General features: G+C 40.5%; 3 protein-coding genes across 3 annotated transcripts; all 3 read left to right on the top strand.

Moving 5' to 3' along the window:
* The first annotated feature begins 8,901 nt into the window (after positions 1–8,901).
* LOC138306344 (uncharacterized) lies at positions 8,902–33,744 on the top strand. Its single transcript, XM_069246777.1, has 3 exons — positions 8,902–9,454; positions 27,414–29,072; positions 32,875–33,744. The coding sequence occupies exons 1-3, from the start codon at positions 9,097–9,099 to the stop codon at positions 32,946–32,948; spliced, it is 2,091 nt and encodes a 696-aa protein (XP_069102878.1). The 5' UTR covers positions 8,902–9,096; the 3' UTR covers positions 32,949–33,744.
* A 536-nt stretch (positions 33,745–34,280) lies between these two features.
* On the top strand, positions 34,281–35,045 carry LOC138306583 (uncharacterized). The gene has a single exon (XM_069247021.1). It carries the CDS (start codon positions 34,281–34,283, stop codon positions 35,043–35,045), a length of 765 nt encoding a protein of 254 aa, XP_069103122.1.
* A 59,142-nt stretch (positions 35,046–94,187) lies between these two features.
* Positions 94,188–143,078, top strand: LOC138306582 (uncharacterized). The gene is made up of 4 exons (XM_069247020.1): positions 94,188–94,396; positions 101,016–101,117; positions 101,611–101,716; positions 142,825–143,078. The coding sequence occupies exons 1-4, from the start codon at positions 94,271–94,273 to the stop codon at positions 143,076–143,078; spliced, it is 588 nt and encodes a 195-aa protein (XP_069103121.1). The 5' UTR covers positions 94,188–94,270.
* Positions 143,079–144,179: the final 1,101 nt, after the last annotated feature.

The following is a 144,179-nucleotide window of genomic DNA, read 5'->3' as shown; positions in this document are numbered from 1 at the left end:
TGATTTCAGTGTACCGTAAGATAAAGTACCTGTCGTGTAAATGTTTTGATTTCAGTGTACCGTAAGATAAAGTACCTGTCGTGTAAATGTTTTGATTTCAGTGTACCGTAAGATAAGTACCTGTCGTGTAAATGTTTTGATTTCAGTGTACCGTAAGATAAGTACCTGTCGTGTAAATGTTTTGATTTCAGTGTACCGTAAGATAAAGTACCTGTCGTGTAAATGTTTTGATTTCAGTGTACCGTAAGATAAAGTACCTATCGTGTAAATGTTTTGATTTCAGTGTACCGTAAGATAAAGTACCTGTCGTGTAAATGTTTTGATTTCAGTGTACCGTAAGATAAGTACCTGTCGTGTAAATGTTTTTATTTCAGTGTACCGTAAGATAAAGTACCTGTCGTGTAAATGTTTTTATTTCAGTGTACCGTAAGATAAAGTACCTGTCGTGTAAATGTTTTGATTTCAGTGTACCGTAAGATAAAGTACCTGTCGTGTAAATGTTTTGATTTCAGTGTACCGTAAGATAAAGTACAGTACCTGTCGTGTAAATGTTTTGATTTCAGTGTACCGTAAGATAAAGTACCTGTCGTGTAAATGTTTTGATTTCAGTGTACCGTAAGATAAAGTACCTGTCGTGTAAATGTTTTGATTTCAGTGTACCGTAAGATAAAGTACCTGTCGTGTAAATGTTTTGATTTCAGTGTACCGTAAGATAAGTACCTGTCGTGTAAATGTTTTGATTTCAGTGTACCGTAAGATAAAGTACCTGTCGTGTAAATTTTTTTTGATTTCAGTGTACCGTAAGATAAAGTACCTGTCGTGTAAATGTTTTGATTTCAGTGTACCGTAAGATAAAGTACCTGTCGTGTAAATGTTTTGATTTCAGTGTACCGTAAGATAAAGTACCTGTCGTGTAAATGTTTTGATTTCAGTGTACCGTAAGATAAAGTACCTGTCGTGTAAATGTTTTGATTTCAGTGTACCGTAAGATAAAGTACCTGTCGTGTAAATGTTTTGATTTCAGTGTACCGTAAGATAAGTACCTGTCGTGTAAATGTTTTGATTTCAGTGTACCGTAAGATAAAGTACCTGTCGTGTAAATGTTTTGATTTCAGTGTACCGTAAGATAAAGTACCTGTCGTGTAAATGTTTTGATTTCAGTGTACCGTAAGATAAAGTACCTGTCGTGTCAATGTTTTGATTTCAGTGTACCGTAAGATAAAGTACCTGTCGTGTAAATGTTTTGATTTCAGTGTACCGTAAGATAAAGTACCTGTCGTGTAAATGTTTTGATTTCAGTGTACCGTAAGATAAAGTACCTGTCGTGTAAATGTTTTGATTTCAGTGTACCGTAAGATAAGTACCTGTCGTGTAAATGTTTTGATTTCAGTGTACCGTAAGATAAAGTACCTGTCGTGTAAATGTTTTGATTTCAGTGTACCGTAAGATAAAGTACCTGTCGTGTAAATGTTTTGATTTCAGTGTACCGTAAGATAAAGTACCTGTCGTGTAAATGTTTTGATTTCAGTGTACCGTAAGATAAGTACTGTCGTGTAATGTTTTGATTTCAGTGTACCGTAAGATAAGTACCTGTCGTGTAAATGTTTTGATTTCAGTGTACCGTAAGATAAAGTACCTGTCGTGTAAATGTTTTGATTTCAGTGTACCGTAAGATAAGTACCTGTCGTGTAAATGTTTTTGATTTCAGTGTACCGTAAGATAAAGTACCTGTCGTGTAAATGTTTTGATTTCAGTGTACCGTAAGATAAAGTACCTGTCGTGTAAATGTTTTGATTTCTGTGTACCGTAAGATAAAGTACCTGTCGTGTCAATGTTTTGATTTCTGTGTACCGTAAGATAAAGTACCTGTCGTGTATAATGTTTTGATTTCAGTGTACCGTAAGATAAAGTACCTGTCGTGTAAATGTTTTGATTTCAGTGTACCGTAAGATAAAGTACCTGTCGTGTAAATGTTTTGATTTCAGTGTACCGTAAGATAAGTACCTGTCGTGTAAATGTTTTGATTTCAGTGTACCGTAAGATAAGTACCTGTCGTGTAAATGTTTTGATTTCAGTGTACCGTAAGATAAAGTACCTGTCGTGTAAATGTTTTGATTTCAGTGTACCGTAAGATAAGTACCTGTCGTGTAAATGTTTTGATTTCAGTGTACCGTAAGATAAAGTACCTGTCGTGTAAATGTTTTGATTTCAGTGTACCGTAAGATAAAGTACCTGTCGTGTAAATGTTTTGATTTCAGTGTACCGTAAGATAAAGTACCTGTCGTGTAAATGTTTTGATTTCAGTGTACCGTAAGATAAAGTACCTGTCGTGTAAATGTTTTGATTTCAGTGTACCGTAAGATAAAGTACCTGTCGTGTAAATGTTTTGATTTCAGTGTACCGTAAGATAAAGTACCTGTCGTGTAAATGTTTTGATTTCAGTGTACCGTAAGATAAAGTACCTGTCGTGTAAATGTTTTGATTTCAGTGTACCGTAAGATAAAGTACCTGTCGTGTAAATGTTTTGATTTCAGTGTACCGTAAGATAAAGTACCTGTCGTGTAAATGTTTTGATTTCAGTGTACCGTAAGATAAAGTACCTGTCGTGTAAATGTTTTGATTTCAGTGTACCGTAAGATAAGTACCTGTCGTGTAAATGTTTTGATTTCAGTGTACCGTAAGATAAAGTACCTGTCGTGTAAATGTTTTGATTTCAGTGTGTACCGTAAGATAAAGTACCTGTCGTGTAAATGTTTTGATTTCAGTGTACCGTAAGATAAAGTACCTGTCGTGTAAATGTTTTGATTTCAGTGTACCGTAAGATAAGTACCTGTCGTGTAAATGTTTTGATTTCAGTGTACCGTAAGATAAAGTACCTGTCGTGTAAATGTTTTGATTTCAGTGTACCGTAAGATAAATAAAAATTTTTGATTTTCAGTGTACCGTAAGATAAAGTACCTGTCGTGTAAATGTTTTGATTTCAGTGTACCGTAAGATAAAGTACCTGTCGTGTAAATGTTTTGATTTCAGTGTACCGTAAGATAAAGTACCTGTCGTGTAAATGTTTTGATTTCAGTGTACCGTAAGATAAAGTACCTGTCGTGTAAATGTTTTGATTTCAGTGTACCGTAAGATAAAGTACCTGTCGTGTAAATGTTTTGATTTCAGTGTACCGTAAGATAAAGTACCTGTCGTGTAAATGTTTTGATTTCAGTGTACCGTAAGATAAGTACCTGTCGTGTAAATGTTTTGATTTCAGTGTACCGTAAGATAAAGTACCTGTCGTGTAAATGTTTTGATTTCAGTGTACCGTAAGATAAAGTACCTGTCGTGTAAATGTTTTGATTTCAGTGTACCGTAAGATAAAGTACCTGTCGTGTAAATGTTTTGATTTCAGTGTACCGTAAGATAAAGTACCTGTCGTGTAAATGTTTTGATTTCAGTGTACCGTAAGATAAAGTACCTGTCGTGTAAATGTTTTGATTTCAGTGTACCGTAAGATAAAGTACCTGTCGTGTAAATGTTTTGATTTCAGTGTACCGTAAGATAAAGTACCTGTCGTGTAAATGTTTTGATTTCAGTGTACCGTAAGATAAAGTACCTGTCGTGTAAATGTTTTTATTTCAGTGTACCGTAAGATAAGTACCTGTCGTGTAAATGTTTTGATTTCAGTGTACCGTAAGATAAAGTACCTGTCGTGTAAATGTTTTGATTTCAGTGTACCGTAAGATAAAGTACCTGTCGTGTAAATGTTTTGATTTCAGTGTACCGTAAGATAAAGTACCTGTCGTGTAAATGTTTTGATTTCAGTGTACCGTAAGATAAAGTACCTGTCGTGTCAATGTTTTGATTTCAGTGTACCGTAAGATAAGTACCTGTCGTGTAAATGTTTTTGATTTCAGTGTACCGTAAGATAAAGTACCTGTCGTGTCAATGTTTTGATTTCAGTGTACCGTAAGATAAAGTACCTGTCGTGTAAATGTTTTGATTTCAGTGTACCGTAAGATAAAGTACCTGTCGTGTAAATGTTTTGATTTCAGTGTACCGTAAGATAAAGTACCTGTCGTGTAAATGTTTTGATTTCAGTGTACCGTAAGATAAAGTACCTGTCGTGTAAATGTTTTGATTTCAGTGTACCGTAAGATAAAGTACCTGTCGTGTAAATGTTTTGATTTCAGTGTACCGTAAGATAAAGTACCTGTCGTGTCAATGTTTTGATTTCAGTGTACCGTAAGATTTGGGAAAACGCAGTAATATTGTGAATTAACGCAATACCTACTCGTTAATGTAAATGTTTTGAATAAATGCAATTCATTGTGAATACGCAACAATATTGTGAATAAACGCAATACTAAGTATAAACGCAATATTGTTTTGAATAAACGCAGTACTATGCTCCACCACTGACAAATGGTATTTTTTCACTATCAAAAACAGAACAGACTATTTAGTATTTTTCTTCAGTTACATAAAGTTACTAACTTTACACCATTACCACCATTGAAAAGTTTGAGCTTCTGAATTTACTTCAAGTTAAAAATATGAAAAATAATTAATTGCATCCCGAAAAAAATCCGTGTCACTATATTCTATATAGAATGAAGTACTGATTGCGCATGCACCAAAGGCGAAAAAAAATCAATTGACTTTTCTTGGTGTTAATTAGACATATATATACACGATTAAACACCAATTGCGGTTCAAATAAGGAGTATCTTTTATGGTCTGTCGGCGGTGGAGCATCTTTAAATTAACGCGATATTATAAAAAAGAAACACGATTCCATTGTGAATAAACGCAATACAATTATAAATAAACACGATACTATTGAAAATAAACGCGATACTATTCATACTATTGTAAATGAACGCGATACTAGTTGTAACATGTAAATAACAATGTTTTTTGTAACCTTTCACAGAAGGACTTCCATACCGATTCCATATATTTTAATTGATTATTTCGAAAGGCACTTCCACCACTTTCACATAAATTACATATACAATTATTGTTTACTGATCCATTAAAAAAAGTTACTTTAAGGAGGGGGGTCTTTTAAAATAAAATAAAATTTTAATATTCGTTTCGCAATACTTAATGTTACTTTTCGTATCTAATTTGGCACCAATGGACTTTCTTAGCAACGTTTCGGGAGATTGGTAAATTTAATAAACCTTTATTTTATTGATGCTGTGAAACAGCAGTCATAGGTACGCTCGGCAAGCCTGCGCACAACAAAACAATAATAACAATCCGCGATGAAAGTTAAATACTGTTTTGTTACTTTCACACCCTAATTGAAGTTAAAAAATAAAACACTCATGCACAATAATTGTCACAACGATAATCAATGTTTACAATTACGCAATTAGTGATGTTTTCCGATGTTTACTTAGAACTATTTTGTTTTCATATTCGTTCGTATCTGTGTTTTCCCAAAAATCACACACAACGCCTTCTTAATTTATTCCTCCGCTGTAGAATTTCTTAGTTTGTGTAAGCTCGAGTTGTCTCCCTTTATACGTCATTGCTATATAATTAGGCCTAACATTCACAGCTAGAGTGCCCAGAAACGATTACGTTACGGCACGTAAAACTCTTCAATTCAATTCAATTCATAGTTAGTTTATATAGTGCACTGCATAGCACTTGCTGTTCTACTTGTTGAAGCTGTGTTGAAACAAACATACACAACATATTTGCAACAATGTTTCTTTACATCAAAGGATTGTTGTAATAGGTAACCAAATTATGACTTTTAATTTGATAAAAGTATCTGACCATGATTTATAAGTCAAAAGTTGGCAAAGCATGTGATACACTTGCAAGCAGCATGTTAGTCTTTCTAGGAAATCAATACATAATCCGAAAAACATAATATTTCTGTAAAATGTTATTAAATGGATATTAATTAACTTATTTTCTTGACTTTTAAAGAGACATTGATGAAATTGACAATTTCAGTAATTAATATGTGTATATAGAATTGATTAATTACTTATAAAACAAAATGGTATTCACATTTACCAGATTTATTGGTTTAATAAATCTACTTATTTCAGAAATAAGAATTCTTAAAGATGCTCCACCGCCGACAGAGCATAAATGATATTCATCAATTGAACAATAATTGGTGTTTAATCGTGTATATTTATGCCTAATTAACACAAAAAAAATAATATAGAATAATTTATTTCGTCTTTGTTGCCTGACCAATCAGTACTTCATTCCATATAGGATATAGTGCCACAGATTTTTTTCGGGATGCAATTAATTATTTTTCATATTTATAACTTGAAGTAAAATAAGAAGCTTAAACTTTTCAATGGTGGTAATGGTGTAAAGTAAGTAACTTTTGTAAGTGAAGAAAAATACTAAATCGTCTGATCCTGTTTTTGATAGTGAAAAAATACCATTTGTCAGCGGTGGAGCATCTTTAATACATTAAATATATTTACACTATATATATACGTAACTTGGTTTATAAACCTATATTTTATTTACACTATATATATACGTAACTTGGTTTATAAACCTATATTTTATTTACACTATATATATACGTAACTTGGTTTATAAACCTATATTTTATTTACACTATATATATACGTAACTTGGTTTATAAACCTATATTTTATTTACACTATATATATACGTAACTTGGTTTATCAACCTATATTTTATTTACACTATATATATACGTAACTTGGTTTATAAACCTATATTTTATTTACACTATATATATACGTAACTTGGTTTATAAACCTATATATTTTTTACACTATATATATATACGTAACTTGGTTTATAAACCTATATTTTATTAACACTATATATATACGTAACTTGGTTTATCAACCTATATTTTATTTACACTATATATACGTAACTTGGTTTATAAACCTATATTTTATTTACATTATATATATACGTAACTTGGTTTATCAACCTATATTTTATTTACACTATACATAACTTGGTTTATAAACCTATATTTTATTTACACTATATATACGTAACTTGGTTTATAAACCTATATATTATTTACACTATATATATACGTAACTTGGTTTATAAACCTATATTTTATTTACACTATATATATACGTAACTTGGTTTATCAACCTATATTTTATTTACACTATATATATACGTAACTTGGTTTAATTCAATTTTAATAATAGTTTTCTAATTTTGCAGCTTTATTCAGTTGCTATGGTAACCGCTCGAAGAATGCATAAATCATAAAAATGTGGAAATTTTGACTATTTTTGGCTATATTTTGCTCATTTTCCGTCCATGAAACCATAGAGGCCATCCTTGAAAAACTGTATATTTCTCATAAAGATGTATCGGCGATGCATGCATATTCTCAGTAAATATCAAGTTTGTTGAAGCATGCGCTCTATAGCTTCATAGACAAAAAATTGTCAAAATGTCCACATTATTTTGAATTCTTATTATGACAACTAGAGCTTCAAAATTAGACATTCAATTTAGTTGAATCAGGGATGTACTAGATACTTAAAATTCAACAAATCAGTAACTAAATAACAATTTTGAATATTTGATGAATTTGGGGGCCAAAAAGTGCCCAAACCATACATACACGTAGTCCTTAACTAACTCTCTAACACCCCCTTCAACTGCGATGGGTTTTTTTTTTGTATGTTTTTTTTTTTTTTTACACTTTTTACTGAATTAAGAAGGTGTGGATATCAATTTGCTACCATCACTACACTAAGGGAGAACGTGTATTCCTCTGTTTTAATTAGAGTATAATCCATCTCGAGACTCCCAGGGTCAAACTAATTATATGTGTGGTATAATGTAATGACGGGTAACGTTAATCCGGAATTACACGTGCTATGTACAGATCTTATCCTATATAACATAACCGCTTATCCGCTCTATCCGGATTTAAATGTTGGCCACAGCCCCGGTGTGAGCGTTCCCTCGGCCTGTCCTCACAATATCCTGGGAGTGTTGTGTACTATTCACAATCTAATCACCCATACATAGCTATTCTAACCTCAGAATTTTTTTTATTCAAATCCGATTAAAATTAAATTTTTCAGTTCGGTAAGTCTAGTGAAGGCGGAGAGAGGAATAATACTCAGCCATTTTTTCTGTACTGGACCTCGACGGGTACAACACGTAAACAAACAATACAAAAGGAAGCAGGCGGACACACAGACAACAGCATTGTCATAGCCAAACACGAGATTTACCGGAAATTAACGGAATATACCGGAAATTATTGAAATTTGTATAATGTCTCTCGTGTCTTACCAAAATTGAATATTAGATGAGATGGAACGAGACGATTTCGTCAAGGTGTTAGCAGGAAAATATTCGTATTCTATATTAATGTGCGAGTTGGAGTGTTAACAGGAATATTTCTCTTAACTATGGGCGTAGCAGTTGCTGTCAAAAAAGTATAGGATTGCTCACTTATTCAAGAAAAACAAAACTCTTCAGGAATTTAACTAACTTTGAATTCATCAGAATGTTTTTGTGATGTGGACACCTGCGGTAGACAGTCTTTGTATCCGTTAACGTGTGTGAAAATTCCACCATATTAAATGCTATTAACAATTACAAGGACACATGTAATCAATGATTACAAAGACATCTCTAATTAACAATTACAAAGACATCTCTAATCACCAATTACAAAGACATCTCTAATTAACAATTACAAAGACATCTCTAATTAACAATTACAAAGACATCTGAAATCACCAATTACAAAACCACATGTAATCAATAATTACAAAGACACCTTTAATTCCGTGATTTTATCACGTGACCGCAATGCCTTTCGTTTGGAATGCTGCTCTTACAAAATCAAAGGGATTATCGATGGGCCGGACTGGTGTTAAAATTGGAAATATTACTTAGCGATTTAATTCTGCGCTAGGGTTTACATTTCTGGCGATATTTTGTATTTATCGTTGAAGTTGGCTGTCCAGAACTATATTTACATGTCTGGAGAAAGAATTCTGATCATTATAAAGATTTAAGAATGATATATTTCGGCAAATCCAAGACGGCTGCCTCATAAGTTACAAGACAACCGACTAAAAATCAAATATGTCTACCATGTCTAGTTTTGAGACGGTCCTTGCACAACTGGATGAGGAGGCCAAACGAGAGAGGGCGCTGCAGCTGCAGGCAAAACAAAAACTCCAAAAGTCAGCGACAGTTGCGTATGTTCTGGCTTTCTCCCTGGGGATGTTTGGAGCCCATCATTTTTATCTGGGGAGGCCATTGTTCGGGGTTGCCTACCTTCTGACTCTCGGTCTGTGTGGTGTGGGCTATATCGTCGATCTCTTCCGAATTGGCTCGCTGGTCGAGGAGGCCAACGATTTTACAGAGGACTTGGACGATGAGGTAGACACCAAGACCAACGTGGACGCTTATATATTGTGGTTCCCGTGTGGAATTCTGGGTAAGTTTATATATTGTGGTTCCCGTGTGGAATTCTGGGTAATTATATAAATTTATGTATTGGGTTCCCGTGTGGAATTCTGGGTAAGTTGATATATCATGGTTCCCGTGTGGAATTCTGGGTAATTATATAAATTTATATATTGTGGTTCCTGTGTGGAATTCTGGGTAAGTTTATATATCATGGTTCCCGTGTGGAATTCTGGGTAATTATATAAATTTATGTATTGGGTTCCCGTGTGGAATTCTGGGTAAGTTGATATATAATGGTTCCCGTATGGAATTCTGGATAAGTTTATATATTGTGGTTCCCGTGTGGAATTCTGGGTAAGTTTATATATCATGGTTCCCGTATTGAATTCTGGGTAATTATATAAATTTATGTATTGTGGTTCTCGTGTGGATTTCTGGGTAAATTTATATATTGTGGTTCCGGTGTGGAATTCTGGTAAATTTACATATTGTTGTTCTTGTGTGGAATTCTGGGTAAATTTATATATTGTGTCTGGGTAAATTTATACATTGGGGTTCCCGTGTGAAAATATGGGTAAATTTATATATTGTGGTTCCTGTGTGGAATTATGGGTAACTTTAGATATTGTGGTTCCGGTGTGGATTTCTTGTTTTATATTTGGTTCTAAGTTTATATATTATTATAGACTGGGTCCCGCCTCAGTTACCTCCTTTGCGCACGCTTCCCTAATATAAGCGGAGCGCAGCCTGAATGAGAGTAGAGAACTACTGTTAGAGAAGGGAACCCGTCCATATAATATAGTTCCCAAGAGGAATTCTGGGTAAGTTTATATATTGTGGTTTCTGTGTGGAATTCTGGGTAAGCTTATATATTGTGGTTTCCGTGTGGAATTCTGGGTAAGTTTATATATTGTGGTTTCTGTGTGGAATTCTGGGTAAGTTTATATATTGTGGTTTCTGTGTGGAATTCTGGGTAAGTTTATATATTGTGGTTTCTGTGTGGAATTCTGGGTAAGTTTATATATTGTGGTTTCTGTGTGGAATTCTGGGTAAGTTTACTTAATCTTATAAGAATGGTTTAGGCATTGTCTGCAGTTTTTAATTTTGTTTGGCAGTTTTTTTTCCTTAAAGGGACAATTCAGTCTTAGTGTACATTAAAAATTGCACATATTTCGGAAACAAGCCAGTAATAATAGAAACCAGAGTAGTTGGTTTTACTGTGATATGCCAGAAAAGCCCTCTGTAGTGAAATGTATGTTAAATGTTCGAACTCGCTTACTGTCTGCCATTACACATATTGTTCAGATGTATTGTATGCCGAACCATGGCCTTTGCCTGTGTAGTAAAGAATTTTTTGTCTAGAACTACTCATATCGCTCTTACAGTAGTGTGTTTACCTTATTAGATGCATGTTCTTGTCTAAAATATCTCCATCAACTCCACAGTGGTTATGTTTGCATTTGTTTAACGTGCATGAATTTGGCTCGCGTATGGGTGCAGCGTACATGTTGTACCTGCCTAATCGGAATTTGGAATTTCAACGGTATCAATCAAAATACTAAACAACGTCGTGGAATTTGTTAATTTTTCTTGTTATATGTTTCATAAGGAATGTAGAACAATACATTTATGCCATATTTTGCTTCGTGGTTATGTAACAGAATTAACTTCACTGAATTGTCCCTTTAATCTGTTGCAAAATAGAAGTTTCTTAAACCATAATATTTCCATTTGCTCAGGTCTTACATTATAACGCTAACGCGCGTTATTCAATTTGTCTGCAATCCTGGGAGAATTATAGGTCCTGGGCCATAAATCAATAAGATAAGAAAATGTATATCGATGGGTTAAGATGAGGTTACAACAGCGTAATCTGTGTAAACAATGAAGATTCATTTCGCTGTTTTACCATACGGCATAAAAGGGCGACGGCGGGAAACATAAAAGGAAGGAAAATAAGATTTAATTCTTTTGAATTAATTGTTCAGAAGGTGCTGATACGTGTAGTATCAAAGGTAAGCTAATAAATTTGCGATTCTACAAAATTATCATTTAATCTCGTTTTACATTCCTGTTTCAAAAATTAAAAGCCGTTTCCGAAAGGTATAGGGCCTTTATCACATATCAGCCTTAGGGTGTATTTATATTTGTTAGGTGAATATTAGGTTGATATGTTGTAATTAAGAATGACGCCGATCTGTCACTTTATGTATAACATGATTCAGTACATCCTCGATACTCCAAGGGTTCCGATCACTTACGATATCTACACCCCTGGACTATCTCATAGTGAAATTGAAGGCAGCTCAGCGGAAAACATTTGACCAATCACAGGGCAGCAAAGATTCCCTTTGAAGACTACAGAACATCAAAGCAACACAGTCAACCACAATGTACCGTTATACGGCTCATTTGATGTACATCAAATGACTAAATTACATGTTCTGTTGCCTCCAGTTTTACTATGATATAGTCCAGAGGTGTAGAGATCTTAAGTGATCGGAACCCCTGGAATATCGAGGATGGATTCAGTAGTATTTGTCGACCGGGTCATGATGGTAAATTAGTAGATGGCTTGATTATAATGCGCCGTATTAACAGGGATAGCACTTCAATGTCGCACGGTATGGTATGTTAGATAGGTCAGATCAGAATACTAATGGAATTACAGCTTAAAGGAAGTACGTAAGATAAAAACACAAAACCTAGTCTTATTCTCAACTGTCTATCGAAGTTATAGTAGTAAACAGGACAACAGTTTTATAGTAAATATCCCTAGTTTTTAATCATTTTTCAAATCTCGTATTTTCTGAAAAAATAAATCACATGACTGTTATGTATATTCATCAGTCCATCCACCAAATACAAATAATGTATGACAACATCCATCTTCATTGAACTGGCCCTAGTGAAAATATCTGCATGAAGACGTTTATTTTTAAACCACTGATTTAAAACAAAAACACCTAACTAACAGTCAATCACTGGTGAGATTTAACATTGTAACAGTGTAATACATGTAAGTCCTTTACCACCGGGTGTAGGTGGTACAGTCAATCACTGGTGAGATTTAACATTGTAACAGTGTAATACATGTAAGTCCTTTACCACCGGGTGTAGGTGGTACAGTCAATCACTGGTGAGATTTAACATTGTAACAGTGTAATACATGTAAGTCCTTTACCACCGGGTGTAGGTGGTACAGTCAATCACTGGTGAGATTTAACATTGTAACAGTGTAATACATGTAAGTCCTTTACCACCGGGTGTAGGTGGTACAGTCAATCACTGGTGAGATTTAACATTGTAACAGTGTAATACATGTAAGTCCTTTACCACCGGGTGTAGGTGGTACAGTCAATCACTGGTGAGATTTAACATTGTAACAGTGTAATACATGTAAGTCCTTTACTACCGGGTGTAGGTGGTACAGTCAATCACTGGTGAGTTTTAACATTGTAACAGTGTAATACATGTAAGTCCTTTACTACCGGGTGTAGGTGGTACAGTCAATCACTGGTGAGATTTAACATTGTAACAGTGTAATACATGTAAGTCCTTTACCACCGGGTGTAGGTGGTACAGTCAATCACTGGTGAGTTTTAACATTGTAACAGTGTAATACATGTAAGTCCTTTACTACCGGGTGTAGGTGGTACAGTCAATCACTGGTGAGATTTAACATTGTAACAGTGTAATACATGTAAGTCCTTTACCACCGGGTGTAGGTGGTACAGTCAATCACTGGTGAGATTTAACATTGTAACAGTGTAATACATGTAAGTCCTATACCACCGGGTGTAGGTGGTACAGTCAATCACTGGTGAGTTTTAACATTGTAACAGTGTAATACATGTAAGTCCTTTACCACCGGGTGTAGGTGGTACAGTCAATCACTGGTGAGATTTAACATTGTAACAGTGTAATACATGTAAGTCCTTTACCACCGGGTGTAGGTGGTACAGTCAATCACTGGTGAGTTTTAACATTGTAACAGTGTAATACATGTAAGTCCTTTACCACCGGGTGTAGGTGGTACAGTCAATCACTGGTGAGATTTAACATTGTAACAGTGTAATACATGTAAGTCCTTTACTACCGGGTGTAGGTGGTACAGTCAATCACTGGTGAGATTTAACATTGTAACAGTGTAATACATGTAAGTCCTTTACCACCGGGTGTAGGTGGTACAGTCAATCACTGGTGAGATTTAACATTGTAACAGTGTAATACATGTAAGTCCTTTACCACCGGGTGTAGGTGGTACAGTCAATCACTGGTGAGTTTTAACATTGTAACAGTGTAATACATGTAAGTCCTTTACTACCGGGTGTAGGTGGTACAGTCAATCACTGGTGAGATTTAACATTGTAACAGTGTAATACATGTAAGTCCTTTACCACCGGGTGTAGGTGGTACAGTCAATCACTGGTGAGATTTAACATTGTAACAGTGTAATACATGTAAGTCCTTTACCACCGGGTGAAGGTGGTACAGTCAATCACTGGTGAGTTTTAACATCGTAACAGTGTAATACATGTAAGTCCTTTACCACCGGGTGTAGGTGGTACAGTCAATCACTGGTGAGATTTAACATTGTAACAGTGTAATACATGTAAGTCCTTTACTACCGGGTGTAGGTGGTACAGTCAATCACTGGTGAGATTTAACATTGTAACAGTGTAATACATGTAAGTCCTTTACCACCGGGTGTAGGTGGTACAGTCAATCACTGGTGAGATTTAACATTGTAACAGTGTAATACATGTAAGTCCTATACCACCGGGTGTAGGTGGTACAGTCAATCACTGGTGAGTTTTAACATTGTAACAGTGTAATACATGTAAGTCCTTTACCACCGGGTGTAGGTGGTACAGTCAATCACTGGTGAGATTTAACATTGTAACAGTGTAATACATGTAAGTCCTTTACCACCGGGTGTAGGTGGTACAGTCAATCACTGGTGAGTATTAACATTGTAACAGTGTAATACATGTAAGTCCTTTACCACCGGGTGTAGGTGGTACAGTCAATCACTGGTGAGATTTAACATTGTAACAGTGTAATACATGTAAGTCCTTTACTACCGGGTGTAGGTGGTACAGTCAATCACTGGTGAGATTTAACATTGTAACAGTGTAATACATGTAAGTCCTTTACCACCGGGTGTAGGTGGTACAGTCAATCACTGGTGAGATTTAACATTGTAACAGTGTAATACATGTAAGTCCTTTACCACCGGGTGTAGGTGGTACAGTCAATCACTGGTGAGTTTTAACATTGTAACAGTGTAATACATGTAAGTCCTTTACTACCGGGTGTAGGTGGTACAGTCAATCACTGGTGAGATTTAACATTGTAACAGTGTAATACATGTAAGTCCTTTACCACCGGGTGTAGGTGGTACAGTCAATCACTGGTGAGATTTAACATTGTAACAGTGTAATACATGTAAGTCCTTTACCACCGGGTGTAGGTGGTACAGTCAATCACTGGTGAGTTTTAACATTGTAACAGTGTAATACATGTAAGTCCTTTACCACCGGGTGTAGGTGGTACAGTCAATCACTGGTGAGATTTAACATTGTAACAGTGTAATACATGTAAGTCCTTTACTACCAGGTGTAGGTGGTACAGTCAATCACTGGTGAGATTTAACATTGTAACAGTGTAATACATGTAAGTCCTTTACTACCAGGTGTAGGTGGTACAGTCAATCACTGGTGAGTTTTAACATTGTAACAGTGTAATACATGTAAGTCCTTTACTACCGGGTGTAGGTGGTACAGTCAATCACTGGTGAGATTTAACATTGTAACAGTGTAATACATGTAAGTCCTTTACCTCCGGGTGTAGGTGGTACAGTCAATCACTGGTGAGATTTAACATTGTAACAGTGTAATACATGTAAGTCCTTTACTACGGGTGTAGGTGGTACAGTCAATCACTGGTGAGATTTAACATTGTAACAGTGTAATACATGTAAATCCTTTACTACGGGTGTAGGTGGTACAGTCAATCACTGGTGAGATTTAACATTGTAACAGTGTAATACATGTAAGTCCTTTACCACCGGGTGTAGGTGGTACAGTCAATCACTGGTGAGTTTTAACATTGTAACAGTGTAATACATGTAAAGTCCTTTACTACGGGTGTAGGTGGTACAGTCAATCACTGGTGAGATTTAACATTGTAACAGTGTAATACATGTAAGTCCTTTACTACCGGGTGTAGGTGGTACAGTCAATCACTGGTGAGTTTTAACATTGTAACAGTGTAATACATGTAAGTCCTTTACTACGGGTGTAGGTGGTACAGTCAATCACTGGTGAGATTTAACATTGTAACAGTGTAATACATGTAAGTCCTTTACCACCGGGTGTAGGTGGTACAGTCAATCACTGGTGAGTTTTAACATTGTAACAGTGTAATACATGTAAGTCCTTTACTACGGGTGTAGGTGGTAGTCAATCACTGGTGAGATTTAACATTGTAACAGTGTTATACATGTAAGTCCTTTACTACGGGTGTAGGTGGTACAGTCAATCACTGGTGAGATTTAACATTGTTACAGTGTAATACATGTAAGTCCTTTACCACCGGGTGTAGGTGGTACAGTCAATCACTGGTGAGTTTAAAATTGTAACAGTGTAATACATGTAAGTCCTTTACTACCGGGTGTAGGTGGTACAGTCAATCACTGGTGAGATTTAACATTGTAACAGTGTAATACATGTAAGTCCTTTACCACCGGGTGTAGGTGGTACAGTCAATCACTGGTGAGATTTAACATTGTAACAGTGTAATACATGTAAGTCCTTTACTACGGGTGTAGGTGGTACAGTCAATCACTGGTGAGATTTAACATTGTAACAGTGTAATACATGTAAGTCCTTTACCACCGGGTGTAGGTGGTACAGTCAATCACTGGTGAGTTTTAACATTGTAACAGTGTAATACATGTAAGTCCTTTACCACCGGGTGTAGGTGGTACAGTCAATCACTGGTGAGATTTAACATTGTAACAGTGTAATACATGTAAGTCCTTTACTACGGGTGTAGGTGGTACAGTCAATCACTGGTGAGATTTAACATTGTAACAGTGTAATACATGTAAGTCCTTTACCACCGGGTGTAGGTGGTACAGTCAATCACTGGTGAGATTTAACATTGTAACAGTGTAATACATGTAAGTCCTTTACTACGGGTGTAGGTGGTACAGTCAATCACTGGTGAGATTTAACATTGTAACAGTGTAATACATGTAAGTCCTTTACTACGGGTGTAGGTGGTACAGTCAATCACTGGTGAGTTTTAACATTGTAACAGTGTAATACATGTAAGTCCTTTACTACGGGTGTAGGTGGTACAGTCAATCACTGGTGAGATTTAACATTGTAACAGTGTAATACATGTAAGTCCTTTACTACGGGTGTAGGTGGTACAGTCAATCACTGGTGAGATTTAACATTGTAACAGTGTAATACATGTAAGTCCTTTACCACCGGGTGTAGGTGGTACAGTCAATCACTGGTGAGTTTTAACATTGTAACAGTGTAATACATGTAAGTCCTTTACTACCGGGTGTAGGTGGTACAGTCAATCACTGGTGAGTTTTAACATTGTAACAGTGTAATACATGTAAGTCCTTTACTACCGGGTGTAGGTGGTACAGTCAATCACTGGTGAGATTTAACATTGTAACAGTGTAATACATGTAAGTCCTTTACTACCGGGTGTAGGTGGTACAGTCAATCACTGGTGAGATTTAACATTGTAACAGTGTAATACATGTAAGTCCTTTACTACCGGGTGTAGGTGGTACAGTCAATCACTGGTGAGATTTAACATTGTAACAGTGTAATACATGTAAGTCCTTTACTACCGGGTGTAGGTGGTACAGTCAATCACTGGTGAGATTTAACATTGTAACAGTGTAATACATGTAAGTCCTTTACCACCGGGTGTAGGTGGTACAGTCAATCACTGGTGAGTTTTAACATTGTAACAGTGTAATACATGTAAGTCCTTTACTACCGGGTGTAGGTGGTACAGTCAATCACTGGTGAGATTTAACATTGTAACAGTGTAATACATGTAAGTCCTTTACTACCGGGTGTAGGTGGTACAGTCAATCACTGGTGAGATTTAACATTGTAACAGTGCAATTCATGTAAGTCCTATACCACCGGGTGTAGGTGGTACAGTCAATCACTGGTGAGATTTAACATTGTAACAGTGTAATACATGTAAGTCCTTTACCACCAGGTGTAGGTGGTACAGTCAATCACTGGTGAGATTTAACATTGTAACAGAGTAATACATGTAAGTCCTTTACTATCGGGTGTAGGTGGTATAGTCAATCACTGGTGAGATTTAACATTGTAACAGAGTAATACATGTAAGTCCTTTACTACCGGGTGTAGGTGGTACAGTCAATCACTGGTGAGTTTTAACATTGTAACAGTGTAATACATGTAAGTCCTTTACTACCGGGTGTAGGTGGTACAGTCAATCACTGGTGAGATTTAACATTGTAACAGTGTAATACATGTAAGTCCTATACCACCGGGTGTAGGTGGTACAGTCAATCACTGGTGAGATTTAACATTGTAACAGTGTAATACATGTAAGTCCTATACCACCGGGTGTAGGTGGTACAGTCAATCACTGGTGAGATTTAACATTGTAACAGTGTTATATATGTAAGTCCTTTACCACCGGGTGTAGGTGGTACAGTCAATCAGTGGTGAGTTTTAACATTGTAACAGTGTAATACATGTAAGTCCTTTACTACCGGGTGTAGGTGGTACAGTCAATCACTGGTGAGATTTAACATTGTAACAGTGTAATACATGTAAGTCCTTTACTACCGGGTGTAGGTGGTACAGTCAATTACTGGTGAGATTTAACATTGTAACAGTGTAATACATGTAAGTCCTTTACCACCGGGTGTAGGTGGTACAGTCAATCACTGGTGAGATTTAACATTGTAACAGTGTAATACATGTACGTCCTTTACTACGGGTGTAGGTGGTACAGTCAATCACTGGTGAGATTTAACATTGTAACAGTGTAATACATGTAAGTCCTTTACCACCGGGTGTAGGTGGTACAGTCAATCACTGGTGAGTTTTAACATTGTAACAGTGTAATACATGTAAGTCCTTTACTACCGGGTGTAGGTGGTACAGTCAATCACTGGTGAGATTTAACATTGTAACAGTGTAATACATGTAAGTCCTTTACCACCGGGTGTAGGTGGTACAGTCAATCACTGGTGAGATTTAACATTGTAACAGTGTAATACATGTAAGTCCTATACCACCGGGTGTAGGTGGTACAGTCAATCACTGGTGAGTTTTAACATTGTAACAGTGTAATACATGTAAGTCCTTTACCACCGGGTGTAGGTGGTACAGTCAATCACTGGTGAGATTTAACATTGTAACAGTGTAATACATGTAAGTCCTTTACCACCGGGTGTAGGTGGTACAGTCAATCACTGGTGAGTTTTAACATTGTAACAGTGTAATACATGTAAGTCCTTTACCACCGGGTGTAGGTGGTACAGTCAATCACTGGTGAGATTTAACATTGTAACAGTGTAATACATGTAAGTCCTTTACTACCGGGTGTAGGTGGTACAGTCAATCACTGGTGAGATTTAACATTGTAACAGTGTAATACATGTAAGTCCTTTACCACCGGGTGTAGGTGGTACAGTCAATCACTGGTGAGATTTAACATTGTAACAGTGTAATACATGTAAGTCCTTTACCACCGGGTGTAGGTGGTACAGTCAATCACTGGTGAGTTTTAACATTGTAACAGTGTAATACATGTAAGTCCTTTACTACCGGGTGTAGGTGGTACAGTCAATCACTGGTGAGATTTAACATTGTAACAGTGTAATACATGTAAGTCCTTTACCACCGGGTGTAGGTGGTACAGTCAATCACTGGTGAGATTTAACATTGTAACAGTGTAATACATGTAAGTCCTTTACCACCGGGTGAAGGTGGTACAGTCAATCACTGGTGAGTTTTAACATCGTAACAGTGTAATACATGTAAGTCCTTTACCACCGGGTGTAGGTGGTACAGTCAATCACTGGTGAGATTTAACATTGTAACAGTGTAATACATGTAAGTCCTTTACTACCGGGTGTAGGTGGTACAGTCAATCACTGGTGAGATTTAACATTGTAACAGTGTAATACATGTAAGTCCTTTACCACCGGGTGTAGGTGGTACAGTCAATCACTGGTGAGATTTAACATTGTAACAGTGTAATACATGTAAGTCCTATACCACCGGGTGTAGGTGGTACAGTCAATCACTGGTGAGTTTTAACATTGTAACAGTGTAATACATGTAAGTCCTTTACCACCGGGTGTAGGTGGTACAGTCAATCACTGGTGAGATTTAACATTGTAACAGTGTAATACATGTAAGTCCTTTACCACCGGGTGTAGGTGGTACAGTCAATCACTGGTGAGTATTAACATTGTAACAGTGTAATACATGTAAGTCCTTTACTACCGGGTGTAGGTGGTACAGTCAATCACTGGTGAGATTTAACATTGTAACAGTGTAATACATGTAAGTCCTTTACCACCGGGTGTAGGTGGTACAGTCAATCACTGGTGAGATTTAACATTGTAACAGTGTAATACATGTAAGTCCTTTACCACCGGGTGTAGGTGGTACAGTCAATCACTGGTGAGTTTTAACATTGTAACAGTGTAATACATGTAAGTCCTTTACTACCGGGTGTAGGTGGTACAGTCAATCACTGGTGAGATTTAACATTGTAACAGTGTAATACATGTAAGTCCTTTACCACCGGGTGTAGGTGGTACAGTCAATCACTGGTGAGATTTAACATTGTAACAGTGTAATACATGTAAGTCCTTTACCACCGGGTGTAGGTGGTACAGTCAATCACTGGTGAGTTTTAACATTGTAACAGTGTAATACATGTAAGTCCTTTACCACCGGGTGTAGGTGGTACAGTCAATCACTGGTGAGATTTAACATTGTAACAGTGTAATACATGTAAGTCCTTTACTACCAGGTGTAGGTGGTACAGTCAATCACTGGTGAGATTTAACATTGTAACAGTGTAATACATGTAAGTCCTTTACTACCAGGTGTAGGTGGTACAGTCAATCACTGGTGAGTTTTAACATTGTAACAGTGTAATACATGTAAGTCCTTTACTACCGGGTGTAGGTGGTACAGTCAATCACTGGTGAGATTTAACATTGTAACAGTGTAATACATGTAAGTCCTTTACCTCCGGGTGTAGGTGGTACAGTCAATCACTGGTGAGATTTAACATTGTAACAGTGTAATACATGTAAGTCCTTTACTACGGGTGTAGGTGGTACAGTCAATCACTGGTGAGATTTAACATTGTAACAGTGTAATACATGTAAATCCTTTACTACGGGTGTAGGTGGTACAGTCAATCACTGGTGAGATTTAACATTGTAACAGTGTAATACATGTAAGTCCTTTACCACCGGGTGTAGGTGGTACAGTCAATCACTGGTGAGATTTAACATTGTAACAGTGTAATACATGTAAGTCCTTTACTACGGGTGTAGGTGGTACAGTCAATCACTGGTGAGATTTAACATTGTAACAGTGTAATACATGTAAGTCCTTTACTACCGGGTGTAGGTGGTACAGTCAATCACTGGTGAGTTTTAAACATTGTAACAGTGTAATACATGTAAGTCCTTTACTACGGGTGTAGGTGGTACAGTCAATCACTGGTGAGATTTAACATTGTTACAGTGTAATACATGTAAGTCCTTTACCACCGGGTGTAGGTGGTACAGTCAATCACTGGTGAGTTTTAACATTGTAACAGTGTAATACATGTAAGTCCTTTACTACGGGTGTAGGTGGTAGTCAATCACTGGTGAGATTTAACATTGTAACAGTGTTATACATGTAAGTCCTTTACTACGGGTGTAGGTGGTACAGTCAATCACTGGTGAGATTTAACATTGTTACAGTGTAATACATGTAAGTCCTTTACCACCGGGTGTAGGTGGTACAGTCAATCACTGGTGAGTTTAAAATTGTAACAGTGTAATACATGTAAGTCCTTTACTACCGGGTGTAGGTGGTACCGTCAATCACTGGTGAGATTTAACATTGTAACAGTGTAATACATGTAAGTCCTTTACCACCGGGTGTAGGTGGTACAGTCAATCACTGGTGAGATTTAACATTGTAACAGTGTAATACATGTAAGTCCTTTACTACCGGGTGTAGGTGGTACAGTCAATCACTGGTGAGATTTAACATTGTAACAGTGTAATACATGTAAGTCCTTTACCACCGGGTGTAGGTGGTACAGTCAATCACTGGTGAGATTTAACATTGTAACAGTGTAATACATGTAAGTCCTTTACTACGGGTGTAGGTGGTACAGTCAATCACTGGTGAGATTTAACATTGTAACAGTGTAATACATGTAAGTCCTTTACCACCGGGTGTAGGTGGTACAGTCAATCACTGGTGAGATTTAACATTGTAACAGTGTAATACATGTAAGTCCTTTACTACGGGTGTAGGTGGTACAGTCAATCACTGGTGAGATTTAACATTGTAACAGTGTAATACATGTAAGTCCTTTACTACGGGTGTAGGTGGTACAGTCAATCACTGGTGAGTTTTAACATTGTAACAGTGTAATACATGTAAGTCCTTTACTACCGGGTGTAGGTGGTACAGTCAATCACTGGTGAGTTTTAACATTGTAACAGTGTAATACATGTAAGTCCTTTACTACGGGTGTAGGTGGTACAGTCAATCACTGGTGAGATTTAACATTGTTACAGTGTAATACATGTAAGTCCTTTACCACCGGGTGTAGGTGGTACAGTCAATCACTGGTGAGTTTTAACATTGTAACAGTGTAATACATGTAAGTCCTTTACTACCGGGTGTAGGTGGTACAGTCAATCACTGGTGAGATTTAACATTGTAACAGTGTAATACATGTAAGTCCTTTACTACCGGGTTTAGGTGGTACAGTCAATCACTGGTGAGATTTAACATTGTAACAGTGTAATACATGTAAGTCCTTTACTACCGGGTGTAGGTGGTACAGTCAATCACTGGTGAGATTTAACATTGTAACAGTGTAATACATGTAAGTCCTTTACTACCGGGTGTAGGTGGTACAGTCAATCACTGGTGAGATTTAACATTGTAACAGTGTAATACATGTAAGTCCTTTACTACCGGGTGTAGGTGGTACAGTCAATCACTGGTGAGATTTAACATTGTAACAGTGTAATACATGTAAGTCCTTTACCACCAGGTGTAGGTGGTACAGTCAATCACTGGTGAGTTTTAACATTGTAACAGTGTAATACATGTAAGTCCTTAACCACCAGGTGTAGGTGGTACAGTCAATCACTGGTGAGATTTAACATTGTAACAGTGTAATACATGTAAGTCCTTTACTACCGGGTGTAGGTGGTACAGTCAATCACTGGTGAGATTTAACATTGTAACAGTGCAATTCATGTAAGTCCTATACCACCGGGTGTAGGTGGTACAGTCAATCACTGGTGAGATTTAACATTGTAACAGTGTAATACATGTAAGTCCTTTACCACCAGGTGTAGGTGGTACAGTCAATCACTGGTGAGATTTAACATTGTAACAGAGTAATACATGTAAGTCCTTTACTACCGGGTGTAGGTGGTATAGTCAATCACTGGTGAGATTTAACATTGTAACAGAGTAATACATGTAAGTCCTTTACTACCGGGTGTAGGTGGTACAGTCAATCACTGGTGAGTTTTAACATTGTAACAGTGTAATACATGTAAGTCCTTTACTACCGGGTGTAGGTGGTACAGTCAATCACTGGTGAGATTTAACATTGTAACAGTGTAATACATGTAAGTCCTATACCACCGGGTGTAGGTGGTACAGTCAATCACTGGTGAGATTTAACATTGTAACAGTGTAATACATGTAAGTCCTATACCACCGGGTGTAGGTGGTACAGTCAATCACTGGTGAGATTTAACATTGTAACAGTGTTATATATGTAAGTCCTTTACCACCGGGTGTAGGTGGTACAGTCAATCAGTGGTGAGTTTTAACATTGTAACAGTGTAATACATGTAAGTCCTTTACTACCGGGTGTAGGTGGTACAGTCAATCACTGGTGAGATTTAACATTGTAACAGTGTAATACATGTAAGTCCTTTACTACCGGGTGTAGGTGGTACAGTCAATTACTGGTGAGATTTAACATTGTAACAGTGTAATACATGTAAGTCCTTTACCACCGGGTGTAGGTGGTACAGTCAATCACTGGTGAGATTTAACATTGTAACAGTGTAATACATGTACGTCCTTTACTACGGGTGTAGGTGGTACAGTCAATCACTGGTGAGATTTAACATTGTAACAGTGTAATACATGTAAGTCCTTTACCACCGGGTGTAGGTGGTACAGTCAATCACTGGTGAGTTTTAACATTGTAACAGTGTAATACATGTAAGTCCTTTACTACCGGGTGTAGGTGGTACAGTCAATCACTGGTGAGATTTAACATTGTAACAGTGTAATACATGTAAGTCCTTTACCACCGGGTGTAGGTGGTAGTCAATCACTGGTGAGATTTAACATTGTAACAGTGTAATACATGTAAGTCCTTTACCACCGGGTGTAGGTGGTACAGTCAATCACTGGTGAGATTTAACATTGTAACAGTGTACAGTCGAGACTGTCTGAGCGACCCCCTGTATGTAGCGACTCCCTGTCTTATGTGACCTTACTTGAGACCCCCCAACGTATTTTGCTATATAATGGGTCTGTTTTCAGCGACTCCCTGTCTTACGTGACAAGCGACCATGTTTTTACAACCCAAACATCATAAAAAGTCTGTCTTGAGCGACTTTCCATTCGCCTGAGGCCATAATTATGATAGATAAAGAGGTGTGAACATCAAACTAAACATCGACTGTTGACTACGATAAGAGTACATTACTGTGTAACCAGTTTTGACGGATCATGAAAGATCGTTTTTTTCCCACAAAAATTTGCCTTAAACTATTAAAAAGGCTAGATATCATTCAGATATCTCTCCTACTAAACAATGGTAAACATTGACAATTAATAACGGAACACATTAAATAAATCGGCATGTTTTATTTCGCCTACCGTATCATCCTATGGCTTGGCGTGGGTGACTCTCTTCTTGTTTTGTACATGGCATTTACGACCAAACATAATTTCGTTCTTTGATATGATTAAACAGTCATTATAACTGTCATCCCATAGTCAGAAACTCTATATTTTCTTCAAAAGTTTCTCATAACACCAAAAAGTCTTGTAAAAGCAAATGCACACGACTTGGGCTTCTGTAATGGCCGCCATTTGGTAGCAGTGTACAGTAGATTTGTAAAATTCAGCAAAATAAAGCCCAGGTTTTTAAAATGGTACCTCTACTGTACAGTAGTAATGTTTTTTAATTTACACAACATCTGCAATTGTTTTGCATTGGTTGTTTTCTGACAAGTGTGATTTTTGTATTTTTTTTTCAAGCCTGAAAAACCATGACACACAAATAATTTTTAATTGCAAAAAAATGAGATTTTTAACCCAAAATTGCACCCCCTCCAGATAGAATTTTTTCTTGAACAAAGTTTAAAACCAAGCATCAATGTATGTCTGCTTGTAATTTATAACTAGATCTAAATGATTTTTAATTAAAAAAAAAATTAAATAATTTTTCATTTTTTTTTTAAATTATTATTTTTGATTTATTTTTTTAAAAAATCAGGTAATTGATATATTTATAATGAAGAATTTTACAGACAATTAAAGACAGATTTTTGTACAGTGATGTTGCGGATGAATTTGGACTGCCTTAAGTGACTCCTTGTCTTATGTGACTTTTTTTTGATGGTCCCTTGGAAAGTCACATAAGACAGTCTCGACTGTAATACATGTAAGTCCTTTACTACCGGGTGTAGGTGGTACAGTCAATCACTGGTGAGATTTAACATTGTAACAGTGTAATACATGTAAGTCCTTTACCACCGGGTGTAGGTGGTACAGTCAATCACTGGTGAGATTTAACATTGTAACAGTGTAATACATGTAAGTCCTTTACCACCGGGCGTAGGTGGTACAGTCAATCACTGGTGAGATTTAACATTGTAACAGTGTAATACATGTAAGTCCTTTACTACCGGGTGTAGATGGTACAGTCAATCACTGGTGAGTTTTAACATTGTAACAGTGTAATACATGTACGTCCTTTACTACCGGGTGTAGGCGGTACAGTCAATCACTGGTGAGTTTTAACATTGTAACAGTGTAATACATGTACGTCCTTTACTACCGGGTGTAGGTGGTACAGTCAATCACTGGTGAGTTTTAACATTGTAACAGTGTAATACATGTAAGTCCTTTACTACCGGGTGTAGGTGGTACAGTCAATCACTGGTGAGATTTAACATTGTAACAGTGTAATACATGTAAGTCATTTACCACCGGGTGTAGGTGGTACAGTCAATCACTGGTGAGATTTAACATTGTAACAGTGTAATACATGTAAGTCCTTTACCACCGGGCGTAGGTGGTACAGTCAATCACTGGTGAGTTTTAACATTGTAACAGTGTAATACATGTAAGTCCTTAACCACCAGGTGTAGGTGGTACAGTCAATCACTGGTGAGTTTTAACATTGTAACAGTGTAATACATGTAAGTCCTTTACTACCGGGTGTAGGTGGTACAGTCAATCACTGGTGAGATTTAACATTGTAACTGTGTAATACATGTAAGTCCTTTACCACCGGGTGTAGGTGGTACAGTCAGTCACTGGTGAGATTTAACATTGTAACAGTGTAATACATGTAAGTCCTTTACTACCGGGTGTAGGTGGTACAGTCAGTCACTGGTGAGATTTAACATTGTAACAGTGTAATACATGTAAGTCCTTTACCACCGGGTGTAGGTGGTACAGTCAATCACTGGTGAGATTTAACATTGTAACAGTGTAATACATGTAAGTCCTTTACTACCGGGTGTAGGTGGTACAGTCAATCACTGGTGAGTTTTAACATTGTAACAGTGTAATACATGTAAGTCCTTTACTACCGGGTGTAGGTGTTACAGTCAATCACTGGTGAGATTTAACATTGTAACAGTGTAATACATGTAAGTCCTTTACTACCGGGTGTAGGTGGTACAGTCAATCACTGGTGAGTTTTAACATTGTAACAGTGTAATACATGTAAGTCCTTTACCACCGGGTGTAGGTGGTACCGCGGGGCTCTTTATGAGGGGATGGGGGAGGGGTCACTATTTTGCTCAATTTTAGGAATGTTCAGTTATGTTTTGGAAATTCCCAACAGCTTAACTACATGTACCACCCTCTTTCTTGTTTAGGCGATTTATATTTACTGAAATTACTTTACTTCCACTGATAAAGCATCATCGATACTCCAGGGGTTACTATTACTGACGTTATATCCACCCCTTACATGAAACTTCCTCCTAGTAAAACTGGAGACAACAGAACAGGTAATTTAGTCCTTTGTTGTACATCACAGAAATCGTAATACGGTACACTGTGGTTGACTCTGTGGCTTTGAAATTGGGCGTCGCTCTCTCTGTAAAATGTTTTTGCAGACCTTTGACTGCTCATAATTTTTTCTCCTGGACTGCCTTCAGTTTTAGTATATGTACGAGATAATCAGCGATAATGATAGTAACCCCTGGAGTATTCAGTATGGATATCAAGAGTACGATATATTCTCCTATCTAAAACAAGACCGTATGCTTTTTCAACAAATGCCTTATCAATTAATGCATACATATTTTGTTGACTTGTAACAGCACTCTTTCCATGTTTACGATCACCACTTGTGTATGAGTTATCGCCCCTTGTTACCATGCTAACAGTGCTCCCCCACATCTGGTGTTGCAGGTTTCCACCATTTTTACCTGGAGAATTATGTCCTAGGTATCGTCTACCTCTGTACGTTCGGAGTGTACGGTTTGGGATGGATTGTGGATTTTTTCAGGATTCCTTCCCTTGTTTCTATTTATAACACACCACTGGAAAATGTTCCGAAGAAGAAAAGTCAAACAACGGCTTATCTGTTCGCACTATCGCCATTCGGAGTACTCGGACTTCACCATTACTACCTGAACCGGTGGAAGTGGGGACTGTTATATACGGTGACGTGCGGGGTGTTCGGGGTGGGTTGGTTGGTGGATTTGTTCCGGGTACCTTACCTAATACACCGTGAGAACCGCCATCTCCGTGGGGAGGGACTCGGATTGGTCCACACTGACGATGTCTACCTGTTGTGGTTTTCGTTCGGGTTGTTCGGAGTCCATCATTACTACTTAGGTAGAAAGGGCTGGGCGTTACTATACCTATGTACCTTCGGAATGTTCACTATCGGTTGGCTATTTGATGTTTTCCGTATCCCTTGCCTCGTTTTGACACAAAACAACCACAACTGTGATAACGACATCGATGACGTTAAGTGCTCAGGCCAAGTCGATTTTTTACCCGCTATTTACGAAAAGACGGTAGAATATGAACACACACCAGAGAGAAAAATCGTCATAGAGACTACACTGGACCCAGGTCATTTCGCCATAATGAAGAAACCACATGTAAAATCCAACACGCAGCCGAAACAGTACGAAAACTCGTTTTTTCAGCCGTTAGAATCGCCCATACACCGTCGGTCTCTGTCCTCATCCAATTTGGCGGGAAAACTTGGACCAAAACGAGCACCATCTGTGCGTACCGCGAAAACGAAAGTTCAATCGATTTCATCGTCTTCGCGTAATAGCTGTGAGGGTCCCGAGGATGATGATGTGGTGATCACGAAGGTTGTAACAACACCCCGAGGGACTAGTACACACACAAGTCTTCCATCTACTCCCCGCGATGGCGGCAAAACAACATTCGACGAGTACAATGATATGGACGACGAACTTTCGTTAAACTCACCACGTAGTGAAACGGAAATAAAAATGCCACTAAAACCCAGAAACTGCACAGAAAGCGATACACTCAGGCGTGGAACGGAAATAAAAAATCCGGTTGTATCTAGGGATCGTGTACAGCTGGAAACTTCACTTCATGAAACAAAAGAAAAAGTTCCGATTACTCCGAACAGTGGTATCGAGACGAGCACACAACGTCAGGAATTAAAAGTGAAGAAGTCAATTAAATCTAGCAATGCCACAACACCCATGGCCACAAAGGAAACACGCAAGAATACGCACAATGGTATGACGATTAATACAGCAAATAATGATGACGTGGAACACAGATGCATAGATTTAACAACTCGGAAAAAGGACAGACATAGTATATTTCCAAAATCTTGCTTGGGTGATATAACAAACGAATCCTTAGACCCACGGGAAATCCCACGTGCTGATGACGAAGTCGTGAAAAAGATCGTCATTACACCACGTGATACGCAGAACAAAGTAAAAAGCCCGCGTTTTAATGACGTAGGTATCACAACTATTGGATCTAGCCCTCGAATCGATGACGAGGAACTCAAGAGAATGCGACGAGGCCCTGTGTGGGACGGAAGAGGTGCGGATATCCGAGGTAAAAGATCGTGCTGTTAAAGATGCTCCACCGCTGACAAATGGTATTTTTTCACTATGAAAAACAGGAGCAGACGATTTAGTATTTTTCTTCAATTACAAAAGTTACTTTCTTTACACCATTACCACCATTGAAAAGTTTGAGCTTCTAATTTTACTTCAAGTTAAAAATATGAAAAATAATTAATTGCATCCCGAAAAAATTCCGTGACACTATATCCTTTATAAAATGAAGTACTGACTGCGCATGCACCAAGGGCGAAATAAATTATTTTATATTATTTTTTTGTGTGTTAATTAGGCATATTTATATACACGAGTTAACACCAATTATTGTTCAAATGATTAACATCGTTTATGCTCTGTCGGCGGTGGAGTTAACGGTCATCGGGATCCGGAATATTTTATTTGAGGATTAACTTGAATATATTTTTTATGTTATGGAGATATAACAAAAAAAATCTGACTGTACTCTAAATAAACCGGGGAGCCGGTTTATGACGAGAGTACACTCAGACATTTGTGTTATATCTCCATAACATAAAAAATATATCCAAATTAATCCTTATAATTTAATTTAATAAAGAAAACCTCATCAAAGTTTATTTTTGGACTCTTTTGTCTATGAAATCCTTACACCATCATCTCAGCCAGTCAGAAGCGACGTTACAAACGGTGACGCCATTTTTCCTTTATGGGCTGATAAAATTAATTTTAAAGCCAATGAAAATACTCGTAACAAGCAAAACTGGATTATTTGTTTTTAACCAAACAAATATGTAACATTCTAATTGAAAAAAAAAAGCATAACATATTGCAAAATTAAACCTATCGTTATTACTATAAATTACATCGCAGACCTGGTTGTGAGATACCTACTCAGGTTACACAACTGACATGAGTGCAACATAACTAACCTGAGTGTAACATAACTGACCTGAGTATAACATAACTCACATGAGTGTTACATAACTGACCTGAGTGTTACATAACTGACCTGAGTGTAACATAACTGACCTGAGTGTTACATAACTGACCTGAGTGTTACATAACTAACCTGAGTGTAACATAACTGACCTGATTGTAACATAACTGACCTGAGTGTTACATAACTGACCTGAGTGTAACATAACTAACCTGAGTGTAACATAACTCACATGAGTGTAACATAACTGACCTGAGTGTTACATAACTGACCTGAGTGTAACATAACTAACCTGAGTGTAACATAACTGACCTGAGTGTAACAAAACTGACATGAGTGTTACATAACTGACCTGAGTGTAACATAACTGACCTGATTTTAACATAACTGACCTGAGTGTAACATAACTGACCTGAGTGTAACATAACTGACCTGAATGTAACATAACTCACATGAGTGTTACATAACTGACCTAAGTGTAACATAACTGACCTGCGTGTAACATAACTGACCTGAATGTAACATAACTCACATGAGTGTAACATAACTGACCTGAGTGTAACATAACTGACCTGAGTGTAACATAACTGACCTGAGTGTAACATAACTGACCTGAGTGTAACATAACTCACATGAGTGTTACATAACTGACCTGAGTGTAACATAACTCACATGAGTGTTACATAACTGACTTAAGTGTAACATAACTGACCTGAGTGTAACATAACTGACATGAGTGTAACATAACTGACCTGAGTGTAACATAACTGACCTGAGTGTAACACAACTGACCTGAGTGTAACACAACTGACCTGAGTGTAACATAACTGACCTGAGTTTAACATAACTGACATGAGTGTAACATAACTGACCTGAGTGTAACATAACTGACATGAGTGTAACACAACTGACATGAGTGTAACATAACTGACATGAGTGTAACATAACTGACCTGAGTGAAACACAACTGACATATGTGTTACATAACTGAAATGAATGTAACACAACTCACATGAGTGTAACATAACTAACCTGAGTGTAACATAACTGACCTTAGTGTAACATAACTCACATGAGTGTTACATAACTGACCTGAGTGTAACATAACTGACCTGAGTGTAACATAACTGACCTGAGTGTAACATAACTGACCTGAGTGTAACATAACTGACCTGAGTGTAACATAACTGACCTGAGTGTAACATAACTGACCTGAGTGTACAATGTTACATAGCTAACCTGAGTGTAACATAACTGACCTGAGTGTAACATAACTGACCTGATTGTAACAAAACTGACCTGAGTGTAACATAACTGACGTGAGTGTTACATAACTGACCTGAGTGTAACATAACTAACCTGAGTGTAACATAACTGACCTGAGTGTAACATAACTGACGTGAGTGTTACATAACTGACCTGAGTGTAACATATCTAACCTGAGTGTAACATAACTGACCTGAGTGTGTAACATAACTCACATGAGTGTAACATAACTGACCTGAGTGTTACATAACTGACCTGAGTGTAACATAACTAACCTGAGGGTAACATAACTGACCTGAGTGTAACATAACTGACATGAGTGTTACATAACTGACCTGAGTGTATTATAACTGACCTCAGTGTAACATAACTGACCTGAATGTAACATAACTCACATGAGTGTTACATAACTGACCTAAGTGTAACATAACTGACCTGAGTGTAACATAACTGACCTGAATGTAACATAACTCACATGAGTGTAACATAACTGACCTGAGTGTAACATAACTGACCTGAGTGTAACATAACTCACATGAGTGTTACATAACTGACCTAAGTGTAACATAACTGACCTGAGTGTAACATAACTCACATGAGTGTAACACAACTGACATGAGTGTAACATAACTGACATGAGTGTAACACAACTGACATGAGTGTAACACAACTGACCTGAGTGTAACACAACTGACCTGAGTGTAACATAACTGACCTGAGTGTAACATAACTGACATGAGTGTAACATAACTGACCTGAGTGTAACATAACTGACCTGAGTGTAACATAACTGACATGAGTGTAACACAACTGACATGAGTGTAACATAACTGACATGAGTGTAACATAACTGACCTGAGTGTAACATAACTGACATGAGTGTAACATAACTGACATGAGTGTAACATAACTGACCTGAGTGTAACACAACTGACCTGAGTGTAACACAACTGACATGAGTGTAACATAACTCACATGAGTGTAACATAACTGACCTGAGTGTAACATAACTGACCTGAGTGTAACATAACTCACATGAGTGTAACACAACTGACCTGAGTGTAACATAACTGACATGAGTGTTACACAACTCACATGAGTGTAACATAACTGACCTGAGTGTAACATAACTGACCTGAGTGTAACATAACTGACATGAGTGTAACATAACTGACCTGAGTGTAACATAACTGACCTGAGTGTAACATAACTGACATGAGTGTAACATAACTGACATGAATGTAACATAACTGACATCGAGTGTAACACAGTTGACATGAGTGTCACACAACTGACATGAGTGTAACACAACTCACATGTGTGTAAGATAACTGACATCACTGTGACACAACTGACATCAGTGTAGCACAACTGACATGAGTGTAACAACATACATGAGTATAACACAACTCAATCAAATGAGTGTAACATAATTGACATCAGTGTAACACAAATGAGATAAATCTAACATAACTGACATGAGTGTAATAACATACATGAGTATAACACAACTCAATCAAATGAGTGTAACATAATTGACATCAGTGTAATACAACTCTCATCAGTGTGATACGGGTGACCTTATTTTTAATTGCTAACCTTTATATTACAGAAACGTGTGGAGGACTTTCTCCAAGGGAAGTTACTCAATGGATGAGTTGGAGAGACGATGATATCATACTGTGAACGACACTCGGCACCAAACCCTCTTAGAGATAATTTGTCACCATGACTACACGACAAAAGAAAAGTTGTAATGGGGATTTTGCACACAGCTCTGTGCGACGGACGGAAGATTTCTGACCTATGGTCGTCGGCAGAGCTACGATTCCGTCTGTCCTGTTGACCGTAGTGTTGCAAACATCCAGCGGAGAAAATGTTATAATTCACGTTTGTCAAGTAAATGTGTAATTAAATTAAACAATACCAAGCATTTCTAACATAAACTGATTATTTACTTACACAAAATGTGCCCATGCCACCTGCTTGTCTAAATTATGTTTGTAAACAAATAGTGTATAGCTAAGTTGTCAAGTTATTTCTATTTGAGTTGCTTCCCTTTAATTTTGTTCAGATTGTACTGGTACGTTGCAATCGGATACCCTCGGAGAAATTTCCTGTAATCTTTCTGAAATCTTCCTGAAATCAGATTGACGGAAATTATTCCGAGATGTCGCGATTGGGTACGTTGGCTAAGACCGTCATTGACTATATATCACCTTACCATATAGTGTTTATATGCAGTGGGTCTATAGGTTTATTTGGTCCATATTAGGCATGACGGTGATTTATAAAAGCAGGTGCATTAGGTAAAGGTTTGGATTGGCCAATGGAATATTTTGGTGCATAAGTGCCGTTATTTGTGAGGATAGACGTTTATACTTATGATATGGTGTGAAAGGACTTGACCAAGTGTGGAATGCCAACATGAACAGTGCATTATTAACTTTGTATTGATTGACTGCGGAGTAATAAAAAAATGTGAACGTTATTTATTTTGTCAAGTAATTTATCGCACCAAATTACATCCCTAAAGAACTTGTACGTCACGCAGGTGAACGAACTTGTACCTCACGCTGGTGGGCGAACTTGTATGTCACGCATGTGGGCGAACTTGTACGTCACGCAGGTGGACGAACTTGTACGTCACGCAGGTTGACGAACTTGTATGTCACGCAGGTGGACGAACTTGTACGCCAGGCAGGTGGACGAACTTGTACGTCACGCAGGTGGACGAACTTGTACGTCAGGCAGGTGGACGAACTTGTACGTCACGCAGGTGGACGAACTTGTACGTCACGCAGGTGGACGAACTTGTATGTCACGCTGGTGGACGAACTTGTACGCCAGGCAGGTGGACGAACTTGTACGTCACGCAGGTGGACGAACTTGTACGTCAGGCAGGTGGACGAACTTGTACGTCATGCAGGTGGACGAACTTGTACGTCACGCAGGTGGGCGAACTTGTACGTCACACAGGTGGACGAACTTGTATGTCACGCAGGTTGACGAACTTGTATGTCACGCAGGTGGACGAACTTTTACGCCAGGCAGGTGGACGAACTTGTACGTCAGGCAGGTGGACGAACTTGTACGTCACGCAGGTGGACGAACTTGTACGTCACGCAGGTTGACGAACTTGTATGTCACGCAGGTGGACGAACTTGTACGCCAGGCAGGTGGACGAACTTGTACGTCACGCAGGTGGACGAACTTGTACGTCAGGCAGGTGGACGAACTTGTACGTCACGCAGGTGGACGAACTTGTACGTCACGCAGGTGGGCGAACTTGTACGTCACACAGGTGGACGAACTTGTATGTCACGCAGGTTGACGAACTTGTATGTCACGCAGGTGGACGAACTTGTACGCCAGGCAGGTGGACGAACTTGTACGTCACGCAGGTGGACGAACTTGTACGTCACGCAGGTGGACGAACTTGTACGTCACGCAGGTGGACGAACTTGTACGTCACGCAGGTGGACGAACTTGTATGTCACGCTGGTGGGCGAACTTGTACGTCAGGCAGGTGGACGAACTTGTACGTCACGCAGGTGGACGAACTTGTATGTCACGCAGGTGGGCGAACTTGTACGTCACACAGGTGGACGAACTTGTATGTCACGCAGGTTGACGAACTTGTATGTCACGCAGGTGGACGAACTTGTACGCCAGGCAGGTGGACGAACTTGTACGTCACGCAGGTGGACGAACTTGTACGTCAGGCAGGTGAACGAACTTGTATGTCACGCAGGTGGACGAACTTGTACGTCAGGCAGGTGAACGAACTTGTATGTCACGCAGGTGGGCGAACTTGTACGTCAGGCAGGTGGACGAACTTGTACGTCAGGCAGGTGAACGAACTTGTATGTCACGCAGGTGGACGAACTTGTACGTCAGGCAGGTGAACGAACTTGTATGTCACGCAGGTGGGCGAACTTGTACGTCAGGCAGGTTGACGAACTTGTACGTCAGGCAGGTGGACGACGTTACACATTCACATTTTCCATTGTTTGTCTCTTCCGTATATGGTAATTCAGTCGACCAGATAACCCCCTGTTGGTGAATTAAGTACATTTCCGATAACTACTCTGTATTATAGGGTTTGTTGTTGCGAGGATTCATTTATGGACCGATACAAGTCTGTTTAAGGCCCGTGTATCTTTCGGGAACATTCCGTGTGCAATCCGTAGATACCAGTATTCTTCCGCAGGAAAAAATCGTACACGGATTGCCCCGGCCTGAACTAGGATACTTCGGAACCAACAAGGATACTTCGGAACCAACAAGGATACTTCGGAACCAACAAAGATACTTTGGTACCTACACGGACATCACGGATGTTACACAGGGATACACGGATCGTACACAATTCAGTACGGACAATTTCTATCCGTGTATGCGGCGAAAAAAAATTAAACATGTTAATTTTTTTCCCGGACTTGCGTTGCCATGCAGGACGATCCCGGTTATCGCCGGATGCCAACATGGCTCTAACACGGTGGGTGATGACGGATTGCCACGGACTGTCGCGGATTGCCACGGACTGTCCCGGATTGTCACGGACTGTCGCGGATTGATGGTCCGTGTTGATCCGGTGCCTCATCCTTGAATGTGTGAAAGGGGCATAACCGAGACCAATCATTCAATCGTAGTTCAATCGCTATAAAAGTAAATTATGAAAATGTTAACAATAACCCTTATATACACGCATGTCCTATCACAGACACACTCACTTTATTTCTATAATTTGAGTATTTATGCACAAATCTGTATCATTATAATGACTTTGTCGTGACGTGTTCCCCAATGATAAAGCTGGTATTAGAAGTGGACCGCTATACTGACTTTGTCGTGACGTGTTCCCCAATGTTAACACTGGTGTTAGAGGCGGACCGCTACACTGACTTTGTCGTGACGTGTTCCCCAATGTTAAAACTGGTGTTAGAGGCGGACCGCTATACTGACTTTGTCGTGACGTGTTCCCCAATGTTAACACTGGTATTAGAGGTGGACCGCTATACTGACTTTGTCGTGACGTGTTCCCCAATGTTAACACTGGTGTTAGAGGTGGACCGCTATACTGACTTTGTCGTGACGTGTTCCCCAATGTTAACACTGGTGTTAGAGGCGGACCGCTATACTGACTTTGTCGTGACGTGTTCCCCAATGTTAACACTGGTGTTAGAGGTGGACCGCTATACTGACTTTGTCGTGACGTGATCCGCAATGTTAACACTGGTATTAGAGGTGGACCGCTATACTGACTTTGTCGTGACGTGTTCCCCAATGTTAACACTGGTGTTAGAGGCGGACCGCTATAATGACTTTGTCGCGACGTGTTCCCTAATGGTAACGCTGGTATAAGAGGCGGACCGCAATACTGACTTTGTCGTGACGTGTTCCCCAATGTTAACACTAGTGTTAGAGGTGGACCGCTACACTGACTTTGTCGTGACGTGTTCCCCAATATTAACACTGGTGTTAGAGGCGGACCGCTATACTGACTTTGTCGTGACGTGTTCCCCAATGTTAACACTGGTATAAGAGGCGGACTGCTATACTGACTTTGTCGTGACGTGTTCCCCAATGTTAACACTGTGTTAGAGGCGGACCGCTTTGCTGACTTTGTCGTGACGTGTTCCCCAATGTTAACACTGGTATAAGAGGCGGACTGCTACACTGACTTTGTCGTGACGTGTTCCCCAATGTTAACACTGGTGTTAGAGGCAGACCGCTATACTGACTTTGTCGTGATGTGTTTCCCCAATGTTAACACTGGTGTTAGAGGCGGACCGCTACACTGACTTTGTCGTGACGTGTTCCCCAATGTTAACACTGGTGTTAGAGGCAGACCGCTATACTGACTTTGTCGTGATGTGTTCCCCAATGTTAACACTGGTGTTAGAGGCGGACCGCTATACTGACTTTGTAGTGACGTGTTCCCCAATGTTAACACTGGTGTTAGAGGCGGACAGCTATACTGACTTTGTAGTGACGTGTTCCCCAATGTAAACACTAGTGTTAGAGGCGGACAGCTATACTGACTTTGTAGTGACGTGTTCCCCAATGTTAACACTGGTGTTAGAGGCGGACAGCTGTACTGACTTTGTCGTGACGTGTTCCCCAATGTTAACACTGGTGTTAGATGCAGCCGCTATACTGACTTTGTCATGACATGTTCCCCAATGTTAACACTGGTGTTAGAGGCGGACCGCTATGCTAACTTTGTCGTGACGTGTTCCCCAATGTTAACACTGGTGTTAGAGGTGGACCGCTACACTGACTTTGTCGTGACGTGTTCCCCAATATTAACACTGGTGTTAGAGGTGGACCGCTATACTGACTTTGTCGTGACGTGTTCCCCAATGTTAACACTGGTGTTAGAGGCGGACCGCTACACTGACTTTGTCGTGACGTGTTCCCCAATGTTAACACTGGTGTTGTAGAGGCAGACCGCTATACTGACTTTGTCGTGACGTGTTCCCCAATGTTAACACTGGTGTTAGAGGCGGACCGCTACACTGACTTTGTCGTGACGTGTTCCCCAATGTTAACACTGGTGTTAGAGGCAGACCGCTATATTGACTTTGTCGTGACGTGTTCCCCTATGTTAACACTGGTGTTAGAGGCGGACCGCTATACTGACTTTGTGTGACGTGTTCCCCAATGTTAACACTGGTGTTAGAGGCGGACCGCTATACTGACTTTGTGGTGACGTGTTCCCCAATGTTAACACTGGTGTTAGAGGCGGACAGCTATACTGACTTTGTCGTGACGTGATCCCCAATGTTAACACTGGTGTTAGAGGCGGACCGCTATACTGACTTTGTCGTGACGTGATCCCCAATGTTAACACTGGTGTTAGAGGCTGGACCGCTATGCTGACTTTGTCGTGACGTGTTCCCCAATGTTAACACTGGTGTTAGAGGCGGACCCCTATGCTTACTTTGTCGTGACTTTGTACGTGTTCCCCAATGTTAACACTGGTGTTAGAGGCGGACCGCTACACTGACTTTGTCGTGACGTGTTCCCCAATGTTAACACTGGTGTTAGAGGCGGACCGCTATACTGACTTTGTCGTGACGTGATCCCCAATGTTAACACTGGTGTTAGAGGCGGACCGCTATACTGACTTTGTCGTGACGTGTTCCCCAATGTTAACACTGGTGTTAGAGGCGGACCGCTATACTGACTTTGTAGTGACGTGTTCCCCAATGTTAACACTGGTGTTAGAGGCGGACCGCTATACTGACTTTGTAGTGACGTGTTCCCCAATGTTAACACTGGTGTTAGAGGCGGACCGCTATACTGACTTTGTCGTGACGTGTTCCCCCAATGTTAACACTGGTGTTAGAGGTGGACCGACCGCTACACTGACTTTGTCGTGACGTGTTCCCCAATGTTAACACTGGTGTTAGAGGCGGACCGCTATAACTGACTTTGTCGTGACGTGTTCCCCAATGTTAACACTGGTGTTAGAGGCAGACTGCTATACTGACTTTGTCGTGACGTGTCCCAATGTTAACCCTATGTTACGTGATCCCCAATGTTAACACTGGTGTTAGAGGCGGACCGCTATACATGACTTTGTCGTGACGTGTTCCCCAATGTTAACACTGGTGTTAGAGGCGGACCGCTATACTGACTTTGTCGTGACGTGTTCCCCAATGTTAACACTGGTGTTAGAGGCGGACCCGCTATACTGACTTTGTCGTGACGTGTTCCCCAATGTTAACACTGGTGTTAGAGGCGGACCGCTATACTGACTTTGTCGTGACGTGTGATCCCCAATGTTAACACTGGTGTTAGAGGCGGACGTGTATGTTAGAGGCTGACTTTGTCGTGACGTGTTCCCCAATGTTAACACTGGTGTTAGAGGCGGACCCTATACTGACTTTGTCGTGACGTGTTCCCCAATGTTAACACTGGTGTTAGAGGCGGACCGCTATACTGACTTTGTCGTGACGTGTTCCCCAATGTTAACACTGGTGTGTTAGAGGCGGACCGCTATACTGACTTTGTCGTGACGTGTTCCCCAATGTTAACACTGGTGTTAGAGGCGGACCGCTATACTTGACTTTGTCGTGACGTGTTCCCCAATGTTAACACTGGTTATTAGAGGCGGACCGCTATACTGACTTTGTCGTGACTGTGTTCCCCAATGTTAACACTGGTGTTAGAGGCGGACCGCTATACTGACTTTGTCGTAGTACCGAGTTCCCCAATGTTAACACCGTGTGTTAGAGGCGGACCGCTATACTGACTTTGTCGTGACGTATTCCCCAATGTTAACCACTGGTGTTTAGAGGTGGAACCGCTACACTGACTTTGTCGTGACGTGTTCCCAATGTTAACAACTGGTGTTAGAGGGGACCGCTTAACTGGACTTTGTTTTCGTGACGTGTTCCCATAACATGGTGTTGAGGGGACGCTATTAACTGACTTTGTCGTGACGTGATCCCCAATGTTTAACACTGGTGTTATAGGCGGACCGCTATACTGACTTTGTCGTGACGTGTTCCCCAATGTTAACACCGGTGTTAGAGGGACACGCTATATGACTTGACCGTCGTTCCCAATAACATGGTTTACTGACTTTGTCGTGACGTGGTTCCCGCAATGTTAACACCCGGTGTTAGAGGTGGACCGCTATACTGACTTTGTCGTGACGTGTTCCCCAATGTTAACACTGGTGTTAGAGGCGGACCGCACATACTGACTTTGTCGTGACGTGTTCCCCCAATGTTAACACTGGTGTTTGAGGCGGACCGCTATACTGACTTTGTCGTGACGTGTTCCCCAAATGTTAAAACTGGTGTTAGAGGCGGACCGCTATACTGACTTTGTCGTGACGTGTTCCCCAATGTTAACACTGGTGTTAGAGGCGGACCGCTATACTGACTTTGTAGTGACGTGTTCCCCAATGTTAACACTGGTGTTAGAGGCGGACCGCTATACTGACTTTGTCGTGACGTGTTCCCCAATGTTAACACTGGTGTTAGAGACGGACCGCTATACTGACTTTGTCGTGACGTGTTCCCCAATGTTAACACTGGTATTAGAGGCGGACCGCTATACTGACTTTGTCGTGACGTAGTTCCAATGTTAACACTGGTGTTAGAGGCGGACCGCTATACTGACTTTGTCGTGACGTGTTCCCCAATGTTAACACTGGTGTTAGAGGCGGACCGCTATACTGACTTTGTCTTTGTCGTGAGTGACGCTATACGACTTTTTACTGATCCCCAATGTTAACACTGGTGTAAGAGGCGGACCGCTATACTGACTTTGTCGTGACCGCGTTCCCCAATGTTAACACTGGTGTTAGAGGCGGACCGCTATACTGACTTTGTCGTGACGTTGTTCCCCAATGTTAACACTGGTGTGTTAGAGGCGGACCGCTATACTGACTTTGTCGTGACGTGTTCCCCAATGTTAACACTGGTGTTAGAGGCGGGACCGCTATACTGACTTTGTCGTGACGCGTTCCCCAATGTTTAACACTGGTGTGTAGAGGCGGACCGCTATACTGACTTTGTCGTGACGTCGTTCCCCAATGTTAACACTGGTGTTAGAGGCGGACCGCTATACTGACTTTGTCGTGACGTGTTCCCCAATGTTAACACTGGTGTTAGAGGCGGACCGCTATACTGACTTTGTCGTGACGTGTTCCCCAATGTTAACACTGGTGTTAGAGGCGGACCGCTATACTGACTTTGTCGTGACGTGTTCCCCAATGTTAACACTGGTGTTAGAGGCGGACCACTATACTGACTTTGTCGTGACGCGTGTTCCCCAATGTTAACACTGGTATTAAGAGGCGGACCGCTATACTGACTTTGTCGTGACGTGTTCCCCAATGTTAACACTGGTGTTAGAGGCGGACCGCTATACTGACTTTGTCGTGACGTGTTCCCCAATGTTAACACTGGTGTTAGAGGCGGACCGCTATACTGACTTTGTCGTGACGTGTTCCCAATGTTAACACTGGTGTTAGAGGCGGACCGCTATACTGACTTTGTCGTGACGTGTTCCCCAATGTTAAACACTGGTGTTAGAGGCGGACCGCTATACTGACTTTGTCGTGACGTGTTCCCCAATGTTAAACACTGGTGTTAGAGGCGGACCGCTATACTGACTTTGTCGTGACGTGTCCCCAATGTTAACACTGGTATAAGAGGCGGACCGCTAACTACTGACTTTGTCGTGACGTGTTCCCCAATGTTAACACTGGTATAAGAGGCGGACCGCTATACTGACTTTGTCGTGACGTGTTCCCCAATGTTAACACTGGTGTTAGAGGCGGACCGCTATACTGACTTTGTCGTGACGTGATCCCCAATGTTAACACTGGTGTTAGAGGCGGACCGCTATACTGACTTTGTCGTGACGTGTTCCCCAATGTTAACACTGGTGTTAAGAGGCGGACAGCTATACTGACTTTGTCGTGACGTGTTCCCCAATGTTAACACTGGTGTTAGATGCAGCCGCTATACTGACTTTGTCATGACATGTTCCCCAATGTTAACACTGGTGTTAGAGGCGGACCGCTATGCTGACTTTGTCGTGACGTGTTCCCCAATGTTAACACTGGTGTTAGAGGCGGACCGCTATACTGACTTTGTCGTGACGTGTTCCCCAATGTTAACACTGGTGTAAGAGGCGGACCGCTATACTGACTTTGTCGTGACGTGTTCCCCAATGTTAACACTGGTGTTAGAGGCGGACCGCTATACTGACTTTGTCGTGACGTGTTCCCCAATGTTAACACCGGTGTTAGAGGCGGACCGCTATACTGACTTTGTCGTGACGTGTTCCCCAATGTTAACACTGGTGTTAGAGGCGGACCGCTATACTGACTTTGTCGTGACGTGTTCCCCAATGTTAACACTGGTGTTAGAGGCGGACCGCTATACTGACTTTGTCGTGACGTGTTCCCCAATGTTAACACTGGTGTTAGAGGCGGACCGCTATACTGACTTTGTCGTGACGTGTTCCCCAATGTTAACACTGGTGTTAGAGGCGGACCGCTATACTGACTTTTGTCGTGACGCGTTCCCCAATGTTAACACTGGTGTTAGATGCGGACCGCTATACTGACTTTGTCGTGACGTGTTCCCCAATGTTAACGCTGGTATAAGAGGTGGACCGCTATACTGACTTTGTCGTGATGTGTTCCCCAATGTTAACACTGGTGTTAGAGGCGGACCGCTATACTGACTTTGTCGTGACGTGTTTCCCAATGTTAACACTGGTGTTAGAGGCGGACCGCTATACTGACTTTGTCGTGACGTGTTCCCCAATGTTAACACTGGTGTTAGAGGCGGACCGCTATACTGACTTTGTCGTGACGTGTTCCCCAATGTTAACACTGGTGTTAGAGGCGGACCGCTATACTGACTTTGTCGTGACTTCGCTAACTGACTTTGTCTGACTGTTCACCATTAAAACTTCTCTACAGAATGCTATTGTCGTGACTGTTAAACAATGTTAAACTTCTGGAATTAGAGTCGGACCGCTATACTGACTCACACCATTAAACTTCTCTACAGCTATATATGACTTTGTCGTGATAACTGATTCTCACACCATTAAACTTCTCTACAGAATGACTTTGTCGATAACTGATTCTCACACCATTAAACTTCTCTACAGAATGCTATTGTCTGATAACTGTTAGAGGCGGACCGCTATTCTCTGATAACTTTGTCTGACACCATTAAACTTCTCTTAAACCGCTATTGTCGGATAACTGATTCTCACACCATTAAACTTTCTACGGACCGCTAACTGCTATTGTCGGATAACTGATTCTCACACCATTAAACTTCTCTACAGAATGCTATTGTCGTGATAACTGATTCTCACACCATTAAACTTCTCTACAGAATGCTATTGTCGATAACTGACTTTTCTCACACCATTAAACTTCTCTACAGAATGCTATTGTCGATAACTGATTGGATAACTGGTTTCTCACACCTATTAAACTTGACGTGTTCTACAAGAATGCTATTGTCGGATAACTGATTCTCACACCATTAAACTTCTCTACAGAATGCTAGCTATAACTGCTTCTGTTGTGACCATTAAACTTCTTACACTGATTAGAGGCGGACCGCTATAACTGATTCTCACCATTAAACTTCTCTACAGAAACTGACTATTGTCGGATAACTGATTTCACACCATTAAACTTCTTAGAACAGAATGCTATTGTCGGATAACTGATTCTCACACCATTAAACTTCTCTACAGAATGCTATTGTCGGATAACTGATTCTCACACTCTACATGGAATGCTATTGTCATTGATTCTCACACCAATGTTAAACTTCTCTACAGAATGCTATTGTCGGATAACTGATTCTCACACCAGAATAAACGTTCTCACACCAGAATCTCTATTGCTATTGTCGGATAACTGACTTTTCTCACACCATTAAACTTCTCTACAGACTGCTATTGTCGGAATGACTATTTCTCACACCATGTTAAACACTGATTCTCACACCATTAAACTTCTCTACAGAATTACTTGTCGGATACAAATGCTATTGTCTGATAACTGATTCTATTGTCACTGATTCTCACCATTAAACTTCTCTACAGAATGCTATTGTCTGATAACTGATTAAACTTCTCTACAGAATGCTATTGTCGGATAACTGATTCTCACACCATTAAACTTCTCTACAGAATGCTATTGTCGGATAACTGATTCTCACACCATTAAACTTCTCTACAGAATGCTATTGTCGGATAACTGATTCTCACACCATTAAACTTCTCTACAGAATGCTATTGTCGGATAACTGATTCTCACACCATTAAACTTCTCTACAGAATGCTATTGTCGGATAACTGATTCTCACACCATTAAACTTCTCTACAGAATGCTATTGTCGGATAACTGACTTTTCTCACACCATTAAACTTCTCTACAGAATGCTATTGTCGGATAACTGATTCTCACACCATTAAACTTCTCTACAGAATGCTATTGTCGGATAACTGATTCTCACACCATTAAACTTCTCTACAGAATGCTATTGTCGGATAACTGATTCTCACACCATTAAACTTCTCTACAGCTATGCTATTGTCTGACTAACTGATTCTCACACCATTAAACTTCTCTACAGAATGCTATTGTCGGATAACTGATTCTCACACCATTAACTTCTCTACAGAATGCTATTGTCGGATAACTGATTCTCACACCATTAAACTTCTCTACAGAATGCTATTGTCGGATAACTGATTCTCACACCATTAAACTTCTCTACAGAATCCTATTGTCGGATAACTGATTCTCACACCATTAAACTTCTCTACAGAATGCTATTGTCTGATAACTGATTCTCACACCATTAAACTTCTCTACAGAATACTATTGTCGGATAACTGATTCTCACACCATTAAACTTCTCTACAGAATGCTATTGTCTGATAACTGATTCTCACACCATTAAACTTCTCTACAGAATGCTATTGTCGGATAACTGATTCTCACACCATTAAACTTCTCTACAGAATGCTATTGTCGGATAACTGATTCTCACACCATTAAACTTCTCTACAGAATGCTATTGTCGGATAACTGATTCTCACACCATTAAACTTCTCTACAGAATGCTATTGTCTGATAACTGATTCTCACACCATTAAACTTCTCTACAGAATGCTATTGTCGGATAACTGATTCTCACACCATTAAACTTCTCTACAGAATGCTGATAACTGATTCTGATCACCATTAAACTTCTCTACAGAATGCTATTGTCGGATAACTGATTCTCACACCATTAAACTTCTCTACAGAATGCTATTGTCGGATAACTGATTCTCACACCATTAAACTTCTCTACAGAATGCTATTGTCGGATAACTGATTCTCACACCATTATTTCATTACAGAACAGAATGCTATTGTCGGATATAACTGATTCTCACACCATTAAACTTCTCTACAGAATGCTATTGTCGGATAACTGATTCTCACACCATTAAACTTCTCTACAGAATCTCTACTATTGTTCTATTGTCGGATAACTGATTCTCACACCATTAAACTTCTCTACAGAATGCTATTGTCGGATAAACTGATTCTCACACCATTAAATTTTCTCTACACCATTAAATGCTATCTCTACTGATTGTCGGATAACTGATTCTCACACCATTAAACTTCTCTACAGAATGCTATTGGTCTGATAACTGATTCTCACACCATTAAACTTTCTCTACAGAATGCTATTGTCGGATAACTGATTCTCACACCATTAAACTTCTCTACAGAATGCTATTGTCTGATAACTGATTCTCACACCATTAAACTTCTCTACAGAATACTATTGTCGGATAACTGATTCTCACACCATTAAACTTCTCTACAGAATGCTATTGTCTGATAACTGATTCTCACACCATTAAACTTCTCTACAGAATGCTATTGTCTGATAACTGATTCTCACACCATTAAACTTCTCTACAGAATGCTATTGTCGGATAACTGATTCTCACACCATTAAACTTCTCTACAGAATGCTATTGTCGGATAACTGATTCTCACACCATTAAACTTCTTCTCTACAGAATGCTATTGTCGGATAACTGATTCTCACACCATTAAACTTCTCTACAGAATGCTATTGTCTGATAACTGATTCTCACACCATTAAACTTCTCTACAGAATGCTATTGTCGGATAACTGATTCTCACACCATTAAACTTCTCTACAGAATGCTATTGTCTGATAACTGATTCTCACACCATTAAACTTCTCTACAGAATGCTATTGTCGGATAACTGATTCTCACACCATTAAACTTCTCTACAGAATACTATTGTCGGATAACTGATTCTCACACCATTAAACTTCTCTACAGAATGCTATTGTCGGATAACTGATTCTCACACCATTAAACTTCCCTACAGAATGCTATTGTCTGATAACTGCTTCTCACACCATTAAACTTCTCTACAGAATGCTATTGTCGGATTAACTTGATTCTCACAGAGCATTATACTTCTCTACAGAATGCTATTGTCGACTGATTCTCAGAATTAAACTACTACTACAGAAAGCTAAAGACGGAAAACAGATTCTCACACCAATAAACTTCTCAACAGACTGCTATAGTCGGATAACAGAATCTCACCCCATGTAAACTTTCTCTACAGAATGGCAATTGTCTGATAACTTGATTCTCCACACCAATAACACTTCTCTACAGAATGCTATACTGTCGGATAACTGATTCAAACTACACCATTAAACTTCTCTAAAACAGAATGCTATTGTCTGATAACTGATTCTCACACCATTAAACTTCTCTACAGAATGCTATTGTCGGATAACTGATTCTCACACCATTAAACTTCTCTACAGAATGCTATTGTCGGATAACGTGATTCTCACACCATTAAACTTCTCTACAGAATGCTATTGCTCGGATAACTGATTCTCACACCATTAAACTCCTCTACAGAAGTTCTATTGTCTGATAACTGATTCTCACACCATTAAACTTCTCTACAGAATGCTATTGTCGGATAACTGATTCTCACACCATTAAACTTCTCTACAGAATGCTATTGTCGGATAACTGATTCTCACACCATTAAACTTCTCTACAGAATGCTATTGTCGGATAAACTGATTCTCACACCAGATTAAACTTCTCTACAGAAATGCTATTGTCGGATAACTGATTCTCACACCATTAAACTTCTCTACAGAATGCTATTGTCGGATTTAACTGATTCTCACACCATTAAAACTTCTCTACAGAATGCTATTGTCCGGATAACTGATTCTCACACCATTAAACTTCTCTACTAGAATGCTATTGTCGGATAACTGATTCTCACACCATTAAACTTCTCTACAGAATGCTATTGTCGGATAACTGATTCTCACACCATTAAACTTCTCTACAGAATGCTATTGTCGGATAAATGATTCTCACACCATTAAACTTCTCTACAGAATGCTATTGTCGGATAACTGATTCTCACACCATTAAACTTCTCTACAGAATGCTATTGTCGGATAACTGATTCTCACACCATTGAACTTCTCTACAGAATGCTATTGTCGGATAACTGATTCCTCACACGACCATTAAACTTCTCTACAGAATGCTATTGTCGGATAACTGATTCTCACACACCATTAAACTTCTCTACAGAATGCTATAGTCGGATAACTGATTCTCACCACCATTAAACTTCTCTACAGAATGCTATTGTCTGATAACTGATTCTCACACCATTAAACTTCTCTACAGAATGCTATTGTCGGATAACTGATTCTCACAACCATTAAACTTCTCTACAGAATGCTATTGTCGGATAACTGATTCTCACACCATTAAACTTCTCTACAGAATGCTATTGTCGGATAACTGATTCTCACACCATTAAACTTCTCTACAGTATACTTATTGTCTGATAACTGATTCTCACACCATTAAACTTCTCTACAGAATGCTATTGTCTGATAACTGATTCTCACACCATTAAACTTCTCTACAGAATGCTAATGTTCGGATAACTGATTCTCACACCAGTAAACTTCTCTACAGAAACCTATTGTCGGATAACTGATTCTCACACCATTAAACTTCTCTACAGAATGCTATTGTCGATAACTGATTCTCACACCATTAAACTTCTCTACAGAATGCTATTGTCTGATAACTGATTCTCACACCATTAAACTTCTCTACAGAATGCTATTGTCTGATAACTGATTCTCACACACACCATTAAACTTCTCTACAGAATGCTATTTGTCGATAACTGATTCTCACACCATTAAACTTCTCTACAGAATGCCAATTGGTCGGATTAACTGATTTCTCAACACCAATAAACTTCTCTACAGAAATGCTATTGTCTGAATAACTTATTCACACACCATGTAAAAACTTCTCTACAAGAAATGCTATTGTCGGATAAACTGATTCTCACACCATTAAACTTCTCTACAGAATGCTATTGTCGGATAACTGATTCTCACACCATTAAACTTCTCTACAGAATGCTAATGAGTCGAATAACTGATTCTCACACCATTAAACTTCTCTACAGAATGCTATTGGTCTGATAACTGATTCTCATACACCATAAAACTTCTCTACAGAATGCTATTTGTCGGATAACTGATGTCTTCACACCATTAAAATTCTCTAACAGAATGCTATTGTCGGATAACTGATTTCACACATCCAGTAAAACTTCTCTACAGAATGCTAAATGTCGGATAACAGATTCTCACACCATAAAACTTCTCTACAGAATGCCTATTGTCGTATAACTGATTCTCACACCATTAAACTTCTCTACAGAATGCTATTGTCGGATAACTGATTCTCACACCATTAAACTTCTCTACAGAATGCTATTGTCTGATAACTGATTCTCACACCATTAAACTTCTCTACAGAATGCTATTGTCGGATAACTGATTCTCACACCATTAAACTTCTCTACAGAATGCTATTGTCGGATAACTGATTCTCACACCATTAAACTTCTCTACAGAATGCTATTGTCGGATAACTGATTCTCACACCATTAAACTTCTCTACAGAATGCTATTGTCGGATAACTGATTCTCACACCATTAAACTTCTCTACAGAATGCTATTGTCGGATAACTGATTCTCACACCATTAAACTTCTCTACAGAATGCTATTGTCGGATAACTGATTCTCACACCATTAAACTTCTCTACAGAATGCTATTGTCGGATAACTGATTCTCACACCATTAAACTTCTCTACAGAATGCTATTGTCGGATAACTGATTCTCACACCATTAAACTTCTCTACAGAATGCTATTGTCGGATAACTGATTCTCACACCATTAAACTTCTCTACAGAATGCTATTGTCGGATAACTGATTCTCACACCATTAAACTTCTCTACAGAATGCTATTGTCGGATAACTGATTCTCACACCATTAAACTTCTCTACAGAATGCTATTGTCGGATAACTGATTCTCACACCATTAAACTTCTCTACAGAATGCTATTGTCGGATAACTGATTCTCACACCATTAAACTTCTCTACAGAATGCTATTGTCGGATAACTGATTCTCACACCATTAAACTTCTCTACAGAATGCTATTGTCGGATAACTGATTCTCACACCATTAAACTTCTCTACAGAATGCTATTGTCGGATAACTGATTCTCACACCATTAAACTTCTCTACAGAATGCTATTGTCGGATAACTGATTCTCACACCATTAAACTTCTCTACAGAATGCTATTGTCGGATAACTGATTCTCACACCATTAAACTTCTCTACAGAATGCTATTGTCGGATAACTGATTCTCACACCATTAAACTTCTCTACAGAATGCTATTGTCGGATAACTGATTCTCACACCATTAAACTTCTCTACAGAATGCTATTGTCGGATAACTGATTCTCACACCATTAAACTTCTCTACAGAATGCTATTGTCGGATAACTGATTCTCACACCATTAAACTTCTCTACAGAATGCTATTGTCGGATAACTGATTCTCACACCATTAAACTTCTCTACAGAATGCTATTGTCTGATAACTGATTCTCACACCATTAAACTTCTCTACAGAATGCTATTGTCGGATAACTGATTCTCACACCATTAAACTTCTCTACAGAATGCTATTGTCGGATAACTGATTCTCACACCATTAAACTTCTCTACAGAATGCTATTGTCGGATAACTGATTCTCACACCATTAAACTTCTCTACAGAATGCTATTGTCGGATAACTGATTCTCACACCATTAAACTTCTCTACAGAATGCTATTGTCTGATAACTGATTCTCACACCATTAAACTTCTCTACAGAATGCTATTGTCTGATAACTGATGGGTTATGTTAACACTGGTATAAGAGGCGGACAGGGTAAAGCTATACTGATAAGGGCGGATTTGTCGTGACGTGTTCCCCAATGTTAACACTGGTGTTAGAGGCGGACCGCTATACTGACTTTGTCGTGACGTGTTCCCCAATGTTAACACTGGTGTTAGAGGCGGACCGCTATACTGACTTTGTCGTGACGTGTTCCCCAATGTTAACACTGGTGTTAGAGGCGGACCGCTATACTGACTTTGTCGTGACGTGTTCCCCAATGTTAACACTGGTGTTAGAGGCGGACCGCTATACTGACTTTGTCGTGACGTGTTCCCCAATGTTAACACTGGTGTTAGAGGCGGACCGCTATACTGACTTTGTCGTGACGTGTTCCCCAATGTTAACACTGGTGTTAGAGGCGGACCGCTATACTGACTTTGTCGTGACGTGTTCCCCAATGTTAACACTGGTGTTAGAGGCGGACCGCTATACTGACTTTGTCGTGACGTGTTCCCCAATGTTAAACACTGGTGTTAGAGGCGGACCGCTATACTGACTTTGTAGTGACGTGTTCCCCAATGTTAACACTGGTGTTAGAGGCGGACCGCTATACTGACTTTGTCGTGACGTGTTCCCCAATGTTAACACTGGTGTGTTAGAGGCGGACCGCTATACTGACTTTGTCGTGACGTGTTCCCCAATGTTAACACTGGTGTTAGAGGCGGACCGCTATACTGACTTTGTCGTGACGTGTTCCCCAATGTTAACACTGGTGTTAGAGGCGGACCGCTATACTGACTTTGTCGTGACGTGTTCCCCAATGTTAACACTGGTGTTAGAGGCGGACCGCTATACTGACTTTGTCGTGACGTGTTCCCCAATGTTAACACTGGTGTTAGAGGCGGACCGCTATACTGACTTTGTCGTGACGTGTTCCCCAATGTTAACACTGGTGTTAGAGGCGGACCGCTATACTGACTTTGTCGTGACGTGTTCCCCAATGTTAACACTGGTGTTAGAGGCGGACCGCTATACTGACTTTGTCGTGACGTGTTCCCCAATGTTAACACTGGTGTTAGAGGCGGACCGCTATACTGACTTTGTCGTGACGTGTTCCCCAATGTTAACACTGGTGTTAGAGGCGGACCGCTATACTGACTTTGTCGTGACGTGTTCCCCAATGTTAACACTGGTGTTAGAGGCGGACCGCTATACTGACTTTGTCGTGACGTGTTCCCCAATGTTAACACTGGTGTTAAGAGGCGGACCGCTATACTGACTTTGTCGTGACGTGTTCCCCAATGTTAACACTGGTGTTAGAGGCGGACCGCTATACTGACTTTGTCGTGACGTGTTCCCCAATGTTAACACTGGTGTTAGAGGCGGACCGCTATACTGACTTTGTAGTGACGTGTTCCCCAATGTTAACACTGGTGTTAGAGGCGGACCGCTATACTGACTTTGTCGTGACGTGTTCCCCAATGTTAACACTGGTGTTAGAGGCGGACCGCTATACTGACTTTGTAGTGACGTGTTCCCCAATGTTAACACTGGTGTTAGAGGCGGACCGCTATACTGACTTTGTCGTGACGTGTTCCCCAATGTTAACACTGGTGTTAGAGGCGGACCGCTATACTGACTTTGTCGTGACGTGTTCCCCAATGTTAACACTGGTGTTAGAGGCGGACCGCTATACTGACTTTGTCGTGACGTGTTCCCCAATGTTAACACTGGTGTTAGAGGCGGACCGCTATACTGACTTTGTAGTGACGTGTTCCCCAATGTTAACACTGGTGTTAGAGGCGGACCGCTATACTGACTTTGTCGTGACGTGTTCCCCAATGTTAACACTGGTGTTAGAGGCGGACCGCTATACTGACTTTGTCGTGACGTGTTCCCCAATGTTAACACTGGTGTTAGAGGCGGACCGCTATACTGACTTTGTCGTGACGTGTTCCCCAATGTTAACACTGGTGTTAGAGGCGGACCGCTATACTGACTTTGTCGTGACGTGTTCCCCAATGTTAACACTGGTGTTAGAGGCGGACCGCTATACTGACTTTGTCGTGACGTGTTCCCCAATGTTAACACTGGTGTTAGAGGCGGACCGCTATACTGACTTTGTCGTGACGTGTTCCCCAATGTTAACACTGGTGTTAGAGGCGGACCGCTATACTGACTTTGTCGTGACGTGTTCCCCAATGTTAACACTGGTGTTAGAGGCGGACCGCTATACTGACTTTGTCGTGACGTGTTCCCCAATGTTAACACTGGTGTTAGAGGCGGACCGCTATACGATGACTTTGTCGTGACGTGTTCCCCAATGTTAACACTGGTGTTAGAGGCGGACCGCTATACTGACTTTGTCGTGACGTGTTCCCCAATGTTAACACTGGTATAGAGGCGGACCGCTATACTGACTTTGTCGTGACGTGTTCCCCAATGTTAACACTGGTGTTAGAGGCGGACCGCTATACTGACTTTGTCGTGACGTGTTCCCCAATGTTAACACTGGTGTTAGAGGCGGACCGCTATACTGACTTTGTCGTGACGTGTTCCCCAATGTTAACACTGGTGTTAGAGGCGGACCGCTATACTGACTTTGTCGTGACGTGTTCCCCAATGTTAACACTGGTGTTAAGAGGCGGACCGCTATACTGACTTTGTCGTGACGTGTTCCCCAATGTTAACACTGGTGTTAGAGGCGGACCGCTATACTGACTTTGTCGTGACGTGTTCCCCAATGTTAACACTGGTGTTAGAGGCGGACCGCTATACTGACTTTGTCGTGACGTGTTCCCCAATGTTAACACTGGTGTTAGAGGCGGACCGCTATACTGACTTTGTCGTGACGTGTTCCCCAATGTTAACACTGGTGTTAGAGGCGGACCGCTATACTGACTTTGTCGTGACGTGTTCCCCAATGTTAACACTGGTGTTAGAGGCGGACCGCTATACTGACTTTGTCGTGACGTGTTCCCCAATGTTAACACTGGTGTTAGAGGCGGACCGCTATACTGACTTTGTCGTGACGTGTTCCCCAATGTTAACACTGGTGTTAGAGGCGGACCGCTATACTGACTTTGTCGTGACGTGTTCCCCAATGTTAACACTGGTGTTAGAGGCGGACCGCTATATACTGACTTTGTCGTGACGTGTTCCCCAATGTTAACACTGGTGTTAGAGGCGGACCGCTATACTGACTTTGTCGTGACGTGTTCCCCAATGTTAACACTGGTGTTAGAGGCGGACCGCTATACTGACTTTGTCGTGACGTGTTCCCCAATGTTAACACTGGTGTTAGAGGCGGACCGCTATACTGACTTTGTCGTGACGTGTTCCCCAATGTTAACACTGGTGTTAGAGGCGGACCGCTATACTGACTTTGTCGTGACGTGTTCCCCAATGTTAACACTGGTGTTAGAGGCGGACCGCTATACTGACTTTGTCGTGACGTGTTCCCCAATGTTAACACTGGTGTTAGAGGCGGACCGCTATACTGACTTTGTCGTGACGTGTTCCCCAATGTTAACACTGGTGTTAGAGGCGGACCGCTATACTGACTTTGTCGTGACGTGTTCCCCCAATGTTAACACTGGTGTTAGAGGCGGACCGCTATACTGACTTTGTCGTGACGTGTTCCCCAATGTTAACACTGGTGTTAGAGGCGGACCGCTATACTGACTTTGTCGTGACGTGTTCCCCAATGTTAACACTGGTGTTAGAGGCGGACCGCTATACTGACTTTGTCGTGACGTGTTCCCCAATGTTAACACTGGTGTTAGAGGCGGACCGCTATACTGACTTTGTCGTGACGTGTTCCCCAATGTTAACACTGGTGTTAGAGGCGGACCGCTATACTGACTTTGTCGTGACGTGTTCCCCAATGTTAACACTGGTGTTAGAGGCGGACCGCTATACTGACTTTGTCGTGACGTGTTCCCCAATGTTAACACTGGTGTTAGAGGCGGACCGCTATACTGACTTTGTCGTGACGTGTTCCCCAATGTTAACACTGGTGTTAGAGGCGGACCGCTATACTGACTTTGTCGTGACGTGTTCCCCAATGTTAACACTGGTGTTAGAGGCGGACCGCTATACTGACTTTGTCGTGACGTGTTCCCCAATGTTAACACTGGTGTTAGAGGCGGACCGCTATACTGACTTTGTCGTGACGTGTTCCCCAATGTTAACACTGGTGTTAGAGGCGGACCGCTATACTGACTTTGTCGTGACGTGTTCCCCAATGTTAACACTGGTGTTAGAGGCGGACCGCTATACTGACTTTGTAGTGACGTGTTCCCCAATGTTAACACTGGTGTTAGAGGCGGACCGCTATACTGACTTTGTCGTGACGTGTTCCCCAATGTTAACACTGGTGTTAGAGGCGGACCGCTATACTGACTTTGTCGTGACGTGTTCCCCAATGTTAACACTGGTGTTAAGAGGCGGACCGCTATACTGACTTTGTCGTGACGTGTTCCCCAATGTTAACACTGGTGTTAGAGGCGGACCGCTATACTGACTTTGTCGTGACGTGTTCCCCAATGTTAACACTGGTGTTAGAGGCGGACCGCTATACTGACTTTGTCGTGACGTGTTCCCCAATGTTAACACTGGTGTTAGAGGCGGACCGCTATACTGACTTTGTCGTGACGTGTTCCCCAATGTTAACACTGGTGTTAGAGGCGGACCGCTATACTGACTTTGTCGTGACGTGTTCCCCAATGTTAACACTGGTGTTAGAGGCGGACCGCTATACTGACTTTGTCGTGACGTGTTCCCCAATGTTAACACTGGTGTTAGAGGCGGACCGCTATACTGACTTTGTCGTGACGTGTTCCCCAATGTTAACACTGGTGTTAGAGGCGGACCGCTATACTGACTTTGTCGTGACGTGTTCCCCAATGTTAACACTGGTGTTAGAGGCGGACCGCTATACTGACTTTGTCGTGACGTGTTCCCCAATGTTAACACTGGTGTTAGAGGCGGACCGCTATACTGACTTTGTCGTGACGTGTTCCCCAATGTTAACACTGGTGTTAGAGGCGGACCGCTATACTGACTTTGTCGTGACGTGTTCCCCAATGTTAACACTGGTGTTAGAGGCGGACCGCTATACTGACTTTGTCGTGACGTGTTCCCCAATGTTAACACTGGTGTTAGAGGCGGACCGCTATACTGACTTTGTCGTGACGTGTTCCCCAATGTTAACACTGGTGTTAGAGGCGGACCGCTATACTGACTTTGTCGTGACGTGTTCCCCAATGTTAACACTGGTGTTAGAGGCGGACCGCTATACTGACTTTGTCGTGACGTGTTCCCCAATGTTAACACTGGTGTTAGAGAGGCGGACCGCTATACTGACTTTGTCGTGACGTGTTCCCCAATGTTAACACTGGTGTTAGAGGCGGACCGCTATACTGACTTTGTCGTGACGTGTTTCCCCAATGTTAACACTGGTGTTAGAGGCGGACCGCTATACTGACTTTGTCGTGACGTGTTCCCAATGTTAACACTGGTGTTAGAGGCGGACCGCTATACTGACTTTGTCGTGACGTGTTCCCCAATGTTAACACTGGTGTTAGAGGCGGACCGCTATACTGACTTTGTCGTGACGTGTTCCCCAATGTTAACACTGGTGTTAGAGGCGGACCGCTATACTGACTTTGTCGTGACGTGTTCCCCAATGTTAACACTGGTGTTAGAGGCGGACCGCTATACTGACTTTGTCGTGACGTGTTCCCCAATGTTAACACTGGTGTTAGAGGCGGACCGCTATACTGACTTTGTCGTGACGTGTTCCCCAATGTTAACACTGGTGTTAGAGGCGGACCGCTATACTGACTTTGTCGTGACGTGTTCCCCAATGTTAACACTGGTATAAGAGGCGGACCGCTATACTGACTTTGTCGTGACGTGTTCCCCAATGTTAACACTGGTGTTAGAGGCGGACCGCTATACTGACTTTGTCGTGACGTGTTCCCCAATGTTAACACTGGTGTTAGAGGCGGACCGCTATACTGACTTTGTCGTGACGTGTTCCCCAATGTTAACACTGGTGTTAGAGGCGGACCGCTATACTGACTTTGTCGTGACGTGTTCCCCAATGTTAACACTGGTGTTAGAGGCGGACCGCTATACTGACTTTGTCGTGACGTGTTCCCCAATGTTAACACTGGTGTTAGAGGCGGACCGCTATACTGACTTTGTCGTGACGTGTTCCCCAATGTTAACACTGGTGTTAGAGGCGGACCGCTATACTGACTTTGTCGTGACGTGTTCCCCAATGTTAACACTGGTGTTAGAGGCGGACCGCTATACTGACTTTGTCGTGACGTGTTCCCCAATGTTAACACTGGTGTTAGAGGCGGACCGCTATACTGACTTTGTCGTGACGTGTTCCCCAATGTTAACACTGGTGTTAGAGGCGGACCGCTATACTGACTTTGTCGTGACGTGTTCCCCAATGTTAACACTGGTGTTAGAGGCGGACCGCTATACTGACTTTGTCGTGACGTGTTCCCCAATGTTAACACTGGTGTTAGAGGCGGACCGCTATACTGACTTTGTCGTGACGTGTTCCCCCAATGTTAACACTGGTGTTAGAGGCGGACCGCTATACTGACTTTGTCGTGACGTGTTCCCCAATGTTAACACTGGTGTTAGAGGCGGACCGCTATACTGACTTTGTCGTGACGTGTTCCCCAATGTTAACACTGGTGTTAGAGGCGGACCGCTATACTGACTTTGTCGTGACGTGTTCCCCAATGTTAACACTGGTGTTAGAGGCGGACCGCTATACTGACTTTGTCGTGACGTGTTCCCCAATGTTAACACTGGTGTTAGAGGCGGACCGCTATACTGACTTTGTCGTGACGTGTTCCCCAATGTTAACACTGGTGTTAGAGGCGGACCGCTATACTGACTTTGTCGTGACGTGTTCCCCAATGTTAACACTGGTGTTAGAGGCGGACCGCTATACTGACTTTGTCGTGACGTGTTCCCCAATGTTAACACTGGTGTTAGAGGCGGACCGCTATACTGACTTTGTCGTGACGTGTTCCCCAATGTTAACACTGGTGTTAGAGGCGGACCGCTATACTGACTTTGTCGTGACGTGTTCCCCAATGTTAACACTGGTATTAGAGGCGGACCGCTATACTGACTTTGTCGTGACGTGTTCCCCAATGTTAACACTGGTGTTAGAGGCGGACCGCTATACTGACTTTGTCGTGACGTGTTCCCCAATGTTAACACTGGTGTTAGAGGCGGACCGCTATACTGACTTTGTCGTGACGTGTTCCCCAATGTTAACACTGGTGTTAGAGGCGGACCGCTATACTGACTTTGTCGTGACGTGTTCCCCAATGTTAACACTGGTGTTAGAGGCGGACCGCTATACTGACTTTGTCGTGACGTGTTCCCCAATGTTAACACTGGTGTTAGAGGCGGACCGCTATACTGACTTTGTCGTGACGTGTTCCCCAATGTTAACACTGGTGTTAGAGGCGGACCGCTATACTGACTTTGTCGTGACGTGTTCCCCAATGTTAACACTGGTGTTAGAGGCGGACCGCTATACTGACTTTGTCGTGACGTGTTCCCCAATGTTAACACTGGTGTTAGAGGCGGACCGCTATACTGACTTTGTCGTGACGTGTTCCCCAATGTTAACACTGGTGTTAGAGGCGGACCGCTATACTGACTTTGTCGTGACGTGTTCCCCAATGTTAACACTGGTGTTAGAGGCGGACCGCTATACTGACTTTGTAGTGACGTGTTCCCCAATGTTAACACTGGTGTTAGAGGCGGACCGCTATACTGACTTTGTCGTGACGTGTTCCCCAATGTTAACACTGGTGTTAGAGGCGGACCGCTATACTGACTTTGTCGTGACGTGTTCCCCAATGTTAACACTGGTGTTAGAGGCGGACCGCTATACTGACTTTGTCGTGACGTGTTCCCCAATGTTAACACAGATGGTATAAGAGGCGGATCGCTATACTGACTTTGTCGTGACGTGTTCCCCAATGTTAACACTGGTGTTAGAGGCGGACCGCTATACTGACTTTGTCGTGACGTGTTCCCCAATGTTAACACTGGTGTTAGAGGCGGACCGCTATACTGACTTTGTCGTGACGTGTTCCCCAATGTTAACACTGGTGTTAGAGGCGGACCGCTATACTGACTTTGTCGTGACGTGTTCCCCAATGTTAACACTGGTATAAGAGGCGGACCGCTATACTGACTTTGTCGTGACGTGTTCCCCAATGTTAACACTGGTGTTAGAGGCGGACCGCTATACTGACTTTGTCGTGACGTGTTCCCCAATGTTAACACTGGTATAAGAGGCGGACCGCTATACTGACTTTGTCGTGACGTGTTCCCCAATGTTAACACTGGTGTTAGAGGCGGACCGCTATACTGACTTTGTCGTGACGTGTTCCCCAATGTTAACACTGGTGTTAGAGGCGGGACCGCTATACTGACTTTGTCGTGACGTGTTCCCCAATGTTAACACTGGTGTTAGAGGCGGACCGCTATACTGACTTTGTCGTGACGTGTTCCCCAATGTTAACACTGGTATAAGAGGCGGACCGCTATACTGACTTTGTCGTGACGTGTTCCCCAATGTTAACACTGGTGTTAGAGGCGGACCGCTATACTGACTTTGTCGTGACGTGTTCCCCAATGTTAACACTGGTGTTAGAGGCGGACCGCTATACTGACTTTGTCGTGACGTGTTCCCCAATGTTAACACTGGTGTTAGAGGCGGACCGCTATACTGACTTTGTCGTGACGTGTTCCCCAATGTTAACACTGGTGTTAGAGGCGGACCGCTATACTGACTTTGTCGTGACGTGTTCCCCAATGTTAACACTGGTGTTAGAGGCGGACGCTATACTGACTTTGTCGTGACGTGTTCCCCAATGTAAACACTGGTGTTAGAGGCGGACCGCTATACTGACTTTGTCGTGACGTGTTCCCCAATGTAACACTGGTGTTAGAGGCGGACTGCTATACTGACTTTGTCGTGACGTGTTCCCAATGTTAACACTGGTGTTAGAGGCGGACCGCTATACTGACTTTGTCGTGACGTGTTCCCCAATGTTAACACTGGTGTTAGAGGCGGACCGCTATACTGACTTTGTCGTGACGTGTTCCCCAATGTTAACACTGGTGTTTAGAGGCGGACCGCTATACTGACTTTGTCGTGACGTGTTCCCCAATGTTAACACTGGTGTTAGAGGCGGACCGCTATACTGACTTTGTCGTGACGTGTTCCCCAATGTTAACACTGGTGTTAGAGGCGGACCGCTATACTGACTTTGTCGTGACGTGTTCCCCAATGTTAACACTGGTGTTAGAGGCGGACCGCTATACTGACTTTGTCGTGACGTGTTCCCCAATGTTAACACTGGTGTTAGAGGCGGACCGCTATACTGACTTTGTCGTGACGTGTTCCCCAATGTTAACACTGGTGTTAGAGGCGGACCGCTATACTGACTTTGTAGTGACGTGTTCCCCAATGTTAACACTGGTGTTAGAGGCGGACCGCTATACTGACTTTGTCGTGACGTGTTCCCCAATGTTAACACTGGTGTTAGAGGCGGACCGCTATACTGACTTTGTCGTGACGTGTTCCCCAATGTTAACACTGGTGTTAGAGGCGGACCGCTATACTGACTTTGTCGTGACGTGTTCCCCAATGTTAACACTGGTGTTAGAGGCGGACCGCTATACTGACTTTGTCGTGACGTGTTCCCCAATGTTAACACTGGTGTTAGAGGCGGACCGCTATACTGACTTTGTCGTGACGTGTTCCCCAATGTTAACACTGGTATAAGAGGCGGACCGCTATACTGACTTTGTCGTGACGTGTTCCCCAATGTTAACACTGGTATAAGAGGCGGACCGCTATACTGACTTTGTAGTGACGTGTTCCCCAATGTTAACACTGGTGTTAGAGGCGGACAGCTATACTGACTTTGTCGTGACGTGTTCCCCAATGTTAACACTGGTGTTAGAGGCGGACCGCTATACTGACTTTGTCGTGACGTGTTCCCCAATGTTAACACTGGTATAAGAGGCGGACCGCTATACTGACTTTGTCGTGACGTGTTCCCCAATGTTAACACTGGTGTTAGAGGCGGACCGCTATACTGACTTTGTCGTGACGTGTTCCCCAATGTTAACACTGGTATAAGAGGCGGACCGCTATACTGACTTTGTAGTGACGTGTTCCCCAATGTTAACACTGGTGTTAGAGGCGGACCGCTATACTGACTTTGTCGTGACGTGTTCCCCAATGTTAACACTGGTGTTAGAGGCGGACCGCTATATACTGACTTTGTAGTGACGTGTTCCCCAATGTTAACACTGGTGTTAGAGGCGGACCGCTATACTGACTTTGTCGTGACGTGTTCCCCAATGTTAACACTGGTGTTAGAGGCGGACCGCTATACTGACTTTGTCGTGACGTGTTCCCCAATGTTAACACTGGTGTTAGAGGCGGACCGCTATACTGACTTTGTCGTGACGTGTTCCCCAATGTTAACACTGGTGTTAGAGGCGGACCGCTATACTGACTTTGTCGTGACGTGTTCCCCAATGTTAACACTGGTGTTAGAGGCGGACCGCTATACTGACTTTGTCGTGACGTGTTCCCCAATGTTAACACTGGTGTTAGAGGCGGACCGCTATACTGACTTTGTCGTGACGTGTTCCCCAATGTTAACACTGGTGTTAGAGGCGGACCGCTATACTGACTTTGTCGTGACGTGTTCCCCAATGTTAACACTGGTGTTAGAGGCGGACCGCTATACTGACTTTGTCGTGACGTGTTCCCCAATGTTAACACTGGTGTTAGAGGCGGACCGCTATACTGACTTTGTCGTGACGTGTTCCCCAATGTTAACACTGGTGTTAGAGGCGGACCGCTATACTGACTTTGTCGTGACGTGTTCCCCAATGTTAACACTGGTGTTAGAGGCGGACCGCTATACTGACTTTGTCGTGACGTGTTCCCCAATGTTAACACTGGTGTTAGAGGCGGACCGCTATACTGACTTTGTCGTGACGTGTTCCCCAATGTTAACACTGGTGTTAGAGGCGGACCGCTATACTGACTTTGTCGTGACGTGTTCCCCAATGTTAACACTGGTGTTAGAGGCGGACCGCTATACTGACTTTGTCGTGACGTGTTCCCCAATGTTAACACTGGTGTTAGAGGCGGACCGCTATACTGACTTTGTCGTGACGTGTTCCCCAATGTTAACACTGGTGTTAGAGGCGGACCGCTATACTGACTTTGTCGTGACGTGTTCCCCAATGTTAACACTGGTGTTAGAGGCGGACCGCTATACTGACTTTGTCGTGACGTGTTCCCCAATGTTAACACTGGTGTTAGAGGCGGACCGCTATACTGACTTTGTCGTGACGTGTTCCCCAATATAACACTGGTGTTAGAGGCGGACCGCTATACTGACTTTGTCGTGACGTGTTCCCCAATGTTAACACTGGTGTTAGAGGCGGACCGCTATACTGACTTTGTCGTGACGTGTTCCCCAATGTTAACACTGGTGTTAGAGGCGGACCGCTATACTGACTTTGTCGTGACGTGTTCCCCAATGTTAACACTGGTGTTAGAGGCGGACCGCTATACTGACTTTGTCGTGACGTGTTCCCCAATGTTAACACTGGTGTTAGAGGCGGACCGCTATACTGACTTTGTCGTGACGTGTTCCCCAATGTTAACACTGGTGTTAGAGGCGGACCGCTATACTGACTTTGTCGTGACGTGTTCCCCAATGTTAACACTGGTGTTAGAGGCGGACCGCTATACTGACTTTGTCGTGACGTGTTCCCCAATGTTAACACTGGTGTTAGAGGCGGACCGCTATACTGACTTTGTCGTGACGTGTTCCCCAATGTTAACACTGGTGTTAGAGGCGGACCGCTATACTGACTTTGTCGTGACGTGTTCCCCAATGTTAACACTGGTGTTAGAGGCGGACCGCTATACTGACTTTGTCGTGACGTGTTCCCCAATGTTAACACTGGTGTTAGAGGCGGACCGCTATACTGACTTTGTCGTGACGTGTTCCCCAATGTTAACACTGGTGTTAGAGGCGGACCGCTATACTGACTTTGTCGTGACGTGTTCCCCAATGTTAACACTGGTGTTAGAGGCGGACCGCTATACTGACTTTGTCGTGACGTGTTCCCCAATGTTAACACTGGTGTTAGAGGCGGACCGCTATACTGACTTTGTCGTGACGTGTTCCCCAATGTTAACACTGGTGTTAGAGGCGGACCGCTATACTGACTTTGTCGTGACGTGTTCCCCAATGTTAACACTGGTGTTAGAGGCGGACCGCTATACTGACTTTGTCGTGACGTGTTCCCCAATGTTAACACTGGTATTAGAGGCGGACCGCTATACTGACTTTGTCGTGACGTGTTCCCCAATGTTAACACTGGTGTTAGAGGCGGACCGCTATACTGACTTTGTCGTGACGTGTTCCCCAATGTTAACACTGGTGTTAGAGGCGGACCGCTATACTGACTTTGTCGTGACGTGTTCCCCAATGTTAACACTGGTATTAGAGGCGGACCGCTATACTGACTTTGTCGTGACGTGTTCCCCAATGTTAACACTGGTGTTAGAGGCGGACCGCTATACTGACTTTGTCGTGACGTGTTCCCCAATGTTAACACTGGTGTTAGAGGCGGACCGCTATACTGACTTTGTCGTGACGTGTTCCCCAATGTTAACACTGGTGTTAGAGGCGGACCGCTATACTGACTTTGTCGTGACGTGTTCCCCAATGTTAACACTGGTGTTAGAGGCGGACCGCTATACTGACTTTGTCGTGACGTGTTCCCCAATGTTAACACTGGTGTTAGAGGCGGACCGCTATACTGACTTTGTCGTGACGTGTTCCCCAATGTTAACACTGGTGTTAGAGGCGGACCGCTATACTGACTTTGTCGTGACGTGTTCCCCAATGTTAACACTGGTGTTAGAGGCGGACCGCTATACTGACTTTGTCGTGACGTGTTCCCCAATGTTAACACTGGTGTTAGAGGCGGACCGCTATACTGACTTTGTCGTGACGTGTTCCCCAATGTTAACACTGGTGTTAGAGGCGGACCGCTATACTGACTTTGTCGTGACGTGTTCCCCAATGTTAACACTGGTGTTAGAGGCGGACCGCTATACTGACTTTGTCGTGACGTGTTCCCCAATGTTAACACTGGTGTTAGAGGCGGACCGCTATACTGACTTTGTCGTGACGTGTTCCCCAATGTTAACACTGGTGTTAGAGGCGGACCGCTATACTGACTTTGTCGTGACGTGTTCCCCAATGTTAACACTGGTGTTAGAGGCGGACCGCTATACTGACTTTGTCGTGACGTGTTCCCCAATGTTAACACTGGTGTTAGAGGCGGACCGCTATACTGACTTTGTCGTGACGTGTTCCCCAATGTTAACACTGGTGTTAGAGGCGGACCGCTATACTGACTTTGTCGTGACGTGTTCCCCAATGTTAACACTGGTGTTAGAGGCGGACCGCTATACTGACTTTGTCGTGACGTGTTCCCCAATGTTAACACTGGTGTTAGAGGCGGACCGCTATACTGACTTTGTCGTGACGTGTTCCCCAATGTTAACACTGGTGTTAGAGGCGGACCGCTATACTGACTTTGTCGTGACGTGTTCCCCAATGTTAACACTGGTGTTAGAGGCGGACCGCTATACTGACTTTGTCGTGACGTGTTCCCCAATGTTAACACTGGTATAAGAGGCGGACCGCTATACTGACTTTGTCGTGACGTGTTCCCCAATGTTAACACTGGTGTTAGAGGCGGACCGCTATACTGACTTTGTCGTGACGTGTTCCCCAATGTTAACACTGGTGTTAGAGGCGGACCGCTATACTGACTTTGTCGTGACGTGTTCCCCAATGTTAACACTGGTGTTAGAGGCGGACCGCTATACTGACTTTGTCGTGACGTGTTCCCCAATGTTAACACTGGTGTTAGAGGCGGACCGCTATACTGACTTTGTCGTGACGTGTTCCCCAATGTTAACACTGGTGTTAGAGGCGGACCGCTATACTGACTTTGTCGTGACGTGTTCCCCAATGTTAACACTGGTGTTAGAGGCGGACCGCTATACTGACTTTGTCGTGACGTGTTCCCCAATGTTAACACTGGTGTTAGAGGCGGACCGCTATACTGACTTTGTCGTGACGTGTTCCCCAATGTTAACACTGGTGTTAGAGGCGGACCGCTATACTGACTTTGTCGTGACGTGTTCCCCAATGTTAACACTGGTGTTAGAGGCGGACCGCTATACTGACTTTGTCGTGACGTGTTCCCCAATGTTAACACTGGTGTTAGAGGCGGACCGCTATACTGACTTTGTCGTGACGTGTTCCCCAATGTTAACACTGGTGTTAGAGGCGGACCGCTATACTGACTTTGTCGTGACGTGTTCCCCAATGTTAACACTGGTGTTAGAGGCGGACCGCTATACTGACTTTGTCGTGACGTGTTCCCCAATGTTAACACTGGTGTTAGAGGCGGACCGCTATACTGACTTTGTCGTGACGTGTTCCCCAATGTTAACACTGGTGTTAGAGGCGGACCGCTATACTGACTTTGTCGTGACGTGTTCCCCAATGTTAACACTGGTGTTAGAGGCGGACCGCTATACTGACTTTGTCGTGACGTGTTCCCCAATGTTAACACTGGTGTTAGAGGCGGACCGCTATACTGACTTTGTCGTGACGTGTTCCCCAATGTTAACACTGGTGTTAGAGGCGGACCGCTATACTGACTTTGTCGTGACGTGTTCCCCAATGTTAACACTGGTGTTAGAGGCGGACCGCTATACTGACTTTGTCGTGACGTGTTCCCCAATGTTAACACTGGTGTTAGAGGCGGACCGCTATACTGACTTTGTCGTGACGTGTTCCCCAATGTTAACACTGGTGTTAGAGGCGGACCGCTATACTGACTTTGTCGTGACGTGTTCCCCAATGTTAACACTGGTGTTAGAGGCGGACCGCTATACTGACTTTGTCGTGACGTGTTCCCCAATGTTAACACTGGTGTTAGAGGCGGACCGCTATACTGACTTTGTCGTGACGTGTTCCCCAATGTTAACACTGGTGTTAGAGGCGGACCGCTATACTGACTTTGTCGTGACGTGTTCCCCAATGTTAACACTGGTGTTAGAGGCGGACCGCTATACTGACTTTGTCGTGACGTGTTCCCCAATGTTAACACTGGTGTTAGAGGCGGACCGCTATACTGACTTTGTCGTGACGTGTTCCCCAATGTTAACACTGGTGTTAGAGGCGGACCGCTATACTGACTTTGTCGTGACGTGTTCCCCAATGTTAACACTGGTGTTAGAGGCGGACCGCTATACTGACTTTGTCGTGACGTGTTCCCCAATGTTAACACTGGTGTTAGAGGCGGACCGCTATACTGACTTTGTCGTGACGTGTTCCCCAATGTTAACACTGGTGTTAGAGGCGGACCGCTATACTGACTTTGTCGTGACGTGTTCCCCAATGTTAACACTGGTGTTAGAGGCGGACCGCTATACTGACTTTGTCGTGACGTGATCCCCAATGTTAACACTGGTGTTAGAGGCGGACCGCTATACTGACTTTGTCGTGACGTGTTCCCCAATGTTAACACTGGTGTTAGAGGCGGACCGCTATACTGACTTTGTCGTGACGTGTTCCCCAATGTTAACACTGGTGTTAGAGGCGGGACCGCTATACTGACTTTGTCGTGACGTGTTCCCCAATGTTAACACTGGTGTTAGAGGCGGACCGCTATACTGACTTTGTCGTGACGTGTTCCCCAATGTTAACACTGGTGTTAGAGGCGGACCGCTATACTGACTTTGTCGTGACGTGTTCCCCAATGTTAACACTGGTGTTAGAGGCGGACCGCTATACTGACTTTGTCGTGACGTGTTCCCCAATGTTAAAACTGGTGTTAGAGGCGGACCGCTATACTGACTTTGTCGTGACGTGTTCCCCAATGTTAACACTGGTGTTAGAGGCGGACCGCTATACTGACTTTGTCGTGACGTGTTCCCCAATGTTAACACTGGTGTTAGAGGTGGACCGCTATACTGACTTTGTCGTGACGTGTTCCCCAATGTTAACACACTGGTGTTAGAGGCGGACCGCTATACTGACTTTGTCGTGACGTGTTCCCCAATGTTAACACTGGTGTTAGAGGCGGACCGCTATACTGACTTTGTACTGACGTGTTCCCCAATGTTAACACTGGTGTTAGAGGCGGACCGCTATACTGACTTTGTCGTGACGTGTTCCCCAATGTTAACACTGGTGTTAGAGGTGGACCGCTATACTGACTTTGTCGTGACGTGTTCCCCAATGTTAACACTGGTGTTAGAGGCGGACCGCTATACTGACTTTGTCGTGACGTGTTCCCCAATGTTAACACTGGTGTTAGAGGCGGACCGCTATACTGACTTTGTCGTGACGTGTTCCCCAATGTTAACACTGGTGTTAGAGGCGGACCGCTATACTGACTTTGTCGTGACGTGTTCCCCAATGTTAACACTGGTGTTAGAGGCGGACCGCTATACTGACTTTGTCGTGACGTGTTCCCCAATGTTAACGCTGGTGTTAGAGGCGGACCGCTATACTGACTTTGTCGTGACGTGTTCCCCAATGTTAACACTGGTGTTAGAGGCGGACCGCTATACTGACTTTGTCGTGACGTGTTCCCCAATGTTAACACTGGTGTTAGAGGCGGACCGCTATACTGACTTTGTCGTGACGTGTTCCCCAATGTTAACACTGGTGTTAGAGGCGGACCGCTATACTGACTTTGTCGTGACGTGTTCCCCAATGTTAACACTGGTGTTAGAGGCGGACCGCTATACTGACTTTGTCGTGACGTGTTCCCCAATGTTAACACTGGTGTTAGAGGCGGACCGCTATACTGACTTTGTCGTGACGTGTTCCCCAATGTTAACACTGGTGTTAGAGGCGGACCGCTATACTGACTTTGTCGTGACGTGTTCCCCAATGTTAACACTGGTGTTAGAGGCGGACCGCTATACTGACTTTGTCGTGACGTGTTCCCCAATGTTAACACTGGTGTTAGAGGCGGACCGCTATACTGACTTTGTCGTGACGTGTTCCCCAATGTTAACACTGGTGTTTGAGGCGGACCGCTATACTGACTTTGTCGTGACGTGTTCCCCAATGTTAACACTGGTGTTAGAGGCGGACCGCTATACTGACTTTGTCGTGACGTGTTCCCAAATGTTAACACTGGTGTTAGAGGCGGACCGCTATACTGACTTTGTCGTGACGTGTTCCCCAATGTTAACACTGGTGTTAGAGGCGGACCGCTATACTGACTTTGTCGTGACGTGTTCCCCAATGTTAACACTGGTGTTAGAGGCGGACCGCTATACTGACTTTGTCGTGACGTGTTCCCCAATGTTAACACTGGTGTTAGGGCGGACCGCTATACTGACTTTGTCGTGACGTGTTCCCCAATGTTAACACTGGTGTTAGAGGCGGACCGCTATACTGACTTTGTCGTGACGTGTTCCCCAATGTTAACACTGGTGTTAGAGGCGGACCGCTATACTGACTTTGTCGTGACGTGTTCCCCAATGTTAACACTGGTGTTAGAGGCGGACCGCTATACTGACTTTGTCGTGACGTGTTCCCCAATGTTAACACTGGTGTTAGAGGCGGACCGCTATACTGACTTTGTCGTGACGTGTTCCCCAATGTTAACACTGGTGTTAGAGGCGGACCGCTATACTGACTTTGTCGTGACGTGTTCCCCAATGTTAACACTGGTGTTAGAGGCGGACCGCTATACTGACTTTGTCGTGACGTGTCCCCAATGTTAACACTGGTGTTAGAGGCGGACCGCTATACTGACTTTGTCGTGACGTGTTCCCCAATGTTAACACTGGTGTTAGAGGCGGACCGCTATACTGACTTTGTCGTGACGTGTTCCCCAATGTTAACACTGGTGTTAGAGGCGGACCACTATACTGACTTTGTCGTGACGTGTTCCCCAATGTTAACACTGGTGTTAGAGGCGGACCGCTATACTGACTTTGTCGTGACGTGTTCCCCAATGTTAACACTGGTATTAGAGGTGGACCGCTATACTGACTTTGTCGTGACGTGTTCCCCAATGTTAACACTGGTGTTAGAGGTGGACCGCTATACTGACTTTGTCGTGACGTGTTCCCCAATGTTAACACTGGTGTTAGAGGTGGACCGCTATACTGACTTTGTCGTGACGTGTTCCCCAATGTTAACACTGGTGTTAGAGGTGGACCGCTATACTGACTTTGTCGTGACGTGTTCCCCAATGTTAACACTGGTGTTAGAGGTGGACCGCTATACTGACTTTGTCGTGACGTGTTCCCCAATGTTAACACTGGTGTTAGAGGCGGACCGCTATACTGACTTTGTCGTGACGTGTTCCCCAATGTTAACACTGGTGTTAGAGGCGGACCGCTATACTGACTTTGTCGTGACGTGTTCCCCAATGTTAACACTGGTGTTAGAGGCGGACCGCTATACTGACTTTGTCGTGACGTGTTCCCCAATGTTAACACTGGTGTTAGAGGCGGACCGCTATACTGACTTTGTCGTGACGTGTTCCCCAATGTTAACACTGGTGTTAGAGGCGGACCGCTATACTGACTTTGTCGTGACGTGTTCCCCAATGTTAACACTGGTGTTAGAGGCGGACCGCTATACTGACTTTGTCGTGACGTGTTCCCCAATGTTAACACTGGTGTTAGAGGGACCGCTATACTGACTTTGTCGTGACGTGTTCCCCAATGTTAACACTGGTGTTAGAGGCGGACCGCTATACTGACTTTGTCGTGACGTGATCCCCAATGTAAACACTGGTGTTAGAGGCGGACCACTATACTGACTTTGTCGTGACGTGTTCCCCAATGTTAACACTGGTGTTAGAGGCGGACCGCTATACTGACTTTGTCGTGACGTGTTCCCCAATGTAAACACTAGTGTTAGAGGCGGACCGCTATACTGACTTTGTCGTGACGTGTTCCCCAATGTTAACACTGGTGTTAGAGGCGGACCGCTATACTGACTTTGTCGTGACGTGTTCCCAATTTTAACACTGGTGTTAGAGGCGGACCGCTATACTGACTTTGTCGTGACGTGATCCCCAATGTTAACACTGGTGTTAGAGGCGGACCGCTATACTGACTTTGTCGTGACGTGTTCCCCAATGTTAACACTGGTATAAGAGGCGGACCGCTATACTGACTTTGTCGTGACGTGATCCCCAATGTTAACGCTGGTATAAGAGGCGGACCGCTATACTGACTTTTGACAATGAATTAAATATTGACAAACCTGTATATAGAAGGTTAGATTGACAAATAGGACAAGTTAACGAGGGTCGTAAAGGAGGATAAACACTTTGATTGAATAACAGAGGTCGCAAAGGGGACGCAGGCTCCATATCGACAACGAAACATTTAGTTTAGTACAAACTGAGGTCCTGGCAGCAACGTGAAGTTAGCAACAGTTCGGGATTCGGAATTCGAATAAGGAATCCGGTGCCATCATCTTATTCGTTATTAAAAATGAACAACTAAGTAACAATTTCAAAACATAAAAACAGATCAAAACATAATTTTACAACCTTAAAAAAATACCTCGATTTTTGAATGACGAACAGGGTGCCAGCACTGAACTCGTTATTCGGTGACGAACAGGTGCCAGCACCGAACTCGTTATTCGGTTTTGACGAACAGGGTGCCAGCACCGAACTCGTTATTCGGTTTTGACGAACAGGGTGCCAGCACCGAACTCGTTATTCGGTTTTGACGAACAGGGTGCCAGCACCGAACTCGTTATTCGGTTTTGACGAACAGGGTGCCAGCACCGAACTCGTTATTCGGTTTTGACGAACAGGGTGCCAGCACCGAACTCGTTATTCGGTTTTGACGAACAGGGTGCCAGCACCGAACTCGTTATTCGGTTTTGACGAACAGGGTGCCAGCACCGAACTCGTTATTTGGTTTTGACGAACAGGGTGCCAGCACCGAACTCGTTATTCGGTTTTGACGAACAGGGTGCCAGCACCGAACTCGTTATTTGGTTTTGACGAACAGGGTGCCAGCACCGAACTCGTTATTTGGTTTTGACGAACAGGGTGCCAGCACACGAACTCGTTATTCGGTTTTGACGAACAGGGTGCCAGCACCGAACTCGTTATTTGGTTTTGACGAACAGGGTGCCAGCACCGAACTCGTTTTGGTTTGACGAACAGGTGCCAGCACCGAACTCGTTATTTGGTTTTGACGAACAGGGTGCCAGCACCGAACTCGTTATTCGGTTTTGACGAACAGGGTGCCAGCACCGAACTCGTTATTCGGTTTTGACGAACAGGGTGCCAGCACCGAACTCGTTATTCGGTTTTGACGAACAGGGTGCCAGCACCGAACTCGTTATTTGGTTTTGACGAATTAATCACAAGTTGATGTAAACGACATGTTATTATTGACTGTTAATTTTAAATGGATAATCATTCTTCGGAATGACACAAAATAAAAACAACTGTTTGATCAACGTTGGCTAATCTATGGAATTAATCTTTGATTCTCACACCATTAAACTTCTCTACAGAATGCTATTGTCGGATAACTGATTCTCACACCATTAAACTTCTCTACAGAATGCTATTGTCGGATAACTGATTCTCACACCATTAAACTTCTATACAGAATGCTATTGTCGGGTAACTGATTGTCACACCATTAAACTTCTCTACAGAATCCTATTTTCGGCTAACTGATTCCCACACCATTAAACTTCTCTACAGAATGCTATTGTCTGATAACTGATTCTCACACCATTAAACTTCTCTACAGAATGCTATTGTCGGATAACTGATTCTCACACCATTAAACTTCTCTACAGAATACTATTGTCGGATAACTGATTCTCACACCATTAAACTTCTCTACAGAATGCTATTGTCGGATAACTGATTCTCACACCATTAAACTTCTCTACAGAATGCTATTGTCTGATAACTGATTCTCACACCATTAAACTTCTCTACAGAATACTATTGTCGGATACTTGATTCTCACACCATTAAACTTCTATACAGAATCCTATTGTCGGATAACTGATTCTCACACCATTAAACTTCTCTACAGAATGCTATTGTCTGATAACTGATTCTCACACCATTAAACTTCTCTACAGAATGCTATTGTCGGATAACTGATTCTCACACCATTAAACTTCTCTACAGAATGCTATTGTCGGATAACTGATTCTCACACCATTAAACTTCTCTACAGAATGCTATTGTCTGATAACTGATTCTCACACCATTAAACTTCTCTACAGAATGCTATTGTCGGATAACTGATTCTCACACCATTAAACTTCTCTACAGAATGCTATTGTCGGATAACTGATTCTCACACCATTAAACTTCTCTACAGAATGCTATTGTCTGATAACTGATTCTCACACCATTAAACTTCTCTACAGAATGCTATTGTCTGATAACTGATTCTCACACCATTAAACTTCTCTACAGAATACTATTGTCGGATAACTGATTCTCACACCATTAAACTTCTCTACAGAATGCTATTGTCGGATAACTGATTCTCACACCATTAAACTTCTCTACAGAATGCTATTGTCTGATAACTGATTCTCACACCATTAAACTTCTCTACAGAATACTATTGTCGGATAACTGATTCTCACACCATTAAACTTCTCTACAGAATGCTATTGTCTGATAACTGATTCTCACACCTGTAAACTTCTCTACAGAATGCTATTGTCGGATAACTGATTCTCACACCATTAAACTTCTCTACAGAATGCTATTGTCGGATAACTGATTCTCACACCTGTAAACTTCTCTACAGAATGCTATTGTCGGATAACTGATTCTCACACCATTAAACTTCTCTACAGAATGCTATTGTCGGATAACTGATTCTCACACCTGTAAACTTCTCTACAGAATGCTATTGTCGGATAACTGATTCTCACACCATTAAACTTCTCTACAGAATGCTATTGTCGGATAACTGATTCTCACACCATTAAACTTCTCTACAGAATGCTATTGTCGGATAACTGATTCTCACACCATTAAACTTCTCTACAGAATGCTATTGTCTGATAACTGATTCTCACACCATTAAACTTCTCTACAGAATACTATTGTCGGATAACTGATTCTCACACCATTAAACTTCTCTACAGAATGCTATTGTCGGATAACTGATTCTCACACCATTAAACTTCTCTACAGAATGCTATTGTCTGATAACTGATTCTCACACCATTAAACTTCTCTACAGAATGCTATTGTCGGATAACTGATTCTCACACCATTAAACTTCTCTACAGAATGCTATTGTCGGATAACTGATTCTCACACCATTAAACTTCTCTACAGAATGCTATTGTCGGATAACTGATTCTCACACCATTAAACTTCTCTACAGAATGCTATTGTCGGATAACTGATTCTCACACCATTAAACTTCTCTACAGAATGCTATTGTCTGATAACTGATTCTCACACCATTAAACTTCTCTACAGAATGCTATTGTCGGATAACTGATTCTCACACCATTAAACTTCTCTACAGAATGCTATTGTCGATAACTGTTCTCACACATTAAACTTCTCTACAGAATGCTATTGTCGGATAACTGATTCTCACACCATTAAACTTCTCTACAGAATGCTATTGTCGGATAACTGATTCTCACACCATTAAACTTCTCTACAGAATGCTATTGTCGGATAACTGATTCTCACACCATTAAACTTCTCTACAGAATGCTATTGTCTGATAACTGATTCTCACACCATTAAACTTCTCTACAGAATGCTATTGTCTGATAACTGATTCTCACACCATTAAACTTCTCTACAGAATGCTATTGTCTGATAACTGATTCTCACACCATTAAACTTCTCTACAGAATGCTATTGTCTGATAACTGATTCTCACACCATTAAACTTCTCTACAGAATGCTATTGTCGGATAACTGATTCTCACACCATTAAACTTCTCTACAGAATGCTATTGTCGGATAACTGATTCTCACACCATTAAACTTCTCTCTACTGAATGCTATTGTCTGATAACTGATTCTCACACCATTAAACTTCTCTACAGAATGCTATTGTCTGATAACTGATTCTCACACCATTAAACTTCTCTACAGAATGCTATTGTCGGATAACTGATTCTCACACCATTAAACTTCTCTACAGAATGCTATTGTCGGATAACTGATTCTCACACCATTAAACTTCTCTACAGAATGCTATTGTCGGATAACTGATTCTCACACCATTAAACTTCTCTACAGAATGCTATTGTCGGATAACTGATTCTCACACCATTAAACTTCTCTACAGAATGCTATTGTCGGATAACTGATTCTCACACCATTAAACTTCTCTACAGAATGCTATTGTCGGATAACTGATTCTCACACCATTAAACTTCTCTACAGAATGCTATTGTCGGATAACTGATTCTCACACCATTAAACTTCTCTACAGAATGCTATTGTCGGATAACTGATTCTCACACCATTAAACTTCTCTACAGAATGCTATTGTCGGATAACTGATTCTCACACCATTAAACTTCTCTACAGAATGCTATTGTCGGATAACTGATTCTCACACCATTAAACTTCTCTACAGAATGCTATTGTCGGATAACTGATTCTCACACCATTAAACTTCTCTACAGAATGCTATTGTCGGATAACTGATTCTCACACCATTAAACTTCTCTACAGAATGCTATTGTCTGATAACTGATTCTCACACCATTAAACTTCTCTACAGAATGCTATTGTCGGATAACTGATTCTCACACCATTAAACTTCTCTACAGAATGCTATTGTCGGATAACTGATTCTCACACCATTAAACTTCTCTACAGAATGCTATTGTCGGATAACTGATTCTCACACCATTAAACTTCTCTACAGAATGCTATTGTCGGATAACTGATTCTCACACCATTAAACTTCTCTACAGAATGCTATTGTCTGATAACTGATTCTCACACCATTAAACTTCTCTACAGAATGCTATTGTCGATAACTGATTCTCACACCATTAAACTTCTCTACAGAATGCTATTGTCTGATAACTGATTCTCACACCATTAAACTTCTCTACAGAATGCTATTGTCTGATAACTGATTCTCACACCATTAAACTTCTCTACAGAATGCTATTGTCGGATAACTGATTCTCACACCATTAAACTTCTCTACAGAATGCTATTGTCTGATAACTGATTCTCACACCATTAAACTTCTCTACAGAATGCTATTGTCGGATAACTGATTCTCACACCATTAAACTTCTCTACAGAATGCTATTGTCGATAACTGATTCTCACCACCATTTCACACCATTAAACTTCTCTACAGAATGCTATTGTCGGATAACTGATTCTCACACCATTAAACTTCTCTACAGAATGCTATTGTCGGATAACTGATTCTCACACCATTAAACTTCTCTACAGAATGCTATTGTCTGATAACTGATTCTCACACCATTAAACTTCTCTACAGAATACTATTGTCGGATAACTGATTCTCACACCATTAAACTTCTCTACAGAATGCTATTGTCTGATAACTGATTCTCACACCATTAAACTTCTCTACAGAATGCTATTGTCGGATAACTGATTCTCACACCATTAAACTTCTCTACAGAATGCTATTGTCGGATAACTGATTCTCACACCATTAAACTTCTCTACAGAATGCTATTGTCGGATAACTGATTCTCACACCATTAAACTTCTCTACAGAATGCTATTGTCGGATAACTGATTCTCACACCATTAAACTTCTCTACAGAATGCTATTGTCGGATAACTGATTCTCACACCATTAAACTTCTCTACAGAATGCTATTGTCGGATAACTGATTCTCACACCATTAAACTTCTCTACAGAATGCTATTGTCGGATAACTGATTCTCACACCATTAAACTTCTCTACAGAATGCTATTGTCTGATAACTGATTCTCACACCATTAAACTTCTCTACAGAATGCTATTGTCGGATAACTGATTCTCACACCATTAAACTTCTCTACAGAATGCTATTGTCGGATAACTGATTCTCACACCATTAAACTTCTCTACAGAATGCTATTGTCTGATAACTGATTCTCACACCATTAAACTTCTCTACAGAATGCTATTGTCGGATAACTGATTCTCACACCATTAAACTTCTCTACAGAATGCTATTGTCGGATAACTGATTCTCACACCATTAAACTTCTCTACAGAATGCTATTGTCGGATAACTGATTCTCACACCATTAAACTTCTCTACAGAATGCTATTGTCTGATAACTGATTCTCACACCATTAAACTTCTCTACAGAATGCTATTGTCTGATAACTGATTCTCACACCATTAAACTTCTCTACAGAATGCTATTGTCTGATAACTGATTCTCACACCATTAAACTTCTCTACAGAATGCTATTGTCTGATAACTGATTCTCACACACATTAAACTTCTCTACAGAATGCTATTGTCGGATAACTGATTCTCACACCATTAAACTTCTCTACAGAATGCTATTGTCTGATAACTGATTCTCACACCATTAAACTTCTCTACAGAATGCTATTGTCTGATAACTGATTCTCACACCATTAAACTTCTCTACAGAATGCTATTGTCGATAACTGATTCTCACACCATTAAACTTCTCTACAGAATGCTATTGTCGGATAACTGATTCTCACACCATTAAACTTCTCTACAGAATGCTATTGTCGGATAACTGATTCTCACACCATTAAACTTCTCTACAGAATGCTATTGTCGGATAACTGATTCTCACACCATTAAACTTCTCTACAGAATGCTATTGTCGATAACTGATTCTCACACCATTAAACTTCTCTACAGAATGCTATTGTCGATAACTGATTCTCACACCATTAAACTTCTCTACAGAATGCTATTGTCGGATAACTGATTCTCACACCATTAAACTTCTCTACAGAATGCTATTGTCGGATAACTGATTCTCACACCATTAAACTTCTCTACAGAATGCTATTGTCGGATAACTGATTCTCACACCATTAAACTTCTCTACAGAATGCTATTGTCGGATAACTGATTCTCACACCATTAAACTTCTCTACAGAATGCTATTGTCGGATAACTGATTCTCACACCATTAAACTTCTCTACAGAATGCTATTGTCGGATAACTGATTCTCACACCATTAAACTTCTCTACAGAATGCTATTGTCGGATAACTGATTCTCACACACATTAAACTTCTCTACAGAATGCTATTGTCGATAACTGATTCTCACACCATTAAACTTCTCTACAGAATGCTATTGTCGGATAACTGATTCTCACACCATTAAACTTCTCTACAGAATGCTATTGTCGGATAACTGATTCTCACACCATTAAACTTCTCTACAGAATGCTATTGTCTGATAACTGATTCTCACACCATTAAACTTCTCTACAGAATGCTATTGTCGGATAACTGATTCTCACACCATTAAACTTCTCTACAGAATGCTATTGTCGGATAACTGATTCTCACACCATTAAACTTCTCTACAGAATGCTATTGTCGGATAACTGATTCTCACACCATTAAACTTCTCTACAGAATGCTATTGTCGGATAACTGATTCTCACACCATTAAACTTCTCTACAGAATGCTATTGTCGGATAACTGATTCTCACACCATTAAACTTCTCTACAGAATGCTATTGTCGGATAACTGATTCTCACACCATTAAACTTCTCTACAGAATGCTATTGTCGGATAACTGATTCTCACACCATTAAACTTCTCTACAGAATGCTATTGTCGGATAACTGATTCTCACACCATTAAACTTCTCTACAGAATGCTATTGTCGGATAACTGATTCTCACACCATTAAACTTCTCTACAGAATGCTATTGTCGGATAACTGATTCTCACACCATTAAACTTCTCTACAGAATGCTATTGTCTGATAACTGATTCTCACACCATTAAACTTCTCTACAGAATGCTATTGTCGGATAACTGATTCTCACACCATTAAACTTCTCTACAGAATGCTATTGTCGGATAACTGATTCTCACACCATTAAACTTTCTAATTCTCACATTCAGAATGCTATGTCGATAACTGATTCCACACATTAAACTTCTCTACAGAATGCTATTGTCGGATAACTGATTCTCACACCATTAAACTTCTCTACAGAATGCTATTGTCGGATAACTGATTCTCACACCATTAAACTTCTCTACAGAATGCTATTGTCGGATAACTGATTCTCACACCATTAAACTTCTCTACAGAATGCTATTGTCGGATAACTGATTCTCACACCATTAAACTTCTCTACAGAATGCTATTGTCGGATAACTGATTCTCACACCATTAAAACTTCTCTACAGAATGCTATTGTCGGATAACTGATTCTCACACCATTAAACTTCTCTACAGAATGCTATTGTCGGATAACTGATTCTCACATTAAACTTCTCTATTAATAACTTTCTCTAAACTTCTCTACAGAATGCTATTGTCTGATAACTGATTCTCACACACATTAAACTTCTCTACAGAATGCTATTGTCGATAACTGATTCTCACACCATTAAACTTCTCTACAGAATACTATTGTCGGATAACTGATTCTCACACCATTAAACTTCTCTACAGAATGCTATTGTCTGATAACTGATTCTCACACCATTAAACTTCTCTACAGAATGCTATTGTCGGATAACTGATTCTCACACCATTAAACTTCTCTACAGAATGCTATTGTCGGATAACTGATTCTCACACCATTAAACTTCTCTACAGAATGCTATTGTCGGATAACTGATTCTCACACCATTAAACTTCTCTACAGAATGCTATTGTCTGATAACTGATTCTCACACCATTAAACTTCTCTACAGAATGCTATTGTCGGATAACTGATTCTCACACCATTAAACTTCTCTACAGAATGCTATTGTCTGATAACTGATTCTCACACCATTAAACTTCTCTACAGAATGCTATTGTCGGATAACTGATTCTCACACCATTAAACTTCTCTACAGAATGCTATTGTCGGATAACTGATTCTCACACCATTAAACTTCTCTACAGAATGCTATTGTCGGATAACTGATTCTCACACCATTAAACTTCTCTACAGAATGCTATTGTCTGATAACTGATTCTCACACCATTAAACTTCTCTACAGAATGCTATTGTCGGATAACTGATTCTCACACCATTAAACTTCTCTACAGAATGCTATTGTCTGATAACTGATTCTCACACCATTAAACTTCTCTACAGAATGCTATTGTCTGATAACTGATTCTCACACCATTAAACTTCTCTACAGAATGCTATTGTCGGATAACTGATTCTCACACCATTAAACTTCTCTACAGAATGCTATTGTCGGATAACTGATTCTCACACCATTAAACTTCTCTACAGAATGCTATTGTCGGATAACTGATTCTCACACCATTAAACTTCTCTACAGAATGCTATTGTCTGATAACTGATTCTCACACCATTAAACTTCTCTACAGAATGCTATTGTCGGATAACTGATTCTCACACCATTAAACTTCTCTACAGAATGCTATTGTCGGATAACTGATTCTCACACCATTAAACTTCTCTACAGAATGCTATTGTCGGATAACTGATTCTCACACCATTAAACTTCTCTACAGAATGCTATTGTCTGATAACTGATTCTCACACCATTAAACTTCTCTACAGAATGCTATTGTCGGATAACTGATTCTCACACCATTAAACTTCTCTACAGAATGCTATTGTCGGATAACTGATTCTCACACCATTAAACTTCTCTACAGAATGCTATTGTCGGATAACTGATTCTCACACCATTAAACTTCTCTACAGAATGCTATTGTCTGATAACTGATTCTCACACCATTAAACTTCTCTACAGAATGCTATTGTCGGATAACTGATTCTCACACCATTAAACTTCTCTACAGAATGCTATTGTCGGATAACTGATTCTCACACCATTAAACTTCTCTACAGAATGCTATTGTCGGATAACTGATTCTCACACCATTAAACTTCTCTACAGAATGCTATTGTCTGATAACTGATTCTCACACCATTAAACTTCTCTACAGAATGCTATTGTCGGATAACTGATTCTCACACCATTAAACTTCTCTACAGAATGCTATTGTCTGATAACTGATTCTCACACCATTAAACTTCTCTACAGAATGCTATTGTCTGATAACTGATTCTCACACCATTAAACTTCTCTACAGAATGCTATTGTCGGATAACTGATTCTCACACCATTAAACTTCTCTACAGAATGCTATTGTCTGATAACTGATTCTCACACCATTAAACTTCTCTACAGAATGCTATTGTCGGATAACTGATTCTCACACCATTAAACTTCTCTACAGAATGCTATTGTCGGATAACTGATTCTCACACCATTAAACTTCTCTACAGAATGCTATTGTCTGATAACTGATTCTCACACCATTAAACTTCTCTACAGAATGCTATTGTCTGATAACTGATTCTCACACCATTAAACTTCTCTACAGAATGCTATTGTCGGATAACTGATTCTCACACCATTAAACTTCTCTACAGAATGCTATTGTCTGATAACTGATTCTCACACCATTAAACTTCTCTACAGAATGCTATTGTCGGATAACTGATTCTCACACCATTAAACTTCTCTACAGAATGCTATTGTCGGATAACTGATTCTCACACCATTAAACTTCTCTACAGAATGCTATTGTCGGATAACTGATTCTCACACCATTAAACTTCTCTACAGAATGCTATTGTCGGATAACTGATTCTCACACCATTAAACTTCTCTACAGAATGCTATTGTCGGATAACTGATTCTCACACCATTAAACTTCTCTACAGAATGCTATTGTCGATAACTGATTCTCACACCATTAAACTTCTCTACAGAATGCTATTGTCGATAACTGATTCTCACACCATTAAACTTCTCTACAGAATGCTATTGTCGGATAACTGATTCTCACACCATTAAACTTCTCTACAGAATGCTATTGTCTGATAAACTGATTCTCACACCATTAAACTTCTCTACAGAATGCTATTGTCGGATAACTGATTCTCACACCATTAAACTTCTCTACAGAATGCTATTGTCGGATAACTGATTCTCACACCATTAAACTTCTCTACAGAATGCTATTGTCGGATAACTGATTCTCACACCATTAAACTTCTCTACAGAATGCTATTGTCGGATAACTGATTCTCACACCATTAAACTTCTCTACAGAATGCTATTGTCTGATAACTGATTCTCACACCATTAAACTTCTCTACAGAATGCTATTGTCTGATAACTGATTCTCACACCATTAAACTTCTCTACAGAATACTATTGTCGGATAACTGATTCTCACACCATTAAACTTCTCTACAGAATGCTATTGTCTGATAACTGATTCTCACACCATTAAACTTCTCTACAGAATGCTATTGTCTGATAACTGATTCTCACACCATTAAACTTCTCTACAGAATGCTATTGTCGGATAACTGATTCTCACACCATTAAACTTCTCTACAGAATGCTATTGTCGGATAACTGATTCTCACACCATTAAACTTCTCTACAGAATGCTATTGTCTGATAACTGATTCTCACACCATTAAACTTCTCTACAGAATGCTATTGTCGGATAACTGATTCTCACACCATTAAACTTCTCTACAGAATGCTATTGTCGATAACTGATTCTCACACCATTAAACTTCTCTACAGAATGCTATTGTCTGATAACTGATTCTCACACCATTAAACTTCTCTACAGAATGCTATTGTCGGATAACTGATTCTCACACCATTAAACTTCTCTACAGAATGCTATTGTCGGATAACTGATTCTCACACCATTAAACTTCTCTACAGAATGCTATTGTCGGATAACTGATTCTCACACCATTAAACTTCTCTACAGAATGCTATTGTCTGATAACTGATTCTCACACCATTAAACTTCTCTACAGAATGCTATTGTCGGATAACTGATTCTCACACCATTAAACTTCTCTACAGAATGCTATTGTCTGATAACTGATTCTCACACCATTAAACTTCTCTACAGAATGCTATTGTCGGATAACTGATTCTCACACCATTAAACTTCTCTACAGAATGCTATTGTCGGATAACTGATTCTCACACCATTAAACTTCTCTACAGAATGCTATTGTCGGATAACTGATTCTCACACCATTAAACTTCTCTACAGAATGCTATTGTCTGATAACTGATTCTCACACCATTAAACTTCTCTACAGAAGCTATTGTCGGATAACTGATTCTCACACCATTAAACTTCTCTACAGAATGCTATTGTCGGATAACTGATTCTCACACCATTAAACTTCTCTACAGAATGCTATTGTCTGATAACTGATTCTCACACCATTAAACTTCTCTACAGAATGCTATTGTCTGATAACTGATTCTCACACCATTAAACTTCTCTACAGAATGCTATTGTCTGATAACTGATTCTCACACCATTAAACTTCTCTACAGAATGCTATTGTCTGATAACTGATTCTCACACCATTAAACTTCTCTACAGAATGCTATTGTCTGATAACTGATTCTCACACCATTAAACTTCTCTACAGAATGCTATTGTCGGATAACTGATTCTCACACCATTAAACTTCTCTACAGAATGCTATTGTCGGATAACTGATTCTCACACCATTAAACTTCTCTACAGAATGCTATTGTCTGATAACTGATTCTCACACCATTAAACTTCTCTACAGAATGCTATTGTCGGATAACTGATTCTCACACCATTAAACTTCTCTACAGAATGCTATTGTCTGATAACTGATTCTCACACCATTAAACTTCTCTACAGAATGCTATTGTCGGATAACTGATTCTCACACCATTAAACTTCTCTACAGAATGCTATTGTCGGATAACTGATTCTCACACCATTAAACTTCTCTACAGAATGCTATTGTCGGATAACTGATTCTCACACCATTAAACTTCTCTACAGAATGCTATTGTCTGGATAACTGATTCTCACACCATTAAACTTCTCTACAGAATGCTATTGTCGGATAACTGATTCTCACACCATTAAACTTCTCTACAGAATGCTATTGTCGGATAACTGATTCTCACACCATTAAACTTCTCTACAGAATGCTATTGTCGGATAACTGATTCTCACACCATTAAACTTCTCTACAGAATGCTATTGTCGGATAACTGATTCTCACACCATTAAACTTCTCTACAGAATGCTATTGTCGGATAACTGATTCTCACACCATTAAACTTCTCTACAGAATGCTATTGTCGGATAACTGATTCTCACACCATTAAACTTCTCTACAGAATGCTATTGTCGATAACTGATTCTCACACCATTAAACTTCTCTACAGAATGCTATTGTCTGATAACTGATTCTCACACCATTAAACTTCTCTACAGAATGCTATTGTCGGATAACTGATTCTCACACCATTAAACTTCTCTACAGAATGCTATTGTCGGATAACTGATTCTCACACCATTAAACTTCTCTACAGAATGCTATTGTCTGATAACTGATTCTCACACCATTAAACTTCTCTACAGAATGCTATTGTCGGATAACTGATTCTCACACCATTAAACTTCTCTACAGAATGCTATTGTCGGATAACTGATTCTCACACCATTAAACTTCTCTACAGAATGCTATTGTCGGATAACTGATTCTCACACCATTAAACTTCTCTACAGAATGCTATTGTCGGATAACTGATTCTCACACCATTAAACTTCTCTACAGAATGCTATTGTCGGATAACTGATTCTCACACCATTAAACTTCTCTACAGAATGCTATTGTCGGATAACTGATTCTCACACCATTAAACTTCTCTACAGAATGCTATTGTCGGATAACTGATTCTCACACCATTAAACTTCTCTACAGAATGCTATTGTCGGATAACTGATTCTCACACCATTAAACTTCTCTACAGAATGCTATTGTCGGATAACTGATTCTCACACCATTAAACTTCTCTACAGAATGCTATTGTCGGATAACTGATTCTCACACCATTAAACTTCTCTACAGAATGCTATTGTCTGATAACTGATTCTCACACCATTAAACTTCTCTACAGAATGCTATTGTCGGATAACTGATTCTCACACCATTAAACTTCTCTACAGAATGCTATTGTCGGATAACTGATTCTCACACCATTAAACTTCTCTACAGAATGCTATTGTCGGATAACTGATTCTCACACCATTAAACTTCTCTACAGAATGCTATTGTCGGATAACTGATTCTCACACCATTAAACTTCTCTACAGAATGCTATTGTCGGATAACTGATTCTCACACCATTAAACTTCTCTACAGAATGCTATTGTCGAAAACTGATTCTCACACCATTAAACTTCTCTACAGAATGCTATTGTCGGATAACTGATTCTCACACCATTAAACTTCTCTACAGAATGCTATTGTCGGATAACTGATTCTCACACCATTAAACTTCTCTACAGAATGCTATTGTCTGATAACTGATTCTCACACCATTAAACTTCTCTACAGAATGCTATTGTCGATAACTGATTCTCACACCATTAAACTTCTCTACAGAATGCTATTGTCGGATAACTGATTCTCACACCATTAAACTTCTCTACAGAATGCTATTGTCGGATAACTGATTCTCACACCATTAAACTTCTCTACAGAATGCTATTGTCGATAACTGATTCTCACACCATTAAACTTCTCTACAGAATGCTATTGTCTGATAACTGATTCTCACACCATTAAACTTCTCTACAGAATGCTATTGTCTGATAACTGATTCTCACACCATTAAACTTCTTGACAGAATGCTATTGTCGGATAACTGATTCTCACACCATTAAACTTCTCTACAGAATGCTATTGTCTGATAACTGATTCTCACACCATTAAACTTCTCTACAGAATGCTATTGTCTGATAACTCCCCATTAAACTGCCTTGAAAAAGAGGTATGGGAAGCTGTAGGTTATTTAGGTGTCTCCATCCCCTCTCTCGCTACATTGCTCTTTACTCTCACTCCCATCCTCTCTATCTCGATTCCCCTCTCTTTCTCTCTATATTTGTCGGAAAAAAATTACTGTTAGAAAGTCATAGCTACATGTACCCGGTTATTTGAAATAAAGTGTTTATGGTCAACCATAAAAGACTTGTTATTGTGAAAGATATATAAAAGATATACATATGCTATATACCATATGCATAGAGAATGACCTTAGTCCTGAGTTCTTGAAAAAAAGGTTATTTAGGTCGATGTATACGTTAACAAACCTTATACATCGGATTGAAATAGTCTGGTCTTGCCAATTCTTAGAAGAATATTTTATTTCGGAGCAAAATGAACCCCCTCCCCACAAACCCTTTTCGAAAAAAAACCCAGTTCAATGTGTATTTTACATCATGACTACATGTACCCGGTTATTTGTGTATTTTACATCATGGCTACATGTACCAGGTTATTTGTGTATTTTACATCATGGCTACATGTACCAGGTTATTTGTGTATTTTACATCATGGCTACATGTACCAGGTTATTTGTGTATTTTACATCATGGCTACATGTACCAGGTTATTTGTGTAATTTTACATCATGGCTACATGTACCAGGTTATTTGTGTATTTTACATCGTGGCTACATGTACAGGTTATTTGTGTATTTTACATAATGGCTACATGTACCCGGCTATTTGTGTATTTTACATCATGACTACATGTACCCGGTTATTTGTGTATTTTACATCATGACTACATGTACCCGGTTATTTGTGTATTTTACATCATGACTACATGTACCAGGTTATTTGTGTATTTTACATCATGACTACATGTACCAGGTTATTTGTGTATTTTACATCATGACTACATGTACCCGGTTATTTGTGTATTTTACATCATGACTACATGTACCCGGTTATTTGTGTATTTTACATCATGACTACATGTACCCGGTTATTTGTGTATTTTACATCATGACTACATGTACCCGGTTATTTGTGTATTTTATCACACTTTTGTCTTTGATAATGAACGTTTTGCCCATGCGATATTAGTGTTGTCCGTGCCGTCATATCAGCGCCCGGGCTGATATCACATTATGACGTCATAATTTGATATCAGCCCGGGCTGATATCAGTTATCAGCCCGGGCTGATATCAGTTATCGGCCCGGGCTGATATCAGTTATTGGCCCGGGCTGATATCACGTCATCCGGGGTTTTCACTCCGGATTTTAGAGTTGCCGCTTCGATTCAGTTTCCTACAGACGATAAGTTGAATAACGGATACAATTTTCAATTTCAAAATAGCTCTCGGATAAACGTATTGAGAAAGATATCAGAAATCAGAAATAGTCTGTTTCATGATGATTTTACTGGAGATATTGTCTTAAGTAAGATCAGGTTGAAATGAGTTTTGTCCGCAGTGCCGAAAACTAAGCATCGCAATTCACATAATTATAACACGAAAAGAATGTATTCGGTATAAATGAAATCAACGACATGCGTTTGTCAACAAGAAGAGACACAGGAATAAATTAGACAGTTTAATACGTGTAGTTTAATTTTCCCGTCGAATTCATAATTCATGTCCGTTGTAAAACTGATCATTCTGAAATGAACCCGCTTTGCCGGAATTTGTTGAACATTATCATTTTTTAAGTGATAGTTAGCCTTCAATAGGATCTTGTTAATTTTGCTTAAAATATATGTTTCACTTCGTTCATTTAACCGGGGATTATGTATTTGTTAAAAACATATACATGTACATGTAATGAAGTTTTTCCACTGTTTCAATATTAAATTGGCCTATTATGACCAGTGGAATATCGGTCGATCAATACATTTTAATACATGTTTTTAAATTGTTAAAAAAAATTTCTCTTTTTTTTTTCAAAATGTGTGATAAAAAGGTTATGATATGTCAATTTTGATATCGCACCCTTTATCAGCCCTTGACCTGATATCAGCCCTCGGGCCTGCGGCCCTTGTGCTGATATGGCGGTCTCGGGCTGATAAAGGGTGCGATATCAAAATTGTCATATAATAACCTCTAATTACATCATGACTACATGTAAACGGTTATTTGTGTATTTTACATCATGACTACATGTACCCGGTTATTTGTGTATTTTACATCATGGCTACATGTACCCGGTTATTTGTGTATTTTACATCATGGCTACATGTACCCGGTTATTTGTGTATTTTACATCATGGCTACATGTACCCGGTTATTTGTGTATTTTACATCATGGCTACATGTACCCGGTTATTTGTGTATTTTACATCATGGCTACATGTACTCGGTTATTTGTGTATTTTACATCATGGCTACATGTACCCGGTTATTTGTGTATTTTACATCATGGCTACATGTACCCGGTTATTTGTGTATTTTACATCATGGCTACATGTACCCGGTTATTTGTGTATTTTACATCATGGCTACATGTACCCGGTTATTTGTGTATTTTACATCATGGCTATATGTACCCGGTTTTTTGTGTATTTTACATCATGGCTACATGTACCCGGTTATTTGAAATAAAGTGTTATGGTCAACCATAATATGCATGTACACGGTGTACACATGTACACGGTGTACACATGTACACGGTGCATATACATGTAGTTGAAGTTACAGGTATATTAGCAAAGCATTTGTCAAAGTGGATTCTACTTTTATGGAAATGTGCATAGACAAGATGTCCCTTTTCATTTTAGCTACATACCCATTGTACTAATATTTATGTTTTGTAAATGCTTATAATTAATTTATGTAACTATTTTTAAATTCATCAACAGAATTTATTTCATAACCCGATTAAGTTAAAAAGAACCGGCCAATCAGAATTCCATATTTAGTATGAAAACAAAGAAAAGTTAATTATAGTAGTATGAAGAAAAAGAATCTGCCAATCAGAAAGTCGGATTTAATATGAAAACAAACAAAATACAAATAAAAAAAAAATATTCAATGAATACAGTGATCGTTCAATTTTGCTTGTGACAATCCTTTTCATTGGAAGCATTGAGAATTCAGTTTACCTGTATCAACCCATAAAGAAAAATGGCGTCGTCATATGTAACGTCGCGTTTAGTTTGTTGAGATAACGGCGTAATGATTTCATCGAAGAAAAAAAAGTTCTAAAATGAATTTGAAATTTCGAAAAGATTAACTTTGGTTAATTGAATTATAATGGCACCTGTCGTCACTATTCAATGATTTGCTTGAATATTTTTATTTTATGGAGATATAATTTAAAGATCATGGTGTACTCTCATCATAAAGCAGTTTATTTAGAGTACACTCAGATTTGTGTGTCAGATCAAGTGAGTCCTAAACACTGACGACAGGTGCCAATATCTGGTAACACATTAACTCAGTACGACCCGCGCCATTTATAATATTAAATCACCAGTATACAACAAAAATTATAATGATAAATAATTAATGGCTTGACACGTTCACGGAGAAACTATCAAGTCTTATTTTTGTACAGAGCTCGTATCATTGGGATTCTATAAAGGATTTTATTCAGAAATGCTTCCATTCCAAAAATATATCCCAACACTGAGTGAGCGACAAACACAAATATAGGGACTGATGCTATGATAAAGGCCCTCTACCTTCCCGACACGTCTTTTGGTTTTTAAAATGAGAGTGTAAAACGGAATTGACAATTTTGTAGAGTGGTAAACCTTACCAGCTCACCGTTAATACTACACTTATCATCACCTTCTCAACAAATTGATTAAAATACATAAAATTATTTTTCATAGCTCATGTCAGTTATTAAATTGTTAAGAATGTGATGGTAAGTGTACTATTAACGGTAAGTTAATAACGTTTATGGCTATAAAATTATCAAGTTAGTTTCACATTCCCATTTAAAAAATTAAATGTCGTTTCGGAATTAGAAGGTAAGTGGCCGTTTAAGTTTGGTGTTGCGATGATTCACACTGTTTACCGGATAGTAACAAACAGCAAATAAACAAGCTTCTAACATCAGTTAAAGCCGTTGATTCAATCTGTGCCACATTAAACACTGACGTCATTCATACATTTACGGTTGGTTGAGTGAGCTAAAAGTAACAGCGCTATTTATGTCTGTGTTGTGTATAAATTCATACCAACTGCAGTAAATACCTGTATAGGATATGTATAGTAATGTTATATACGTAGTTTAAGTCGATATAAAAAAATCATTGAGATCAATCGGAATTCAGTAATGGCGATATTTGTGATCAGAATACCGTGACTGTTGTATGCCTTGTGGGGCAGTAACACGTCCATCTTCTTCAATGATTTTGAACAAAAGCAACTGCCGCCATTTTCCCGACAAGGTTAAACAGGTTAAATCCGGCCAAACCAGCGTTCCTACTTCATGCTATAAACTCTAGTAAACATAATGACATGGTTATTTGGTGACAGATATGTATACTGAACCCTGTGGATTAACTTTACTGAAATGGACATTTTTTTCGCATATTTTGCCAAAATTTACAAACAACACAACAATCTCTGAGTCCAGTAATATCTTCGGTTAGGATGGATGCATAGACGTTTATAGGCTAAGTTATATTTACGTACACCAAGGACGTGATAAATAGACATACACAAACTCAAAAGTTTAAACTGGGTCTTAAACTGCAAAGTGTACTTCAATAAAGACAAATATACAGCTAGAGGCAACAGACTTCCGGTAACATTAAAATCGTGTGATGATTTATTGTAATAGAAAACTACAAATTGTGTTTTAATAATAGCGGATTAAATATATTAATAATAATTTATTACATCCACCACAAATCTAGGTCAGTACCGACTACATCCACCACAAATCTAGGTCAGTACCGACTACATACAATACAAATGACCAAGTATCGTCTAGTGAAGTCTTACGTATGTTGGTTTGTAATTTGAAATACTTAAATGACTTCGGTCTGATAGGTATCGATTGTAACGTCATTGTTTTGTGTGTAAATATGACTTGGAATATAATGCGCAGTTAGGACGACAGCGGCAACATAAACTCATACTTAATTTATCTTAGATAAGTTGTTGTGTAGGTGACGATGAGTAGTATTAACGGTAAGCAAGTAACGTTTGTGATTGATCTGTCTCGTTTAAAAAAATTACGAATTACGAAAATTACAGTGGGCCTTTCAACATATGACGTCACACTCATTAAAACATGACGTACCAATCTACACCTACCCACAAGGAAGATAACTATAATATGATACATGAAATATACAAAGAAATAAAAAAACAATTCTCTCTGTATATAAATCAAGTCTTTATGAATCCATTTTTAGGTTTCTGGCTAGAGACCTTTTGCTATAGGTAGTGGTTTTTCTGCGTGCATAGGTTGTGGGTTTTCCGTTACGATCTTGTTAGCCAGGTTTGTTAAGTTAGTGATGAAATTTGAACGGATGACATAGGTCACGGTGAAGAGAACACTGATAAAACTTGAAGATGATACATTGTAGATGGTTAAGGAGATATTAATAATATTAATTAGTAATACCATCCTCGGTACAGGGGTGTAGATATCGTAAGTGATCGGAACCCCTGGAGTTTTGAGGATGTTGTAATACCAAACCTAAATGCTGTAAGTATTGTTAGCTTTAATTTATAAAATAATTATATTTACCGATATCATTATGAAAATAATGAATCAACTGCAAGAGTATACCATTGTGAGAGACCTACGAGGTCATTGGCCTCCTGTTATAGGTGTAGCAGGTTTTAATTGTAAGCAGCGATACGGTCGCTTTCTAATTTCCCGGCTGGCGGCCCACTACTCTAGTCCTGTTACATAAGCATGTTTAATTTGTAGACCGAGTCATCTGTGGCCTGTTTTACTATACGCTTCCTAATATCCCGGCTGGCGGCCCACTACTCTAGTCCTGTTACATCAGCATGTTTAATTTGTAGACCGAGTCATCTGTGGCCTGTTTTACTATACGCTTCCTAATATCCCGGCTGGCGGCCCACTACTCTAGTCCTGTTACATCAGCATGTTTAATTTGTAGACCGAGTCATCTGTGGCCTGTTTTACTATACGCTTCCTAATATCCCGGCTGGCGGCCCACTACTCTAGTCCTGTTACATCAGCATGTTTAATTTGTAGACCGGGTCATCTGTGGCCTGTTTTACTATACGCTTCCTAATATCCCGACTGGCGGCCCACTTCTCTAGTCCTGTTACATCAGCATGTTTAATTTGTAGACCGAGTCATCTGTGGCCTGTTTTACTATACGCTTCCTAATATCCCGACTGGCGGCCCACTTCTCTAGTCCTGTTACATCAGCATGTTTAATTTGTAGACCGAGTCATCTGTGGCCTGTTTTACTATACGCTTCCTAATATCCCGACTGGCGGCCCACTTCTCTAGTCCTGTTACATCAGCATGTTTAATTTGTAGACCGAGTCATCTGTGGCCTGTTTTACTATACGCTTCCTAATATCCCGACTGGCGGCCCACTTCTCTAGTCCTGTTACATCAGCATGTTTAATTTGTAGACCGGGTCATCTGTGGCCTGTTTTACTATACGCTTCCTAATATCCCGACTGGCGGCCCACTACTCTAGTCCTGTTACATCAGCATGTTTAATTTGTAGACCGAGTCATCTGTGGCCTGTTTTACTATACGCTTCCTAATTATATATAATATCCCGACTGGCGGCCCACTACTCTAGTCCTGTTACATCAGCATGTTTAATTTGTAGACCGAGTCATCTGTGGCCTGTTTTACTATACGCTTCCTAATATCCCGGCTGGCGGCCCACTACTCTAGTCCTGTTACATCAGCATGTTTAATTTGTAGACCGGGTCATCTGTGGCCTGTTTTACTATACGCTTCCTAATATCCCGGCTGGCGGCCCACTACTCTAGTCCTGTTACATCAGCATGTTTAATTTGTAGACCGAGTCATCTGTGGCCTGTTTTACTATACGCTTCCTAATATCCCGACTGGCGGCCCACTACTCTAGTCCTGTTACATCAGCATGTTTAATTTGTAGACCGGGTCATCTGTGGCCTGTTTTACTATACGCTTCCTAATATCCCGGCTGGCGGCCCACTACTCTAGTCCTGTTACATCAGCATGTTTAATTTGTAGACCGGGTCATCTGTGGCCTGTTTTACTATACGCTTCCTAATATCCCGGCTGGCGGCCCACTACTCTAGTCCTGTTACATCAGCATGTTTAATTTGTAGACCGAGTCATCTGTGGCCTGTTTTACTATACGCTTCCTAATATCCCGACTGGCGGCCCACTTCTCTAGTCCTGTTACATAAGCATGTTTAATTTGTAAACCGAGTCATCTGTGGCCTGTTTTTACTATACGCTTCCTAATATCCCGACTGGCGGCCCACTACTCTAGTCCTGTTACATCAGCATGTTTAATTTGTAGACCGAGTCATCTGTGGCCTGTTTTACTATACGCTTCCTAATATCCCGACTGGCGGCCCACTACTCTAGTCCTGTTACATCAGCATTACATCAGCATGTTTAATTTGTAGACCGGGCTTCCTAATATCCCGGCTGGCGGCCCACTACTCTAGTCCTGTTACATCAGCATGTTTAATTTGTAGACCGGGTCATCTGTGGCCTGTTTTACTATACGCTTCCTAATATCCCGGCTGGCGGCCCACTACTCTAGTCCTGTTACATCAGCATGTTTAATTTGTAGACCGAGTCATCTGTGGCCTGTTTTACTATACGCTTCCTAATATCCCGGCTGGCGGCCCACTACTCTAGTCCTGTTACATAAGCATGTTTAATTTGTAGACCGGGTCATCTGTGGCCTGTTTTACTATACGCTTCCTAATATCCCGACTGGCGGCCCACTACTCTAGTCCTGTTACATCAGCATGTTTAATTTGTAGACCGAGTCATCTGTGGCCTGTTTTACTATACGCTTCCTAATATCCCGGCTGGCGGCCCACTACTCTAGTCCTGTTACATCAGCATGTTTAATTTGTAGACCGAGTCATCTGTGGCCTGTTTTACTATACGCTTCCTAATATCCCGGCTGGCGGCCCACTACTCTAGTCCTGTTACATAAGCATGTTTAATTTGTAGACCGAGTCATCTGTGGCCTGTTTTACTATAAGCTTCGTAAGTCACGGTAACATCAACTTACTTACGTCAAAAACTTAAGTTTCTTATGTATCTGTCTTACTAAAGCGTTCGAAAGTTCCCGTCGTAAACTTAACTTACAAAACGGAACCACATTTACTTTTGGTATGTAGATATCTATATCTATAAATAACAAGAGAACAGTGGCTGTTTTAAGATGATTTGGTAAAGACAAACCACAAATCTTGTAACAGGTAGTTGGCATAAGCTTAATTCAGTGTTGACATGTTCTACCTGTTCTTATATACAGGGGCGTAGCCAGGGTTAAAACAATGTGGATGCAATGGCATAATTATGTTTTTTACGTGTTGAATACGGGTACACCCTCCTAGTATGAATGCTATCTGCTGTAGCGATTTTCAGGTATTCGGAGATCGAAATTACGTTTTATTTTGAAATATACTTACATATGTAGTATGAAATTGGATAATTCCCAGTAAAAACGATTGGATTATTCAAAATGGAAACTCCACCATTTCCTTATACAATCAATTGTATCAATCAGAAAACGATGCACACTTTTAAAATGTTGTAATAATGATGTCTCAAAAATGGGTGTATATATCAATTACAAGTATGGACCTATACTTTGTTGAGGTTAATACTACCAGGGAAGTATAACACCATATTAACCGAATCAAGGGACCCTAATTTGCATTAGATATGGACTATCTTTTAACAGATGTATATTACAACTTAACAACTTAACAATTGGACAGTGAAATTCACAATAGTTCATAATTATGTAATATCAAGTGGAAGTTTTTAAAATAGGCAACAGAGTTGATATGCTGTATCTACAATGTACCTCTAGATGACCACGTCTTAGCCTATGGCAATAGTGGAAAATCGGAGCATATATAATATACATATATACAGGAAAAAGTGCATACACGTTTTATATACGTTATAAAACGCATGTAAAACGCATGTTGAGGACCACGCATGTAAAACGTATGTACGAAACGTATGTAATACGTGTGTTAAACATGCGTAATACGCATGGTAAACAGACGTAAAACGTAAACGCATGTAAAACGGACGTATCAAAACATGTGTTAAACATACGTTTGATCCTATTACAAAATCCACCTTTTTTATTTTTATGTACATTTATATATGGTCTTTGAAGTTGCACCATATAGGGCCTATTTGTTATTTTCAAAAGTAAAGTTTAATTCCATTTTATTTGTATTTTCGGTTATATGATTACTTGCATTTCAATATAGTTGCATTCCCGACCTTATAATTGTCATAGTAACGCTAATGTTTAAACAATTTAATGAACTTAAGCCATGAATCTGATGGGAATTTTAGATACTTACAGGGGACATGTTGGTGATCTTTTTACAACTTTTAGAGGATGTATTAAAACATATTTTACGATATCTAATTGTTATCGTACAGTATAAATTTAGTTTTTAAACGTAATCAGTGTTAATTCTAAAATGAGAAGGAAAATGATGTGGCCACACGGGAGTACGGGAGTCTATGGTAGCTACGCGCCTGTTACATATAATGATGTGGCCACACAGGAGTACGGGAGTCTATGGTAGCTACGCGCCTGTTACATATAATGATGTGGCCACACAGGAGTACGGGAGTCTATGGTAGCTACGCGCCTGTTATATATAGATCACTGAGAGTGACAGTTAATGGATCATGAATGGGTGACAACTCACCCGTGTCAACAAATCGAGCTACTGACTGTAAACACGGAGCGAGTCAGGCCCGAGCAGGTCCCGCTCGATTTAACCTCGGAATCTACGTCCACGGCCAACGTGAGTAGCGTTTTATAAATCTTTTCAGTTTTACTTTTTTCCTTTATTTTTTTTTCTTGTTAACTTCACGCCACTTACTATTTCATCAAATTATTTTATTTCACTTTTAATAAATCACTTTCTCTTTTTTCCCTTTCGATTTATTTCTTTATTTTTTTCCTCTCTATTGATTTCTTTTTACCAATCATTTGATTTATTTTTATATATCAATGAATTTCTTTTTATCTGTTAATTAATTTCTTTTACATATCAGTTGATTTCCTTTTTATTAATATGTGATAGTGTGTCTGTACCATTTCGGTACACCCCTCTACAGGTGACGAGTTTGTCCACTACTACTGTGATAGTGTGTCTGTACCATTTCGGTACTCCTCTCTACAGGTGACGAGTTTGTTCACTACCACTGTGATAGTGTGTATGTACCATTTCGGTACTCCTATCTACAGGTGACGAGTTTGTTCACTACCACTGTGAGAGTGTGTCTGTACCATTTTGTGTTTAAATTTACCCAGCAGATATTTTAATTGATGATCGATAAAGTTATAACATGGTAGTTCTAAACAATTCCGCATAGCTTTATTTGAGCCGAAAGTCAATATCAATTAAAAAATCGATTTTATGTTCTTCACAAATTGGTAGCTTCACGAATCTTGCTGCTGTTGTTTGCATTTCCGTCTGAGAGATGGAGATATCATATTAACTTGAGATATGAAAGGTCCACTTCGCTTCCCGAACAAAAAAAAGGATACGGAAATGATAGCATAGGAAGATCTGTAGTAGATCGGTTGGTTACGGTGGTTTACAACACCATCAAATACTTGATACTTTGTGTAATGTTATAAAACTCTTACTTATGTGAATATGAAGAATATCCATATCTTCTGTCAAACCTCGACGTTTTTATTACTATTTTCCAAGCATAATAGTCCGCCATTTTGAGAAATTCTAAGGAAACCGCAACCGCAAATCAATTTTCTATATATGGAAATTGCGCGATAGTTTAACGAAAATTCCGTTGTTTGTAATATTTACAGCAAAACTGGCATTTTTTCTGAAATAAAGTTAAACTTCATCTAAAAAATAATAATTACCGCGGTAGCCTCACAAAATTGTGAAAACTATCATTTGTTTAACTATCACTGCCGTCCTTACATGACCGTAGCTGTTAATAGGACGTTAATTAATCAAACAATCATTGTTTGAAAAAAACAACATTTCGACTGGTGTTTCGAACTAGGGTACTCCCAAAACAGACTTGATGCAGTGGGATACCAAATGTTTTATAAGTAAACTCATGAAAAAATAATTTTCGTGGGAATGTAAATTCGTTGATTTTGGTCAAAACCCAAAAATCTCAAAAATTAAAACCCCACAAAAAATAAAGATTTCACAATAAACGTGAAAAGCAATGTTACACACAGTGTATATATACATTACTCTGTGTTATAGATGTAACTATGTAGGAAATGTTCTGAAATGTTGAACACGTTTGTTTACATAACATAGTCCCTCGCAACCAGTCAACCTTCGGCACGTGACTCCACTGGAACTATATACAATATCCCGGCTGTTAAAAAGAATGTGCTGATTGGTTGTTAGATAGGTGACTAGTAATTAAGGGGATAAATCTATGTGTGATATCTAATATTTGGTAAGGAGTGTCTGTTATACATGCTTATCAGCGCACTCTCATTTAGGTTCAATGGTATGTTGGACAACAGGTGCTCTGTTATATTAAAAGCTCTCTCCAATTAAACTGTTATCCCTGACTAATTTGTACAGACGGACGGGAGTTTAAACAGGAACAGTGGAAAGGACGGTTTCTATAGTAAAGTAAACAAACTCTCTTTCTAGGGGTGGTCAGTAAAGTAAACAAACTATCAATCATGTACAAGAGTAATATAATGTCAACATTTAATGAGTTCTAACACTTCAACATCAATACATTACAGTTCTCGCGGAGTCATATATATATTTAATTTGTTTGGTCACAGGCCCCAGTGATAACCTTACAAATGACGGTCAGATTGGTATCTTATTACCTTTAAAATCAAATGAAGAGAACAGCAAACTAAATGAAAAAAGACCTTCAAAATGGCCCCCGTTTGTATACATGATTGAGTTCAGGATAGCATTTTGACCCGGCGACTGATTGGCTGGTTAATTATGAATTTCAAAAATAAAAAAAAAATGTTTTTTTTTGACAAGTTATTTATTCTTAGATAGTAAAGATATGACTTTGGAAATTTCGATTGAAAGTCAGGTTCAAAATATCAATGATGATAATGAATAGGTAAAAACATTTAAGTTTTAGGAATTTCAAAATGGCCTGTCCGCTAAACCTGCCTATATTATCATTTTTTTCAATTGTTTTTTTTTCATAAGGACTGGAGTTTGATCTGAAGGACCCAATTTTTTTTCTATCTAGTAGTAGTGCTAGACTTCAATTATAGCACAAAATAGCTAACTAACATTCATATGTTTTAATAATACATTACAAAAAGGGCTGAAGTTCGTTGCGAGTTCCTAGTTCGGTTTAATAAACGGAACTAGGAACCAGACCCGAGTTCCGTTTAACTTAAACGGAACTAGGAACCAGACCCGAGTTACGTTTAACACAAATACTGGTCAACGAACCGAGTTCCGTTTATTATGATTTCTACCTCAGTCTTATAAAATATTTAATTACATACTGGTATGTTATACAGGAATCTAACTCTTTCAGGACCGATACAACACAGAATTAACCTCTATAACTCAAATTTCATTAAATGAATCTGACGACTAGACCCGAGTTCCGTTTAAGTACCCGAGTTCCGTTTAACTTGAACGGAACTAGGAACCAGACCCGAGTTCCGTTTAGCGCAAATACTGGTCATGATCAATTAACCGAGTTCTGTTTATTGGGATTTCTACCTTAGTCTTATAAGGTATTTCATAACATACTGGTATGTTATACAGGAATCTAACTCTGAGCTTTCAGGAACGATATTACACGGAATTTTTATAACACAAATTTTACAAAAAAAAAAAAGCAGGAAATCTTTGTTATAGAGATTAATTCTGTGTTGTATCGTTCCTGAAAGCTCAGAGTTAGATTCCTGTATAACATGTGTAGTTAAATATCTTATAAGAGATAGAAATCCTATTAAACGGAACTCGGCTCGTTGACCAGTATTTGTGTTAAACGGAACTCGGGTCTAGTCGTCATATTCGTTTAATAAAATTTGTGTTATAGAAATTAATTCCGTGTTGAAGTTCCTGAAAGCTCAGAGTTAGATTCCTGTAAAACATATGTAATTAAATACCTTATAGGACTAAGGTAGAAATCCTTATAAACGGAACTCGGTTAATTGACCAGTATTTGCGTTAAACGGAACTCGGGTCTGGTTCATATTTCCGTTTAATCTCAAAGGGTCTGGTTCCTAGTTCCGTTAAATGAAATCTGTGTTATAGAGATTAATTTTGTGTTGTATCGGTCCTGAAAGAGTTAGATTCCTGTATAACTTACCAGTATGTAATTAAATATCTTATAAGACTGAGGTAGAAATCCTAATAAACGGAACTCGGCTCGTTGACCAGTAATTTGTGTTAAACGGAACTTGGGTCTGGTTCCTATTTCCGTTTAATCTCAAACGGAACTCGGGTCTGGTTCCTAGTTCCGTTAAAGTTAAACGGAACTCGGGTCTAGGTGTCAGATCCGTTTAAGGAAATCTTTGTTATAGAGATTAATTCTGTGTTGTATCGTTCCTGAAAGCTCAGAGTTAGATTCCCGTATAACTTATGTGATTAAATATCTTATTAGACTGAGGTATAAATCCTAATAAACGGAACTCGGCTAGTTGACCAGTATTTGCGTTAAACGGAACTCGGTCTGGTTGCTAGTTCCGTTTATTAAACGGAACTAGGAACTCGCAACCAACTTCAGCCCTCAAGTTTGGAGACAAAGGAGGACTTTCACAAACTTTACCGCCTGTAACACCGGGAAATTATTTAGTCGGTTCGTCTCTGAGGAAACTTTTAGCCTTTTTAACATAGATTCGAATGCGAGGTTATGACACACGACACCTAGTACGGCGGCCAATACATGTCGTCTGCCACACCTCGTACGGCGGCCAATACATGTCGTCTGCCACACCTCGTACGGCGGCCAATACATGTCGTCTGCCACACCTCGTACGGCGGCCAATACATGTCGTCTGCCGCACCTCGTACGGCGGCCAATACATGTCGTCTGCCACACCTCGTACGGCGGCCAATACACGTCGACTGCCACACCTCGTACGGCGTCCAATACACGTCGTCTGCCACACCTCGTACGGCGGCCAATACACGTCGTCTGCCACACCTCGTACGGCGGCCAATACACGTCGTCTGCCACACCTCGTACGGCGGCCAATACACGTCGTCTGCCACACCTCGTACGGCGGCCAATACACGTCGTCTGCCACACCTCGTACGGCGGCCAATACACGTCGTCTGCCACACCTCGTACGGCGTCCAATACACGTCGTCTGCCACACCTCGTACGGCGGCCAATACACGTCGTCTGCCACACCTCGTACGGCGGCCAATACACGTCGTCTGCCACACCTCGTACGGCGGCCAATACATGTCGTCTGCCGCACCTCGTACGGCGGCCAATACATGTCGTCTGCCGCACCTCGTACGGCGGCCAATACATGTCGTCTGCCGCACCTCGTACGGCGGCCAATACACGTCGTCTGCCACACCTCGTACGGCGGCCAATACATGTCGTCTGCCGCACCTCGTACGGCGGCCAATACATGTCGTCTGCCGCACCTCGTACGGCGGCCAATACCTGTCGTCTGCCGCACCTCGTACGGCGGCCAATACATGTCGTCTGCCGCACCTCGTACGGCGGCCAATACACGTCGTCTGCCGCACCTCGTACGGCGGCCAATACATGTCGTCTGCCACACCTCGTACGGCGGCCAATGCACGTCGTCTGCCACACCTCGTACGGCGGCCAATACACGTCGTCTGCCACACCTCGTACGGCGGCCAATACACGTCGTCTGCCACACCTCGTACGGCGGCCAATACATGTCGTCTGCCACACCTCGTACGGCGGCCAATACATGTCGTCTGCCGCACCTCGTACGGCGGCCAATACATGTCGTCTGCCGCACCTCGTACGGCGGCCAATACATGTCGTCTGCCGCACCTCGTACGGCGGCCAATACACGTCGTCTGCCACACCTCGTACGGCGGCCAATACATGTCGTCTGCCGCACCTCGTACGGCGGCCAATACATGTCGTCTGCCGCACCTCGTACGGCGGCCAATACCTGTCGTCTGCCGCACCTCGTACGGCGGCCAATACATGTCGTCTGCCGCACCTCGTACGGCGGCCAATACACGTCGTCTGCCACACCTCGTACGGCGGCCAATACACGTCGTCTGCCACATCTCGTACGGCGGCCAATACATGTCGTCTGCCACACCTCGTACGGCGGCCAATGCACGTCGTCTGCCACACCTCGTACGGCGGCCAATACACGTCGTCTGCCACACCTCGTACGGCGGCCAATACACGTCGTCTGCCACACCTCGTACGGCGGCCAATACACGTCGTCTGCCACACCTCGTACGGCGGCCAATACATGTCGTCTGCCGCACCTCGTACGGCGGCCAATACATGTCGTCTGCCGCACCTCGTACGGCGGCCAATACATGTCGTCTGCCGCACCTCGTACGGCGGCCAATACATGTCGTCTGCCGCACCTCGTACGGCGGCCAATACATGTCGTCTGCCGCACCTCGTACGGCGGCCAATACATGTCGTCTGCCACACCTCGTACGGCGGCCAATACACGTCGTCTGCCACACCTCGTACGGCGGCCAATACACGTCGTCTGCCACACCTCGTACGGCGGCCAATACACGTCGTCTGCCACGCCTCGTACGGCGGCCAATACATGTCGTCTGCCACGCCTCGTACGGCGGCCAATACATGTCGTCTGCCACGCCTCGTACGGCGGCCAATACATGTCGTCTGCCACACCTCGTACGGCGGCCAATACATGTCGTCTGCCACACCTCGTACGGCGGCCAATACATGTCGTCTGCCACACCTCGTACGGCGGCCCATTGAAGTTACCGACAAAATTAAAATCAAATTATGGCAAATTAAGTTAATAAAATTATTAACCTTCTATAATAAATTTTTAATAATTTAAACGTTAGTAACAACACAAACGGATGGACTGTGAAATCGATGTTGTTTATGCCTTATGTATATTAAGATGGAATCATTCCAACAAAACTTCACTTTTTAATTACTAATAACAATGTAAACATGTGAAATGAAATTGTAGACCACAACTTGGCTTGATGGTCTGACCACAGTGGCGCGCATTTTGTTTTAATAAAGATATCATAATAATCAACATATGTCTTGGTAATATTCTCTGACCGTATGTACTTACTACTCATTTCACTGTAAATACATATATAATGATTTTTGCAGTACTACTCTTATATACATGTATTGCCGTTTGATAAGATTAACCCTGTAACCTATACTTACATGCCGGTTTTATCTTCACCGGAGAGTCATACAGACCCCATGGCCTCTTGTTTTCTATCCTAACAGGTTGACACTATGGGGGCGTTTTGGGGCCACGCTGATATGGGGATCTTCTTCATGGCCTTGGGCCTCTGGTGGAGCTACAACATCTTCAGAGATTATTTCATGGTGAGTCTTATCATACCCAGGGGTTACTATCACTGGCTGGCCTGGTCATATCCAGGGGTTACTATCACTGGCTGGCCTGGTCATATCCAGGGGTTACTATCACTGGCTTGCCTGGTCATATCCAGGGGTTACTATCACTGGCTGGCCTGGTCATATCCAGGGGTTACTATCACTGGCTGGCCTGGTCATATCCAGGGGTTACTATCACTGTCGTTATATCTTCCACACTCCAGGGGTTACTATCACTGGCTGGCCTCGTCATATCCAGGGGTTACTATCACTGGCTGGCCTTGTCATAACCCAGGGGTTACTATCACTGGCTGGTTTCGTCATACCCCAGGAGTTACTATCACTGTCATCATATCCTCAGTACCCCAGGGGTTACTATCACTGTCGTCATATCCTCAGTACCCCAGGGGTTACTATCACTGCCGTCATATGCTCGTAAATCCATTGTGTAAAATGATTTTATTCTGTCTTTTGACCTTTACAGAGTGGGTGTGACGTCACGACGTTCCGGTCACGGATAAGTTATGGACTTCCGTGTAAACCAAGGATTCCCATAGAAATTATTATGAAGTTACTATTTATAGGCGGAGGTAAGGAAACATTATCTGCAATTACGACACATCTAATGTATAGGTACCTATAATATACAAACAATATCTGTATAGGTACCTATAATATAATACAATATCTGTAATCACGACACATCTACTGTATAGGTACCTATAATATACATACAATATCTGTAATCACGACACATCTACTGTATAGGTACCTATAATATAATACAATATCTGTAATCACGACACACCTACTGTATAGGTACCTATAATATAATACAATATCTGTAATCACGACACATCTACTGTATAGGTACCTATAATATAATACAATATCTGTAATCACGACACATCTACTGTATAGGTACCTATAATATACATACAATATCTGTAATCACGACACATCTACTGTATAGGTACTATAATATACATACAATATCTGTAATCACGACACATCTACTGTATAGGTACCTATAATATACATACAATATCTGTAATCACGACACATCTACTGTATAGGTACCTATAATATAATACAATATCTGTAATCACGACACATCTACTGTATAGGTACCTATAATATACATACAATATCTGTAATCACGACACATCTACTGTATAGGTACCTATAATATAATGTACAATATCTGTAATCACGACACATCTACTGTATAGGTACCTATAATATAATACAATATCTGTAATCACGACACATCTACTGTATAGGTACCTGGGTACCTATAATATAATACAATATCTGTAATCACGACACATCTACTGTATATACCTATAATATACATACAATATCTGTAATATAGGTACCTATAATATAATACAATATCTGTTGTTACCAGGACAGTATCACCACGTAGAGGTGGTGACAGAGTTAATATTTGTACAGATATAATTGATGTATTACCAGGACAGTATTACCACGTAGAGGTGGGGGACAGAGTTAATATTTGTACAGATATAATTGATGTGTTACCCAGGACAGTATTACCACGTAAGAGTTCTAGAGGTGGGAACAGAGTTAATATTTGTACAGATATAATTGATGTATTACCAGGACAGTATCACCACGTAGAGGTGGGAACAGAGTTAATATTTGTACAGATATAATTGATGTGTTACCAGGACAGTATTACCACGTAGAGGTGGGGACAGAGTTAATATTTGTACAGATATAATTGATGTATTACCAGGACAGTATTACCACGTAGAGGTGGGGACAGAGTTAATATTTGTACAGATATAATTGATGTATTACCAGGACAGTATTACCACGTAGAGGTGGGGACAGAGTTAATATTTGTACAGATATAATTGATGTGTTACCAGGACAGTATTACCACGTAGAGGTGGGGACAGAGTTTAATATTTGTACAGATATAATTGATGTGTTACCAGGACAGTATTACCACGTAGAGGTGGGGAACAGAGTTTAATATTTGTACAGATATAATTGATGTATTACCAGGACAGTATTACCACGTAGAGGTGGGGACAGAGTTAATATTTGTACAGATATAATTGATGTGTTACCAGGACAGTATTACCACGTAGAGGTGGGGAACAGAGTTAATATTTGTACAGATATAATTGATGTGTTACCAGGACAGTATTACCACGTAGAGGTGGGGAAAGAGTTAATATTTGTACAGATATAATTGATGTGTTACCAGGACAGTATTACCACGTAGAGGTGGGGAACAGAGTTAATATTTGTACAGATATAATTGATGTGTTACCAGGACAGTATTACCACGTAGAGGTGGGGACAGAGTTAATATTTGTACAGATATAATTGATGTGTTACCAGGACAGTATTACCACGTAGAGGTGGGGACAGAGTTAATATTTGTACAGATATAATTGATGTGTTACCAGGACAGTATTTACCACGTAGAGGTGGGGAAAGATTTAATATTTGTACAGATATACTTGATGTATTACCAGGACAGTATTACCACGTAGAGGTGGGGAACAGAGTTAATATTTGTACAGATATAATTGATGTGTTACCAGGACAGTATTACCACGTAGAGGTGGGGACAGAGTTAATATTTGTACAGATATAATTGATGTATTACCAGGACAGTATCACCACGTAGAGGTGGGAACAGAGTTAATATTTGTACAGATATAATTGATGTGTTACCAGGACAGTATTACCACGTAGAGGTGGGGAACAGAGTTAATATTTGTACAGATATAATTGATGTATTACCAGGACAGTATTACCACGTAGAGGTGGGGACAGAGTTAATATTTGTACAGATATAATTGATGTGTTACCAGGACAGTATTACCACGTAGAGGTGGGGACAGAGTTAATATTTGTACAGATATAATTGATGTGTTACCAGGACAGTATTACCACGTAGAGGTGGGGACAGAGTTAATATTTGTACAGATATAATTGATGTGTTACCAGGACAGTATTACCACGTAGTAGAGGTGGGGACAGAGTTAATATTTGTACAGATATAATTGATGTATTACCAGGACAGTATTACCACGTAGAGGTGGGGACAGAGTTAATATTTGTACAGATATAATTGATGTATTACCAGGACAGTATTACCACGTAGAGGTGGGGACATAGTTAATATTTGTACAGATATAATTGATGTGTTACCAGGACAGTATTACCACGTAGAGGTGGGGACAGAGTTAATATTTGTACAGATATAATTGATGTATTACCAGGACAGTATTACCACGTAGAGGTGGGGACAGAGTTAATATTTGTACAGATATAATTGATGTGTTACCAGGACAGTATTACCACGTAGAGGTGGGGACAGAGTTAATATTTGTACAGATATAATTGATGTGTTACCAGGACAGTATTACCACGTAGAGGTGGGGACAGAGTTAATATTTGTACAGATATAATTGATGTATTACCAGGACAGTATTACCACGTAGAGGTGGGGACAGAGTTAATATTTGTACAGATATAATTGATGTGTTACCAGGACAGTATTACCACGTAGAGGTGGGGACAGAGTTAATATTTGTACAGATATAATTGATGTGTTACCAGGACAGTATTACCACGTAGAGGTGGGGACAGAGTTAATATTTGTACAGATATAATTGATGTGTTACCAGGACAGTATTACCACGTAGAGGTGGGGACAGAGTTAATATTTGTACAGATATAATTGATGTGTTACCAGGACAGTATTACCACGTAGAGGTGGGAAACAGAGTTTATATTTGTACAGATATAATTGATGTATTACCAGGACAGTATTACCACGTAGAGGTGGGAAACAGAGTTAATATTTGTACAGATATAATTGATGTATTACCAGGACAGTATTACCACGTAGAGGTGGGAAACAGAGTTAATATTTGTACAGATATAATTGATGTGTTACCAGGACAGTATTACCACGTAGAGGTGGGGAACAGAGTTAATATTTGATGTGTTACCAGGACAGTATTACCACGTAGAGGTGGGGACAGAGTTTAATATTTGTACAGATATAATTGATGTATTACCAGGACAGTATTACCACGTAGAGGTGGGGACATAGTTAATATTTGTACAGATATAATTGATGTATTACCAGGACAGTATTACCACGTAGAGGTGGGGACAGAGTTAATATTTGTACAGATATAATTGATGTGTTACCAGGACAGTATTACCACGTAGAGGTGGGGACAGAGTTAATATTTGTACAGATATAATTGATGTATTACCAGGACAGTATTACCACGTAGAGGTGGGGACAGAGTTAATATTTGTACAGATATAATTGATGTGTTACCAGGACAGTATTACCACGTAGAGGTGGGGACAGAGTTAATATTTGTACAGATATACTTGATGTGTTACCAGGACAGTATTACCACGTAGAGGTGGGGAACAGAGTTAATATTTGTACAGATATAATTGATGTGTTACCAGGACAGTATTACCACGTAGAGGTGGGGAACAGAGTTAATATTTGTACAGATATAATTGATGTGTTACCAGGACAGTATTACCACGTAGAGGTGGGGACAGAGTTAATATTTGTACAGATATAATTGATGTATTACCAGGACAGTATTACCACGTAGAGGTGGGGACAGAGTTAATATTTGTACAGATATAATTGATGTGTTACCAGGACAGTATTACCACGTAGAGGTGGGGACAGAGTTAATATTTGTACAGATATAATTGATGTGTTACCAGGACAGTATTACCACGTAGAGGTGGGGAACAGAGTTAATATTTGTACAGATATAATTGATGTATTACCAGGACAGTATCACCACGTAGAGGTGGGGACAGAGTTAATATTTGTACAGATATAATTGATGTGTTACCAGGACAGTATTACCACGTAGAGGTGGGGACAGAGTTTATATTTGTACAGATATAATTGATGTATTACCAGGACAGTATTACCACGTAGAGGTGGGGAACAGAGTTAATATTTGTACAGATATAATTGATGTATTACCAGGACAGTATTACCACGTAGAGGTGGGAACAGAGTTAATATTTGTACAGATATAATTGATGTGTTACCAGGACAGTATTACCACGTAGAGGTGGGGACAGAGTTAATATTTGTACAGATATAATTGATGTATTACCAGGACAGTATTACCACGTAGAGGTGGGGACAGAGTTAATATTTGTACAGATATAATTGATGTGTTACCAGGACAGTATTACCACGTAGAGGTGGGGACAGAGTTAATATTTGTACAGATATAATTGATGTGTTACCAGGACAGTATTACCACGTAGAGGTGGGGACAGAGTTTATATTTGTACAGATATAATTGATGTGTTACCAGGACAGTATTACCACGTAGAGGTGGGGACAGAGTTAATATTTGTACAGATATAATTGATGTGTTACCAGGACAGTATTACCACGTAGAGGTGGGGACAGAGTTAATATTTGTACAGATATAATTGATGTGTTACCAGGACAGTATTACCACGTAGAGGTGGGGACAGAGTTAATATTTGTACAGATATAATTGATGTGTTACCAGGACAGTATTACCACGTAGAGGTGGGGACAGAGTTAATATTTGTACAGATATAATTGATGTGTTACCAGGACAGTATTACCACGTAGAGGTGGGGACAGAGTTAATATTTGTACAGATATAATTGATGTATTACCAGGACAGTATTACCACGTAGAGGTGGGGACAGAGTTAATATTTGTACAGATATAATTGATGTATTACCAGGACAGTATTACCACGTAGAGGTGGGGACAGAGTTAATATTTGTACAGATATAATTGATGTGTTACCAGGACAGTATTACCACGTAGAGGTGGGGACAGAGTTAATATTTGTACAGATATAATTGATGTATTACCAGGACAGTATTACCACGTAGAGGTGGGGACAGAGTTAATATTTGTACAGATATAATTGATGTGTTACCAGGACAGTATTACCACGTAGAGGTGGGGAACAGAGTTAATATTTGTACAGATATAATTGATGTATTACCAGGACAGTATTACCACGTAGAGGTGGGGACAGAGTTAATATTTGTACAGATATAATTGATGTGTTACCAGGACAGTATTACCACGTAGAGGTGGGGACAGAGTTTATATTTGTACAGATATAATTGATGTGTTACCAGGACAGTATTACCACGTAGAGGTGGGGACAGAGTTAATATTTGTACAGATATAATTGATGTATTACCAGGACAGTATTACCACGTAGAGGTGGGGTGGGGACAGAGTTTATATTTGTACAGATATAATTGATGTGTTACCAGGACAGTATTACCACGTAGAGGTGGGGACAGAGTTAATATTTGTACAGATATAATTGATGTGTTACCAGGACAGTATTACCACGTAGAGGTGGGGACAGAGTTAATATTTGTACAGATATAATTGATGTGTTACCAGGACAGTATTACCACGTAGAGGTGGGGAACAGAGTTAATATTTGTACAGATATAATTGATGTGTTACCAGGACAGTATTACCACGTAGAGGTGGGGACAGAGTTAATATTTGTACAGATATAATTGATGTGTTACCAGGACAGTATTACCACGTAGAGGTGGGGACAGAGTTTATATTTGTACAGATATAATTGATGTGTTACCAGGACAGTATTACCACGTAGAGGTGGGGACAGAGTTAATATTTGTACAGATATAATTGATGTGTTACCAGGACAGTATTACCACGTAGAGGTGGGGACAGAGTTAATATTTGTACAGATATAATTGATGTGTTACCAGGACAGTATTACCACGTAGAGGTGGGGACAGAGTTAATATTTGTACAGATATAATTGATGTGTTACCAGGACAGTATTACCACGTAGAGGTGGGGACAGAGTTAATATTTGTACAGATATAATTGATGTATTACCAGGACAGTATTACCACGTAGAGGTGGGGACAGAGTTAATATTTGTACAGATATAATTGATGTATTACCAGGACAGTATTACCACGTAGAGGTGGGGACAGAGTTAATATTTGTACAGATATAATTGATGTGTTACCAGGACAGTATTACCACGTAGAGGTGGGGACAGAGTTAATATTTGTACAGATATAATTGATGTGTTACCAGGACAGTATTACCACGTAGAGGTGGGGACAGAGTTAATATTTGTACAGATATAATTGATGTGTTACCAGGACAGTATTACCACGTAGAGGTGGGGACAGAGTTAATATTTGTACAGATATAATTGATGTATTACCAGGACAGTATTACCACGTAGAGGTGGGGACAGAGTTAATATTTGTACAGATATAATTGATGTGTTACCAGGACAGTATTACCACGTAGAGGTGGGGAACAGAGTTAATATTTGTACAGATATAATTGATGTATTACCAGGACAGTATCACCACGTAGAGGTGGGGACAGAGTTAATATTTGTACAGATATAATTGATGTGTTACCAGGACAGTATCACCATGTAGAGGTGGTGACAGAGTTAATATTTGTACAGATATAATTGATGTGTAACCAGGACAGTATTACCACGTAGAGGTGGGGACAGAGTTAATATTTGTACAGATATAATTGATGTGTTACCAGGACAGTATTACCACGTAGAGGTGGGGACAGAGTTAATATTTGTACAGATATAATTGATGTGTTACCAGGACAGTATTACCACGTAGAGGTGGGGACAGAGTTAATATTTGTACAGATATAATTGATGTGTTACCAGGACAGTATTACCACGTAGAGGTGGGGACAGAGTTAATATTTGTACAGATATAATTGATGTGTTACCAGGACAGTATTACCACGTAGAGGTGGGGACAGAGTTTATATTTGTACAGATATAATTGATGTGTTACCAGGACAGTATTACCACGTAGAGGTGGGAAAGTTAATATTTGTACAGATATATTGATGTGTTACCAGGACAGTATTACCACGTAGAGGTGGGGACAGAGTTAATATTTGTACAGATATAATTGATGTATTACCAGGACAGTATTACCACGTAGAGGTGGGGACAGAGTTAATATTTGTACAGATATAATTGATGTGTTACCAGGACAGTATTACCACGTAGAGGTGGGGACAGAGTTAATATTTGTACAGATATAATTGATGTGTTACCAGGACAGTATTACCACGTAGAGGTGGGGACAGAGTTAATATTTGTACAGATATAATTGATGTGTTACCAGGACAGTATTACCACGTAGAGGTGGGGACAGAGTTAATATTTGTACAGATATAATTGATGTGTTACCAGGACAGTATTACCACGTAGAGGTGGGGACAGAGTTAATATTTGTACAGATATAATTGATGTATTACCAGGACAGTATTACCACGTAGAGGTGGGGACAGAGTTAATATTTGTACAGATATAATTGATGTGTTACCAGGACAGTATTACCACGTAGAGGTGGGGACAGAGTTAATATTTGTACAGATATAATTGATGTGTTACCAGGACAGTATTACCACGTAGAGGTGGGGACAGAGTTATATTGTACAGATATGTAATATTTGTACAGATATAATTGATGTGTTACCAGGACAGTATTACCACGTAGAGGTGGGGACAGAGTTAATATTTGTACAGATATATATTGATGTGTTACCAGGACAGTATTACCACGTAGAGGTGGGGAACAGAGTTAATATTTGTACAGATATAATTGATGTGTTACCAGGACAGTATTACCACGTAGAGGTGGGGACAGAGTTAATATTTGTACAGATATAATTGATGTATTACCAGGACAGTATTACCACGTAGAGGTGGGGACAGAGTTAATATTTGTACAGATATAATTGATGTGTTACCAGGACAGTATTACCACGTAGAGGTGGGGACAGAGTTAATATTTGTACAGATATAATTGATGTGTTACCAGGACAGTATTACCACGTAGAGGTGGGGACAGAGTTAATATTTGTACAGATATAATTGATGTGTTACCAGGACAGTATTACCACGTAGAGGTGGGGACAGAGTTAATATTTGTACAGATATAATTGATGTGTTACCAGGACAGTATTACCACGTAGAGGTGGGGACAGAGTTAATATTTGTACAGATATAATTGATGTGTTACCAGGACAGTATTACCACGTAGAGGTGGGGACAGAGTTAATATTTGTACAGATATAATTGATGTATTACCAGGACAGTATTACCACGTAGAGGTGGGGACAGAGTTTTAATATTTGTACAGATATAATTGATGTGTTACCAGGACAGTATTACCACGTAGAGGTGGGGACAGAGTTAATATTTGTACAGATATAATTGATGTGTTACCAGGACAGTATTACCACGTAGAGGTGGGGACAGAGTTAATATTTGTACAGATATAATTGATGTGTTACCAGGACAGTATTACCACGTAGAGGTGGGGAACAGAGTTAATATTTGTACAGATATAATTGATGTATTACCAGGACAGTATTACCACGTAGAGGTGGGGACAGAGTTAATATTTGTACAGATATAATTGATGTGTTACCAGGACAGTATTACCACGTAGAGGTGGGGACAGAGTTAATATTTGTACAGATATAATTGATGTATTACCAGGACAGTATTACCACGTAGAGGTGGGGACAGAGTTAATATTTGTACAGATATAATTGATGTGTTACCAGGACAGTATTACCACGTAGAGGTGGGGACAGAGTTAATATTTGTACAGATATAATTGATGTATTACCAGGACAGTATTACCACGTAGAGGTGGGGACAGAGTTAATATTTGTACAGATATAATTGATGTATTACCAGGACAGTATTACCACGTAGAGGTGGGGACAGAGTTAATATTTGTACAGATATAATTGATGTGTTACCAGGACAGTATTACCACGTAGAGGTGGGGACAGAGTTAATATTTGTACAGATATAATTGATGTGTTACCAGGACAGTATTACCACGTAGAGGTGGGGACAGAGTTAATATTTGTACAGATATAATTGATGTGTTACCAGGACAGTATTACCACGTAGAGGTGGGGACAGAGTTAATATTTGTACAGATATAATTGATGTATTACCAGGACAGTATTACCACGTAGAGGTGGGGAACAGAGTTAATATTTGTACAGATATAATTGATGTATTACCAGGACAGTATTACCACGTAGAGGTGGGGAACAGAGTTAATATTTGTACAGATATAATTGATGTATTACCAGGACAGTATTACCACGTAGAGGTGGGGAAAGATTTAATATTTGTACAGATATAATTGATGTGTTACCAGGACAGTATTACCACGTAGAGGTGGGGACAGAGTTAATATTTGTACAGATATAATTGATGTGTTACCAGGACAGTATTACCACGTAGAGGTGGGGAAAGATTTAATATTTGTACAGATATACTTGATGTATTACCAGGACAGTATTACCACGTAGAGGTGGGGAACAGAGTTAATATTTGTACAGATATAATTGATGTATTACCAGGACAGTATTACCACGTAGAGGTGGGGACAGAGTTAATATTTGTACAGATATAATTGATGTGTTACCAGGACAGTATTACCACGTAGAGGTGGGGAAAGATTTAATATTTGTACAGATATAATTGATGTGTTACCAGGACAGTATTACCACGTAGAGGTGGGGAACAGAGTTAATATTTGTACAGATATAATTGATGTATTACCAGGACAGTATTACCACGTAGAGGTGGGGACAGAGTTTATATTTGTACAGATATAATTGATGTATTACCAGGACAGTATCACCACGTAGAGGTGGGGAAAGATTTAATATTTGTACAGATATACTTGATGTGTTACCAGGACAGTATTACCACGTAGAGGTGGGGAACAGAGTTAATATTTGTACAGATATATTGATGTATTACCAGGACAGTATTACCACGTAGAGGTGGGGAACAGAGTTAATATTTGTACAGATATATTGATGTGTTACCAGGACAGTATTACCACGTAGAGGTGGGGAAAGAGTTTAATATTTGTACAGATATATTGATGTATTACCAGGACAGTATTACCACCACGTAGAGGTGGGGAACAGAGTTTATATTTGTACAGATATAATTGATGTATTACCAGGACAGTATCACCACGTAGAGGTGGGGAAAGAGTTAATATTTGTACAGATATAATTGATGTATTACCAGGACAGTATTACCACGTAGAGGTGGGGAAAGATTTAATATTTGTACAGATATACTTGATGTATTACCAGGACAGTATTACCACGTAGAGGTGGGGAAAGATTTAATATTTGTACAGATATACTTGATGTGTTACCAGGACAGTATTACCACGTAGAGGTGGGGAACAGAGTTAATATTTGTACAGATATAATTGATGTGTTACCAGGACAGTATTACCACGTAGAGGTGGGGAACAGAGTTTAATATTTGTGTACAGATATAATTGATGTATTACCAGGACAGTATTACCACGTAGAGGTGGGGACAGAGTTAATATTTGTACAGATATAATTGATGTGTTACCAGGACAGTATTACCACGTAGAGGTGGGGACAGAGTTTATATTTGTACAGATATAATTGATGTATTACCAGGACAGTATTACCACGTAGAGGTGGGGACAGAGTTAATATTTGTACAGATATAATTGATGTGTTACCAGGACAGTATTACCACGTAGAGGTGGGGACAGAGTTAATATTTGTACAGATATAATTGATGTGTTACCAGGACAGTATTACCACGTAGAGGTGGGGACAGAGTTAATATTTGTACAGATATAATTGATGTATTACCAGGACAGTATTACCACGTAGAGGTGGGGACAGAGTTAATATTTGTACAGATATAATTGATGTGTTACCAGGACAGTATTACCACGTAGAGGTGGGGAACAGAGTTAATATTTGTACAGATATAATTGATGTGTTACCAGGACAGTATTACCACGTAGAGGTGGGGAACAGAGTTAATATTTGTACAGATATAATTGATGTATTACCAGGACAGTATTACCACGTAGAGGTGGGGACAGAGTTAATATTTGTACAGATATAATTGATGTATTACCAGGACAGTATTACCACGTAGAGGTGGGGACAGAGTTAATATTTGTACAGATATAATTGATGTGTTACCAGGACAGTATTACCACGTAGAGGTGGGGACAGAGTTAATATTTGTACAGATATAATTGATGTTTACCAGGACAGTATTACCACGTAGAGGTGGGGACAGAGTTAATATTTGTACAGATATAATTGATGTTACCAGGACAGTATTACCACGTAGAGGTGGGGACAGAGTTTAATATTTGTACAGATATAATTGATGTGTTACCAGGACAGTATTACCACGTAGAGGTGGGGACAGAGTTAATATTTGTACAGATATAATTGATGTATTACCAGGACAGTATTACCACGTAGAGGTGGGGAACAGAGTTAATATTTGTACAGATATAATTGATGTATTACCAGGACAGTATTACCACGTAGAGGTGGGGAACAGAGTTAATATTTGTACAGATATAATTGATGTATTACCAGGACAGTATTACCACGTAGAGGTGGGGACAGAGTTAATATTTGTACAGATATACTTGATGTGTTACCAGGACAGTATTACCACGTAGAGGTGGGAACGACGTACAGATATTATGTTACCAGGACAGTATACCACGTAGAGGTGGGACAAGTTAATATTTGTACAGATATAATTGATGTGTTACCAGGACAGTATTACCACGTAGAGGTGGGGACAGAGTTTATATATATTTGTGTTTCAGATATAACATTGATGTGTTACCAGGACAGTATTACCACGTAGAGGTGGGGAACAGAGTTAATATTTGTACAGATATAATTGATGTATTACCAGGACAGTATTACCACGTAGAGGTGGGGACAGAGTTAATATTTGTACAGATATAATTGATGTGTTACCAGGACAGTATTACCACGTAGAGGTGGGGACAGAGTTAATATTTGTACAGATATAATTGATGTATTACCAGGACAGTATTACCACGTAGAGGTGGGGACAGAGTTTATAGTTAATATTTGTACAGATATAATTGATGTTTTTACCAGGACAGTATTACCACGTAGAGGTGGGGACAGAGTTAATATTTGTACAGATATAATTGATGTGTTACCAGGACAGTATTACCACGTAGAGGTGGGGAACAGAGTTAATATTTGTACAGATATAATTGATGTGTTACCAGGACAGTATCACCACGTAGAGGTGGGGACAGAGTTAATATTTGTACAGATATAATTGATGTGTTACCAGGACAGTATTACCACGTAGAGGTGGGGACAGAGTTAATATTTGTACAGATATAATTGATGTATTACCAGGACAGTATTACCACGTAGAGGTGGGGACAGAGTTAATATTTGTACAGATATAATTGATGTGTTACCAGGACAGTATTACCACGTAGAGGTGGGGACAGAGTTTAATATTTGTACAGATATAATTGATGTGTTACCAGGACAGTATTACCACGTAGAGGTGGGGACAGAGTTAATATTTGTACAGATATAATTGATGTATTACCAGGACAGTATTACCACGTAGAGGTGGGAAACAGAGTTAATATTTGTACAGATATAATTGATGTATTACCAGGACAGTATTACCACGTAGAGGTGGGGACAGAGTTAATATTTGTACAGATATAATTGATGTGTTACCAGGACAGTATTACCACGTAGAGGTGGGGACAGAGTTAATATTTGTACAGATATAATTGATGTGTTACCAGGACAGTATTACCACGTAGAGGTGGGGAACAGAGTTAATATTTGTACAGATATATAATTGATGTATTACCAGGACAGTATTACCACGTAGAGGTGGGGACAGAGTTAATATTTGTACAGATATAATTGATGTGTTACCAGGACAGTATTACCACGTAGAGGTGGGGACAGAGTTTAATATTTGTACAGATATAATTGATGTGTTACCAGGACAGTATTACCACGTAGAGGTGGGGACAGAGTTAATATTTGTACAGATATAATTGATGTGTTACCAGGACAGTATTACCACGTAGAGGTGGGGAAAGATTTAATATTTGTACAGATATACTTGATGTATTACCAGGACAGTATTACCACGTAGAGGTGGGGAACAGAGTTAATATTTGTACAGATATAATTGATGTATTACCAGGACAGTATCACCACGTAGAGGTGGGGACAGAGTTAATATTTGTACAGATATAATTGATGTATTACCAGGACAGTATCACCACGTAGAGGTGGGGAAAGATTTAATATTTGTACAGATATAATTGATGTGTTACCAGGACAGTATTACCACGTAGAGGTGGGGAACAGAGTTAATATTTGTACAGATATAATTGATGTATTACCAGGACAGTATCACCACGTAGAGGTGGGGAAAGATTTAATATTTGTACAGATATACTTGATGTATTACCAGGACAGTATTACCACGTAGAGGTGGGGAAAGATTTAATATTTGTACAGATATACTTGATGTGTTACCAGGACAGTATTACCACGTAGAGGTGGGGAACAGAGTTAATATTTGTACAGATATAATTGATGTATTACCAGGACAGTATCACCACGTAGAGGTGGGGGACAGAGTTAATATTTGTACAGATATAATTGATGTTTACCAGGACAGTTACACGTAGAGGTGGGGACAGAGTTAATATTTGTACAGATATAATTGATGTGTTACCAGGACAGTATTACCACGTAGAGGTGGGGACAGAGTTTATATTTGTACAGATATAATTGATGTGTTACCAGGACAGTATTACCACGTAGAGGTGGGGACAGAGTTAATATTTGTACAGATATAATTGATGTGTTACCAGGACAGTATTACCACGTAGAGGTGGGGACAGAGTTAATATTTGTACAGATATAATTGATGTGTTACCAGGACAGTATTACCACGTAGAGGTGGGGACAGAGTTAATATTTGTACAGATATAATTGATGTGTTACCAGGACAGCCCTATGTACCACGTAGAGGTGGGGACAGAGTTAATATTTGTACAGATATAATTGATGTGTTACCAGGACAGTATTACCACGTAGAGGTGGGGACAGAGTTAATATTTGTACAGATATAATTGATGTATTACCAGGACAGTATTACCACGTAGAGGTGGGGACAGAGTTAATATTTGTACAGATATAATTGATGTGTTACCAGGACAGTATTACCACGTAGAGGTGGGGACAGAGTTTATATTTGTACAGATATAATTGATGTGTTACCAGGACAGTATTACCACGTAGAGGTGGGGACAGAGTTAATATTTGTACAGATATATATTGATGTGTAACCAGGACAGTATTACCACGTAGAGGTGGTGACAGAGTTAATATTTGTACAGATATAATTGATGTGTTACCAGGACAGTATTACCACGTAGAGGTGGGGACAGAGTTAATATTTGTACAGATATAATTGATGTATTACCAGGACAGTATTACCACGTAGAGGTGGGGACAGAGTTAATATTTGTACAGATATAATTGATGTGTTACCAGGACAGTATTACCACGTAGAGGTGGGGACAGAGTTAATATTTGTACAGATATAATTGATGTGTTACCAGGACAGTATTACCACGTAGAGGTGGGGACAGAGTTAATATTTGTACAGATATAATTGATGTGTTACCAGGACAGTATTACCACGTAGAGGTGGGGACAGAGTTAATATTTGTACAGATATAATTGATGTGTTACCAGGACAGTATTACCGCGTAGAGGTGGGGACAGAGTTATTTAATATTTGTACAGATATAATTGATGTGTTACCAGGACAGTATTACCACGTAGAGGTGGGGACAGAGTTTATATTTGTACAGATATAATTGATGTGTTACCAGGACAGTATTACCACGTAGAGGTGGGGACAGAGTTAATATTTGTACAGATATAATTGATGTGTTACCAGGACAGTATTACCACGTAGAGGTGGGGAAAGATTTAATATTTGTACAGATATACTTGATGTGTTACCAGGACAGTATTACCACGTAGAGGTGGGGAACAGAGTTAATATTTGTACAGATATAATTGATGTGTTACCAGGACAGTATTACCACGTAGAGGTGGGGACAGAGTTAATATTTGTACAGATATAATTGATGTGTTACCAGGACAGTATTACCACGTAGAGGTGGGGACAGAGTTAATATTTGTACAGATATAATTGATGTGTTACCAGGACAGTATTACCACGTAGAGGTGGGGAACAGAGTTAATATTTGTACAGATATAATTGATGTATTACCAGGACAGTATCACCACGTAGAGGTGGGGAAAGATTTAATATTTGTACAGATATACTTGATGTATTACCAGGACAGTATTACCACGTAGAGGTGGGGAAAGATTTAATATTTTGTACCAGATACACTTGATGTGTTACAGGACAGTATTACCACGTAGAGGTGGGGAAAGAGTTAATATTTGTACAGATATAATTGATGTATTACCAGGACAGTATCACCACGTAGAGGTGGGGAAAGATTTAATATTTGTACAGATATACTTGATGTATTACCAGGACAGTATTACCACGTAGAGGTGGGGAACAGAGTTAATATTTGTACAGATATAATTGATGTATTACCAGGACAGTATTACCACGTAGAGGTGGGGAAAGAGTTAATATTTGTACAGATATAATTGATGTATTACCAGGACAGTATTACCACGTAGAGGTGGGGAACAGAGTTAATATTTGTACAGATATAATTGATGTATTACCAGGACAGTATTACCACGTAGAGGTGGGGAAAGATTTAATATTTGTACAGATATAATTGATGTATTACCAGGACAGTATTACCACGTAGAGGTGGGGAAAGAGTTTAATATTTGTACAGATATACTTGATGTGTTACCAGGACAGTATTACCACGTAGAGGTGGGGAACAGAGTTAATATTTGTACAGATATAATTGATGTATTACCAGGACAGTATCACCACGTAGAGGTGGGGACAGAGTTAATATTTGTACAGATATAATTGATGTGTTACCAGGACAGTATTACCACGTAGAGGTGGGGACAGAGTTAATATTTGTACAGATATAATTGATGTGTTACCAGGACAGTATCACCACGTAGAGGTGGGGACAGAGTTAATATTTGTACAGATATAATTGATGTGTTACCAGGACAGTATTACCACGTAGAGGTGGGGATAGAGTTAATATTTGTACAGATATAATTGATGTGTTACCAGGACAGTATTACCACGTAGAGGTGGGGACAGAGTTTAATATTTGTACAGATATAATTGATGTGTTACCAGGACAGTATTACCACGTAGAGGTGGGGACAGAGTTAATATTTGTACAGATATAATTGATGTGTTACCAGGACAGTATTACCACGTAGAGGTGGGGACAGAGTTAATATTTGTACAGATATAATTGATGTATTACCAGGACAGTATCACCACGTAGAGGTGGGGACAGAGTTTATATTTGTACAGATATAATTGATGTGTTACCAGGACAGTATTACCACGTAGAGGTGGGGACAGAGTTAATATTTGTACAGATATAATTGATGTGTTACCAGGACAGTATTACCACGTAGAGGTGGGGAACAGAGTTAATATTTGTACAGATATAATTGATGTGTTACCAGGACAGTATTACCACGTAGAGGTGGGGACAGAGTTAATATTTGTACAGATATAATTGATGTATTACCAGGACAGTATTACCACGTAGAGGTGGGGACAGAGTTTATATTTGTACAGATATAATTGATGTATTACCAGGACAGTATCACCACGTAGAGGTGGGGAAAGAGTTAATATTTGTACAGATATAATTGATGTGTTACCAGGACAGTATTACCACGTAGAGGTGGGGACAGAGTTAATATTTGTACAGATATAATTGATGTATTACCAGGACAGTATTACCACGTAGAGGTGGGGACAGAGTTAATATTTGTACAGATATAATTGATGTTACCAGGACAGTATTACCACGTAGAGGTGGGACAGATTAATATTTGTACAGATATAATTGATGTGTTACCAGGACAGTATTACCACGTAGAGGTGGGGAACAGAGTTAATATTTGTACAGATATAATTGATGTGTTACCAGGACAGTATTACCACGTAGAGGTGGGGACAGAGTTAATATTTGTACAGATATAATTGATGTGTTACCAGGACAGTATTACCACGTAGAGGTGGGGACAGAGTTAATATTTGTACAGATATAATTGATGTGTTACCAGGACAGTATTACCACGTAGAGGTGGGGACAGAGTTAATATTTGTACAGATATAATTGATGTGTTACCAGGACAGTATTACCACGTAGAGGTGGGGACAGAGTTAATATTTGTACAGATATAATTGATGTGTTACCAGGACAGTATTACCACGTAGAGGTGGGGACAGAGTTAATATTTGTACAGATATAATTGATGTGTTACCAGGACAGTATTACCACGTAGAGGTGGGACAGAGTTAATATTTGTACAGATATAATTGATGTGTTACCAGGACAGTATTACCACGTAGAGGTGGGGACAGAGTTAATATTTGTACAGATATAATTGATGTATTACCAGGACAGTATTACCACGTAGAGGTGGGGACAGAGTTAATATTTGTACAGATATAATTGATGTGTTACCTGGACGGTATTACCACGTAGAGGTGGTGACAGAGTTAATATTTGTACAGATATAATTGATGTGTTACCAGGACAGTATTACCACGTAGAGGTGGGGACAGAGTTAATATTTGTACAGATATAATTGATGTGTTACCAGGACAGTATCACCACGTAGAGGTGGTGACAGAGTTTATATTTGTACAGATATAATTGATGTGTTACCAGGACAGTATCACCATGTAGAGGTGGTGACAGAGTTAATATTTGTACAGATATAATTGATGTGTAACCAGGACAGTATTACCACGTAGAGGTGGGGCACAGAGTTAATATTTGTACAGATATAATTGATGTGTTACCAGGACAGTATTACCACGTAGAGGTGGGGAACAGAATTAATATTTGTACAGATATAAATGATGTGTTACCAGGACAGTATTACCACGTAGAGGTGGGGAAAGGTGTTAGATTTAATATTTGTACAGATATACTTGATGTGTTACCAGGACAGTATTACCACGTAGAGGTGGGGAACAGAGTTAATATTTGTACAGATATAATTGATGTATTACCAGGACAGTATTACCACGTAGAGGTGGGGACAGAGTTAATATTTGTACAGATATAATTGATGTGTTACCAGGACAGTATTACCACGTAGAGGTGGGGACAGAGTTAATATTTGTACAGATATAATTGATGTATTACCAGGACAGTATTACCACGTAGAGGTGGGGACAGAGTTAATATTTGTACAGATATAATTGATGTATTACCAGGACAGTATTACCACGTAGAGGTGGGGAAAGATTTAATATTTGTACAGATATACTTGATGTGTTACCAGGACAGTATTACCACGTAGAGGTGGGGAAAGATTTAATATTTGTACAGATATACTTGATGTATTACCAGGACAGTATTACCACGTAGAGGTGGGGAACAGAGTTAATATTTGTACAGATATAATTGATGTATTACCAGGACAGTATTACCACGTAGAGGTGGGGAACAGAGTTAATATTTGTACAGATATAATTGATGTATTACCAGGACAGTATTACCACGTAGAGGTGGGGACAGAGTTTATATTTGTACAGATATAATTGATGTATTACCAGGACAGTATTACCACGTAGAGGTGGGGACAGAGTTAATATTTGTACAGATATATATTGATGTGTTACCAGGACAGTATTACCACGTAGAGGTGGGGACAGAGTTAATATTTGTACAGATATAATTGATGTATTACCAGGACAGTATTACCACGTAGAGGTGGGGACAGAGTTAATATTTGTACAGATATAATTGATGTGTTACCAGGACAGTATTACCACGTAGAGGTGGGGACAGAGTTAATATTTGTACAGATATAATTGATGTATTACCAGGACAGTATTACCACGTAGAGGTGGGGACAGAGTTAATATTTGTACAGATATAATTGATGTGTTACCAGGACAGTATTACCACGTAGAGGTGGGGAACAGAGTTTAATATTTGTACAGATATAATTGATGTATTACCAGGACAGTATTACCACGTAGAGGTGGGGACAGAGTTAATATTTGTACAGATATAATTGATGTATTACCAGGACAGTATTACCACGTAGAGGTGGGGACAGAGTTTAATATTTGTACAGATATAATTGATGTATTACCAGGACAGTATTACCACGTAGAGGTGGGGAAAGAGTTTAATATTTGTACAGATATAATTGATGTGTTACCAGGACAGTATTACCACGTAGAGGTGGGGAAAGAGTTAATATTTGTACAGATATAATTGATGTGTTACCAGGACAGTATTACCACGTAGAGGTGGGGACAGAGTTAATATTTGTACAGATATAATTGATGTGTTACCAGGACAGTATTACCACGTAGAGGTGGGGACAGAGTTAATATTTGTACAGATATAATTGATGTGTTACCAGGACAGTATTACCACGTAGAGGTGGGGAACAGAGGTAATATTTGTACAGATATAATTGATGTATTACCAGGACAGTATTACCACGTAGAGGTGGGAAACAGAGTTAATATTTGTACAGATATAATTGATGTGTTACCAGGACAGTATTACCACGTAGAGGTGGGGACAGAGTTAATATTTGTACAGATATAATTGATGTGTTACCAGGACAGTATTACCACGTAGAGGTGGGGACAGAGTTAATATTTGTACAGATATAATTGATGTGTTACCAGGACAGTATTACCACGTAGAGGTGGGGACAGAGTTAATATTTGTACAGATATAATTGATGTGTTACCAGGACAGTATTACCACGTAGAGGTGGGGACAGAGTTAATATTTGTACAGATATAATTGATGTGTTACCAGGACAGTATTACCACGTAGAGGTGGTGACAGAGTTAATATTTGTACAGATATAATTGATGTGTTACCAGGACAGTATTACCACGTAGAGGTGGTGACAGAGTTAATATTTGTACAGATATAATTGATGTGTTACCAGGACAGTATTACCACGTAGAGGTGGGGACAGAGTTAATATTTGTACAGATATAATTGATGTATTACCAGGACAGTATTACCACGTAGAGGTGGGGACAGAGTTAATATTTGTACAGATATAATTGATGTGTTACCAGGACAGTATTACCACGTAGAGGTGGGGACAGAGTTAATATTTGTACAGATATAATTGATGTGTTACCAGGACAGTATTACCACGTAGAGGTGGGGACAGAGTTAATATTTGTACAGATATAATTGATGTATTACCAGGACAGTATCACCACGTAGAGGTGGGGACAGAGTTAATATTTGTACAGATATAATTGATGTGTTACCAGGACAGTATTACCACGTAGAGGTGGGGACAGAGTTAATATTTGTACAGATATAATTGATGTGTTACCAGGACAGTATTACCACGGAGAGATGGGGACAGAGTTAATATTTGTTCAGTTATAATTGATGTGTAACCAGGACAGTATTACCACGTAGAGGAGGGGACAGAGTTAATATTTGTTCAGTTATAATTGATGTGTAACCAGGACAGTATTACCACGTAGAGGTGGGGACAGAGTTAATATTTGTACAGATATAATTGATGTGTTACCAGGACAGTATTACCACGTAGAGGTGGGGACAGAGTTAATATTTGTACAGATATAATTGATGTGTTACCAGGACAGTATTACCACGTAGAGGTGGGACAGAGTTAATATTTGTACAGATATAATTGATGTGTTACCAGGACAGTATTACCACGTAGAGGTGGGGACAGAGTTAATATTTGTACAGATATAATTGATGTGTTACCAGGACAGTATTACCACGTAGAGGTGGGGACAGAGTTAATATTTGTACAGATATAATTGATGTTGTGTTACCAGGACAGTATTACCACGTAGAGGTGGGGACAGAGTTAATATTTGTACAGATATAATTGATGTGTTACCAGGACAGTATTACCACGTAGAGGTGGGGACAGAGTTAATATTTGTACAGATATAATTGATGTGTTACCAGGACAGTATTACCACGTAGAGGTGGGAAACAGAGTTAATATTTGTACAGATATAATTGATGTATTACCAGGACAGTATTACCACGTAGAGGTGGGAAACAGAGTTAATATTTGTACAGATATAATTGATGTGTTACCAGGACAGTATTACCACATAGAGGTGGGAACAGAGTTAATATTTGTACAGTTATAATTGATGTGTTACCAGGACAGTATCACCACGTAGAGGTGGGAACAGAGTTAATATTTGTACAGATATAATTGATGTATTACCAGGACAGTATCACCACGTAGAGGTGGGAACAGAGTTAATATTTGTACAGATATAATTGATGTGTTACCAGGACAGTATTACCACGTAGAGGTGGGGAACAGAGTTAATATTTGTACAGATATAATTGATGTGTATTACCAGGACAGTATTACCACGTAGAGGTGGGGACAGAGTTAATATTTGTACAGATATAATTGATGTGTTACCAGGACAGTATTACCACGTAGAGGTGGGGACAGAGTTAATATTTGTACAGATATAATTGATGTGTTACCAGGACAGTATTGTCGTTGTGTATTAGAGTTGGGAAACACAGGGTGTCTGGGTAAGTAGGTGTGTCTGGGTAAGTAGGTGTGTACTGGGTAAGTAGGGGTGTCTGGGTAAGTAGGGGTGTCTGGGTTAAGTAGGGGATGTCTGGGTAAGTAGGGGTGTCTGGGTAAGTAGGTGTGTCTGGGTAAGTAGGTGTGTCTGGGTAAGTAGGTGTGTCTGGGTAAGTAGGGTGTCCTGGGTAAGTAGGTGTGTCTGGGTAAGTAGGGGTGTCTGGGTAAGTAGGGGTGTCTGGGTAAGTAGGGGTGTCTGGGTAAGTAGGGGTGTCTGGGTAAGTAGGGGTGTCTGGGTAAGTAGGGGTGTCTGGGTAAGTAGGGGTGTCTGGGTAAGTAGGTGTGTCTGGGTAAGTAGGGGTGTCTGGGTAAGTAGGGGTGTCTGGGTAAGTAGGGGGTGTCTGGGTAAGTAGGGTGTTCTGGGTAAGTAGGGGTGTCTGGGTAAGTAGGGGTGTCTGGGTAAGTAGGTGTGTCTGGGTAAGTAGGTGTGTCTGGGTAAGTAGGGGTGTCTGGGTAAGTAGGGTGTGTCTGGGTAAGTAGGGGTGTCTGGGTAAGTAGGGGTGTCTGGGTAAGTAGGGGTTGTCTGGGTAAGTAGGGGTGTCTGGGTAAGTAGGGGTGTCTGGGTAAGTAGGGGTGTCTGGGTAAGTAGGTGTGTCTGGGTAAGTAGGGGTGTTCTGGGTAAGTAGGGTGTGTCTGGGTAAGTAGGGGTGTTCTGGGTAAGTAGGGGTGTCTGGGTAAGTAGGGGTGTCTGGGTAAGTAGGGGTGTCTGGGTAAGTAGGGGTGTCTGGGTAAGTAGGGGTGTCTGGGTAAGTAGGTGTGTCTGGGGTAAGTAGGGGTGTCTGGGTAAGTAGGGGTGTCTGGGTAAGTAGGTGTGTCTGGGTAAGTAGGGGTGTCTGGGTAAGTAGGTGTGTCTGGGTAAGTAGGGTGTCTGGGTAAGTAGGTGTGTCTGGGTAAGTAGGTGTGTCTGGGTAAGTAGGGGTTGTCTGGGTAAGTAGGGGTGTCTGGGTAAGTAGGGGTGTCTGGGTAAGTAGGGGTGTCTGGGTAAGTAGGGGTGTCTGGGTAAGTAGGTGTGTCTGGGTAAGTAGGGGTGTCTGGGTAAGTAGGTGTGTCTGGGTAAGTAGGTGTGTCTGGGTAAGTAGGTGTGTCTGGGTAAGTAGGGGTGTCTGGGTAAGTAGGGGTGTCTGGGTAAGTAGGGGTGTCTGGGTAAGTAGGTGTGTCTGGGTAAGTAGGGGTGTCTGGGTAAGTAGGTGTGTCTGGGTAAGTAGGTAAGTAGGGGTGTCTGGGTAAGTAGGGGTGTCTGGGTAAGTAGGTGTGTCTGGGTAAGTAGGGGTGTCTGGGTAAGTAGGGGTGTCTGGGTAAGTAGGTGTGTCTGGGTAAGTAGGGGTGTCTGGGTAAGTAGGTGTGTCTGGGTAAGTAGGGGTGTCTGGGTAAGTAGGGGTGTCTGGGTAAGTAGGTGTGTCTGGGTAAGTAGGGGTGTCTGGGTAAGTAGGTGTGTCTGGGTAAGTAGGGGTGTCTGGGTAAGTAGGGGTGTCTGGGTAAGTAGGTGTGTCTGGGTAAGTAGGTAGTGTCTGGGTAAGTAAGTAGGGGTGTCTGGGTAAGTAGGGGTGTCTGGGTAAGTAGGTGTGTCTGGGTAAGTAGGTGTGTCTGGGTAAGTAGGTTGTGTCTGGGTAAGTAGGGGTGTCTGGGTAAGTAGGTGTGTCTGGGTAAGTAGGGGTGTTGGGTAAGTAGGGGTGTCTGGGTAAGTAGGTGTGTCTGGGTAAGTAGGGGTGTCTGGGTAAGTAGGTGTGTCTGGGTAAGTAGGGGTGTCTGGGTAAGTAGGTGTGTCTGGGTAAGTAGGGGTGTCTGGGTAAGTAGGGGTGTCTGGGTAAGTAGGGGTGTCTGGGTAAGTAGGGGTGTCTGGGTAAGTAGGGGTGTCTGGGTAAGTAGGGGTGTCTGGGTAAGTAGGTGTGTCTGGGTAAGTAGGTGTGTCTGGGTAAGTAGGGGTGTCTGGGTAAGTAGGGGTGTCTGGGTAAGTAGGTGTGTCTGGGTAAGTAGGGGTGTCTGGGTAAGTAGGGGTGTCTGGGTAAGTAGGGGTGTCTGGGTAAGTAGGTGTGTCTGGGTAAGTAGGGGTGTCTGGGTAAGTAGGTGTGTCTGGGTAAGTAGGTGTGTCTGGGTAAGTAGGGGTGTCTGGGTAAGTAGGGGTGTCTGGGTAAGTAGGTGTGTCTGGGTAAGTAGGGGTGTCTGGGTAAGTAGGTGTGTCTGGGTAAGTAGGGGTGTCTGGGTAAGTAGGTGTGTCTGGGTAAGTAGGTGTGTCTGGGTAAGTAGGGGTGTCTGGGTAAGTAGGGGTGTCTGGGTAAGTAGGTGTGTCTGGGTAAGTAGGGGTGTCTGGGTAAGTAGGTGTGTCTGGGCCGTCTGGGTAAGTAGGTGTGTCTGGGTAAGTAGGGGTGTCTGGGTAAGTAGGTGTGTCTGGGTAAGTAGGGGTGTCTGGGTAAGTAGGTGTGTCTGGGTAAGTAGGTGTGTCTGGGTAAGTAGGGGTGTCTGGGTAAGTAGGGTGTCTGGGTAAGTAGGGGTGTCTGGGTAAGTAGGGGTGTCTGGGTAAGTAGGTGTGTGTCTGGGTAAGTAGGGGTGTCTGGGTAAGTAGGGGTGTCTGGGTAAGTAGGGGTGTCTGGGTAAGTAGGGGTGTCTGGGTAAGTAGGTGTGTCTGGGTAAGTAGGGGTGTCTGGGTAAGTAGGGGTGTCTGGGTAAGTAGGGGTGTGTCTGGGTAAGTAGGGGTGTCTGGGTAAGTAGGGGTGTCTGGGTAAGTAGGGGTGTCTGGGTAAGTAGGGGTTGTCTGGGTAAGTAGGGGTGTCTGGGTAAGTAGGGGTAAGTAGGGTGTGGGTAAGTAGGGGTGTCTGGGTAAGTAGGGTGTCTGGGTAAGTAGGTGTTGTCTGGGTAAGTAGGGGTGTCTGGGTAAGTAGGTGTGTCTGGGTAAGTAGGTGTGTCTGGGTAAGTAGGGGGTGTCTGGGTAAGTAGGGGTGTCTGGGTAAGTAGGTGTGTCTGGGTAAGTAGGGGTGTCTGGGTAAGTAGGGTAAGTAGGGGTGTCTGGGGTAAGTAGGGGTGTCTGGGTAAGTAGGGGTGTCTGGGTAAGTAGGGGTGTCTGGGTAAGTAGGTGTGTCTGGGTAAGTAGGTGTGTCTGGGTAAGTAGGGGTGTCTGGGTAAGTAGGGGTGTCTGGGTAAGTAGGTGTGTCTGGGTAAGTAGGTGTGTCTGGGTAAGTAGGGGTGTCTGGGTAAGTAGGTGTGTCTGGGTAAGTAGGGTGTCTGGGTAAGTAGGGGTGTCTGGGTAAGTAGGTGTGTCTGGGTAAGTAGGTGGTGTCTGGGTAAGTAGGGTGTGTCTGGGTAAGTAGGGGTGTCTGGGTAAGTAGGGGTGTCTGGTAAGTAGTGGTGTCTGGGTAAGTAGGGGTGTCTGGGTAAGTAGGGGTGTCTGGGTAAGTAGGGTGTGTCTGGGTAAGTAGGGGTGTCTGGGTAAGTAGGGGTGTCTGGGTAAGTAGGTGTGTCTGGGTAAGTAGGGGTGTCTGGGTAAGTAGGTGTGTCTGGGTAAGTAGGTGTGTCTGGGTAAGTAGGTGTGTCTGGGTAAGTAGGGGTGTCTGGGTAAGTAGGGGTGTCTGGGTAAGTAGGTGTGTCTGGGTAAGTAGGGGTGTCTGGGTAAGTAGGGGTTGTCTGGGTAAGTAGGGGTGTCTGGGTAAGTAGGGGTGTCTGGGTAAGTAGGTGTGTCTGGGTAAGTAGGGTGTCTGGGTAAGTAGGGGTGTCTGGGTAAAGTAGGTGTGTCTGGGTAAGTAGGGTGTGTCTGGGTAAGTAGGGGTGTCTGGGTAAGTAGGGGTGTCTGGGTAAGTAGGGGTGTCTGGGTAAGTAGGGGTGTCTGGGTAAGTAGGGTGTCTGGGTAAGTAGGTGTGTCTGGGTAAGTAGGGGTGTCTGGGTAAGTAGGGGTGTCTGGGTAAGTAGGGGTGTCTGGGTAGTAGGTGTTTCTAGGTAAGTAGGGGTGTCTGGGTAAGTAGGGGTGTCTGGGTAAGTAGGGGTGTCTGGGTAAGTAGGGGTGTCTGGGTAAGTAGGTGTGTCTGGGTAAGTAGGGGTGTCTGGGTAAGTAGGTGTGTCTGGGTAAGTAGGGGTGTCTGGGTAAGTAGGTGTGTCTGGGTAAGTAGGGGTGTCTGGGTAAGTAGGGGTGTCTGGGTAAGTAGGGGTGTCTGGGTAAGTAGGGGTGTCTGGGTAAGTAGGGGTGTCTGGGTAAGTAGGTGTGTCTGGGTAAGTAGGTGTGTCTGGGTAAGTAGGGGTGTCTGGGTAAGTAGGTGTGTCTGGGTAAGTAGGTGTGTCTGGGTAAGTAGGGGTGTCTGGGTAAGTAGGTGTGTCTGGGTAAGTAGGGGTGTCTGGGTAAGTAGGGGTGTCTGGGTAAGTAGGGGTGTCTGGGTAAGTAGGTGTGTCTGGGTAAGTAGGGGTGTCTGGGTAAGTAGGTGTGTCTGGGTAAGTAGGGGTGTCTGGGTAAGTAGGTGTGTCTGGGTAAGTAGGTGTGTCTGGGTAAGTAGGTGTGTCTGGGTAAGTAGGGGTGTCTGGGTAAGTAGGGGTGTCTGGGTAAGTAGGGGTGTTGGGTAAGTAGGTGTGTCTGGGTAAGTAGGGGTATGTGTCTGGGTAAGTAGGGGTGTCTGGGTAAGTAGGGGTGTCTGGGTAAGTAGGGGTGTCTGGGTAAGTAGGGTGTCTGGGTAAGTAGGGGTGTCTGGGTAAGTAGGGGTGTCTGGGTAAGTAGGGGTGTCTGGGTAAGTAGGTGTGTGTCTGGGTAAGTAGGGGTGTGTCTGGGTAAGTAGGGGTGTTGGGGTAAGTAGGTGTGTCTGGGTAAGTAGGGGTGTCTGGGTAAGTAGGGGTGTCTGGGTAAGTAGGTGTGTCTGGGTAAGTAGGGGTGTCTGGGTAAGTAGGGGTGTCTGGGTAAGTAGGGGTGTCTGGGTAAGTAGGGGTGTCTGGGTAAGTAGGGGTGTCTGGGTAAGTAGGGGTGTCTGGGTAAGTAGGTGTGTCTGGGTAAGTAGGGGTGTCTGGGTAAGTAGGGGTGTCTGGGTAAGTAGGGGTGTCTGGGTAAGTAGGGGTGTCTGGGTAAGTAGGGGTGTCTGGGTAAGTAGGGGTGTCTGGGTAAGTAGGTGTGTCTGGGTAAGTAGGGGTGTCTGGGTTAACGTAGGTGTTGTCTGGGTAAGTAGGGGTGTCTGGGTAAGTAGGTGTGTCTGGGTAAGTAGGGGTGTCTGGGTAAGTAGGGGTGTCTGGGTAAGTAGGTGTGTCTGGGTAAGTAGGGGTGTCTGGGTAAGTAGGGGTGTGCTGGGTAAGTAGGTGTGTCTGGGTAAGTAGGGGTGTCTGGGTAAGTAGGGTGTCTGGGTAAGTAGGGTGTTCTGGGTAAGTAGGGGTGTCTGGGTAAGTAGGGGTGTCTGGGTAAGTAGGGGTGTCTGGGTAAGTAGGGGTGTGTGCTGGGTAAGTAGGGTGTGTCTGGGTAAGTAGGTGGTGTCTGTCTGTAGGGGTAAGTTCGGGTAAGTAGGGGTGTCTGGGTAAAGTAGGGGTGTCTGGGTAAGTAGGGGTGTCTGGGTAAGTAGGGGTGTCTGGGTAAGTAGGGGTTGTCTGGGTAAGTAGGGTGTCTGGGTAAGTAGGGTGTGTCTGGGTAAGTAGGTGTGTCTGGGTAAGTAGGGTGTCTGGGTAAGTAGGTGTGTCTGGGTAAGTAGGGGTGTCTGGGTAAGTAAGTAGTGTGTCTGGGTAAGTAGGTGTGTCTGGGTAAGTAGGGGTGTCTAAGGGTAAGTAGGGATGTGTCTGGGTAAGTAGGTGTGTCTGGGTAAGTAGGGGTGTGTCTGGGTAAGTAGGGGTGTCTGGGTAAGTAGGGTGTAAGTTGGGTAAGTAGGTGTGTCTGGGTAAGTAGGTGTGTCTGGGTAAGTAGGGGTGTCTGGGTAAGTAGGTGTGTCTGGGTAAGTAGGTGTGTCTGGGTAAGTAGGGTGTGTCTGGGTAAGTAGGGGTGTGTCTGGGTAAGTAGGTGTGTCTGGGTAAGTAGGTGTGTCTGTGTAAGTAGTGGGTGTCTGGGTAAGTAGGTGTGTCTGGGTAAGTAGGGGTGTCTGGGTAAGTAGGGGTGTCTGGGTAAGTAGGTGTGTTCTGGGTAAGTAGGTGTGTCTGGGTAAGTAGGGGTGTCGGGTAAGTAGGGGTGTCTGGGTAAGTAGGGGTGTTATCTGGGTAAGTAGGTGTGTCTGGGTAAGTAGGGGTGTCTGGGTAAGTAGGGGTGTCTGGGTAAGTAGGGGTGTCTGGGTAAGTAGGGGTGTCTGGGTAAGTAGGTGTGTCTGGGTAAGTAGGGGTGTCTGGGTAAGTAGGGGTGTCTGGGTAAGTAGGGGTGTCTGGGTAAGTAGGGGTGTCTGGGTAAGTAGGGGTTTCTGGGTAAGTAGGGGTGTCTGGGTAAGTAGGTGTGTCTGGGTAAGTAGGGGTGTCTGGGTAAGTAGGGGTGTCTGGGTAAGTAGGTGTGTCTGGGTAAGTAGGGGTGTCTGGGTAAGTAGGTGTGTCTGGGTAAGTAGGTGTGTCTGGGTAAGTAGGGGTGTCTGGGTAAGTAGGGGTGTCTGGGTAAGTAGGTGTGTCTGGGTAAGTAGGGGTGTCTGGGTAAGTAGGGGTGTCTGGGTAAGTAGGGGTGTCTGGGTAAGTAGGTGTGTCTGGGTAAGTAGGGGTGTCTGGGTAAGTAGGGGTGTCTGGGTAAGTAGGTGTGTGTAGGTGTCTGGTAAGTAGGGGTGTCTGGGTAAGTAGGGGTGTCTGGGTAAGTAGGGGTGTCTGGGTAAGTAGGGGTGTCTGGGTAAGTAGGGTGTGTCTGGGTAAGTAGGGGTGTCTGGGTAAGTAGGGTGTCTGGGTAAGTAGGGGTGTCTGGGTAAGTAGGGGTGTCTGGGTAAGTAGGGGTGTATGGGTTGGTCTGGGTAAGTAGGTGTGTCTGGGTAAGTAGGGTGTCTGGGTAAGTAGGTGTGTCTGGGTAAGTAGGGGTGTCTGGGTAAGTAGGGGTTTTCTGGGTAAGGTGTCTGGGGTAAGTAGGTGTGTCTGGGTAAGTAGGTGTGTCTGGGTAAGTAGGGGGGTCTGGGTATGTAGGTGTGTCTGGGTAAGTAGGGTGTGCCTGGGTAAGTAGGCTGGGTAAGGAGGTGTGTCTGGGTAAGTAGGGGTGTCTGGGTAAGTAGGGGTGTCTGGGTAAGTAGGGTGTGTCTGGGTAAGTAGGTGGTGTCTGGGTAAAGTAGGGGTGTCTTGGAGTAAGTAGGTGTGTCTGGGTTAAGTAGGGGTGTCTGGGTAAGTAGGGGTGTCTGGGTAAAGTAGGGGTGTCTGGGTAAGTAGGGGTGTCTGGGTAAGTAGGGGGTATGGGTAAGTTGGGGTGTCTGGGTAAAGTAGGTGTGTCTGGGTAAGTAGGTGTGTCTGGGTAAGTAGGTGTTGCCAGGGTATAGTTAGGGGTGTCTGGGTAAGTAGGGTGTGTCTGGGTAAGTAGGGGTACTAGTCTGGGTAGTAGGGATGTCTGGGTAAAGTAGGGGGCTATCTGGGTAAAGTAGGGGTGTCAATGAGTATGTGAGTATATTATGGTCTCAGGTTACTAGTCTCGGTGTATGTGAGTATAATTATGGTATCAGGAAACTGTCATTGAGTATGTGGGTATATTATGGTATCAGGATAATTAGTCACACTGTGAAATATTGTGAGGTATATTATGATATCAGGTTACTGGTCACTGTGTTATGTGAGTATATCTAATGGTATACAGGTATAATAGTCATCTGTAGTTTGTGAGTATATTATGATATCAGGATACTACGTCACTGTGTTATGCGAGTGTATTATGGTTTCAGGAATATAGTCACTGAGTTTGTGTGAGTATATTATGGTATCAGGATACTTAGTCACTGTGTATGTTGAGTATATATTATGGTATCAGGATAATAGTCACTGGTGTATGTGAGTATATGGTATCAGGATAATAGTCATCTGTGTATGTGAGTATATTCTATGGTATCAGGATACTAGTCACTGTGTATGTGAGTATATTATGGGCTATCAGGATACTAGTCACTGGTGTATGTGAGTATATATGGTATCAGGTTACTAGTCACTGAGTATGTGAGTATATTATGGTATCAGGTACTGGGTGTCAGGTATCAGGATACTAGTCACTGTTTATGTGAGTATATTATGGGATATCAGGATACTAGTCACTGTGTATGTGAGTATATTATGGATATCAGGATACTAGTCACGATGTAGTATATATGGTATCAGGATATAGTTCCACTGTGTATGTGAGTATATTCTGGTATCAGAGATACTAGTCACTGATATGTGGAGTATATTATGATATCAGGGAATACTAGTAAATGTGTATGTGAGTATATTTATGGTATCACTGTCACTATGTATGGTATGTGAGTATAGTTATGGTATCAGGATACTAGTCACTGTGTATGTGAGTATATTATGGTATCAGGATACTAGTCACTGTGTATGTGAGTATATTATGGTATCAGGATACTAGTCACTTGAGTATGTGAGTATATTATGATATCAGGATACTAGTCACTGAGTATGTGAGTATATTATGGTATCAGGATACTAGTCACTGTGATATATGTGAGTATATTATGGTATCAGGATACTAGTCACTGAGTATGTGTATATTATGATATCAGGATACTAGTCACTGTGTATGTGAGTATATTATGGTATCAGGATACTAGTCACTGAGTATGTGAGTATATTATGGTATCAGGATACTAGTCACTGAGTATGTGAGTATATTATGGTATCAGGATACTAGTCATTGAGTATGTGAGTATATATTATGGTATCAGGATACTAGTCACTGAGTATGTGAGTATATTATGGTATCAGGATACTAGTCACTGAGTATGTGAGTATATTATGGTATCAGGATACTAGTCACTGAGTATGTGAGTAATATTATGGTATCAGGATACTAGTCACTGTGTATGTGAGTATATTATGGTATCAGGATACTAGTCACTGAGTATGTGAGTATATATTATGGTATCAGGATACTAGTCACTGTGTATGTGAGTATATTATGGTATCAGGATACTAGTCACTGAGTATGTGAGTATATTATGGTATCAGGATACTAGTCACTGTGTATGTGAGTATATTATGGTATCAGGATACTAGTCACTGTGTATGTGAGTATATTATGGTATCAGGATACTAGTCACTGTGTATGTGAGTATATTATGGTATCAGGATACTAGTCACTGTGTATGTGAGTATATTATGATATCAGGATACTAGTCACTGTGTATGTGAGTATATTATGGTATCAGGATACTAGTCACTGTGTATGTGAGTATATTATGGTATCAGGATACTAGTCACTGTGTATGTGTGTATATTATGGTATCAGGATACTAGTCACTGTGTATGTGAGTATATTATGATATCAGGATACTAGTCACTGTGTATGTGAGTATATTATGGTATCAGGATACTAGTCACTGTGTATGTGAGTATATTATGGTATCAGGATACTAGTCACTGTGTTATGTGAGTATATTATGGTATCAGGATACTAGTCACTGTGTATGTGAGTATATTATGATATCAGGATACTAGTCACTGTGTATGTGAGTATATTATGGTATCAGGATACTAGTCACTGAGTATGTGAGTATATTATGGTATCAGGATACTAGTCACTGAGTATGTGAGTATATTATGGTATCAGGATACTAGTCACTGAGTATGTGAGTATATTATGGTATCAGGATACTAGTCACTGAGTATGTGAGTATATTATGGTATCAGGATACTAGTCACTGAGTATGTGAGTATATTATGGTATCAGGATACTAGTCACTGAGTATGTGAGTATATTATGGTATCAGGATACTAGTCACTGAGTATGTGAGTATATTATGGTATCAGGATACTAGTCACTGTGTATGTGAGTATATTAGTGGTATGTGATCAGGATACTAGTCACTGAGTATGTGAGTATATTATGGTATCAGGATACTAGTCACTGAGTATGTGAGTATATTATGGTATCAGGATACTAGTCACTGGGTATGTGAGTATATTATGATATCAGGATACTAGTAACTGTGTATGTGAGTATATTATGGTATCAGGATACTAGTCACTGAGTATGTGAGTATATTATGGTATCAGGATACTAGTCACTGTGTATGTGAGTATATTATGGTATCAGGATACTAGTCACTGAGTATGTGAGTATATTATGGTATCAGGATACTAGTCACTGTGTATGTGAGTATATTATGGTATCAGGATACTAGTCACTGTGTATGTGAGTATATTATGGTATCAGGATACTAGTTATTGAGTATGTGAGTATATTATGGTATCAGGATACTAGTCACTGAGTATGTGAGTATATTATGGTATCAGGATACTAGTCACTGAGTATGTGAGTATATTATGGTATCAGGATACTAGTCACTGAGTATGTGAGTATATTATGGTATCAGGATACTAGTCACTGTGTATGTGAGTATATTATGGTATCAGGATACTAGTCACTGAGTATGTGAGTATATTATGGTATCAGGATACTAGTCACTGTGTATGTGAGTATATTATGGTATCAGGATACTAGTCACTGAGTATGTGAGTATATTATGGTATCAGGATACTAGTCACTGTGTATGTGAGTATATTATGGTATCAGGATACTAGTCACTGAGTATGTGAGTATATTATGGTATCAGGATACTAGTCACTGAGTATGTGAGTATATTATGGTATCAGGATACTAGTCACTGTGTATGTGAGTATATTATGGTATCAGGATACTAGTTACTATGTGAGTATATTAGGTATCTATAGTCACTGTGTATGTGAGTATATTATGGTATCAGGATACTAGTCACTGTGTATGTGAGTATATTATGGTATCAGGATACTAGTCACTGTGTATGTGAGTATATTATGGTATCAGGATACTAGTCACTGTGTATGTGAGTATATTATGGTATCAGGATACAGTCACTGTTTGTATATTAGGTATCAGGATACTAGTCACTGAGTATGTGAGTATATTATGGTATCAGGATACTAGTCACTGAGTATGTGAGTATATTATGGTATCAGGATACTAGTCACTGTGTATGTGAGTATATTATGGTATCAGGATACTAGTCACTGAGTATGTGAGTATATTATGGTATCAGGATACTAGTCACTGAGTATGTGAGTATATTATGGTATCAGGATACTAGTCACTGAGTATGTGAGTATATTATGGTATCAGGATACTAGTCACTGTGTATGTGAGTATATTATGGTATCAGGATACTAGTCACTGAGTATGTGAGTATATTATGGTATCAGGATACTAGTCACTGTGTATGTGAGTATATTATGGTATCAGGATACTAGTCACTGTGTATGTGAGTATATTATGGTATCAGGATACTAGTCACTGAGTATGTGAGTATATTATGGTATCAGGATACTAGTCACTGAGTATGTGAGTATATTATGGTATCAGGATACTAGTCACTGAGTATGTGAGTATATTATGGTATCAGGATACTAGTCACTGAGTATGTGAGTATATTATGGTATCAGGATACTAGTCACTGTGTATGTGTGAGTATATTATGGTATCAGGATACTAGTCACTGAGTATGTGAGTATATATTATGGTATCAGGATACTAGTCACTGAGTATGTGAGTATATTATGGTATCAGGATACTAGTTATTGAGTATGTGAGTATATTATGGTATCAGGATACTAGTCACTGAGTATGTGAGTATATTATGGTATCAGGATACTAGTCACTGAGTATGTGAGTATATTATGGTATCAGGATACTAGTCACTGAGTATGTGAGTATATTATGGTATCAGGATACTAGTCACTGTGTATGTGAGTATATTATGGTATCAGGATACTAGTCACTGTGTATGTGTGTATATTATGGTATCAGGATACTAGTCACTGAGTATGTGAGTATATTATGGTATCAGGATACTAGTCACTGAGTATGTGAGTATATTATGGTATCAGGATACTAGTCACTGAGTATGTGAGTATATTATGGTATCAGGATACTAGTCACTGTGTATGTGAGTATATTATGGTATCAGGATACTAGTCACTGAGTATGTGAGTATATTATGGTATCAGGATACTAGTCACTGTATGTGAGTATATTATGGTATCAGGATACTAGTCACTGTGTATGTGAGTATATTTATGATATCAGGATACTAGTCACTGTGTATGTGAGTATATTATGGTATCAGGATACTAGTCACTGAGTATGTGAGTATATTATGGTATCAGGATACTAGTCACTGTGTATGTGAGTATATTATGGTATCAGGATACTAGTCACTGAGTATGTGAGTATATTATGGTATCAGGATACTAGTCACTGAGTATGTGAGTATATTATGGTATCAGGATACTAGTCACTGAGTATGTGAGTATATTATGGTATCAGGATACTAGTCACTGTGTATGTGAGTATATTATGGTATCAGGATACTAGTCACTGAGTATGTGAGTATATTATGGTATCAGGATACTAGTCACTGAGTATGTGAGTATATTATGGTATCAGGATACTAGTCACTGAGTATGTGAGTATATTATGGTATCAGGATACTAGTCACTGAGTATGTGAGTATATTATGGTATCAGGATACTAGTCACTGAGTATGTGAGTATATTATGGTATCAGGATACTAGTCACTGAGTATGTGAGTATATTATGGTATCAGGATACTAGTCACTGTGTAGGTATCAATACTAGTGAGTATGTGAGTATATTATGGTATCAGGATACTAGTCACTGAGTATGTGAGTATATTATGGTATCAGGATACTAGTCACTGAGTATGTGAGTATATTATGGTATCAGGATACTAGTCACTGAGTATGTGAGTATATTATGGTATCAGGATACTAGTCACTGTGTATGTGAGTATATTATGGTATCAGGATACTAGTCACTGAGTATGTGAGTATATTATGGTATCAGGATACTAGTCACTGAGTATGTGAGTATATTATGATATCAGGATACTAGTCACTGAGTATGTGAGTATATTATGGTATCAGGATACTAGTCACTGTGTATGTGAGTATATTATGGTATCAGGATACTAGTCACTGTGTATGTGAGTATATTATGGTATCAGGATACTAGTCACTGAGTATGTGAGTATATTATGGTATCAGGATACTAGTCACTGTATGTGAGTATATTATGTATGATATACACGTGTAGTATATTATGGTATCAGGATACTAGTCACTGAGTATGTGAGTATATTATGGTATCAGGATACTAGTCACTGGTATATGTGAGTATATTATGGTATCAGGATACTAGTCACTGTGTATGTGAGTATATTATGGTATCAGGATACTAGTCACTGAGTATGTGAGTATATTATGGTATCAGGATACTAGTCACTGTGTATGTGAGTATATTATGGTATCAGGATACTAGTCACTGAGTATGTGAGTATATTATGGTATCAGGATACTAGTCACTGAGTATGTGAGTATATTATGGTATCAGGATACTAGTCACTGAGTATGTGAGTATATTATGGTATCAGGATACTAGTCACTGAGTATGTGAGTATATTATGGTATCAGGATACTAGTCACTGAGTATGTGAGTATATTATGGTATCAGGATACTAGTCACTGAGTATGTGAGTATATTATGGTATCAGGATACTAGTCACTGTGTATGTGAGTATATTATGATATCAGGATACTAGTCACTGAGTATGTGAGTATATTATGGTATCAGGATACTAGTCACTGAGTATGTGAGTATATTATGGTATCAGGATACTAGTCACTGTGTATGTGAGTATATTATGGTATCAGGATACTAGTCACTGAGTATGTGAGTATATTATGATATCAGGATACTAGTCACTGTGTATGTGAGTATATTATGGTATCAGGATACTAGTCACTGAGTATGTGAGTATATTATGGTATCAGGATACTAGTCACTGTGTATGTGAGTATATTATGGTATCAGGATACTAGTCACTGAGTATGTGAGTATATTATGGTATCAGGATACTAGTCACTGTGTATGTGAGTATATTATGGTATCAGGATACTAGTCACTGTGTATGTGAGTATATTATGGTATCAGGATACTAGTCACTGAGTATGTGAGTATATTATGGTATCAGGATACTAGTCACTGAGTATGTGAGTATATTATGGTATCAGGATACTAGTCACTGAGTATGTGAGTATATTATGGTATCAGGATACTAGTCACTGTGTATGTGAGTATATTATGGTATCAGGATACTATAGTCACTGAGTATGTGAGTATATTATGGTATCAGGATACTAGTCACTGTGTATGTGAGTATATTATGGTATCAGGATACTAGTCACTGTGTATGTGAGTATATTATGGTATCAGGATACTAGTCACTGAGTATGTGAGTATATTATGGTATCAGGATACTAGTCACTGTGTATGTGAGTATATTATGGTATCAGGATACTAGTCACTGAGTATGTGAGTATATTATGGTATCAGGATACTAGTCACTGTGTATGTGAGTATATTATGGTATCAGGATACTAGTCACTGAGTATGTGAGTATATTATGGTATCAGGATACTAGTCACTGTGTATGTGAGTATATTATGATATCAGGATACTAGTCACTGAGTATGTGAGTATATTATGGTATCAGGATACTAGTCACTGAGTATGTGAGTATATTATGGTATCAGGATACTAGTCACTGTGTATGTGAGTATATTATGGTATCAGGATACTAGTCACTGAGTATGTGAGTATATTATGGTATCAGGATACTAGTCACTGTGTATGTGAGTATATTATGGTATATATTAGGTATCAGGAACTAGTCACTGTGTATGTGAGTATATTATGGTATCAGGATACTAGTCACTGTGTATGTGAGTATATTATGGTATCAGGATACTAGTCACTGAGTATGTGAGTATATTATGGTATCAGGATACTAGTCACTGTGTATGTGAGTATATTATGGTATCAGGATACTAGTCACTGTGTATGTGAGTATATTATGGTATCAGGATACTAGTCACTGTGTATGTGAGTATATTATGGTATCAGGATACTAGTCACTGTGTATGTGGAGTATATTATGGTATCAGGATACTAGTCACTGTGTATGTGAGTATATTATGGTATCAGGATACTAGTCACTGTGTATGTGAGTATATTATGGTATCAGGATACTAGTCACTGTGTATGTGAGTATTATTATGGTAACAGGATACTAGTCACTGAGTATGTGAGTATATTATGGTATCAGGATACTAGTCACTGTGTATGTGAGTATATTATGGTATCAGGATACTAGTCACTGTGTATGTGAGTATATTATGGTATCAGGATACTAGTCACTGTGTATGTGAGTATATTATGGTATCAGGATACTAGTCACTGAGTATGTGAGTATATTATGGTATCAGGATACTAGTCACTGAGTATGTGAGTATATTATGGTATCAGGATACTAGTCACTGTGTATGTGAGTATATTATGGTATCAGGATACTAGTCACTGTGTATGTGAGTATATTATGGTATCAGGATACTAGTCACTGTGTATGTGAGTATATTATGGTATCAGGATACTAGTCACTGTGTATGTGAGTATATTATGGTATCAGGATACTAGTCACTGTGTATGTGAGTATATTATGGTATCAGGATACTAGTCACTGTGTATGTGAGTATATTATGGTATCAGGATACTAGTCACTGTGTATGTGAGTATATTATGGTATCAGGATACTAGTCACTGTGTATGTGAGTATATTATGGTATCAGGATACTAGTCACTGTGTATGTGAGTATATTATGGTATCAGGATACTAGTCACTGTGTATGTGAGTATATTATGGTATCAGGATACTAGTCACTGAGTATGTGAGTATATTATGGTATCAGGATACTAGTCACTGTGTATGTGAGTATATTATGGTATCAGGATACTAGTCACTGAGTATGTGAGTATATTATGGTATCAGGATACTAGTCACTGTGTATGTGAGTATATTATGGTATCAGGATACTAGTCACTGTGTATGTGAGTATATTATGGTATCAGGATACTAGTCACTGTGTATGTGAGTATATTATGGTATCAGGATACTAGTCACTGTGTATGTGAGTATATTATGGTATCAGGATACTAGTCACTGTGTATGTGAGTATATTATGGTATCAGGATACTAGTCACTGTGTATGTGAGTATATTATGGTATCAGGATACTAGTCACTGAGTATGTGAGTATATTATGGTATCAGGATACTAGTCACTGAGTATGTGAGTATATTATGGTATCAGGATACTAGTCACTGAGTATGTGAGTATATTATGGTATCAGGATACTAGTCACTGTGTATGTGAGTATATTATGGTATCAGGATACTAGTCACTGAGTATGTGAGTATATTATGGTATCAGGATACTAGTCACTGAGTATGTGAGTATATTATGATATCAGGATACTATAGTCACTGAGTATGTGAGTATATTATGGTATCAGGATACTAGTCACTGTGTATGTGAGTATATTATGGTATCAGGATACTAGTTATTGAGTATGTGAGTATATTATGGTATCAGGATACTAGTCACTGAGTATGTGAGTATATTATGGTATCAGGATACTAGTCACTGTGTATGTGAGTATATTATGGTATCAGGATACTAGTCACTGTGTATGTGAGTATATTATGGTATCAGGATACTAGTCACTGTGTATGTGAGTATATTATGGTATCAGGATACTAGTCACTGTGTATGTGAGTATATTATGGTATCAGGATACTAGTCACTGTGTATGTGAGTATATTATGGTATCAGGATACTAGTCACTGTGTATGTGAGTATATTATGGTATCAGGATACTAGTCACTGTGTATGTGGTATATTATGGTATCAGGATACTAGTCACTGTGTATGTGAGTATATTATGGTATCAGGATACTAGTCACTGTGTATGTGAGTATATTATGGTATCAGGATACTAGTCACTGTGTATGTGTGTATATTATATTATGTGGTAACAGGATACTAGTCACTGTGTATGTGAGTATATTATGGTATCAGGATACTAGTCACTGTGTATGTGGTATATTATGTACAGGATACTAGTGTGTATGTGATATTATGGTATCAGGATACTAGTCACTGTGTATGTGAGTATATTATGGTATCAGGATACTAGTCACTGTGTATGTGAGTATATTATGGTATCAGGATACTAGTCACTGTGTATGTGAGTATATTATGGTATCAGGATACTAGTCACTGTGTATGTGAGTATATTATGGTATCAGGATACTAGTCACTGTGTATGTGAGTATATTATGGTATCAGGATACTAGTCACTGTGTATGTGAGTATATTATGTATGGATACTAGTCAGGATATGTAGTCACTGATGTTATGTGAGTATATTATGGTATCAGGATACTAGTCACTGAGTATGTGAGTATATTATGGTATCAGGATACTAGTTATTGAGTATGTGAGTATATTATGGTATCAGGATACTAGTCACTGTGTATGTGAGTATATTATGGTATCAGGATACTAGTCACTGTGTATGTGAGTATATTATGGTATCAGGATACTAGTCACTGTGTATGTGAGTATATTATGGTATCAGGATACTAGTCACTGTGTATGTGAGTATATTATGGTATCAGGATACTAGTCACTGTGTATGTGAGTATATTATGGTATCAGGATACTAGTCACTGAGTATGTGAGTATATTATGGTATCAGGATACTAGTCACTGAGTATGTGAGTATATTATGGTATCAGGATACTAGTCACTGAGTATGTGAGTATATTATGATATCAGGATACTAGTCACTGTGTATGTGAGTATATTATGGTATCAGGATACTAGTCACTGAGTATGTGAGTATATTATGGTATCAGGATACTAGTCACTGAGTATGTGAGTATATTATGGTATCAGGATACTAGTCACTGAGTATGTGAGTATATTATGGTATCAGGATACTAGTCACTGTGTATGTGAGTATATTATGATATCAGGATACTAGTCACTGTGTATGTGAGTATATTATGGTATCAGGATACTAGTTATTGAGTATGGGAGTATATTATGGTATCAGGATACTAGTTATTGAGTATGTGAGTATATTATGATTTCAGGATACTAGTCACTGAGTATGTGAGTATATTATGATATCAGGATACTAGTCACTGTGTATGTGAGTATATTATGGTATCAGGATACTATAGTCACTGTGTGTGTGAGTATATTATGGTATCAGGATACTAGTCACTGTGTATGTGAGTATATTATGGTATCAGGATACTAGTCACTGAGTATGTGAGTATATTATGGTATCAGGATACTATAGTCACTGAGTATGTGAGTATATTATGGTATCAGGATACTATAGTACTGAGTATGTGAGTATATTATGGTATCAGGATACTAGTCACTGAGTATGTGAGTATATTATGGTATCAGGATACTAGTCACTGAGTATGTGAGTATATTATGGTATCAGGATACTAGTCACTGTGTATGTGAGTATATTATGGTATCAGGACTTTGTCCCGCATTACTGTTCGTATCCTATATTGTGTAATCGTGTTCGTTTTGTATGTCTTGATAAAGGGTCAGATCGCCTCGAAAATTTTACAATTTTGTTTTGTCCACACGGTTGGAATTACTTCCTTGTCCCATATTTACCATTTGAAGTAATTCGTATCCAACAGACTTTCGTTTGATTGGATCCCGTGTCATCTGGAAAATCCCATAGATATTACTTCTTTGACCCTAATCACTAATATAGATATATATGTGTGAGAATATTACACTCAGTAAGCATTATAACTTACTCCGTTATTCTAACTGTGTTGTAGGGGGCGAGATGAACCCGGAGTGGGACCTCTCGGACGAGCGTAACGCCCACTTTATTCCTGTAGCATTCGGCTGCCACCTGTTGGTGGATTTGATCATCATCGCCGTCCTGTATGTGCTGCTGTATTTTATATATTACCCCAAGTCAAGCTTGGCGTGTTTACGTAACTGGCAACAATGGCGACCTCTAAAGACGACTGATGACCATGAAGATGAAGATCATCTCCTCGATGGTAAAGAGGACATGTTTGTGTGACCAAAATGTTTCCTAAGACCACACTCGACAACAGTTTCCAGGACAACACTCAGAATTATTAGGTTTTACGATAGTATCCAAGGACATGTTTGTGTGACCAAGTGTTTCCTAAGACCACACTCGACAACAGTTTCCAGGACAACACTCAGAATTATTAGGTTTTACGATAGTATCCATGGACATGTTTGTGTGACCAAATGTTTCCCAGGACAACACTCAGAATTATTAGGTTTTACGATAGTATCCATGGATATGTGTTTCATTGTTAACAATCACGATTGTCAAACTGTTGTTGAAATAAGTTTTTGTACTTTTTATAAGAATGTCCGTAGGTTTATGAATTGAGGTAGAATATTTCTCCTGGCTGCCGATGGTTGTTGTACTGCTGATACATTAAGGTACAGTGAATATGTTCGTCACACTAATAGCTGAGTGACACTCTCATAAGATACACAGGCAATAGATTCACACGAAAACTTTTGCCTGTGTTCGATCACCCAGCCTTCACCAGGATACAATGTCTTCGCTAGTATGAAAGATCAACAGATTTTAATAAATTACGCTTTATTTTTTTCAAAGATGACAAAAACGGGTTGTAAGGACGGAAACGATCGAACATCAATGTATTTTATTTATCATTTATTTTTGTTTGTTATATACATTTACTTTTTAATGTATCTTGATTTTTTACGAATCAAAACTAAATACTTGATTCTTTGTCGTCCTAAGAAGTCATAAAAATAGAGTCATTGTTTTTATATTCAATGAACTGTGTATAATGATTTTGATTTAGCTAGTATTTTTTTGAAATTTGCTTATTTTAATTAATTCATTATTTAGAATGCATTACATACATACGATTGTTTGTATATTTATTTAACTGGATCTATTGTTATTAATTTATTTTAGAAGGTATGCCATACACACGATTCTTTTCCGTTTAATGTACTTCGTATTCACATCTGTTATATAGGCTGTTCTAGTCCCCTCCCTCCTCTGTTGTATAGGGTATTCTAGTCCTCTCCCTCCTCTGTTGTATAGGCTGTTCTAGTCCCCTCCCTCCTTTGTTGTATAGACTGTTCTATTCCCCTCCCTCCTCTG

The sequence above is a fragment of the Argopecten irradians genome, chromosome 13 (genome assembly GCF_041381155.1).
Source record: "Argopecten irradians isolate NY chromosome 13, Ai_NY, whole genome shotgun sequence".
Classification (NCBI taxonomy): domain Eukaryota; kingdom Metazoa; phylum Mollusca; class Bivalvia; order Pectinida; family Pectinidae; genus Argopecten; species Argopecten irradians.
The sequence above is the reverse complement of the archived record's forward strand: the minus strand, read 5'-3'. Positions and strand labels throughout refer to the sequence as shown.

What these genes read in the sequence shown, in the direction of transcription:
- LOC138306344 (XM_069246777.1), top strand. Translation starts at nt 9,097, where the DNA reads ATGTCTACCATGTCTAGTTTTGAGACGGTCCTTGCACAACTGGATGAG. An exon ending in GTTCCCGTGTGGAATTCTGG is followed by an intron (nt 9,455 to 27,413) that starts GTAAGTTTATAT and finishes CTGGTGTTGCAG; the next exon opens with GTTTCCACCATTTTTACCTG. An exon ending in AAGAGGTGCGGATATCCGAG is followed by an intron (nt 29,073 to 32,874) that starts GTAAAAGATCGT and finishes TTTATATTACAG; the next exon opens with AAACGTGTGGAGGACTTTCT.
- LOC138306583 (XM_069247021.1), top strand. Translation starts at nt 34,281, where the DNA reads ATGTCACGCAGGTGGACGAACTTTTACGCCAGGCAGGTGGACGAACTT.
- LOC138306582 (XM_069247020.1), top strand. Translation starts at nt 94,271, where the DNA reads ATGGATCATGAATGGGTGACAACTCACCCGTGTCAACAAATCGAGCTA. An exon ending in AATCTACGTCCACGGCCAAC is followed by an intron (nt 94,397 to 101,015) that starts GTGAGTAGCGTT and finishes CTATCCTAACAG; the next exon opens with GTTGACACTATGGGGGCGTT. An exon ending in GTTACTATTTATAGGCGGAG is followed by an intron (nt 101,717 to 142,824) that starts GTAAGGAAACAT and finishes ACTGTGTTGTAG; the next exon opens with GGGGCGAGATGAACCCGGAG.